This window comes from Pseudonaja textilis, chromosome 3 (genome assembly GCF_049901715.1).
Source record: "Pseudonaja textilis isolate UNSWEBS1 chromosome 3, rPseTex1.2, whole genome shotgun sequence".
In the NCBI taxonomy this organism is placed as follows: domain Eukaryota; kingdom Metazoa; phylum Chordata; class Lepidosauria; order Squamata; family Elapidae; genus Pseudonaja; species Pseudonaja textilis.
In genome coordinates, this window is record NC_141992.1 from 50,842,267 (window position 1) to 50,963,683 (window position 121,417).

The window sequence follows — 121,417 nt, forward strand, 5'->3', positions numbered from 1 at the left end:
AAATGCAATGAAACTATGGAAAAATAGGTTTATTGTAACAACATGACAAGAAGGTTCTGCACACTTCTCCCAGACTCTTTCTGTATCTACCCAAGGCAGGTATGTCCCACAGTTTGGAAAACCTTGTGTCATTCCTTCTCTTGCTGCTATTTCCATTTTTGTGGCCCCTCTTCTCACTCATTGTGAGTCTAGCAGCTACTATCAGGTTAAAACAACAATTAAAAAATGTCTCCAGAAAACCCAGAAATAAAATCATAGCATATCCCAAACCAACGCCACTCCAAGCAATATCCTTAAAAAAGAATCATCAAGTACCCTGGCTCAATGCGTAGCATTTATTTAATTGTATTATTTCTTTATTTAACTGACCATATGTCTAACTATGCGATTTCTTAGTCATTTACAATAAAAAATAAAACCACATTTTAAACCAGACATACCCAAAGCAATTAGAAGAGCACTTAGACACAGAAAACCAACCATTAAACTCAATACTGAAAGACATGGTTTAGAAAACATGTCTTTTTAGTAGTGTGCACAAAATAAAAAATATATTTTATTTTGAGTGTGGAATGAAACAGACAAATCAGAAGCATTGTGTTTAACTGAGCCCTATTGGAACAGTTCTCAGAATGTTTCCAATATTCTGGTTTTATGTAACTATGGAACTTGAAAAAGTTTAGCAGTAGATGAAGTGGAAATCTCTGCTGTCAGCCACTAATTGGCCAATTTTAAAAAATATCAAGAAAATTCCCTAAAGAAAAAATAAGAATATACTATAGCTCTGGTCTCATCAATGATAAGTCAGTGAGTTTTAATTAGCTCTTCTTTCCTGGTTCTTATTTCAGTAGAGAAGTATTTTCTTTTCCTTTTTAAGCTGGAAGATATACAAACCAGATAGTTATATAAAAAGGTACTCTTCATTTCTATAGTATTTTGTTTTAACAAATTCCCCGACTTCCAGTTTGAGTTTCTTCGGCAACAGACTGAAACCTCATCTCTCCGAGGCTTTGATCTGTGCTCGCTGCTGGAGCACCCCAAGCTGGCTGGTTTTGGTGCTAAGCCACCCCGTAGAGGTGGTGAAGAGGGGGGAGACTGCCAGCAGGGTTGGGAAGAGCCGCATCTCTCCTTCCCAGCTGGCCATTACTCCCTTTCCTGAAGGCGGTTGTAGCGGTGGTCAGAAATGGCCACCACAAAGACGAACTCGACCGGCAAAGAATGTGCAGGAAGAAGATAAGAAGAGAAAATGTTGGTTGACCGGGTCAAACAGCAAAAGCAACAAATAAGGTACCCTGGAATTTAAACTTAACAACATTGTTCCCAAAGAAGATTTTGAAGCTGCGAAGGAGAGAGAGAAGGGAAAGGATTAGGTTTTTTTTTTCTTCCCTTCCTTATACTGATTGCTAAGAGACTTAAGCAAGAAATTGAAAAAAAATCCACTTTGACATTAATAGGCATCTAAGCTGAAAATAAAAGTCAAAGGGATAATAAAGATTTCTGGACATTTAAAAGTTTTTAAAAGCAGGAAAGGAGAAAAAAAAGAATAAAAGGGCAGGATCTGGAAAAATGGAGGAGACTGCCTGGAATTAAGGAATGGAACTGTAATTAAAAGCAACTTACAGTGAAATTTTAACAAAATTCCTCAAAGATACATTTTAATTGAAACTTGGTAACAAAATAATAGAACTCCAGGAAGAGAAAGTGGAAAAAAGAAGCAAGTAGAAACAGCCTTGGATTATTTGGATTATTTGGTGATTTTTGGTTTTTGCATCTAGATGACTAAAATTAACCGGGTGGTTGTTTAAAAGTTTTTAAAATGGTATAACTCTTAGAAGAACTGAAAAAGGAACTTAAAAAATGGAAAGAAGATGCACAAGAAGGGAGAAGTTCTTTTGGCTTCATGTTTCAATTCTTAGAAATGGAGATCTGGAACTATGAGAAGCAACAAGAAATGCTTGCGGAACAAGAAGATTGGAACAAAGAAGAAGCCATCTTTAATGATCAAATAATTTTAAGTGGGGAAAAAAAAGAAAAGAGGGGAAAGAGAGAGTGTAAGGTTTAAGACTAGAAAAAACAACCAAAAAGAAGAACAATGTGAAAGATAAGTATAATATTAGAAAGCAACAGAAGAGGGGATTACAGATGAGAGAGTTAGAAATAGAGAGACGAAGGGGTAAAAAGGGGAGGGAGAAGACGAGGGGGAAGAAGGTAAGGAAAAGAAGTTGTAAAAAACAGAAACAAGAAATGGAGAAACAGAGAAAAGATATAAGGATTGTAACCATAAGCTTGTTTAGAGATAATGGGTAAAAATTTAATTGCAAAAGGGATTCTGCAAAGGTACATAAGATAGCATTGTTATATTACAAATAGAAATAATTTTAGAAAATATGATGATGGATAAAATATTTACTGTAATGAAGTGGGATGTTTGTTAATAAATAAATGAATTAAAATGATTGAGAGAATTAAAAGGGAACATTTTTAATTATTAGTAATGATTTATAAAAATATAAGTGAGAAATATGGGAAAAAAAGAATTAACTATGGAAAGTTTATAATGTGTTCCCAAGGAAGTATGACATTTAATTGAAAAGAAATGTTAAAGATGTTAAGGTTTTAATGCATGGAATGTGTTTAAATGCATTCCATTTAAAGGAATGGAATGTGTGTTTTATTTACATATATATATAATTTTTTCTTTTTAAGAATATAATCTCTATTTTAAGAATGTACCAAGCAGAACTCAATCTGAAGTTATATATTATATTGAATGCTATAATCTTAAAGGTATACATTGAAGCTTAAATAAGAGTTTGAATGGATAAAATTAAAGGATATAAAGGTGTCATACTCTAATTGGTAACTACAGGGAAAAATTTGCTTAATAAGAAAAGATAATGTGAAATTGAAACAGGACAGACAAAAGTATAAATATAATGATTTGAATTGAGATGAGATAATTAAAACAAAGTTGAGAAAATAAAAAGAGGGGAAAAACTATGTAGAAAATATAAAATGGTAATAAGATATGAAATAGAATATAAAAATGAGCATGAAATTGAGTTTTGAGTCTGTATGAAGAAGTGATAACCTGGGACCATGCCATTTTCAAAAAAGATGTTTTATTTGTATTTTGTTTTTGTGAAAACCCAAATAAAATTATAAAAAAAATTCCCTAAAGAAAATAATAAGAATATACTATAGCTCTGGTCTCATCAATGATAAGTCAGTGAGTTTTAATTAGCTCTTCTTTCCTGGTTCTTATTTCAGTAGAGAAGTATTTTCTTCTTTTTTTTAAGCCTGAAGATATACAAACCAGATAGTTATATTAAAAAGTACTCTTCATTTCTATAGTATTTTGTTTTAACAATTTTTAATTGTAGTACAGTGCTGTTCTTAAAAAGAACAGTATAGCACTATTGCAAAAAGAAGCAGATTTTAGCCCTAAATTTTGACTTTCCAGAGACTCAGAGATGTATTTACAGCAAATGCTCAGAGGGATGGATGGATGGACACAGCTATAAAAGATCATGCAATCTGCCTCTTGCGAAATCCCAAAATCAAGCTCTATCTACCTACCTACCTACCTACCTACTGTTTCTTCTCCAGAGTATAAAGTCTAATCAGTTTGACTAAATAGACATTTGCTCCTATTGCCACATTCTTCATCTAATGAATAAATTTAAATATCTCTAAAGGTCACGAGGATAAAATAATAAGAAACCCCAGCTGTTAAGTTTGAGCAATGAGAGGCTGAACCAGAGCATGAGTGCAACAATACTTTATTTTACAATAAAGGGCTGACCGTGCTTGCCACGCCTGGAACTGGCTCGCAGCAATCAGCAACTGGTTGGACCCGCAGCCTGCTTTTATAGCTGGCTGCTGGAAGAACCAACCAATGGGAATGGGGAATAACGCCCACACAAAGTGAGTGGACCTGAGTGAGAACTCCTAGAGTTCTCAGGACATAACACCCCTTCCCCCAGATGCGAACATGCATAGTCCTTGAGGTAGACGGGAGGTTTGTGTTGGCGCCCGGGCAGCGCAGCTCGGGAACATTGTCTGTCTGTTCGGTATCAGTCTGTGACGGTTGAGCCGGCATAGTGTGCCAACGCTCCCTCCGGACTGGGCATCCTCGGAAACCACCGGGTTGGTTACTGGGGTCGAGCTCTCGTGGGTTGGATCAGGCTGGTCAACTCTCTGGGCGCTGTTGTCGAGTTTGGGTTGACCGGGGCGACCGCTGGTGCAGACTGGTCGTTGGGTGCGATGTGGCTGGGCGAAGCACGGATGTGGTGGTTCCTCTTCGACTGGAGACTCTGGATTCTTGTTGGCAAGGGTGCTGGGGCGCCTTCTAAGCTGGTCTATGTGTCTCCTCCAGGCGCGACCATCCTCCAGCCTGACCCTATACGATCTCGGCCCGGTGACGGCGATGACCTCGCCTGGAATCCAAAGTGGGTCCCCAGCGAAATTCCTTGCGAATACTGGCTCCTGTAACATAAAATGTCTAACCCCCGAAGTAGAAGCGAGGGGAGAGTCAGAGCAGTATTGAGGGTGCAGTCTGTCCAATACAGTCCTCAGGCGCCGGCCCATCAGAAGTTCCGCTGGGGACTTATTGGTGACTGTACAGGGGGTTGAGTGCTGGCTCATCAGGAACCGTGCGAGTTTGTGGTGCCAGTCATCCTTGCCAAACCTAGCGAGGGCCTCTTTGGTGGTCCTGGCGGCCCTTTCAGCCAACCCATTACTGGCAGGGTGAAATGGGGCTGTGAAAATGTGGCGAATGCCCAGGTTGGCAACAAAACGGCTGAATTCTACTGATGCGAACTGTGGGCCATTATCGGAGACAATGGAGTCGGGTAGTCCATGTGTACGAACAGGCGCGTTAACACGTTGGTGATTGCTAGTGTGGTGGTCGTGGATAGCTGTGCCACGTCTATCCATTTGGAATAAGCGTCCACGACCACTAGGAACATCTTTCCATGCACGGGCCGGCCAGATCGATATGGATTCTAGACCAGGGCGCTGGCGCTCTCCCATCTGGTAGGGGTGGCGATGGGGTGCAGGAACTTACCCAATTGACAATGTCCTCGTCTGACCCGGCCACCACACGTAGCTGCGTGCTAATGACTTCATTCTCACGATGCGGGTGTCCCTCGTGCAACGCCTCCAGGACTCGGGTACGTGCATGGCAGGTCGGAATGACCACTGAGTGCCCCACAGTAGACAACCCTGCAAACTGGACAGCTCCTGCATGCGAGTCTTAAAGGGTGCGAATTTGTTATCAACGTTGCCTCCCGGCCACCCCTCCTCACCCAGTCGAGCACCTGGGCGGCGCTTGGTCTGCCTTGGTTTTAGAGGCGATGTCAAGGGCGGTGATGGGCAGGTCCAACTGGGTGATTTCGAAAATGGCGTTGACAGGAGCTGGGTCTTCAGCCGGAGTGGGTAAGGGGCAGCGACTGAGAGCGTCGGCGTGGGATAGAGTTTTGCCGGGCGGTGAATAAGTTTGTATGAGTAGCCGCTAGGAAAAGTGTCCACCTTGTCATCCTAGGGGAAAGGACTTGAGGTGTCTGTTTGTCGCCGGCCAGTAGGCCCAGGAGGGGCTTATGGTCGGTGACCAGTTCGAAGAAGTGGCCAAAAGGAATTCGTGAAACTTTTTCACGGCCGCAACAGCTGCTAGGGCTTCCTTGTCTATTTGGCTGTAGTTTCGCTCCGTGGCCGAGGCGTCCTGGAGAAAAAAGCGATGGGGGCCTCGGCGCCATTAGGGAGTCTGTGACTAAGGACCGCCCCAATTCCAAAGGGGATCGTCTGCTGCCAGTACTAAAGGAAGGTTGGGGTCGAATTGGATGAGCACTGCCTCTGGCGTAAGTAGTGATTTGACGGCGTTAAACGCCTGGTCTTCTTTGTGCCCCCAGTGCCACGGTGACTTTTTGTCTAGTAATCTGTGTAGGGGTTCGGCTACTGAGGCTTTATGGGGCAAGAAGGATGCATAAAAGTTCAGCAGCCCCAAGAAAGCTTGTAGCTCCGTTTTGGAGGTTGGTGTGGGAGCTTGTGGATTGCCTAACCTTGGACTCCAGGGGTGAATGCCAGAGGCGTCAATTTTATAGCCCAGAAAGTCCACCTGTCTAGTGGCAATGGCGCATTTTTCTTTTTTTAACTTGAGGCCATGCTGTCTGAACCTCTCTAACACTGCTCGCACTCTCTGGAAGAGTTGGGGTCTGTCCCTGGCGAGACCAAGATGTCGTCAGAGTGGGTACTACACCAGGGAGGCCCTGTAAAATCCGCTCCATGAGGATTGAAAAATACCGGGGCAACACTTACGCCAAATTGGAGGCGCTTGCATCGGAAGGCACCCCTGTGAGTGGCGATGGTCTGAAGTTCCGCTGTTTGGTTATCAACAGGGAACTGCTGATATGCTTGAGACATGTCAATTTAGCAAAAATACTGCCCGGCTCGAATGTGTGTAATAAGTGCTGAATGACGGGCACAGGGTAGGCGCTAACTTGTAAATATTTATTGATTGTTGTCTTGTAGTCGAGCAAATTCTCAGGCTACCATCTTTTTTAAGGGTGTGACAATGGCGTCTCCCACTTGGCGAAATCTGTTGGCTCAATGACCCCTTGTTTTAGTAGTTTATCCAATTCAGCGTCTAGTTTTGGTCGAATAGCAAATGGAACTCTACGTGGTTTTAATCTGATTGGGACTGCCTGGGGGTCAACGGTGAAGCGAGATGGGGGTTCCATTATAACACCCCAGCTCCTCGCTGAACACATCTGCGTAGTCAGCGAATAAGAGTCAGTGTCTGAGGTTGAGACAGCATGGACTCCTGTTAGCCCTAGGCCGAGGTGGGGAAACCAATCGAGCCCCAATAAGGTGGGTAGATTGCCGTTAACTACCACTAGAGGTAGGTGGCCTTTAAAAGCTCTAAAACTGACAAAGAACTTGCCTCTGCCGATCACGGGAATGGCCTTCCCCTGGTAGTCCTTCAGACCGAACTGGCATCTCTGAAGCCGGGTAGTAGATAGGCTGGGATGGAGTCTCTTGAGGGTGCTCCACAAGATTATTGAGCGCTGACCCTGTGTCAGCCTCCATGTGGCACGGTTTACCTTCTAGGGAAACGGAGAGAGAAATTTTACTAACAGTGTGGCAATGCGCCTGGCAAGGCGGTGCGTGCGACAGTTTAATACTTGCCTCTGTGGTCCCGAGTGCGAGGACGGGGGTCTGTGTGCAGCGCTTTGAGGGCTTGGCAGACTCTCGCGATGTGCCCCTCTTATGGCAGTTGTTGCAAGTGGCTCCTTTAAACTTGCAGGTGGCCCTTTGATGCGATCCCCACAGGCTAGGCAAAGTGTGATGTGCTTGGGTGGACGGTGTATTCTTGTTTGGCCCCTACCTGCGACCGTCTGTCGTTGGCGAGGCGGTGGACGTCGTTTTCATCGTTGTGGGTTTCCTCCGCTTCCACCTCTTCGGAATGGACTGGGAGCGATGCCAACTTGGCACTTGGGCCCTGAATTTGGTGGCTGAGTTCGTTGCTAGCTCGGCTGCTAGGGCCTCCTCGACCGCTTGTGCGAGGTTGAGGTCTTTTTTGCTAGCAGGCGCCTCTGAAGGTTGAGATCCTTGACCCCACAAACTAATTGATCGAGGAGCATGTCCTCCAGGTATGTTCCAAACCCGCAGTGCAGGGCTGCTGTTCTGAGGCGGCCATATATTGATTGATGGTCTCCTTACTTGATTGCTTCCTCATACGGAACGTGAACCTTCTGGCGATTTGTGAAGGCCTGGGGCGTAGTGGTTAGTGAGGATCTCAAGCAACTCGGACCACGGGACGTTTTCAATTCTCTCGGCGCCACGAGTGCTGCGGCGGTATCGTAAATGGTGGCTCCGCAGATAGATTAGGAAATAGGATTTTTCCGATGCTCTCCCGCATCCGCCAGGCCGACCGCATCGATGTAATGATTGAAGCGGTTCTTATCGATTCCCACTTCTCTTCGTCTGGTTTAAACACCGGGAATACTGGGTTGGAACTCATGGTGCTGGGCGGCTGGGCTACCTGCGGAAAAATCTCTCTGGGACAACGGGCGCTCGTGAGTTACTAGTGATATCAGCTCTGGAGAGGTTTTTTGCTACCCTCTCTTTCTCTCTCTGGGTTACCACGTTGGCTGCTAGCCGTTGGAGGTGTCTTGATTCGCGCCAAAAGTGGGCGTTAGTGACTTCCTACAGCGCTGTGCTGTGTCTCCTACTGGCTCGAAATTCAAATGACACCCGTTTGAATTTCGCGCCATCTCTAAGCGGCTGCGGCTCGCAGCACTTCACTTTCCCTGTAGCGGGGCTAACAAGCGGCTACAGGCGCTTCTAACTTTTGAACCAGACCGCTTTCTCTGGCTGCGGATCAGCGTTTGCTCTTTTTGATCGCTCGTTTTGTTGGCTGACCGCTCTCTCTGGCTGCGGATCAGCGTTTCCTTATCGCCAGCCGATCGCTCTCTCTGGGCTGCGGATCGGTGGCTAGTGACTCAGCGGTTGCATGGTGCTTCTGGTAGCCATCCCATCCTCGTCGCCAGTGTTAAGTTTGAGCAATGAGAGGCTGAACCAGAGCATGAGTGCAACAATACTTTATTTTACAATAAAGGGCTGACCGTGCTTGCCACGCCTGGAACTGGCTCGCAGCAATCAGCAACTGGTTGGACCCCGCAGCCTGCTTTTATAGCTGGCTGCTGGAGAGAACCAACCAATGGGAATGGGGGAATAACGCCCACACAAAGTGAGTGGACCTGAGTGAGAACTCCTAGAGTTCTCAGGACATAACACCAGCAACAATATGTTCAACTCAAATAGAATCTTTACATTTATAAACTCACTTAGAACTCAATAAGGCACAAGCAACATGCATAGCATACTTTGCCCAAAGCTCAACAAAGAATCCCAAAACAATGTAGGAAGCTTTGTATTTTTAAATGCACGTTGAAACTCAAGACAAGAGACCAACAGAGCATACATGTAGTGCACCTGAACACAAAAAGCTCAACAAATCAACACTGCATTTAAATAATTATTGCATTTTCACATGTTTTTCATTGTGAACAAAACTTGTCCACAATGCAAAGTACTATAGCTATACAGACAAATCTTTGGATCATTTTTAGTTATGAAACAAAACAAAAAATAAGATACATACCACCCATCCACTTAAACTCTGATTTCCCAGTATCCCAACTTCTTTTTCAATAGCCAGAACTTATCAGGAAGGCAGTTAGTTATGCAACTGCAAATAACCTTCTTTACCTTTCTTGAATCCTATATTACTTCATCCAGTCTAAACCTATACAATAGCAGCAGAAATAGAGCAGATTTTGTTGCTATATTGGTGAGGCTGGTGAAAAAATCAGAAGAAGGTAGCCAGTCACAAGTCATGAGCTCATGGTGTGTAGAAGAGATGGAACAAATGAAATAAACATAGCTCAAAACAACCGGGTTTGGTTCTTGGTTGAAATACAACAGATGTTTCATTCTGACCTTGAATTTTTTTTAAAAACCCTCTCAGGACAGGGATGTTGTCACAGTGAAACATTTTGCATACCACTTTGTTTTTTTGTTTTTTTTAAAAAAAGCAAATCAAGAGGCTAAACTCTCAAAAAAAAAGTTCTCTTAGGAGTTTGAATGGAAATGCCTTCTTCAAACATTCTCCAGTATTCACAAATATAGGTGCTTAGATCTGGCCCACGGGGAAACAGTGAGGGACAGGCTCCCGGGCTCCATTTCTGGCTGCAACTGCCTCCTGCAACCCCCTGCCAGCAAAAACAGAGCTCAGGAGGGCTGCCAAGCTCCATTTTCACTGGCAGAGGGTTGCAGGAGGGCATCACAGCTGGAAACGGAGCTTGGGAGCCCGTTTTTCGCTCGCAGAGGCACCATAGGCCGCCACAGGCACTCCCAACATGAGTGACATTGAGCAAGCCATGTCTACTCTGGCCACACCCATCCCGCCCCCTGAGGTCAAACACAACCCTGATGCAGCCTTCAATGATATCAAGTTTGACACCCCTGTGCTGGAGAATCAGATGAGGCAGCTTTTCTGTCTTTTGTAAGTGACAAATGTAGGAGACATGGGGAGCCTTGGCAGATTCAGTAGTGCAAAGCTTTGTGCAGGCTTCTGATCACTCCACAGTAGCTAGACAAGCAACCAAACTGAAACCTGGGATATCACTATCTGTCTCCTGTTGCTAATCCATGGCAACATCCCCTTTTCAATAGAGTTGGTCTTTGGTTGTTCAGTTTGTAATTCCCAGTAAGTCTCTCCCTCCATGGATTTATGGGTCTATCTTTTCATGTATTTTTCTGATTATTTGCCGTGACAGTTGCTGTTCCAAATGCAGTCTTGAGGTCTTTGGAAATATCCTACAAACATCTGACAGTCGACTCCTTGGTCTCTTGAATAGTTTGTAAATGTTATTTATTTCTATGGATCATATGCCTGAATGCCAAGCTTCCAGAAAATTCCTACTGTTTTGGAATTAGTTTGGTCTAAGGATGCTCAGTTTCCCAGCTAAAACTATGGTTAGGGTTAGGGTTAAGTCTGTAGATGTGTTCCACAGTTTTTGTGGAGTTTTTATTTTGTTTTCTGATTGCTAGTTGGTATTCATGGATGTGTTATGCTACTTTTCTGCCTATCTGTCCAACATACTGACTATCACAGTGTCTGCATGTTACAGGTGACTTTTCTTCTTGAGCTACCGGATCATTTGGTTTAAGATGTTTTGGAGGGCTTTAGTTGATTTGTGTGCTATAATGATGCCATGTGGTTGTAATAACCTGTTGAGATGTTTATGCATCACACATTTACACACTATTCAAATAAGAAAATAAAATCCTGAGGAAACAAAAAGACCAGAACACATCTCCTCCAGCATTTAACGTTCAAATAAGCAGGTTACCACCAGACAAACAATCAAACAGAAAACAATATAAAACAATACCCTGGAGAAAACCACGCCATCAATACTAACAGGGCAAGTTTCCATACATAAACAGGGAGCAAACGCCACACTTGCTAGCACTGATAACATCTTATCTAGTTGGTTCATGAAATGTCTGCAAGGAAACAGCTCAGAGAACAGCAAAGACTCCACAATTCAACCCTGGGTTACGTTTCTGTTGAAATATTTGCTAGCCTTTCAAAAGTTGACTGCTATTTAAATGAGCATTTGTTTGCCTTTTTTGAAGCTGTTCTTTCTCTTAGTCTACAAAACAGAGTTAAACTACCTTCAGTTTAAAAAAAAATCCTTAAGTAATCAACAGTGAATTAAGCTGTACAAAGCAAGGCAATAAAAACAGCAAAGCAATGATCATTTTAAATATTTGAAAATGTTCTTTGGATAATGTGGAAAGAAGAGCACTTTCTCATTAACACCATTCCTCCACTGAACCTTATGAAATTATGAAAGAAGTAACTCTTCTTTTTAAGAGCTTGTGCTATGACCTATGTTGGATATTTAGAAGAACTTAAGAAAAAACCGACTAAATCCATCAGCAATATCTGATTTCGTATTCCATGCCTACATCATTTATCCACATGGGATTATTCTGACTTCACTCTGTAATTAATGCATGCAGAGGTATGCGAGCCATGCCAGCTTCCAATCCTATTCCCATCCATCGTCATCCCTGGTGCATTCCCGCCAAACTGCCCACATTTCCATCCCATCTGCCCCAAGCCAATTGCACTGGCTCTGGAGTGGAATGACCCCCCCAGCGCCTGGCAGGGATCCTGCAAATTAATTGTGCAACCTTAATTAAAATTAAGTAATTTTTCATTTGTGGCTGAGCCGGTGCTTTCCTGATGATTTATTAAAGCAAGCCACGGGTAAATTAGTCACACTCTGACTGTCGTTTCTGTGTGATGGATGGGGCAGAACTAAGTGAGCACAGCAAAGGAGGGATGCAGGCCACCAGGACCCAGCACGGCTGACCTTTCCCCTTCAAACAGGCATCTCTGTCTCTCCTGCCTCATGCATATAATTGGATGGGTCCTGCTTCTAAAGTTGTCTCCCGCTACTCCGTGGCTCTATTTCAACACGTTTGTAACTTGTATTCACAGTAAAATCAACCAGAATCTGAGTACGTGAGCTAAAATTTCTTGAAGGGTTGCTACTCTGCTACTATGGTTGTTGCATCCACTTTAGATGCTACTAAGGAAAAGATTATTTCAGCTGTGAAGGAAAAAACAGTTGTAGGCTGCTCTTCCTGTAGGATAAAAATTCCTACGTCTCAGCAAAGGTGACTTTTTAACATAATTTGTAGATAGTTAGATACTTTTAAAATGCTCTTTGAATACAATATATTTCAAATGCTGGATTATTTTTCCCTTGCATTCATTATACTTCATCAGTATACATTATACTTCAACAGACATGTATCATTATACTTCAACAGATATGATAGCAGTGTTCTGATATCTGAGGGGCTGCCACAAAGAAGAGGGAGTCAACCTATTCTCCAAAGCACCAGAAGGAAGGACAAGAAGCAATGGATGGAAACTAATCAAGGAGAGAAGCAACCTAGAACTGAAGAGAAATTTCCTAACAGTGAGAACAATTAATCAGTGGAACAATTTGCCTCCAGAAGTTGTGAATTCTCCAACGCTGGAAGTTTTGAAGAAGAAATTGGATAACCATTTGTCTGAAATGGTATAGGGTTTCCTGCCTGGGCAGGCGATTGGAGTAGAAGACTTCCAAGGTCCCTTCCAACTCTGTTATTCTAATATATTCTAATCTGGATGACAATTCAGGAAATGCATGCTTTTAATAAATAATAAATTACATGACATCAGACAGACTTGTAATAGTAGCATTCATGACTTGATAACATAGTTGACCTGGACAATAGATCTAAAAGAATTCACATAAATACCTTCTATAACAGTATACATCTCATCTTTATTGGTTTCAGGATTACTTAAGACACAACTAGATTGATCAGTCATGTGCTATCACATCAGTGTTAATTCTTAGCAACCAAATAAATATACCTTCTCTAGCACCATCTATACTCAACCTGTCCCTTTAGGTCTTTCAGTGATGTACTCATTATCACTCTGACTGGATCTATCTGCCTTGCTGTTAATCAGCCTCCTTTTCTCTTTCCCTCCATCTTTCTCAGTATTATAGACATTTCCAGACAGCTAGGTCTGTTTATAATGTGTCCAAAATACATCTGAGCCTGGTCTTTTGTGCTGCAAGTGAAAATCCTGGATTGATTTGTTCTGTAATCTGTTTTGTTTGTTTATTTAGCCATCCATGGCATTTTCAAGAGTTGTCTCCAATACCAAAGTTCAAAATTGTCAGTATGCTTTTTATCCTGCTTCTTCAAAGTCCAGCTTTCATTTCCATAGAATGTCACAGATTCTGATCTTTGAAGATATAGACATGTCACAGTAGATGAATTTCACTGCTACTAGATCAGAGTGCTAGTCTGCTGTGTTATTTCTTGACTGCTGGTTGTTTGACTATTCGTAGTTGAATTTAAAAGACAGAAACTTCAGTATGTTCATTGCCAGTTCTGTATTATTTGCTATACTTGTGATTAGTTCTGCTTCTTGATATTTACACTTGTAGTCATCGAGACCTTGCAGATCATTTACATTTTTAACAATGACTGTACTGTCATTGGCACCAGTGTTTCTTTCTCCAGTTTTAAAGTGATGCTAATCCAGCCCATGAATAAGGAGAGAGAATGCTTCATTTACTCCTTTGCAACTGGAGTGAATCTGTTTCGCCATGTGCCATCCAACCCTGTGTCTAGCAGTGGTTCCCAACCTTTTGAGCACAAGGGACCGGTTCTGTGGAGAATAGTTTTTTCATGGACTGGACGGGGGAGTGCTTTTGTGTGCTCCCTGAATCCTGCAAATTTGCTTGTTTGTGCAGCCCAGTTGCTGGCCTGTCGCAGAGTGGTGCCGATCCCTGGACCAAGGCCTAGGAAGCCCTGGTATATAGCATCACAGCAAGACAACCAGCACTTCTGCAACTCCTATTTCCCTAGGAGTATTTACCTCTTGATATGGTGAATTCAATCAAAGCCTTTCTATAACCAATAAAGAACATATTAACATTTGGGGGAGTGTGTTTTGGCTTTCTCAATTATGCAGTTGCTATCAGCAATAATGTTTCTTATCGTTTGCCTTTTCTAAAACTAGCATTTTCCTTTCCAGCATCCCCCTTTCAACATGGGGCTCTCATCTGCATTGAATGATTCTAAACATTATCTTGGCTATCATTCAGTTAAGAATATTATATAATTGTATGTTCACTTTGTTAAGTTTTATTTCTATTGCATTGGTGCCTGGACTGATTCCTTCCAGTCTGTCAGCCGCTGTGCCATTCTCTAGATTTGCTGGGATACATTAGTTGGAACCTTTGACAATTCTTCTGTTGCATGCCATATTTCTGTAGATAATCCACCAACCCTTCCAACCTTTAGTGAGTAGAATGCTGATCTAACGTCATCTTCTAGTACTTGAGGTTTTTTATAAATACAGTTTTTCTCCTAAGGCTTCTGGAATGTTAACATCTCTATTGTACAGAATTTTAATGTATTCCTTCCAAGTATTTGTTTGATACTTGGATCAGTTACTATTAGTCCATTGGCATCTTTTAGCATATCAATTAAAGGTTGCAACCTCCAAGTTTAGAGATCCTTTGAAAGACTTTCTTTGTTTTTTTTTTGTATCTGTTTCCATCTTCAGTGTCCTTACAGAAGTTGAAATGCTGACTCCTTATCTCTTAAATCTTTTGTTAAGTTCCTTCCTGATACTTTTTTTTTCCTTTCTGGTTTTTGGCTTTTCTCCACCTCTTGGCAATTTTTACACTTTGTTCTAACATCCAGCAATTTTCTTTTGTTTCTTGATCTGTGGCAGTCCTTTTTCAAATTCATCCTAATAAATCCTTCTTTGATTTCATTCCACAGTTCCTCTGGCTCCCTATCCGTGTGATTCAGAATTTTAATATGCTTTCTGATTCTCTCTTTGCAAATAGTAAATATATGCTAAATATCATGTTTCGGAAACTAGCTAGCTTCATTCTTTCACTGTAGCTTGACTTGAAGTTGCACATGAGCAGTTTGTGAACTATTCCATAGTCAGCCTTTGGCCACTGTTGTAATTGAGCTCTTCCATCTTCTTATGCCAACAATATAGTCAATTTTTTAAAAATTCCATCTACTCCATCTGGTCATGTCCATATATATATATATAGACATTGTTTTGGTTGTTTGAAGAGCATTAACAATGAAGAAATAATTGCACTGGCAGAAATTGATAAATTATTCTCTCATTTCATTTCTGTTTTCTAAACCACACAGCTATCTTTCCTGTTTACTATTTCCAACTTAAGAAAATTCAGCCTCTATTCAGGCACACAGCATGTCTTCAGAATATGTTCTATCACTTTCAGATTGAACTTGACCTACCAATTTCTTCTTCTTTTGTATCAATAAATGGAACATTAATTTAGATAGTTGTCATATTAAAGGATTTTCTAACTGATATGATATGGTCACTGAATGCATTTGTACCCAAGTGCTGTCTTTGATATTTCCTTTCTGACTATAAATGCAATCCTATTCCTTGTTTGGCTTTGTTTTGTTTGGGTCCTGGCTAGTAAACAGTATGATCTTCTGACTGAAAGGGTTAAATTCCAATCCATTTTAATTCATGGATACTAAGATGTTAATGTGTGGTTGATTCATGCAATCTTTCATTCTGTTGAACTTCCCTGTGTTTCTACTGTTTCCATCCCATTTTCCTGTAAAATTTTGCCTTTGTAGCTTTGGATCATCTTTTCCTACATCTCAATAACAGGAACAAGATATCCTAAAGACTTTAATCCCAGTCACCCCATAAACACCATGATTTTAATTATTTGTTTGCATTTAATGTGTAAGGCCTTTTTTTAAAAAAAAAAAGAATATAAAACAATGACCTTATGAGCAAAAAAACTATTGGAATTGCCATGCATGGAAGAACTATTTAACCCTCTTCTGCCATAAATAAGGGCTGCCTTAAGGCAAATTCCTGCTCTTCTGCAATTTAGGGTGATATTTTAGTTAAAGTCATTTCTTGATGGGGAGATTTAGCTACAACAGTTTATGCACTGGTAATCTTACAGCTTAAATATGTAATGCATACTGGGTAAGGCTGATTTTATACATGGTACAGGTGCAGTAGCTATTGCAAGGTGTATCTGTTAGGTTGCTGTGTTCAGTCTAACCTCAACTTTGTTACAGTTCTATACTAGCTGCTGATCAATTGTATAAGATTTTGTATTAACTAATTATACCATAAAGCAGACAATGTCTTACCCAAAGAGTAGCTATCAACCTAACTAACAACTCTGACTCCTACCAAGTGTGAAAAACAACCTCTTGTTTGTGCTTGCACCTTTTCTGGATATTCACTGGGCTTCATTATTGGGAAATCCAGAGTGCAGAATACCCCTCTCAAATGGAGAAAGCAAATAGCCACCTTATTTCTATTTAGGTGCATGTTTTTATTTACCTAGAGATGGATGACATTTCCTTATAGTCCTGTCTTACCCATGGCCAATTTATTTCTTTTGTATCAATATAATATATAGTAAGATTTAAATGAGTTTTATTTTAACTTGTGTAATAGTTACTTTAATATCGTCCATTGTCTAGTGCTGCAGTGTTTGAAAAACAGTGTAGAAAGATTTCAGATAATTAGGTTGTAGGGAACTACGTCATAGATATGAATGGAGATCTTTTTAAAAGTATATCACTCTGGAGAATGAAATTTTCTTAGCTGCACATCAGTGGATGAAAATGGTGTATTTTCATTCTGTAGTTGCTATGAGCCTTAGCCCACCACAAGTGCAACTGCCATTAAAAGACTATTTAGCAACAAGCATGGTTAGGTCTTCACTTCTCCCAGGCTTTGAGGCCCCAGTAGGAGTGATAGCAATCTCACTGCTGGCAGAATGGTCTACTCTACATATAGCGCAGAGTTTTGCATCTTAGCAGTGAGATTCTTTCTCTACATCCCACACTTCTGCCTTTGTGTTCATGCAATGAATATTTAGTGTGGGAAGAATCTGAACAGATGCATTGTCAGGGCACTTTAATTTTTTAAATGCAAAAAATATATAATCAGTCTGCAGAATAAATGTAAAAACTGATCTGGGCTAGAAGTAAGCTCTACAACACTAACAGAGACAGACAACATAAACCATGCAAAGGAGAAATGGACTTTTACTCCCCAAACCAGAAAGGTCCTGGAGGAGGGTCCCTGGGATAAGCTGCACCAACTTAAAATAGCCCTTAGGACAGAGGTCCTTAAACTTGGCGATTTTCAGATTTGTGGACTTCAACTCCCAGAATTCTGGGAGTTGAAGTCTACAAGTCTTAAAGTTGCCCAGTTTGGAGACCTCTACCATAGGATCTTGGCCAATTCTTATTATAGGAGTAAACCACCTGTATCAACATCAGAATGGTTTCTAAAATATGCCAGATTTTATTGGGTAAGAAAGACAATACTACTTTAAGACTGAAGCAGCTAAGCATGACTTACAAGGTTGCCTCTGGTATGGATGAGGACATAATGAGGGTAACCCCAAGAGGTCCATAGCATCAAAAAAAGAGATTTCTGGGAAATGCCCATGTTGTCAGGGCTCCAACAAATCCCCCTCATTCAAAGCAAAAGTCTCTGGCCGCATCTCAGAAAAAGTAAATTGGTTTATTAGAAATTGCCATGTTGTTCCCCCTTGACCCTGGTCTTTCCCCCACCCCCTGAATGTGACTTCTCCAATAGGATGCATCAGTCTCCAAGAATCATCCATCATGCTCTCCAATAACCTTCTTATGCTCCAACAACTTTGGGCTGCTGAGTTGATATCTAGGCATTTCAAGAATGCCTTGTTTTCTCCCACTCCCTTTTTCTGGCAGCTAAAAAGACCAAAGAAGTATTTTTGTAGTTGACACACATGTTATGTTTAGGTATGTTAAGAAAAACTCCCAGTTTCCCGCACCAACAGCAAAAAGCATCGGATTTCTACCAAAATCATAGCCTTTATTTCAAAATGTTTACCTATAAATGTAAATTGTTGGCTCATTTTCTCCTCCTTGGCTTGAATATTCTTGGCATTTGCAATTGGTATTGTTTGCTGGTCCTAGTCCTTGCTTAACGATCATTCCCTTAATCACAACATTTAAAATCACAACAGCCTCAGAAAAAGTGTTTTACGACCTGTAAAGCACTTCTGATAATTGCAAAATATCACACCATACTTCCACAGTCACGTATCCCATCTGGATGCTTGGAACTGATTCGCCTTTACGACCAGCTGGCAAGCACCCTGTGTTCAACTGATCACCATTTGCAATTTTCTCTGTCAGCTTTTCCAGAAAGTCAACAGGGAAGTTGGCAGGGAAGGTTGCAAGCTGCTACTGCCTGCCAAAAGACTTTCCTCTCATGATTGGGGGCTGGCTAAAAGAACTCCATCAAACAATTACAAATCCATGCAAGCAGATACCCATCCGAAATTATTTTCTTTCGTGCCCTTGGAGATGTAGGGAGAGAAGGATTTTGTGTCTGCTTGGATTTCAGCTACCAGAGAAGGTATGTGAGTCACTTTGTGCTTGCTCTGGGGGATGGAGTAGGGAACTGAGCAGGGAGGCTGAAGCCTCCTGGGCCTAGTAAGGTGAGGAACAGGCCAGAGCCTCTCTGTGATGACCCAGGGTGGGATACAAAATAAACACAGTCACAAAAACAGGTGAAGCCCCTTTTATTCTTTCACTTTGCTTCAAAGCTCCAAATATCCTTGACTGGAGATTTTAAAAAAAAACACTCCCCCACAAGCAGTTATGAAAATGAGGAAATGCCGTTTAAACTAAAAATGCCTATAAATTATAAAGAGTAAAAACAACACAAACCACACTGAAGCAATTAAAGGACCCAGGCAAGATAAGGGCTTGAAGATGTTCACAGATATTGGAACACACACTGGGAAGGATGCCAAACTCAGAGAGGAACGACAGACTAGAGATATTTCCACGCTTTGTTTCCAGCACTGGCTCATGTGCATGTCTATCCTTTTAACCAGTTCTCACAGCTGCAGCCTATGAAGAGGATCAAGGGCCTTTCCTCCCCCATAGACCATGCCATTCATGTCTCTCCCTTATCCTCTCCTCCCTGCCTGCCCTAGGATGGAGAGGGGATGGGCCTGGGTCTTCCTCTGACTGCCAGACGGCCTCTGCCCTTCCCCAGCCTCCTCCCCAGCCTCCGGAACCACACTTCCACTCCCTGTCGGTTGTTCCTCCTCCCTGGAGTCAATCTCCAACAGGGGCATGACACTCTCAGGCTTGGCGGGGTAGGAACAGGCTGAAGTTTTCTGAGCTTGGCTGGAGCAGTGGGGGAAAGCTGGTGGTGTGGAGAGCAGGTTGAAGAATCCTAGGCTGCAGCAGCATCTCCCCAACTCATATGTGGTCTGCACCAGGCCTTCCTGAGCTCTTCCCCTCCCCTCATACCATTGAGCTTCACTTAACCACACAATCATTTAATTGACCACTAGTAGAAGAGCCAATATTGCAGTTGTTGAGCAAAGCTCTCACATGATATTGTGCATAATGACTGCTTCACTCAGCAACCAAGATTATGGTTCCAGTTGTGATCATTAAAGGAGGACAACCTGCAGTGGAAGGCAGCCTTTTTCATTTAAGATAGGTTGGAGAAGATATGCTAAATTTGCAGATTTTAGGTGACGTAAAAAACTCCTGCCCTGGTAAGCAGTTCAAAAGCATGCAAGTGCAAGTAGATTTATAGGTACCGTTACGGTTGGAAGGTAATAACAAGCCATGAATCTTGGCGTATAATCATGCTGGCCACATGCTCATGGAAATTATCTTCAGACAATACTGGCTCCATGGGCCAAGAAACAGAGATGAGCACCTTGCCCTAGAGCTGGACACGACTGACAGGGAAATCTTTATCTCTTTTAAAAAAGAAAGATTATACAGTATATAAAGACATCCTAAACTCAGTGAATAATGAGTTTCATTCATGGTGGGAAGCCTCACAGAATTTCATTTGTTGTTTCAGAAGGTTGCAAGATCATGGTGTTTGAGAACCTGAATAAGAAATTATTCCTAAAAGTCATCACAACTGTTGTCAAAGGCGGCTCTTTAAGAAGAAAGCTGTGTGAACGTTCATACATGGAGACAGAATATTTGCCTTTGGATGTTGGGAGACCGAAGCGGCTGAGCACAGCTTGCTTCCCCAAAACCTGTTGCCTCCTCTGCACATTGTGCTGCCTAGAACCTTCCCCCCTCCCCACCTGTTTTGATTACCATTCTGCCACTGTAAGCAATGCTGATGAGAGCACAGCACTGTCAGTTGTGAAATATGGCATTAGACAGCTTAATGGCACAGAACTCCTGCAGCAACTACTGTTTGAGAAACCCCATTAGCTGACTGATAGAAACGTAAGATTATAAAATAACTATTTATTTTAAGCCCAGTGACACGATTGCACAGGCAGAGATAGCAGAAGGAAAGGTTGCCCCTTTGAGGAACAGCACTGGGCAGGCAAACAGATGGACCAGAGTGAAACTTTCCTGTTGGAAGACATCACTGCGCCTCATAATGCTGCCTCTAAAATCCACTAGATTTCAAAACAGGTGTTGCCATTGTGTGCAGGCATTGTCTAGTTCAACACATATCTTCAGTAAAATTACTACTTTCTGAACCACAGGTTTCTGGACTAAAATCAGGGCTGAGCAACATTTAGGTGACTGAAAATTTGAACAGATTTAGATAGAACAAGAGCCATGGATAGCAAACGGGGTGACCTTACATGTATACATTTTCCCTTTTTTCTATCTTACATACACTGAAGGCTTTCCTTTTTTTCTTAGTTCTATTTATCCCACTCTAGATCTTACTGTAACCATTTTATTATTATTCCCAGCTACAAACATTGGGAAATCATTTGTTTTTAGCAAACATAGCACCAAAATCTGTCCCTGAGACCGAAGTAAGCCATGTGTATACTTCCATAAGTATGAGGAATTAATACCGTACTTAGTCCAAAAATAACAACACTGTTATTGCAGTGAGCTCACTTCATAAACACATCTCTTGTTTTATCATTGGCAGATTGTGGAATTCCCTTTGATTGATGTTCAACGGAGACCTTAGGGTAAAAAAAGAGACAGAAGAATCTATGGCTAGTAAATCAATGTTGTATGACAAAGGAGTGGAAGCAGCCTGCTCAGACAGGTGCTACAAGAATAGTAATGAGTGAAGTGCAGTCACTAGAGAATTAGAGTAATTATCTGTCTTTTACTGTTCACACATTGCTACTAGGTTAAAGCCACAGTATGGCTGGCTGTCTTCCGTGAAGTTAATCAGCTGCATGTGGCCTTATTTCTCTGACTTACTGAAACTAACACACACGCGCGCGCACACCACACACACAGCTCAATCTTCACCTTCTCTTGTTGTTTTGAGTGATGGAAATTGTATTCCAAATATAAGTAATATATTCCAAATATAATCTAAATGGGCAAAAAGCTACAATAGCTGAGTATAATCCTATGAAAATAAATGTGTTTTTTATTTTCTGAATGTTTGCAAATCTTTGTTAGCTAATATTTGGGCACTTCAAATGTGTGCATCAGTGTAGGTATCTCCATATGTCCTTTGATTATCAGAAGTTCATAGAAAAGAATGGAGTCAGGTTTAGGGAAGGGGAGTCCAGTTTGAATAGAGCAGTCAAGTCTAAATAGAAATGAAGTAGAGCCAACTCAAGGGCATCAGACATAACACACTAAAGTGGAAACCCAATAAAGGACAATCAGGAACAAGGATACCTCCAATACCATCCCCTGCATGGTAAAAGAAATCATAGAGTGGCTGAAACTCTACAGCGAAAGCTACCATTTGAATGAAGTGAGCTTCCCTGGGGAGAAGTCAGTTGGATTGCTAAAGGGCCCTCACCTAATTTCCAATTTCCATGAGACTGGAAAGATATGATATCTACCATAATTTCATTCTAAAAATCAAAAGATAATGGCAAGTCTGCATCATCTAAGCCAGAGGGACTGTCCATTTCCCCAAGGAAGCAATCTCAGCAATATTGTTGTCAGAGTCTTCTGCTACTGGATGAAATGTCCAAAAGCCTTGAATCATGGCAGTGCATACGTGAAAGATAGATGTGAGTCATTTGAACAGACATAGCTTCTCTTTGAAACTCAAAGTAGCACTCAAATAGGCATCACAGATCATGTCGCTGAATGTGTAATTGTGAACCTCAGAATGATAAGATACAGGAAAAAGAGAAACTTGCTTGCATTATATGTTAGAATGTTCTGATTTCTTGCTATATTAATGGCATCAGAAGAAAAAAATATATATTGTGAGGGACAAAATATTAGTTAGATTGGCAGTTGGATCTTTCTTGAATATGGATATTAGAACAAACATTTGTACCACTAAGTCTGAGGATAGCAAGCTAGCTAGTGGGTAAGTGATAGTTTGACTCTCATTACAACTGCAACTCCAGAAACTTCCAACTCCCAAAATCAACTATCTAGGGCAATGTGCTGGCTGGGGAATTCTGGCAGTTGAAGTCTACACATCTTAAAGTGTCAAAGTTGAGAAACATTGATCTAAAGTAACTACTTCTTTAAAGTGAGATGAATACTGTACTTCTGTGCATTACTGGAATGACCCTTTGCATGCATTACTATTGGTTTGTGGATCACAGTTGATTCGCTTCTGCTTTGCATCATATAACATAGACCATGCTCATTAAAGGTTCATGTGATTTAACAAATACTAGCCAGAGGGATCTGCAAGTATTGTGGGTTCCTTGTGGAAGGTTGTAGGCAGGAATTCTACACAAACTGATTGCAGTGATAGTTTTTTTTTATCCAGTAGTTCGATTCAGCCAGTTCACACCAGTTTGGGAGAACCGGTTGTTAACTTTCTGAGCAGTTTGGTGAACTGGCAGTTGGAAAAAATCATTTAGGGCAGAGAACCAGTTGTTAAATTATTTGAATCCCACCACTGCTTTTATCATGTCTATACCAGAAGTGAGTATAAAAAAAATAAATGAGAGGATGATAACAAGGAAAATTATGAAGAGAGGAGACTTTTTCACATATAACTGTGATATAAATATTAATAGGGGCACGATCTGGGTAAAATACTGCTTCATATCCTTTAGTGTCATCTGGACTTTTACACACCATAAATGGCACCATAATTGGAAGGATGGTTTAGTTCCATTTTCAAGTCATACTGCAAATTCCTCCAGTGCTAGAAAAGCCAGCTGTCCCAGTGAAATCCTGTCATACTAGCTAGTTCAATTTGCCTGCTCTCAGAGCTATATCAAATAAATCATTTTTTTAATATTGGGTAGTATAATTATTCTCTTATGATGTAAAAATATGCATGTCTTGAGTGGACCCAGTAATGTATCATGAATACACCCCCTTCTATAAGTTTGAGGCACTTTCCATAAAGAAATAGATTCACTAATTACTTGTCATAAATCAAAGTGCAATGAAACCCATGTTGTACGAAGTAGATCTTAATTCTGTCTGAATCAAACAGAACGAGAAAGAAGGAAGGAAGGTGTTGCAGGAAAAACAAATCAGAGGAGGTCAAGACATCTTTGCTTCCCTAAACTGATTTCCACCATCATCTGGCGGGTTGGTCTATAGCCATTTGTGGTGCACCTTTTCCATGACAGAAAGCCTGGGGAAGGTGATGAGCGTATCTGAAACATTTGACAGCGGAGGGCAAGTTGCAACAAGTAATTAAAGGGAAATTAATGTTTTACTTAGGATTTTTTCAAACTAATTATTGCCTTTCTCCAAAGGTATTGTACCTCCAGTGACAGACACATTAGAGAATATTCTGTTAGCTCTATGGGCAGGGACTTGAGCTGGCTGCTACAAAGATGGTTGACCCAGTCAGGCAAATGCTTCACTTCAGCAGCATGTGCAACAGAAGTACAACCCACTATGCTGTTCTCTCTGCTACTTAATCAAAGCCACACATCTTAGAGCAGTGGCCCCCAACCTTTTTTGTGCCACGGCCCAGTACCGGCATCACAAAATGATCTGCGGCCCGGTACCAGCATCAGCACACATGACAAGGCAAGGCGAGGTGAGCGACCGGCCAGCCAGCCATCCACCACTTCTCCCCGCCACCTTCAACTCCTCCTTTGTACCTTTTTTGTGCTTTTTTGTGCTTTCTTAATCTCCTCCGCCATCAGGACGGCTCTTCATTCAAAGCCGCCCCCCCCCTTCAATGAAACTAAGGTGTGAGGATTCCTTCAGGACCCAAACGCCGCTTTCCAACCGGAAAAGCTCACCCGGAAGCACTTTCTCGTCGAAACAAGATGGCGGCGCCAAGCAAACCGGTGGCCTGGTAGAAAATGATCCATGGACCGGTACCGGTCCGGGGCCCAGTGGTTGGGGACCCCTGTCTTAGAGAATATCAGTGATGGTGTCATAAATAGATACAGCTGCCCAAATGATGAGAGCTGGTAGAAAAAAATACACTTGTAATGGTGGGTTAAAACACTTTGGAGTTAATATACAACAGGCTTATAAGAAAAATCAATGGGGGAGAGGGTTAGTAAAGGGGTGATAGAGCTTTTTGAAATGTTCAGTGCTTGTAACTATCCTGTAGGACAAGTCTTCCCAACTCCCAGTATACGAACCAGTACCAGTTCACAGCCTGTTGGGAACCGGCCTGCACAAGTGGCCGGCAAGAGTACGAAACTCCTTTTGCACATGCACAGGATTACATTGCATGCATGATGAAACCATCCCCTCCCTCCCCTGCTACCGCCAGTGGTTCTCAGGCCCAGAAAGGTTGGGAACTACTGCTGTAAGCTAAACTATATCTTACCTTCTAGTTGGCTCAGCTGGTGGAAGTTCAAACATTGCACTTAGGCGCATTTCTGAGCTACAATTTCACCCTGTACGGTTTTTCCATTCACCCTGTACAGTTTTTCCATATAATGCAAATTTTTCAAATGCTTGTATAGTCTGCAGAGAGAGAAATTTGCCTGCAATTTTTTTTTCAGTTTCTTCCGCCTTTATTTTACAATTTCTCATGAAATATATTTACATCACATGGATGTTTGCCTCCATGCAGGACATTGGCATGTTGCATAAGTAGAAACGTTTATGAAAATAAAAACAAGAAAGCACTTAACTGAGATTTCAGCTAAGAATCGAAAACAAAATCTCTAACAGCCAGAGTGAGAAATGTTAAGAGCAAAACTTCTTGAATGGAAACCATTCACCAGCAGGCTCCACCTAATTAACCCTGTATAATCCAACACCATTTCACACAACACAACCCTGGGAAACTATACACCATATTGAAGTTCATTCACTAAGAATCTTCTGGTACGACTGGTACTGGCATCCTTTTGAGGCACATCCTCCTGATTCTTCTCTGCCCTAGCCAGAGAACGATCATGTCACTTGGGACCCATCCAGACCCAAAAAGCACTGAACCCAGGGACAGAATTATTCCTTAATAAAAGTATGGAATTACCTTGATAGCTTTGGTGAACAAAAGTACCTCAAGATATTAAAGAATCGGTAACAGATGTGACCAGACATCTTGAGAACTTGCTCTCTTCCTCACAGTGATAAGTATGAAAGACTGGGAAAGAAAGGTCAGCATAAAACATTTCTGCTTTTTAAAAGTTTGTATGCAAAAATCATTTCTTTAAATCAGCAACTATAAAATTACAAACACTTTCTTGAAGTAACTGCACCTATAGATGGTAGAAAAAGGATTTCAAAAGGAAGACTTTGCATAAAATGGGAAGGAAATAAGGCCAAGTGTCCAAAGTGATGCAGGAGAAATGGGTCTGCAGTAACATGAGGTTGCATGGGCTTTAGGACAGTTAAACAGGAAGTCACCATGAGGAAATGGCTGTCATGAGACAAAATCAGTTCATAATTTTGCTCTTTGCTGCAGTTTTGGCACTTCATTGGAACAGTTCCATTTTTTTCCTCAAGAATCTGAACATGTAGAAAAGATGAACAGCTTTTGGACGTACCTTGCGAATACAGGAATTTATGTTCTGGCAAACCCAGAAACAGAGTCAAACATTCCCACAGACTTGCACACACATGCATGAGTCAGACATCGAAAAGACAGATCAAGGTTCTTGGGGCTGGAAGTTTGCATTTCCTTGCCGGAATTTCAGGCTGTTTCTTCCGTGGACTGTGTTTCTAACTTGAGACGGACAAACTCCTTGGCAACTTTGTCGCTGGTCCTCTGAGAAAGGATCTCCAGGATTGTCAGCCCAGCCTCATCCACAGAGATGCTTCTTAGCAGGGGGTGCAATGCAGGGCTGCAGCCACCGCCCACCAGGAGGGTCTGCAGCTGGACCACGACCACCCCAATGAGCCAGTCTTCCCTCGCAAAGCAGTAATCCTTCATGGAGACGTGCAGCTCATAAGCACAGGGCCGCTCTTCACTGCTTAGGAGAAATCGGAATTCCTCGTTATATTTCGGGGACCAGGTGTTGCTCTTGCCTGCAATTTTTGAGTTTGATAATCTCTTCTGGAGAATGAGACTTGCCAAAGGTCCAATTGTTGTAAAAGCAGTGCAGGTTAATGCATCTTTTCAGGTTGTTTTATTTTAGGTATTTTTAAAAAGAAAATAAATACATGCTTTTGGGGATGCTTTGGAATATGAGGCAAGACAAAATTCACCTTCAGAATTGAAAAATATTTTAATCTCAATCTGAGCAAAATCATCCCACTGCTTGCACCACCAGTAAAGCTTCAAAATAATTAATGAAAGACCGAGCAATGCATTTGAATATCTACTACTGGATTCTCATCACGTTCACTTTATAACTATTCTTTTTCCCATTTGCCTGACAACATGTGAATAAAATGTGCCTCATCAGTGAAACAGAAGCAAGTACTTCTGTTTCGATCTGCCTGTTGAATTTTTCATACCCACCTCTTGTAGCAGGTCAGACAACATCTTTATAGCTGGCCTAGAACAATGCTTTCTCAACTCTTATGCCCAAAGTTCTCTCTTGCACAGTACTTGAGATTCATTGATGACATTTTCATCTGGACCCAAAGGAATAAAGCTCTCATCAAACTACATCATGATTTTAACAAATTTCATCCTACAATCAACCTCAGACCTTTAGAACAAGTCTACTTTCTTGAACTACGCAAAAAATTGACACAAACATCATGTTATAGAGAGAACCTATAGATTGCCAGGCATCCCCATATGTTTCAGCTTCTACCCAAAACATACCACTAAATCTGTCATTTATAGTCAGGCTCTGTGCTACAACCACATTTATTCTGACCCATATGATGGAGATGCTAAACTGAATGAATAAAACCAGACATTTAGGATCCTCTCACCCAATAAGATCAATAGAAAATTAACAGAGCCAGACTGATTATCAGGGGGGAACCTATTAAAAGAGGACCACTAAAGCAACACAACAGAACACCGCTAGTTGTCACTTATAACTCAAGTCAGTCATATTATTAATAAACTACAGCCCATATTGGACAGCCCTTGTTCTTTCTTAGGCATTGGGTAGCAGGCTTTTACTTGTATGCAGACAATCACTCAGCCTGAAGCAAATGCTCACAAGCAGCAAAAAAGGACAAGACAAGCCTTTCAACATACCAAGATAGCCTTTTGCATATATGTTTGAAAAAAGAAGACTTTAAGAGCATCACTAAGTAAGGGATTGCTGAACATCTAAAAACAGAAGTTTTGATGCTGATACAGCAAAAGGTTTCAGGCTGTCTCAAAAGTCTCAACAAAATGGGATTCTAGTATGTTACCATTGTTAATCGAGAAGGTACTTATAATTGAGAAGGTACTTATAAGCTATAGTAACCTGCATTTGCACAACCCTTCTCCCATCTCCCATCTATAAATCCTACATCCTTCGAATCACTCTGTACATCTAATGAACTGAGCTGCAATTGATGAAAGTTGTGTTTTTTAATAAAATGTGTTAGTTGGGAAAAGCACCATTTGACTCTTCCTGGCATTCCATGCCCACCTAGGCCAATATCTCTTCTAAAGCCTTCTCATGCAACCCCTGAGATTTGTCCAGGACTTCACAAGCAATGAATCATGGATGAAGGCAGTCTTAAGCAGGGGTGAGATTCTACAGGTTCACACCCATTCGCTAGAACCGGTTGTTAACATTCTAAGCAGTTCGGAGAACTGGTGGTTAGAGGAAATTACTGGCCTAATCCTGTAAGGCAGGAAGGAAACATTCTGGTGTTGCTTACAGAAACTGCCTCTCCATTAACCCTTTTTACATTCTTGGTAGGACTAGACTTCCTGTCTCTGGAACTTTTTTCCCCCTCCTTTGCTGGTACTTTGCTTGTGTAGAGTGACCATTCAAAGTTACAACAGCACTGAAAAAAAGTGACTTATAACCATTTTTCACACTTATGACTATTGCAGCATCCCCACAGTCATGAGAGACCAGGCGAGGAGATGCGTGCCTCGATGTGAGTGATGTTGAGTTGGCCATGCCCAGCCAGTCACATTACCACCAAGCCACAGCCACCAACTAAGCCATGCCCACAGAACTGGTTGTTTAAAAAATTGAATCCCACCCCTGGTTTTAAGTTGTGGCAAGGCTGAACTAATCCATAGGAATTCATACTCACTGTAAAGTCTCTCATTTTGATCCTTTAAAATAGGAGTTTCGAACTCATGTCATCATGGTGGTGCCACATGACATATCGTGACATTTTTTTTCCCCTTTGCTAAACCAGGTGTAGGTGTGGCCAGCACATGATGCAATCCAGCCCGTGGGCTGTGAGTTTGACAGCCCTGCTTTAAAACAAAATAAGTATCACGTTCTCAAAATGAGTTTAAATGTATTAAGCAATTCTGAATAAAACCCCACCAGCCTAAGAGAGTTATAAATATATTTCCTTTGAAAGGCATTTCAAAGGAAGCATTTCCTGGATGGTGTTATATCATCATCATTAGCTACAGAAAAACTTTTTTTTTCAAAATAATATATGCAAAGTGATCTTCTGGGTGATGAATATGAAACATGCTGATATCAGGTTTTGATGCTGCAAGTGGTAAAGGCAAAGTGATTGTTCTGAGTCTTCGAAACGAGCACACTGAAAACCTTCAGCACTATCGTGTCTGTCTAGGAAAATAAATGTCATTTTCCCTTCATGTAAAATAAAACAGTTGCCCTGGAGGAGAATTTTTAACTTGTGCAATGATATGCAAAAGGGCAGCTTGAAAATAGTCTAGTCATCCATTTCATGCCACCTGGACTGTGATAGCTGATCACTTCGTGTGCCATCCTGGCATTCTGGCTTTAGCTCTGCTCTATCCATATCCACGATTATTATTCCATCAATAAGAACGGAGGAACGATGCTTACAGAGATGATTGGCTGGGCTGGAAGACAGAGAAAGCAATTTAACCCTGAAATTAATCAAACTCCACACAGGAGATAGTCTTTTAAGGCCGAGCCTTGCTTCCTTCTCTCCCAAAAGGCAAAATGAAAAAGCAGTAGATCTTTCCCACTCCCAAGTTCTTTCATCAGTGAAAGCAGATCGATCCTTTCAAGAGGAAGCCCGCATCCACCCCACCCCCACTTAAATCTATTAGGAGGAACAAGGATTTAATTACAGAGCACTTTATCAGGAGTTTGAGTTGTGGCATATGAAACACAACAGAAGAGCCATTGAGTAAGAGGGATTTCTCGACATTTTTTGGTTTCTTTCTCTAAAAAGAGAATCTGTGAAGACACCAAAAGAACAGGATGAAGAGAGGAAAATGGCTTTTTCAGGTTTGGGAGTAAAAGTTGCCCACCGTATGCCAGAGCTACTTAGAATAACATGAAGAGCACAGCAACTCAGTACTGTACCACAAATATTAAAGTCTCAAATATACGCATGAAGTCTTCATCATGTACAGGCAAGGCAGATTTTTGCTGAGGATGCTTCAGCCTACAGTTCCTATAATGAGGGGAGAAATTTCTAGGTAGTCCAGGCAATCGGCACACCCAAATGAACTAATCCTACTTTATTGTAAGATTACAGTAACATAATTTTACAAATCTTTCCTTCTTTATTTTTTCCCCCAGAAAACTAGCAAGAGTCTTTTCTGAAATACTTCCCACACCCCTTTTCCTTCTGTGACCTTTGGCATGATGGCTGTCTAACTGCTACTCTTTCTCTGTCTCCCAGGGTCATTCCTGCAAATGATTACAGGAATTTCAGCTCTGTATTTCAGTGGTTAGCTTTCTTTTTATGGTGCTCTTGGACCAGGAGGTTTTTCAGGTGATTTGAACTAAGAAGTAATCTGTAAAGGGCGAAAACCTGCACTGGATTAAATAGCATGTTGCCAGTTGGTCTGGCATGCAAATTATTGCCTCTTTATCTTCCATTCATTTTCATACAATTTATTTTCCATATCACTTCTAAGGTGAACCTTCCCTACATTCTAAGTCTTGCTAGAGAGCAACTGAGTTGACAAGTGCTTTGTTTTATTTTTTAAAATCTCTTTTTCAACTGTTTAGTGCAAAAAATGTGCAGGTGACCACATGAGTTTCTGTAACTGGGTTCCTTCACTCCATTTGGTCAATGATGATGATGGTGATTAATTAATTATTAGGGCAATGTGCTGGCTGGGGAATTCTGGCAGTTGAAGTCCACACATCTTAAAGTGTCAAAGTTGAGAAACATTGATCTAAAGTAACTACTTCTTTAAAGTGAGATGAATACTGTACTTCTGTGCATTACTGGAATGACCCTTTGCATGCATTACTATTGGTTTGTGGATCACAGTTGATTCGCTTCCGCTTCTGCTTTGCACAACAGACCAGACAGAATGAAGTGAGGGGTTTCACTCTCCCCTGCCAAAGACATGGGTGAAGATGCCAGAGGCACTGCTCCAGGAAACTCCACTTCAGGGATCCTAATAAATGGCATTGTTTAATCAAAGAACCCAACATGTACCAATACTGGAGAATCAAATTGGCTGGGGAAATGCTATGGGAGACAAGCAGTTGTTCAAGTAACCAGGTTCTGTGCCATGTATATGCTGGTCAATAGAAAGCCTGAGCTACCATTGTGCAAGATTTAACATATATCAAAATGGACTTAAACCTCCCTTGTGATATAGATGTCACTTGAGATGAAAAAAAGTTCCTAAAAAGAAAAGTAAAATAGACCACACAGATGATGTTGCAACTTTACAATTTAGGCAAGATAATCTTTCACACTTGCATTAGAGAAAAGAGAAACAGTTTTAGGCTCAAAGCCTAAAGCTTGGAGGATGGAGTTCATGTATATATTACAACTGTCTTGTTCTACAAATATAAACATATGGAGCTCTCCTCCCCAAAAGGCATCTGGAAATATTTGGCAGCATTTTCCACAACCAGGTCTACATATCTTCTAGCCCTGGTGCCAGCAAGCCAGATGGTCTGAACAGAGCAAGCTAGAGGCACCTGTTTACATTAATGTTGCGGTGTTTGCATTATTTTTCATATTCCTTCAGTAACGGTTTGAGGTACCTCTTGATTGATAGAGCCCACAGCAACCAAACCTATCTAGCAGCCGCCTCTATAAGACTACTCTCATTTCTAACTCTGAACAAGTGCACCCTCTTGAGGTTAAATGTATGACATCAAGAGATCATCCTTAACAAGTAAGGCAATGTTTCTGGTAGCTAAATGAGTAGACAACCATGGGGTTTGGGGCTCTCTTTTCTAATTAGGCTTTGTTCATCTGTAGTTGTGTTAGCAGTTAGTCAGATATTTTCTCTCTGTATTGCGGAAAGCCTCCCATTTGGGATTCTATGAGGTTATTCAACGGACTGAAAAAAAAGGATTGTTACGAAGAACTAACCATCATTATGAAGAGCTCCTGTTCCACGTGTACTGCTCAGCATTTCCAGGTTGGCATTATGTGAACATACTGTATCGGATTATAACTTCTCAGTCTGCAATCTAACATATTTGGAGGATTCAATCTCAAGAAAGCAGCTGCTGTTTTTGAAAATTCACACATTTTCCTTCTTTCTTTGACCACTTGTTCAGGAAAACAGGCTACATCTAAGTTGACTTTGCACAGAGTTGCCAAAGTTCTGTGCACTTAGTCCCAGAGAGAGCACAAAATACTTTGTAAGACTATTGTATGATTTTAAAACTAACATCAAGTAGAGAGATGCAGTATATCTGAATAAAAATGGTATGATGGCGTGAAGATGATGAATCAATGCATGGAACTGAAGGTGTAGGTTTATGAAAGGACTAAAATGGAAGTCAGAAAGTATGGGCCAGTGTCTTCCAAATTGTAGGTATGCGCCTATAACTTAAACTCCACATATATTATTATGGAAGTGATTTTTTTTCAATGGATTGCATGAGGAGCTGCACAAGTGCAGTGAGATTTAAGGGATTTGTAGTAAACCAATTAATTTGCCCAAAGTTTGCGCTGGCTAGATGTTCTAATGTTGACAGACTTACACTGGAGTTGCAATACATATTTTTATCACACTGATTGCCGTATGAAGGTTCTTAAAAGTCATACCATTAATTCAAAAGTTAACATTTCATGTCCAAAGCAAATCAAATGGAATATACAGTATATTATTAATTTCTAACCAGTACAATTCTAAGTTTAGCATGGAAACCAGATGATAGATAATCCGCATACTTATTATTAGCGGTTCTTCACAGTCTTATCCAATATCTCTTCCTTAAAAGGAAGAGTATAGACAACATTTAAAAAGAAAAATATTCTTGTTCCTTTTTCATTACTTTCATGATGTATTGTAGATGTCATGATGGAACCTGGTGATGTCATAAACCATGCATGATCCATCTAACCTTTCCTATTTAAGGATCTGTGGAAGGTCAGGGCCTAGGCTGAATCTGGATCCCTGGGAATTCAAGAAGAGGAAATGAAGTATTTAGAGTTGGTAACAACAAGAAACATGGTGTCTGCTGCTACAGGAGCTGGGGCTATTTTCCTGGTGGCCAAGACCATCATCGAAGGGATCAAGAGTCCACCTCATAATCCAGAGCCTCTTCCCTTAGCCAGTGAGTAATATGGATTCAGGGAGATATCAATGTATTTTGCTTTCCATTTCAGAAGTGGTTGTGATAAGAGTTATTTATTTACATGGGAGTTTCTCTGAAACCTTGGTTTAACTGTCAGCTACCAATCACTAGAACCTATGATTGTGCTTCAAATAGTATCAAACTTTGCCAAGCCACTTGAGGTGTGATACCATGTGGTATGAATCAGACGTAAAATTGATTTTTTGGATGATCTGCCAAAAATTCACTCAATGTAGGCCTTTCCCTTTCCCTATACAGGTAGTCCTCAACTTATGACAATTGAGCTGAAAATTTGTGTTGTGAGACATTTGTTAAGTGAGTTTTGCCCCCTTTTAAGAGCCATCTTGCCTCAGTTGTTAAGTGAATCACTGCAGTTGATAAGTTAGTACCCATTTATTAAGTGATTCTGGTTTTTCCACTGACTTTGCTTGTCAGAAGATTCCAAGGGTGATCTACATGACCTCAGGACATAGCAACGGTCATAAATAGGAACCAGTTGCCAAGAATCTGAATTTTGATCATGTGATCATGGGGATGCTGCAAAGGTCGTAACTATGAAAAATGGTCACAAGTTGCTTTTTTCAGTGCTATTGTAACTTTGAACAGTTACTAAATGAACTGTTGTAAGTTGAGGACTACCTGTACAACACCCAATTACAATTTTAGCATTCCCTTAAAGAGACAGTATTAAAATGTCTATCCTGGTTTATATATTTTCCAACCCAACTGTTAGGTGACTTACATTCCTAACAGGTATATAGGGAGAAGTGGAGAAAGCAGACAGCCTTGGAGGGGGGGGCTGTGCTAATTGTACAGGTATCAGATATGATTCTGCCTAGCTTTACCTGCTGCTTCCTGTTTGTTAGGAAGCTTATGATCCACTTACAAGTGCATAGCTATTTGGAGATTCAAGGTGTTGTAGGATGTAGTGCAGAGCCATATTAATAGCATCATCTGTCGATCTATTTGCTCGGTATGCAAACTGCATGGGATCTAACAGCGGATCCATGGTGGTTTTCAGGTGGGACAAGCACTAGCCTTTCAAAGATTGTTATAACTATAGATGTTAGAACAACTGAATCACATCTATATCAGTCTTTCTCAATCAAATTGACCCCAGATGTATATATAACCATCTCCAGATAGCCCATGATCAATGTCCATGTGCCAGGCACAAGGAATCAGGGACCAGGGTTTTTCAAATGAGTACAAATTTGTTCCATGCTACCTCTAAACAAGAATCTGAACTATTAAAAGTCAGGCAAATTGGTGGTAGATAAGAGTCAACAGAAGGGCAAGAATTAAGATCCCTTGTGGTCATGAAGGGACTCCAAACTAATGATGTGTTTGACCCTTCCTCAAGCTCAGGCTGGTCATCTACCTACACTGTTCTCTGAAGGTGCAGTCTAATCCATTTGAATACTACCAGATTGGACAGAGAACGTTAATATATTTGACCTTTAAAAGACAGCAACATGGTTTCTTTTATAACAATGATCCTCTCAGAGGTTACATATTGTTAGGAATGTAAGTCATCTAACAGTTGGGTTGGAAAATATATAAACCAGGATAGACATTTTAATACTGCCTCTTTAAGGGAATGCTAAAATTGTAATTGAGTGTGATTCCTCAAATGGCCATAAAATGGAGCCAGAAACCTGGGTTGTTCTGTTGTTGCTGAGTGTTGCCATTCCTGCATTTCCTATTGACTGTTGCTGATCATCATTATTCTTGATTTGATGTGTCTTTTACTGAACTGTTTTTGATACTGGACTTTGTTATTGGATTATCCCTGGACTGAAAACTGACTGCTTTAACTGTGAATGACTTGGACTGTTTTGTTGAACTTTGCTTAACGGTTTTATTGGAAGTAAAAACCTACATTTTACTATACAGTGTATCTGTGTGCTGGTTGTGTGTTATTCTTCACCACTCTCACTACGTCTCCCTGTGTGCGCTCATTCTCCTAATGGGGAATTACCTCAACACATATTACATTAGGCCATGGTCTAGTTCTTCATATTTTGTTATCTAAACAACATTAGTTCATGACATACATAATGTTAGAATCATGGGTTAGAAACTATTCTTCATGACATGTAAACATAACTTATTGTTGTTTATTTAATAAACTATGTTCAAGATGCTTCAGCATGTTGTGTGAAGTGTTGATTTTATCTTAATTCTGCCCATTACTCTGAAGGAATCTGCTTCATTCTGCTGCTTAGAAATTATGTAACCCAACATATTGGGAGGACACCACGTTGGAGAAAGCTGGTCAAAATATATCACCAGTTTTACTGAGTCTCATCTATACTTCATTCAGTTCCATTCACTTAAGTTCCCTGATCACTTCTCATTTTTGTCTTCCTTCTACTCTACTCTCCTTTTCACTCTTAGAACTTGCTTTAGCTCACCAGAGTAAACCTGTGGTGGACTCTGGAGAACTCAGAAGACTTTTGCTCTCTCTCAACCCAAAGCTAGATGCTTACTCCAAGAATATGATGCTCCATGGAATCACCCGTTGTGTTTATCTACTGGAATCAGAGGTGAGAGTCCAGAATAATAAGATGTACAGTACAAGGATGGAAGAATGAGCCAGTTGGTAGTGTGTTTTTTAAACTGACACAGTTAAGCATAATTAAACCAAACAGCAATATGAAGGCACATTATTGTTTGCTGCATGTGCTCCCCACTTCTTGAACTCCCTACTTCAAGAAATTTATTTCACAGCTATCATACTAACATAATAAAATAAATAAATTTAGTTGGCAAGCTTCAGACATATGTTCCTTAATTTGTTTGACTCCTTCTCTTACAAGTTTTGGATTCTTTATAAGTCTGTCTTATATTGTACTGTTCCTTGGGATCTTTTTTTTTAATCTCATGATAGCTGCTCTGATGTGTTTGACTTTGGAAATCAGAATAGCCAGGAATAAATAGGAAATAAGAAATAAATAACTGGTTACTTCACATCTTTTAAAATAAAAAAGTTTGAGTCATTATTTGAATGTGAAAAGTTACAAAGTATTGCATGGAATTGAAGATACTTTCTTATGCTTTGTTTTAACTTAGCCATACATGCATCTACACACATTAATTCTGATTTGTTTCCCCAGGCATCTGCATGTACTTATGAGGATATTAAACTTGTGGCCTCATTCCTGGATGATTCAGACATGGGTGTCAAGATTCAGACAATGCATGCTCTCAAGGCTTTTGCTGGCATCTGGAAATTTAGAATCAGAATTCAGGTGATAATTTGTATAGTACTGTATTTTTGTATTAGACGCCTACATATATCAGTATCAAATCACACATGAATGATTGTCATTTGATATTATGATCATTGTCATCTATAAGCTTGAAGCTACACCTGTGAATTTTCTTCAAAGATAAAGCATATACTAAGCAAAATAGAGAAGAGCTGTAAACGTGCTGGCCACAAAATTTGATCTATGACTGTACTTTCAATAAAAACAACCAAAATAATAACTTTAGCTACTATCAGATCATCTGTAAGAACTGCAGGAAGCAGCACTATTTGAAAGTTGTTAGTTGAGAATACCTGTAAGAACCACTCCAGAAAGAAAAAGAACCTCTTTCTCACTTCAATGGTATCAAAATCATTTGTAATGAGCATTTCAGCAAAAGCATCAAATTAGGAGAACAAAGTAGTTGTGAAAGAAACCATGGACATATTTGAAAATATTGTTTATACACCCCACCCACATGTCTCTTCCCTACCTGTAATGTAATTGCTAGCCATAATGAATCAGACTTTCCTTATGATAGAAGATCTCCACTTGCTGCTCAGCTCCTGGTTAGATGTGTTCTTTTATACTATATAATAGTAGGATGTACAGTTTGCAGTGGATTTACTTTAAATGCATTAAAAATCAAAACTAAGCATTTAGCATACAAGTGAGTTATGTACTTTTTTTTTTGCTAAATATATCTAATACAAGAAACATTTAGAAAGAGACATTTCCAACTGTAATTAATCTGGTAACAAATAGGTTATGTATGGGAGGTTTGGTTCTTTTTTCAGATACTAAATTATGTTTTGAACTCTCAAAAAAATACAGGGTTTTTTTCCCCCACAGAAAAAGCAGGACACACAGGATATCCTTAGGAAATTGAAAATTGATCAATGTTCATAATATATTTGGAATACAAATAAAATGTTCATGGACCAATGACTTAACAACAAATAAATTGTTGTGGGGGTGGAGGGAGGGAGGGATGTTTATCTTCCAGAAAAAACTGCCCAAATTTTCCAAGGGAATATGTTAATTGCTGCATGAAGAATAAATTATAGAAAGCTGCATGATTTTAATCTGCATAATCAGTAGTTAGGCATAACATAAAGTACTGTATCACCAGAAATGAGTCCCAACAACAAATGTTAATCTGATTTTGATTTCAACCTTACAATTTGCAATTAATGAACCCAACCCTTTATTAATTGAGCTCACAACTAGAAAAATATTACATCAATAAACCATACACAAATTGGTTCTCTAAATCTCCTTGGAATCGCTTCCTCTTTCAACTGGGACTGTTAGATTCATCATCTGGTCTGCTTAAGATTTATTCATGATAAATTCAACTATGATCCTTGGTCACAACAGCAATGGTGCTGAGAGAAGAGATCTATCGTAGCTTTCTTGGGGCAAGTTATAAGATGCTTTGTGTATGAATGTGCCAAAGTAAATACACTGTCTTAACCACTGGTTGATATTGGAATGAGAGCCTCACTTTTGTTGATCATCTGGTTTATAGGTGGCAAATAATTTTGTTTGCCAAAACTTTAGTGTACTTTTGTGTTCCACAAATATCAAAATTGGAGGCAGCTAGAAAGTGACAGCTGTAGGTGCACTGTGGTTTACCCTAAGCAGCTATTATCTTTGCAGCTTCTCTCAAGAACAGGAAGTCCTGTAACTTCCTAATACTCTGCATATCTTCAGAGCCTGCAAGAGTTTGTAGTTGTTTGCTAATGGCTTTATTTTACATGGTCTTGGCACTTGTGTTTCCTATCTGGCTTAATGGAGACACTGGTGCTACACTTAAGTGGGAAAACACTGCTATTAGTGTCATTTCAAGGAGCTCTTGAGTTCTCCAAGAAATCTCTCCTTTCCTTTCATCATCAAACTATGATGGAGAACAGATGACTTTGCAAGATGCTACATTCCTCCTGTGGGATTCCATCTCTTCTTCCCTTCTTTTTCTAAACTCAACTTCAGAAGCTGGTGTTAGAAGGATACTACTTCTCTTCTCCAGAAGGTGAAACCAAGAGTGGGTAAAAATGTTTCCTCCCAAAGAACAGGAAATAAATTCCTTTTCTTGGCTTGTTTCCCACCTGAAATTAAAACTATTCCCGTGATACTCTCTAGTGTTCAAGAATTGTTCTATTTATATTTTAATCTAATTCTCATCTGGAATACTAAATAATTATTAATCAATGAAACAATTTAAAGAATAAGATTTATTATAACACTGCTACTAGAGCCCTCAAAATGAACCACCCAGTGTGTTTATGTTTTTTCTGTTTTTGGAAAAGAAAATCCTTTTTAAAAAATCATTATTTATGGTAAAATATTAGTGTTTTAATGATTAACAAAAAATGAAAAAAATGAAAGCATCAGTTCTTATACAAATGATGTTTGCAATGATACCTAGTAAGAAATTACCTGAGGCTCACTAACAGTGCATGCAGCATCCCCAGAAAGCTCTAAGTGTTATCAAATTGTAATTATTAATCTGATTGAAGGGGGAAATTATGAAATGCATGGCTTGAGGGTAATCATATTAACTATATTTAATTAGAATGTAAATGAAATGAATCCAGTTTCATTTTGTGTTCTGACGTCACTCACTACTTTTTGCAATGAAGCCTCTGGCCCAGCACACCTCTGAAACAAAGGATTTCTGCCCAATTATTCCAAATTTTAAAAAATGCTGTTTTGTTCTGTGCAGGAATTCATGCCGAAGATTCTTGAAATTATCACTGAATTATGGGATACCGATATACATGTTGCTGGACTAAGATTACTGAATGGATTGCCGTGGCCAAATGACATGCAACCTCTCCTGAAAAAGCTCTTGCCCATCTTAATGGACATTCTGCAGATGGGGACCAATTTGGCTCAGGTACTATGGTTCATGAACTGTTTAGAGCAGTGGCCCCCAACCTTTTTTGTGCCACGGCCCAGTACCGGCATCACAAAATGATCCACGGCCCGGTACCGGCATCAGCACGCGTGACAAGGCAAGGCGAGCCAAGCGACCGGCCAGCCAGCCGTCCCCCGCTTCTCCCCACCACCTTCAACTCCTCCTTTGTACCTTTGTCGATGGGCTTCGCTTCGGGACGGCTTCAGGACGGTCGCTCGGCTCGCCTTGCCTTGGGTGCTGAAAGAATCCTCGCGCCTTAGTTTCGTTCGAAGCCCCCCCCTTCAATGAAACTAAGGCGCGAGGATTCCTTCAGGACCCAAATGCCGCTTTCCAACCAGAAAAGCTCACCCGGAAGCACTTTCTCATCAAAAAAGATGGCAGCACCCAGCAAACCGGCGGCCCGGTAGGAAATGTTCCATGGACCGGGACCGGTCCGCGGCCCGGTGGTTGGGGACCCCTGGTTTAGAGCATATTGCTCTAAACCAGGGCTGTCAAACTTGCAGCCCGCAGGCCAGATAGGTCACACGCTGGCCATGCCTGGTTTAGCAAAGGGAGGGGAAGGTCCCGATATGTCATGTGATGCTGCCAGGCCATTAGTTTGACACCCCTGCTCTAAACCCAAACTCCTAATGTCAGCTTTTTGGGGGGGGGGTGGGGGGCATAATGAAGCCATGGTATACATAAGCACCCTACCTTTACTGATTATATGGCCTGAAAGTTTTTGTGTGTTTTTTTTAGGTGCAGATTCTAAAATTCCTTAGCACATTAGCCCAGAAGGAAGAACTGTTATTTGATATTATGAATTGCCAGGTAAAGATTTCCTCCCTACTCCCAGAGGGATATTTGGGACAGGAAGTAAATACTTGAGATCAAAAGTAGCTTTTAATGAGTTATTTAATCAAACAAGACATAAACAAATATGTAATTGGAATATAGCATAATGTGTATCTTCCAAACATGCTGACATTGCAATTCCCATTGCTATCTGAACATTCTAGGGATTGCATCCCAGCAAGGAGTATGCCAGATTTCAGAAAACAAAATACATCTTTCCTGTCATGAGATAATTTCTTATAAAAGAATCTGAAGTCTTGTTACCTTCAAAAGATGAAATCCATTAGCCAGTAGGACATGAACAGTCTGTTTTATCTTTTTCTTTAAGGCTTTCATTTCATTTCATTTTTATTTAAGGTGCATCCAGAATTCCTCAGCCTGTTCCAACCTTCCCAGCTTGGAAGCCTGCTCTTTGAGCTGCTAGTGCTCGTGGAACGGCTCTGCGAGGGCCGCCTGACTCCCCACTACCAATCGGGGCACTGGCAATACAATGAGTTGTCACTCCATGAGGTCCTTTTTGGAGACAATTCCCGGCTAGCTGATTGTCTTCTCTCCCTCATCATTCATCCCGAGGAAGAAGTGCAGATCCAAGCCTGCAGAGTTATTCTGAAACTGCAATTAAACGAGGAGGGGGAACTAGCTGGCACCCAGAGCGCCAATTTAAGCAAATTCTTCTGTGAGATCAACGCTGACAGTCCCGATGCTGAACCTATGTATTAGATCCTTACAGAATTAAATTATCTTTAGAAGTATAGAAAGAAAACAATTCTTTTGAAAAGATAAAATCTTTCAAATTGGAAAGTGTATATAGGAGAAAAGCAGGTTGGTATTCAGTCAAGAGGTCAAGCAATCCTAGTGGCCGTGCACCAGTAAAACTCTTCCTCAATAGTAATATCCCAGAACAGAGCAATAGTGACAGCATTGCTTAAGGTGGTCCAACTGGTAGAACCAAGAAAGGCCTTCTCTGTGGTGGCTTCCTCCCTGTGGAACATCATCGTTGCAGAAATAAAATTGGTCCTCACCTTGGCACTCTTTCAAAAGGCCCTGAAGACCTGGTCTTGCCACTGGGCCTGGAGACCCCAGGGTGGTTGGTTTAATTGTTCTTGCCAGGGGGATGAGGGTTTATTGGATTTTGTACTGGGGTTTTTGTAAGACCTGGAGTCCACTATGAGTGAATTGGTTGGTCGCAAAAATTGCCTTAATAAATAAATAAAAATGACATCCAACATAAAAACATAATCAGTGTAAACCAATCACAGGTACGTATTCCTATGCCTGAGAATCAAAGAAAATGTAAAGCTACTCAAGATGCAAACATGGGGTTTCCCTGTCCCACCATTTATATAATGTATAGTATAATCCCCCCCATATAGTATCACTTCACACTTATATTCATCCCAGCCCATGCATATTTCCTTTGGATTGAAAAATGGAAATGGAAGAACAAGCAGTATAATACGAGACCTGAAAACTCCAGTAGTTGGAGGTTTGCATATAGAATACAGTGAAAACATAAACATCCTTCTCAAAGGCCTGTTCTCTCATAATCGCCCGAACTGATATGGACAGAAAGGATAAAGATTAGTCCCAAGGTAAGATTTTTAACAAGATACGTGGCTTTCCTCCCTAATATATTCCATCTTGGAACAGTCCAATGTGGATGGCGAGGCGATCTCGTGTACTAACTTCTGATAAATTAAAATACTCATGGGCAAAGTAAGTTCTTTGAGCTGACCTCTTCAGAAATCAGTATGCATTATGTTTATCAATTTGGCATATAACTGCCCTTTTTGTGCCCCAACTATAAATTATGATCCTATATTTGGCTATTTCACTGGCAAAGTTGCTTTGGCATGCAGCTCTTCTAGTGTGGAAGTACATCAACATATCTATAAAGTTACAACAGCTTTGTTTGTGCTTGGGGATCATTTTTCCACACCCTATGGTTTTCTAGAGAGTATATCTGGAAACAGGAAAGCACTTTGAAATAGCTTATGGTGTTTTCAAGAGCAGCTATTCAGAAATCATCTAAATACACAAATCATTTCATTTCAGAGTCCAACTCAAGTGAGAAATTTCCCCCGCTAAAATAGTCCAATCAGATATTTTACATTAGAACATTTATTTCTCAGAGAGAAAATATAGTTTCAGACAGTCAGATTATAGTAGGTAAAATTAGCATTTTTCTTTACAAGCATAGAATTTAATTACTTCTTATTCCATCTGATATAAACAGTTCTAGAAAGCAAATAAACTCACTTTCTACAATAAATAGAGCCATCTGTGCTTTACAGCAGACTGACAAGTCACGTTTAGGTCCCATTGCAACAGCAGGATATTAGCCAATTCAAATCCTTAAATTGTAATTGAAAAAATTGGAAGAAATTAAAATGCAAGATCTTAAAATAGTTAAACATAAATCACAAGTCCACAGCCAGGCTACAATCTGGGAAAATGTATGTTTCTTTAAATTAATTATGTATGCATACAAAAGACCCAGCAACACAACTGAGGACTTAAAGATTAACAATTGGCCTGAATAATTTAGAACAGTAGTTTACAATTATATACAAAAGTTCCTTCTGGAACCACACTCTTGAGATATTAACTATTTTTTTAAAAAAAGATTCCTATTCATGTTCTGTTTATGTTATAGATATTTCCTATATAGTGTGTTTTTATGTCCCAATGTATAAGATGTGGTTCTTGAAAAAAGACCACTAGAAATGGCAGTGATTTTTGCACAATAACATTTGTCCCATAATCTCTTAATAAGAAAATAACAACAATAATAAAGTTTAAAAGGGGGGCGGGGGAAGAGAATGGTTTTCAAATTACAATCTTGCTCTGTACCTTTGGTTTGAAATTCTTAAAGGAAAAAAAAAACTTCACAAAATCAAATATGAAATGCACTGTCAACTTGCAGGGTTCAGCTCTTCCTCTTTTTGTATGCAAGTTTTTTTAAAAAAAGGGTTTCTCCAAAGGATTGTGCTGTATTTTTAACAGATCCCAATAATGGAAGCTCAGAGAGTATGAAAGCAAACCCTGAAGTGTTTACGGGGTGGTCAAGAGTGACTGTAGGGAATTCCGGTGAATAACATGACAAACACATTCCAATTTAATTCTCATTTCTTCAGGTAAAGAGGAATCATGATTCTACATGATTGCCCTAGTCCAGCGCTGCATACGTCAAAGTACATATGGCACGCTATATAAGCAGATACTTACTACTGAAAGCTGGGGAAAAAAACTCTAAATGTCAATGTGATGCTTAATGGCCCAAACCTAAATAAGGTGATGCATATAAGGAAGAGATTTTTATGCATGCTCCCTTGTAAATAAACAAGGGGCTGCTTCCATGTCTAGAACTCCTACAGAATGGACAGGATGCTGTGATTTTCTGAAGAACAGGCATGACGAGTGAGACAGGGCTTCAGTGCCATTGTTCATGAACGGGGGCAATGGTGGTGGTGGTGGGGAAATGTTTTCGATACCATAAAGATTGCTTTTTCCTCATTTCACAATAAACCTTCATATCTAGCAACAATGTTCTAGCAGCATAAGTATTTGTAAAATAACATTTAAAATATTTACTTTATCAATTTTCAGAAGTATACGAATCTGAAATTGAAATGTAAAAATCACAGAAAATATCTCCCTAGGGGTTTCTTCATATTTAAAGCTCTGTGAATGTGAGCGTGAGGCAAAATCAGGAAAGGGGCATTACCCCAAAATATTCTTTCTTTCTTTAATTGTAATCTCTAACATAAAAACATATACAAATTTAGAGATTTCTACAGGGTTGCAAATATAATTGCACGGGGGAGGGGGGACCAGTGTTTTTCAAAAATAACTTGAAAATATATGGTGAATATTAGGGAACATTTGGCACACAAGAGTCATCAAAAAGACCCTCAATTCATAACAGAAGCAATAAGCTCCACAGCTGCTTCAGGACTAGCTGAAGTTTAAAAACTCAAGAGTCTGGTTGGGCTTCTTGTCCAATCAGCAAATTATCTAAGATTCTGCCAGGGTTTCAATATTATAGTGTAGCTTCTCCTGACATCTTCTTACTAGGTCAAGCTGCTACATCACTTCTTTCCGTCCTGGATCCTTTGAGAAACATGTTCAGAAAGAAACCAGGCAGACTTTTTGGCACATATCAAGTACATAACATAAACTTTTCCTGCTGTTGGAAATACCGTGTATCTACTAAGAATGCAAATGTGGCAATTGCATCGTCTTGTAGGCAGGAAAATCCCATATTCCTCAGGTCATAGTTGATCTACTTTGTCTGTAGATGCAGACATTACTTCCTATAGGATGGGTAGAACAAGTTTCCTACAGATAATTGGGTGTGATGAAAGGATGGTCTCCCCGAACACGGCTCATATGAATCATTGCACGATCGTATGCAACTTGGACAGACTTGCGGATACTGGTTTTCCGTCCTTCCAGCATCTTGAGTTTGTCCACAGTGTCATCTACTCCAAGAGGAAGAACTTTTTCTCGTGGAAGCCACTGCCTACAGAAGGGAGAGAGAGAGAGAGAGAGGGAGAGGGAGGGAGGGGAGAAGATGGAGGGAATGTTATTATGGAGACAATTAAGAAATCGAGAGCATTACAAATTGTACAAATCAACCCTTCTGTGACTTTTACAAGTTGCACTAATGCCTGATAAAGTGTTAGTAAATGTAGCAAAAACAAACTAGAGTATGTAGTGCAGTTACAAACAGAAGACATACTTATGATTCACTAGAAGAAGAATGAATTCTTGGCTTGCTATTCTGTTACATAGACCAAAACTTCCCTCAATCATCAGCAAGTTTGCTTACATTAATGAAAATAAATACTTGATATTCTATTGTCCAAAGAAAAGAAGTTGTTCCCCTTCATTTGCTTATTTTACTCACCATGTCCTCTTGTTGTCAAAGAAAAGGACAAGGAAAAGTTTTTCTCCAGCCTCCGCTTGCTTCTGCTCACCTAATTTTAGCACTTCCAGAGGGGGGACAGGGATCGGGACTCCGTTGTGAAGAAGGCCTTCTTGTGGCATCTCAGGATCAATGATCTAAAGGCAAAGAGCAAAACACAGCAGTGAATTTAGCACAAGTCACAAAAATTTAGCTCAAAGATATAATAGCCCTTTGTTTTAAAATCTGACGATGCTTGAAAGAAGCAGCTTAGTAATGGCATCCAGGTTTTGGTGGTAACGTGGGCAATTTGTTTCGGCGAGCGAATCTTAAATATTTTTGCGCAAATTAGACCATCCTTTACTTACTGCTTAAAGGGGTGAATGTATTTCTCTAAGAACATACTTCAAAATTCTTCACCCCAGCATGAAAAACAGATTAACCCTGATAATCACTCTCTTGTACTAGGAAAGTATTTATTGAAATTGTTGTATAAAATATCATTCGTACACATACATATGAAGCGCTTATGTATATCAAATTTTGTGGTAATAATTTATTTTACATTTTCATATAGAACAAGGAATACTTTTATATACCCTGAATCTAATATTTTAGAATTCAGAGATTAAATCATGGATCTTAACTGGATCTGGGGACACACTCAGAAGTATTAGCACTTATTAAGTATTAGTATTAAAACATGGAATGAAGTTAAAAAAGACATATTAATATGGGAGAAACTACAATTGTTATTGCTAGGGAGAATTTCTGTGATAAAAATGAATGCCTTGTGTGGAATGACATTTTTGTTTTAGACAATACCTGCTTTGACAACTGATGCACCATTTTAAACAATGGCAAAATGATATAGTTAAGTTTGTGTGTTAGGGGCAAAACATCAAAAGTTAAATATATGGAAAAGAGAGTATTGGATTCGTAATTGTATTTTGCAGCATGGCTACAGCTGAGAAATAGAATGCTTTTGGAATTAGAAGGACGTGACCTGAGATTTGTATTATTTGTTATTTGTAAAACAGTAAAATCAAGATTAAGGTGGATTTTAAAAATTGTTATGTTAGATATACCCTATTGAAAATAAGAAATAAAGTCAGACCCACAGGTTCTGCCCAAAACATCTTTGTGAATCTAACACAAGAAGCCTTTATAGATGAGAAATAATAGGCAAATACTCAAAACTCTTGATGCAAAACAAAAACTGTTTTGTGCAAAACAGAAGAAAATGAATTTATGGTTTATGGTTTTGATGATAGGCAGGGCAGATTAGAGAAAGAGAATCCTGATGTAACTTTAGAGAAAGACGTAAATTTATAATTATATTTATAACTGCTATAAAGAAGATCAGAAGCCACTTCTTTGTATTCTTTCTTGAACTTCAGCTTTTTTTATTTCTTTTTCTTTTTTCTTCCTTATTTTATATTAGTTATATTAGTTTTTATCTTTTAAAACTTTTAATAAAATTATTATTATTTAAATAAAAAGTATTAGCACTGTATGTTCTCTACTTCTCAGATGTTGTTGGAATTTATATAAAATTACATCATCATCCACCCTTAAGGCAGATATTATTTCAAATCTATTTTGTGAAAATCAGGGTAAAATATTGTAGAATAAATGAGTTAATCTGGTATTTTGCTGTCATGATAATGTATGTTTTAGAATAATATTTTAAAATTCTAGAGAATTATAGAATGAACTATTTAGTAAACAGAGAGGATCTAACTCTGAAAAGTTAAAAACAGTAATACATCTTATAAATATTAACTCACAATATGCGAAGATAATAAAAACATGTTAATCATTAATAATTTAATCAACTATTTATTATTTAAACTCAATATATTTTGAACAGAACAACATTCGCTATATATATGAAATGGAGTCTTAAGAATATTCAGCTATATGACTTTTAAATTGGAGAAAAATAAACAGGTAATAAACACAAGTAATAATTAAGCTATCAAACTCAAATTCTGAAAATTCATATCTAACCCAGATAATCTTAAAATATTTAGAGGCTGCTTGATGTTTCAAAGTAGGTGCACTATTTTGCCTTTTAGCATGAAGTAAATATAAAACTACTAAGTGAAACTGTTCTTAAGCACAATTTGTCAGGTTTCCAAGTGGTGAAATCCATTTAAAAAGAAAAGAGCAAAGTCCATCTTCCAAAACAATTTCTTTTATTTAGGAAAGCATCAAATTAGCAAAGTCTGTTGTAATTCCAGATCTGACACAACCCGGAATTTTACCACATAATATTGGAAGTTAGAAACAGCCCCCCAAAGTCACATTCTCCAATAGAAGTAAACCAACGTTGCCTGGTGTCATCAATCTCCACCTCAAAGCCTCAGAAGGGTCAGCTCATGTTCCCAAGAAGAACCACCTAGCCTTAGATACATACCAGGGCTGGGTAAGAAGGATAGCCACGACACTTTGCCCACACAAGCTCCAGAGGTTCTAGGTCAGCATGTTCCTCAAATGACATCAGCAAGTTTCTTCCTAAGAAGTCACAGGACAATTTAGAATTATGTTGTGCCATGCCAAATTCATCATTCATAACACTGAAGATTTAGTTTCATTGCTATGGAAGCATAGATTGTACACAGACTAGACTGTGTGCTAGGTCTTCCTTGCTAATTAAAAATAGATATAATAAAACAAAATTGAACAAAAATAAAAATAGCATATTAGGTAAAGAAGGCAGTAACTTATCTAATAATGGATTTGGTACAAAAGGAATACATTGCAAATTAGGTCAATCCTATTATGTTATTAGGGCAAAATTCATGAATGTCCTATTCAAACTATCCTCAGTCTTCTAAAAAGAGAACAACCCAAGATACAAATCTTCAACTAGCACTGGAATGACTAATAAAAGAACTGTCTTGTGTACCTGTATACATAACCAACATTTTCACTTACAGATTTGGAACTACAAGTGGTCACCGACTTACAACTGACCACTTAACAGACTCAAAATAAGTTATTTGCAACTTGTCTTCAAAGTTACAACTGCCATATCATTCCCACAATCACATGATCACAGTTTATATTTATGACCGATAGTCACATGATCATGTTTTGCAACTCTTTTTTCCCATTTTCTGGCAAAAGCACCCTTTGGATAAGCTGGGTTTGGATTTAGGACCAGGTAATTCACTTAGCAATTGACTGTTTCTGCAAAGTCTTGCAAATTTCTAATTGTTTAGTATAGTAAAGCATTTTGTACTGTAAATACATTGTGTAAGATTTTAAATGTCTTTACTCAGCATTCCTATATCCATATTTTATTCCTCAAAGTAGCTGTATTCCATAACATACTCTAATTATATAACATGGAATAGCTAAATGTATCAAGTAAGGGGATTTGGGAGAATGAAAACTACTGGCTGAAACTATGACTCCTGAGATCCTTCCTCATATCATAGGCCCTCTACAACATAGTTTCTCCGCATCCCCTGCTGTCCTTCTGAATTCACTCACATCTTCACCTTAAATAGCAATAGCACTTAGACTTACATACCACTTCACAATGCTTTACAGCTCTCTAAGTGGTTTATAGTAAGGGTCTCCAACCTTGGTCACTTTAAGCCTGGTGGACTTCAACTCCCAGAATTCCCTAGCCAGTAAAGCAAAGCTGGTTGGGGAATTCTGGGAGTTGAAGTCCTCCAGACTTAAAGTGACCAAGGTTGGAGACCCCTGTTTACAGAGTCACAATATTGCCCCCAACAAGCTGGGTCACCAACCTCGGACAGATGGAAGGCTGAGTCAACCTTGAGCTGGTGAGGATCGTACCCCTGGCAGTGAACAGCAAGTTAGCCTGCAATACTGCATTCTAACCACAGTGCCACTACAGCTCATGACAAATAGCTGAGAAGAATAAGGAATTCAGAAATGAATTCTAGTACCTGTTCAGGGAAATATATTATACCACTTGCTTAATTTCAGGGGCTGCAAGTTCTGACATCACCGGTTTAAAGAATAAATTGACAAACGGTTCTTATCAATTTGGTAGTGCTTAACTCCACAGAAATAAGCAGAGAACCTATTATCCTGTGGCACAATCAACATGAAAAATAGCACCTATGTCTTACTCATATGAATTTCATGTGCAAATTTTTATCTCACCTGAGTTGCTATATGCCAAATCTTTATTTACACCATCCAGAAAAGGGACCCGTATAAGAGCAGGCTTTCCTCGGCTACGTTTGTGTGGTGGTGGACTACTGTGAAAAAAAGGAGGCATGACAAGAAAGTGAGATACTAAATACCATGAGGTAGTTAGTTCAGTTCACATAATCTCATGAACTAAAGGAAACCAAGGAGTCAAGTCACAAAGGAGTGTTATTTTCTGGGATGGTCACCATGCTAGTGTGAAAACCATTCCTTGGGGCTTGATGTGCAATTTCTCTAACAAACCACAAGACCTTTACATGATATGGGTATCTTTGGGGCAACTGAAACCACATGAAGGAAAACAAGGGCAAAATAATTGCTGATTGATTGACTAGTATTTCCTATTTGTAAACTGCTCATCTCCCTCAGATAGGGGCTCTGTTATGTCTTTAAAATAATGATTAGCTGCTTTTAAGAATTGCATAGGAGGAATAAGGAAGCAAGCAAATGCCAAGGAGGCTTCCCACTGTTAGGAAAGATAAAGACTATGACAAGGTAAGAGTTAGCAGAACTAATGTGGCTCTAACATTTCTAGGGCCAAAGTCTGGATATAAATCTAAAAGATTTAGATGTTTACTGGATGAGGCAAACCATTCTTTTTGTAGGGAACTTTCCTAACACTTGGATTGGAATTTACTCTTGATCTTACAGTACCCATATATCTTGAAATCATCGAGTAAGTTAATTTTAAAAGACTAGTGGAAAATGAAGAAAGGGTCAGAAAATAAATATGCTACAAGGCAGGGGTTCCTAAACTTTCTGCCAACACACCTGCCATCACATTTCCCTTTAATGCACATACCTATAAAAATCCAAACACCAAAATGGACACAAATGAACAATGAAAATAATATAAAATGAAACTTTGGAAAAGGTGAATTTGTTGCAACCATATATTGTAACTAAAGGACTTTGTCTGCACTTCCCCAAGGGAGATATACCTCAGTCTAGGAAACCCTGCTATAAGGTAAACATATTCTGCACATATGAGATCCAGCACTACTACTACATTATATGTTGCCCAAAATGTAAGGTAGGAACAATCACTATGAAATCTGCAAACCTACTGCATATATAACATTAGTAGAATTGTAATTATTTGAATGCAACCCCCCAAAAGGGGTCTTACCTGCAGATATCAAATGAAAGACCGCTGCCCAGTCCAGAGCTACATTCTGAGTCAGATCCACTTTCTATATGCTTCCTGAAGCCATTGGTCACAGCTGCTGAGAAGACAGGCAAGAATAAGTCTAGTTACAAATAATATGCTTCTTCAAAAGATATTCAGAGATTCATCAAGGAAAACACAGTTATACATTCCAGCTAATGAAGTCAGATGAGCACATTCAGAATGCATTTGGCATGACTTTCCAAACGTTTGTGCAGAGTGGCAGCCCAGGAGCATTTTCCATCTGGATATCTGCAACTATTTTTGATTCTAGAGACCTGATTGTGCAGTAAAACAAACTTAATCTAGCTGTTTTGGCAGCCACAGAAACATTTAGGAACATACACTATCACAACTTCATCATGCTTAAGGAGACTCAGATGTAGGCATAGCAAAGCTTATAATGTTGCCTTAGCTTTCCAAATCTGAGCCAGAATCACCAGCATCCAGTGAGTTCTGAATTTCATTTATGATGGCATTGCATTGGACCCAATAAAGCTTTATGCAGTTAACATATAGATTGTGTTAATCCAGACAGAGTATGGGGCAGAAGAGTGAAATATACATAAGAACCCATTTTTTAAATGATGCACAAGAGACCCTGGGGAAAATGTGAGCAATTTTAACTCCTTGTCCTAATTACAATAGAACATTTGAGTTTGAAGCCCAAAGGAGATATTTATCGAAGTAATTATTCTAGGGACAATTTGATTAATAGAATCCTACATTCCTTTGATCCTTTCAGATGGTATTTTTCCAAATAAAGAGGGTAACACTTTAGTTTTATACGCACATTTTGCTTTTCGTTTTATTTCCAGAAAATAATAAAGAAGCCAATTAGTTCCAAGTTATCCCTTCAAACTAATGGAACACATTCAAAATACATGTTCACTGTATTTTCAATTGCATTTTTCCCCCAGCATAAAAGTTGCTTCAAGGTAATTTTCTCTTTCTTCTTGTGCATTATTACAAAAGGAGAAGTAGTAGAATAAACAAATAATGCAATACAGTAATTTTTTTTTGGGGGGGGGGGTATTATCTTATGAAAGTGCCCCGATCACCAGGGGAATCTTGCATATACTGAACTAAAGTTGGAACATTTGTATGTATATGAATGTTTACTGTATTTCTGAAAAAATTTCCTAGGTCAAAAAGAGTTAAACATTATAGTTAACCATATTTTCTGTGAATTATGAGTTATGTTGGACCCAGATAACTGGAAGAGAATGAAAACACACAGCATGCAAACCTAACGTTATAGGCAATCTCTGACACAAAGTTTTGAGATTACACAGCACTAATTTTCAATATGATTATAAATATAAATAAATATAAATACAGTTCGTATTGAATTGTGTTCTTAATGCTCTACAGATATAAGTTCATTTTTGGTTTTGCCTGTATATGACTATCTCATAAAAATAGTACTGTGTATCAGTAACTCTATCAGTCTCTCATAGAATTAATTTTGGAATGGTCTTCATTCCAGCCATTATCCCATGATTTTTCAACGGCTAAGCCTTTTATCCCTATCCTTTTAAATTGTTGTTCTAAATTTTGATTATTATTATATCCACCCACACAAGAATCCCCTAGGCACTTCATTACTTTTCTTCTGAGAATATGCATTTATTTCTGTCTTTATTTAATCCCAATAGATTATTATGCATTTGTATTATAACGAAGGCTCTATTTTTCTCCCTACTGTCATTTCCTTTATTATATGATTCTAAAGAGAGAGAGAAACTGTTTAGCTATCTTCTATATATTCACTAATATCTGTTATTGTAAGTATAAAGGTATAAAAAGTAGTAATATTCTTGGTTCTAGAGGAAAAAAGGGCATATCGAGGAAGAGAAATTTTAACATGAAAAGGGTATAAACATATCTTCACTTTTGAGCTTCGTTTTTATTCCCGATTTCAGTGTCTTTAGTTGGATAGGAATTATACTATCCTATCCAACTAAAGACACTGAAATCGGGAATAAAATTTACAATGATGCTACAAAAGGAAATTCCTCTGCAAAAGCAGCTGTCTTAGGAATGATCAATAATAGCATCACCACATTCTGTTTAACCACCCTGCCTATGTAAAAGGGGTTTAAATGCCTTTAGAGGTATCAATATTGCCTTATCTGCCCCATCTGTTTGAGGTTTACATATGCTAGAAATGTTCCATTAAAATGACAATCTTTGCCGTTTTGTTTCAGGTTGTGTGTGATCTACTATTTTTTATGAGGATAATGAATTTTATTTAACTGAGGCTGAGCAGTAAAACTGCCAAAAAGTTGCCAACACCAAAATTATTCCTGTGATGTAATGTGCTCCAAAAGGATATCTGCAGATCTGGTGAATTGGCAATTAAATGGCAAACATGGTTCAAACTGCCATAAACTTATTAAACATTAGACTGGACAGGAACGAGAGGGACCTCATGGTCATAGAAAATATATAAATGTGGAATAACAGTCAGAGGAACAACCACAAACTTGGCTCCCAAATAAAATGCATGAAATACATTAGCCACAAGAAGACTCCCTATGGTTATTATTTTTTTAACAAAGGTCCACATCACCCCTTCAAAATACAAGGATGAAATAATTCTATTTTGTGAAGTATTACCACTGAGTGTAATAAACTATTTGATCTTATTTTCTGCCAATTAATCTTCATTCTTTTTCTTAACAAATGTGTCCATATAATTATTCATGAGAGGAAAAGCAGAAAACTCCCTTTCCTTCACTATACAATTTTCTAATCATGAACAAAAAGATAAAAAGAATGGGGTTTAAAGGGGAAAAGTCTGAGTGAAAACAGTTTTCAGTGGAACATTAGAATCTTTTGGTAATCACTGAGCTGTCACACAAATGCCTCAAATGGGAAAAATAACTGCTGCGCTTACTAGTCAAACTAGAATATGAAACTACTCTGATAGTTTATTATTTTTAACAATAGCTGCTATGTAAGCCTAGCACACTAAGCTGGCTGCATCTGAACCCAAATACAAACTGGGTTAAGCTTAATTAATATTTGGACAAGAGACCTGCAAGTGATACATAAGCTTTTGAAATAAGACTACACAAATGTATAAAGCATGGATGCAGACACATAACACACATCATTGATTATGTGACCACTATATCATTGTTGACTCTTCGCAACCACATAGGTATTCTTCAGTTCTTCCAATGGCAACCTCATTGTTACAGCAATTGTAACCTCAACAACCCAAACACGTAAAAATCAAAATACCTCAGGATATACCTAAGTGGGAGATTTCATCTGCTGCTACTTTCACAAAATTGGATGCTCCAGACATATGACAATTCTCACAAAACTCATAATTCCTCGGTACTACATTGAAGAAGACAGATCCATGAATTTAACATTATTTGCTGCTACTTAAGAAAATGCTGCATGCAACAGGTATCAGAGTTATGTACTACTTAATATATTAAAATTACATATTATTTATATGTGTGTGTGTGTGTACATACGTACGTACATACATATACACACACATACACACACACATACATATGCACACATATATGAAAGGGACTCAGTGGCTCAGTGGCTAAGACACTGAGTTGTCGATCAGAAAGGTTGGCAGTTTGGTGGTTCGAATCCCTAGCACCATTAAGGGAGTGAGCTCCCATTATTTCTCCCAGCTTCTGCCAACCTAGCAGTTTGAAAGCATGTAAAAATGCAAGCAGAAAAATAGGGACCACTTTGGTGGGAAGGTAACAGCGTTTGGTGCGCCTTCGGCATTTAGTCATGCTAGCCACATGACCACGGAGATGTCTTCGGACAGCACTGGCTCTTCGGCTTTGTAACAGAGATGAGCACCAACCCCTAGAGCCAGAAACAACTAGCACGTATATGCGAGGGGAACCTTTACTTTTACCTATACCTATACACACACACACACACACAAACACACACATTGTTATTCACAGGATCATTCTGTTCCTTATTATATTATTGTATGCCACCCAGAATCACTTCTTATGATATGGGCAGCCATATAAATTTGATGGACAAATAAAAAAAGTACTCTGTGGAGCATATAGGTAAAAATACTGCTTTTGGAATGGTTAAGGATAATTTGATTCTCTCTTTTTCAAATAGTGAAATAATATAAGGGCTCACAGATCAATGTTCACTATGTAATGACTGCAGCATCAAATGTTAACTGCCATATGTGAATAAACGATTAGAGATCAAGTGTCATTGGCAGAACTTCAAATATGAGTATTTTCAAATAGGTTTTTCAGGGGAGCCTGAACCCACACTCACTTGTGAGTCATCACGTGAGCCCTGAAGTCAGAGACACATTAAGAGAAATGTTATAACCTGCTGTTTAATATTTCAGATCTTATAAATAAGTGACGTTTTAATACTGTTGCATTCTTCCAGGCACCATCAAACCTGTTTTTGGCACGTTGTTTTGTTCTATTCTAAAAGCAGTGGGGAAGATTCTGGTGTTAACTGTTTATATCAAATGTTCACTGGAAAAAAATCTCAAAAGTGTCGGGATTCATTCCAATGGAAGAGTTATAAAAAGTAATATACATAGTGACTCACCCCCAAAATAAAAATATGAAAAGAGGTCTAGGCAAGGGAAACATTTTTGGGGTGAAAATAAAGAAACTTATACCCCTTTCTACTCTTATATTTCAAACTATCTAACGTTCCAAATCCTCCTAAAAACAGTCCTAGCAACAGAATAAATAATAATAAAAATAATCCAATCAATTACAAATCAAAAGGTCAGCATATCTTCCACAACTCAGGCTAATCTTCTGTTTGAAGCCCACAGCTTTCTCTCCTCCTTAATATCACTGGAGCCTGGTGTAAAGATCCCTATGACAGAAACTACACAGAAGCCAATTATCAAAGTGACTCAGGGAAATGCTTGATGCTATAGAGATACGGACATTTCTTGCCAGCCTTACTCTAGAAATCTCTGGCTTTCCAAAACATCAGAGGAATGAAAGCTCAGGGGAGTCACCTGTCACTCCTGCCTGCCTGGGGGATTTCTCGTCATCGCTCTCGCTGTAGCTCCCACTCTGTGGCTGTTTCCGAGATGGCTGCTCACCCTCTATGCTGGAGGGGGAGAGCTGCCCACTTTGGTTGTGGTCCTCTCCATTCTCAGGGGGACAATCCAGATCTCTTTGCAGTTTCACCCCGTTCTTGGCTTTTTTAAAAAGGACAGAAGTCCGCCTGCCCACTCCACTAAACGGGGGGCTGGCAGAAGTGCCCGTAGCCTGAAGGGCCAATCCGTTCAGGCCGTTGTCGCTGAGCAAGCGGTGGAAGGCGTGGTGGCTCTCCCTCTGCAGCAGCGTCTTCTTATCAAAGAGCTCACCCTCGGACTTCAGCCGTTTATGCAGTCTGTTCAAGGACTTGCTTTCGCTAATGGGTTTGAGAGTTGGAGGGTCCTGCAGAGAGTCCAGCTCCGATAGGGAGGGTGCAGGTCCTGTGGGCTCCAGGGTAGGGGGAAGTGGGGGCTTGGTGTCATCTGCTAAAGAGAAAAAGAATCTGCTTGAACATTTGACAAAGTATTCCCCAAAGTAGGATCACAGCTTTCTGTTTCCTCCTATGATTGTAAGTCAATGGTACACCAGTTAAATAACTACTTTTTGTATTGTGTATTTAAGGGAGTCGTTCCAAGTATGGGAGAACAAGGCAGAGAGAATCTTATTTAAGTCTTCAAGAAGGAACTATTCTGACTCTCACAAGAGCCAGGAAATATAACCTCATGGCATTATTTAGGATGGAATAAATATGCAAAATTTCTTAATCCCCCACACCAGAGGTGGTATTCAGCAGGTTCTGAACAGTTCTGGAGAACCGGTAGGGGAAATTTTGAGTAGTTCAGAGAACCGGTAGGGGAAATTTTGAGTAGTTTGGAATACCACTTCTGATTGGCCCTGTCCACATCTATTCTCTGCCTCCCAAGTCCCAGCTGATTGGCTGGGTCTTCTTTTGTTGCCCTGCTCAGGAGAATGGAGCTGGAAAGCAGGTTAGTGGGGTGGGGAAGAAATGGGGATTTTGCAGTATCCTTCCCCTGTCATGCCCACCAAGCCACACCCACAGAACCGGTAGTAAAAATGTTTGAATCCCACCGCTGCCCCACACATTAAATTTAGAAAGTTTTACTTCTGAGTAAATATGCTGAAAACACTGAGCTACATGAAATTCATTTTCCTATCTTTCTTTACTCATTTTTTTTTCCAGATTCTAATACTTTTCAAGTAATCTGACCTCTACATGATTTCCTACATAAGAGGAACCGGACATATGAAAGGTCTAGAGATTAAAGAAGAATTTCAAATGCAGTTCAAGTCTGTTTAAAGGAATGGAATCCAGTTTCGTGCATACTAAAAGCAAGTCACTAATGTATTTTTTTTATTTCAAACAAAACAAAACAAAACTGTTACTGTTCCTTGCACAGTCACAAAAACATTCAGAACAGTCCAAATCTCAGGCATATTTCTTGTTCTCTGACACGACTATGGTTTGATTGAAACCCATAACAGAATGAAATCACACTTGCATTCTTCTCCCATTTAAATTCTGTTTCCATCCAGGCATTCAGTCTAAGCTAAAATATTCACTCCATGTCCTAAACCATATATCTTTCAACATGGATGACCAGGGCAGAAAGCCATTACAACTGATGATGAAACATGCATGATGATGTCATCACACAAAAACAACATACATACTTGTGTCAGAGACTAGGACACAAGGGCAACATTTGTTTGATGAAATTGTTGGATTTATGCTGTCATTTTATCATGTTCCCCATGCTATTCACTCACCATACTCATGGAAGAAGGAATGACTCAATAATTTCCTAACAAAATTAGAGTGCTGACTGAAAAAAAACCATATCAAGTATTTTATTTCTCCATGAATGAGAATGAGAATAACACTTTTAAATCTTATTATAATAAAACACTGCTAGAAAATAGCAACATTTTGTGGTTGCTTCACTAACAGTTAAACATAATTTAACTCTGACTGTAAGGGTGCAATTACTGGGGGAAAGTGTGTGGAGAAGACAACTTCAAAGTATGCCTGCAGTAGAAATTAGAACTGTGAAAGTCATTTCCAAGGTTTTTATATGCTGCCCTATCTTTCTGCTGGTCTGCAGAACAGCTGTTTCACATCTTCTGTTTTTATAATTGGAGTGCTATTTGAATAACCATAACTCTCTCTACAGCTATTGTTCCCTTGCAGAGAACTACAGGAGCCTAAACATCTGATGTGTAACAAAATACTAAAAATCTTAGTCTACATTTAGAAGAGTACACATATTACAGGAAAAAAAAATACATTTAGCAATTTATGAACCAAAAACTAGAAACAAAGACACATGGAATGAACTAATTTCTTTAATTAAATACCCTTCTCACTTTTAGACTAATTTTTAGAAAGAGCAAGGAAAGAGGAGGTTTCTCTGTCATTTTCACTTCCACCATGTAGTAATACTTACAAATCAATTATAAACCTTGGAAAACACATTATGCTACTAGTCATGGAAAAAATGGAAGTGGAAATGGCAAATGGACATAACATTCTGAGTAGATATGAATAGGACTGCAAAATCTCCATATCCTAATCAGTGGTGTTATTTTTTTTTAATTCTATTTCTATAAAGCAAGTATGCATTTGTCTCTCCTTTCATGACAATCATGAAAAGGGTAGGAAAAAAGATAGAAACTGATTGTGTAAATTTGGGACTGTCTACACTTCCAAACTGTCAAAATGCTGCATGGGCACACAAATGTCACAATGTAGAAAGAAAATAAACTACAGACCAGCAGTATAAGCAGCTCTCATCTCTGACATACAAGTTAGGAAAATACTGAAAATGCTATATAAGTAGTCCTTGACTTACGGCTGTAATTGAGCCAGGAATTATGATTGTAAATCACGTCAGTTGTTAAGCAAGTTATTCTGTGACCATGTCTGATTTGATGACTTTTGTGGTAGTCATTAAAGGAACATGATAGTCATAAAGTGAATATTGCAGTCATTATGTCATGAATCACAATCATCTGACTGTGTGACTGTAAACACCTATAAATGTGGGCCATCGTTAAGTGCCCAAAATGCAATTATGCGACTGTGGAGGAGAGAAACAGCCCGAGAAATTTTGAATCTGGGTCATAAGTACTTTTTGGGGATCCGTTTGGAATAACTTTGAATGGTCGCTAAGTGACCAGTCATAAATCAAGGATTACTTGTAATTGCTCCAGAATGCACATCAACTTATCCTGTTGCAAGCTGACAAAAAAGAGATGGGCAAAAATTTGTCATGCTGGGGCTGGATAGCTGAGGAATTCTGTTCTGAAACCCTGGATGTGAAAATAATTAACTTTGATAAATGGAACTTTATTCTGAGGAATACCAGAATGAACAGAGAGACAGGATACGGCAATATCAGCGGTAGACAGCTACAAGGCGACTTCTGTGAATTAACAAGGGCTTGAATATTTTTGTTGCCGAAAGAGGACATAGAAAATACAGGTAATCCTCGACTTATGACAATTTAGCCGAAAATTTGTTGCTAAGTGAGATATTTGTTAAGTGAGTTTTGCTCCATTTTACGACCTTTCTTGCCACAGATGTTAAGTAAATCCCTGTAAGTAAAGCAATAACATTCTATGCAAATCCTTGAATAGCCCAGCTCAGAATCAGCTCCCTGCCTGCTTTTCTATATACAGCATTTTCCATTTTCACTGTCTGAAAATGTAAGAATTATGACTTCACATCTTTCTTTGGGAGAGAACAATCAAGTTAGTTACACACTGTCAACTAATGTCACTTGAAAAAAGAAAAAGAATAACCCCTTGCTCAAAAGCAGTTTAAGACTCTTGCTAGCCGAAATAACTTATGGTTTTAAGTCATGATTCATTTTAGGTTTATTGAACAAGTCACGGTATTCTGACTCATTCAAAAATCCTTAACTGTTGTGTACATAAATCACAGTGTATTACACCTAGCCAAAATAGAATCTATTTTGATCCCCACTGTCCTTGAATTCACTTATTTACTATTAATTGGAGAATGTGTGTATGGTTTCCTTAGAAATCTCATGGTATAATATTCAAGGCAGGTTTTTACAGGGAAGAACACAGTTGCAAAAGATTTCTTGGTCACAGAATAATACACAGCCAAGGAACATTTAGGCACCATGCATAACATCCTGCTCAGCACAAATTAAAGCATCCTCAACAAATATCTGTTTAACCTAGTTTGCTTATATACTCAGTGAAGGAGACCTACTACTTTCTCTTGTTATTTGGTTCTGTTGTCAAATGCTTTTAACTTTGTAAATTTATTCCTAATATTCCATTGGAATTGTCTTCCTATAACTTAAATCTGTTCTTGTGTGTCATGTCCAACATTTTGGAACAATAGAAAATTGACCTTTTTGGATCAGTGGTGATTTCTGAGCTTGCTTTTCTTCTTGTAGACATTTAATCCCTAGGCTAGGTAACATCATTAATGCATGAGGGAGTGAAGTCTTCTTGCTGTTTAAATATGGTGGTTTGTGGTACCAGCCTCCATTGGGGTATTGTTTCTTTCTCAACTGCTGTTTGAATTGAGTGTAGTTTCTTTCCTTGATTGTTCCTATTCAGATTCTAGTTCTTGCATTTCCAAGTGTTGGTTAATGTTTTGTGTGATTGATTGTAACACAATGTACATAACCTATGAAAAGGATAGCACTATCACAGGTATCCCCAACCCCCAGTACCAGTCCGCAGTATGCCAGAAACCATGCCACACAAACAAACAAAACCCCATGCCTGGGATGCAGGCAGCACGTGAAACCATGTCCCCTCAGGTCCATGGAAAAAAATTCCTCCACGGCACTGGTCCCTGGTGCCAAAAAGTTGGAGTTCGCTGCCTACCACAACATGAAAAGCTTCTTAGAAATTACTCCCAGGTTAGTATAATTTGTTGGCATTACAGCAATAAGTCAATGGTATCTATCCAAAGCATCCAAAGCAAACAAAAAGACTCAACAGCCAAAGAAGACAAAACATGTCAAGTTACAACATACGATGCACACACGTAGGTCACCATATAGGACAAATTGGCAGTATGTAACCATGAAAATCAACGGGCAGTCAGAAGACATGAGGAAAATTCTTTAATTTCACTACACACTGACAAGTACAGGTAGTCCTCGACTTAAAACAGTTCATTTAGTGACATTTCAAAGTTAGAAAAACATTGAAAAAAGTGACTTATGACCATTTCTCACACGTACAACATTACACCATCCCCATGATCATGTGATCAAAATTCAGATACTTGGTAACTGACTCATATTTGCGACGGTTGCAGAGTCCCAGGGTCATGTGATTCCCCCTTTGCGACCTTTTGACAAGCAAAGTCAAAGGGGAAACCAGATTGATTTACAATAATGTAACAACTGCAGTGCTGTGGCAAGAAAGATCGTAAATTGGGGGCAAAACTCACTTAACAACAGTCTCAGCAACAGAAATTTGGTGTCGTACATCAAAGACTACCTGTACAAACACAATTTCAATTGGGAAATAATAAATGTTTTAAGCCAGGCCAGATCAATCTATCACATATAAACAGATAACAAACTTCAGTGCCCCATGTACTAATGATTTCACCCAGCCTGCAAGAAGCAAATGGAAGCTCAGAGAACACCAAGAGCCCAAAAATTCAACTCTCAGCTACATATATTCTCTACCACAAAACAGGTCTGAACCTGCTTTTCTGTAAAGTCCTTTTAGAGGGGCTGCCACAGGGAGGAAGGGGTCAAGCTATTTTCTAAAGCGCCTGTAGGCCAGACAAGGAATAATGGATGGAAACTGAACGAGGAGAGATTTAACCTGGAAACAAGGAGAAACTTTTTGACAGTGAGAACAATCAACCAATAGAACAGCTTGCCTTCAGAAGTTGTGGGAGTGCCATCACTTGAGACTTTCAAGAAGAGATTGGACTGCCATTTGTCAGAAATGGTGTAGGGTCTCCCGCTTGGGCGGGGGGTTGGACTAGATGACCTACAAGGTCCCTTCCAACTCTGATTATCTGTTAGATACTTGAGGAGTGCTATTAAATCCTCCATTAATCTTCTTTTTTCAAGGCTAAACATATCCAGTTAACTCAATGCCTCCTCATAGGTTCCTCTTTATGCCATTTTAGGTTTTCTAAATTTGTTTTGAATTATAATACTCAGAAGTAGACACAACCGTGAGATGGAATCTGAATAAGGCATAATAAGCAAAAGCCAACTATTGCTTCCCTTGAACTGAATTTCTACTAATTAAGGCTAAAACTGCTTTTATCTCTTTTGCAGCCACCTACTCTAGTGACTCATATCCTTCCTTCCTTCCTTCCTTCCTTCCTTCCTTCCTTCCTTCCTTCCTTCCTTCCCTTCCCTTCCCTTCCCTTCCCTTCCCTTCCCTTCCTTCCTTCCTTCCTTCCTTCCTCTTTTCCTTTTCCTTTGTCCATATCAGGATATGTGATAGCACACAGAACGTTCCAACTTAGTATTAGATGCTACAGAGATATCAGTATAAGGACATATTTTGGGCTGCAGCCAAGTAGATTCAAGTCTGGCAAATCTGATTAGCCTCGGCTGTTTTCTTCCAAACTCACTAATTTATCATGAGGTACAATTTGTACTGTGCAATATGATAAATACCACAAATCCTGAAGATGTCTTACTCAATGTTTAAATAATTTTGGTATGCATTATTAAAAGCAATAATTATAACAAGGATTCTTCTAACAGTCTTGTGTAAGATTAATGTGAACAGATTCCCAGCCCAGCCTAGCCTAAACTAAATCTATTTCCTCACTAACTTATTGAAATCTAGTGAAGTCTCTCACCTTTTTCCCTATCTTCATCACTTTGCAACATTTTTTCCAGACCTTCTTCCCATGGAGCTGATTCTCCATTTGGCATGGCTTTATTCTGCTGCTGAGCCAGCTTTTGCCTGATGGAGTTGATTTCCCGTCTCAAGAGTCGAACGCGACGAGTTCGGGCACCACTTGACCTCATGGTGCTCACTATGTCCAGCTTTTCCAGTAGTTCCTTCAGTTGTACTTCCAAGGAAAGATGAGCTCGGTTCTCAGCGACAAGAATATTGTCAACTGCAATTAGAAATATTGGATGTGTGATATCGATGGAGAAACTTCTCTGCATCTCAAGGCAGACCTACTCACCATTCTTACCTAGCTGAACGTTACACTACACTATGAACTTTATACCACATGCAGGGAATTCATCACTTAAATATGGAATCAGTGAAATATTTTTATATAAGACACTTTTCAAGGTGACTTCTTGAGTTGCTTTACATGTTTATACATCTTTATTACATCAGAAATAGCTCAGAAACTTACCATCCTCCCAAGAAAAACGATAAAAATCTTCTGTCTTTGGAGATTCAGGCAAATGAATCCCCGCTTGTGGGTCAAAGCCAATATTCTCAGCTTGCCGTCGTGCATGGCGTAATATTGCACCTCCAAGGTCTCTGAGTCGGACAGCTGCTCGATGGAAAATGGTGTCTTTAGAATTATACCTCATGCAATTGGCAAGGATAAGGTTAAAATCTTCTTCAAATTCATCCAGTGTTTGGTACTGGTGGGACTCCAGCTTCTTCCTCATGGTAGAAAAATCCATTGGCTTGGAAATGAATTCCAGGTAATCTGGAACCTAAACATATAAAACCTGTACAATTACAAAAATCATTTACTAGCCAACCAGGGTATACCCATCATAAGTATTCTGCATGTCCTCTTATTGGCACTGGGTTTGAACATAAACTTACAAGAATGCCACTTACTTATTGAATTACATTCCCTTCAGCTCTCGTAAATAGAACTATCTTGCTAAGGGATAAGAGTCCATTTCCATATAGGCAGTGCTCAGGTTGGGACAGTTTGGTAGCTCTTTGTGTAAGCAGTTTATTCTTCCAAAATGTTTTATTTTATGAAACAGTAACATGAAAAAATCAAGTAACAAGACTTTATTGTTGCCAGTTGTATTTTTATATTGTCCAAGAGCTGGCAGGGTTATTATTTCAGATGATGGGCACTATAAATGCTTTTATTTGATGATAAAAGAACAAGAATATTGCATTGTTTATCACTGTAAAAATGAGAGAAACTTTGCAAGAGCGACAGATTTTGTGAAATTTCAGCATTTGCACCCATCAAACGCTTTGTAATATTGCATGGTTATCTTTAATTTGTGGAAGGTTTGGAGAAGGGTGGGGTTTTTTTTGGGGGGGGGGGGTTGTCCAGATGACTCAATGCTCCCAAGTTGCCAATCCCTGATACAGCCATTCCTCTGAATAGAATCTTCAGATCATCTTAACCATGTATCTAGGTACTTGCCTCACTAAGGTTTACGGGATCTGCAAAGATCTGGGCTGGATCCTTTTCCTGCAATAAATCCAGCGTTGTGCGCAGAAGCACATTGAATGGTGTGAGCTGTAATTCCATAGCAGCTTGCTGAACCTTTACCTGAAATCAGAATAATGATACTATTTAGAGAGAGAGAGAGAAATTAATACTATTCAAAGAGAGAGAGAAATTGAGTATTTCCTTTTTTACATATTATATATATCTACAAAGCTCACTCATTCATCATACAACACTATAAAAATGGAGTGTAAACTAATCCCAGGGAGTTATTCAATGTATGAAATTGCTTGATAGTACATAGGAACATAAATTTCAAGACAACAAAATTGACTCTGCTCAACTTATATTACTTTGTCAGAACAAGACGGTGATTATTTAAAGCAGAAAACTGCAAACTAAGGCAGATACTTAGCTATAAAATGGCATTTTACATGACTGTGAAATTTAGAAATATAGCTTTGTTGAAACCCTTAACTTAAACTAACTGGATACCATAGTTACGCCTTTCCATCATTATGCAGGTACGTAACGGTCCATAATTAGATAAGTGATAACTGGAGAAAGGACCATGTCATATCCCCTCCAGGGAAACTCACCTGGGCAGCCTGCTGTTCTTGTAACACAAACATCCACATTTCCCCAAACAGTTCAGTAATAAAACTGATTTTATATTACTGGTGTAGTTCTATGGATGTGCTTGTTTTCCTAGATTTAGTTTCTGGGTTTTATCTTTGCTTTTACAATTTTTATTATTATTTGACTAGGCACTACCCAGAGAATAATCTGGAGTTTTTGAACAAATCAAGTGTTCTCTGAAGCATTTTTTAAATCACACAATTTCCAATCTATTTCCAGATTTATCTTTGGCTGCAATTATATGGCAACTTAACTGAGTGTAAGTCACACCAAAAAGTGATGTTTGATTCTGAATAAACATGCTTAGAACTGGAAATCAGCATAGAAAAATTAATATATTCCCCTTTCTTGGTCTGATCAACAACATGAAATGTTATTCCTATTTATATGCCATCTGGAATTGTTTCAATATGAGATGAGTGGCAAATAAATTTAATAAATAAATCCATCCTCTAGTAGCTCTAAAAATCTGTAATATATATGCAACTTCAGTAACAATCAATATACAGAAACGATGCTAAAGCACCATCAAGTCCTGCTTCTGTTTACCTGTTCACGTTTGAGTTTCTCACGTTTACGAATTAATTCAATGAGCAGCCGCGCTCTTTCTAGGTCATGTCGAAGTTTCTGCCAGTATTTAAGCTCTTCTTTTACTGCACTAGTCTTTTCATCCTGCTCCTTCTGTGGAGATAACGTTTTATTGCTTCAGTCACTTCACATCTCAGTTTTCTTTTTCTCACCACAACAATTCACAATTAGGGTCTACCTAAAACACAGTATCTAATGCTTAATCATAAAGATTTAACACAAGTGAACCTTCAGTCTCGGTGCCAGGTGTTAGGAATGTAAGTCACCTAACAGCTATTTGGGTTGGAAATATATATATTGAACTTTGCTTAAAAGTTTCTGGAAGTAAAACCCTACATTTACTGTACAGTGTATCTGTATGCTGTGTGTGTATTACTCAAACACTACTCTCAGTACGTCTCCCTGTACGCGCTCATTCTCCTAACGGGGAATTACCTCAACACTAGGTTGCTTATGTGATTGTCTTCCCCAGGTTGTTTTTGACCCATCCATTCAGTCCAGTAGGAGGGTAATGCTTTGGGTCCTGTCTGTTTTAGAGTGTCAGCCAGTGGGGCCCAAGAGAAGAGCCTTTTCTGTCTTGGCACCTGCCCTCTGGAATATCATCCCTCTGGAGATTAGGTCAGCCCTCCCCTTGTTGGTCTTTTGTTAAGCCTAGAAGGCATACTCTTTGCTCGAGCCTGACGCTCCAGATGTGGATCTAATCCCATTTCTCAATTGTGCTGCTTATTGTTTTATCATTTTTGTGGCAGGTATGTGTTTTATGATGTTTGTGTGTGTATATATATATAAAATTATATATAATTTTTTAAAATATCATTAGCCACCCAGAGTTATATATCTGAGATGGGTGCCCATATACATTTAGTAAATAAACATAAATGGATAGAACAAAAAGATAAATTATAAAAAGATAAATTACACTCAGAGCACTGTGATAAGAAACCACACTTAAAAAGTTAGAATTGGGAAAAATACTCCTCTATAGGAGAAAGAAAATCTTCATAATTAATAGCTACAATCCAAGTGTTAATATACACCATGAATAAAAACTTTGCTCTATAGAATGAGTTAACCCTGTTTCCAGGCTTAAGGAATAGTTTCATGACTATATCTAATCTCAGCTTGGTTTTGCCTCTTTTCTATATTATGCAATATAAAATATTGGTGTAATGCACACACAACTGATAGCAAAGGAACTATGCAATGGAAGTATCCATTAAGAGAAGATGTAATAATTCCATTACTATTATTCATTCAAACTTTCAAAGTTAACTAACATTCTAAATAACAATAGCTATTCCAGAAAGGATCATTTTCATCCAATTCTTTCCTAAACCTTCCCATTCAGTTTACCAAACATTTCTCTTTTGTATTACTGTAGCAGCACTATCATAATGAAAAATTCTTATACCAGTTCTGCATTTCTTTGGGTCTGTAAGTGAGAGTGTAGCCTCCGTATTAGTGGTACACCATTTCTTGACTGACGTTTCAATAGCCAATAATTGTGCAGCCTCTGCATGAACTGATTCTTTCTCTGGAAGTTGAGTCCACTGCAGATTTTATTCAGCCTGGGGAAAATAATAGCATAAAAAGAGCTTATCCCTTATTAAATCCAATTTTAGATTTCTGCAAATCCATATGAAGCAGGTAACTCCTCTACTTCAGGCAATATGGACCACTATCTAATACTCCAGTCACATGAGCTTTAAATACAAACTATGCAGTATCTCAGATTAGAGGATTTTCAACTGGAAAATGAATGCCACTAGAAACAGTTGTACAGATCCAGCTCAGCAGCAGTAATATAGTAAAATGAGCTATGCCCATCCACCACATGAGCTCAGATGAACAAAATTTACTTCACAGTTTTAATTAACCAAAGCAATTTAGCATTTCAAAAACATTTTTGTACAATATGAACTTCAAGAAACAAGCTTAGCTGTGGGCTATAATCAAGCACATAGTTAGGCTGCCTCATTCATCCCTAAATCAATGTCTCTCTTTAGGGATCATTCCTACAGGGTGGTTGGCGGTAGTGGCCCTGTGCTCTAACTCCCCTCCCACAGGGGTCCACCAACCACCAACCACCCTGCAGGAATGATCCCTAAAGAGAGACATTAAAAGAGGGGAAGGCTAGACTTCACTCCGCCTCTTCTGGCTATTCAGAAAGCACCCTAAAAGTTTATTCATTTAATCGTTTCAAATAATATTTATTTTTTATCTGCCTCTTTAAACATCTTATAAGCCAATTGGATGGATTGTTTATTCTATAAGGAAGGATGTAAACAATTGGAAGCTCTACAAAGACTAAGTCCTGTTGAGATGAAAGCAGAACCAGGGCAGATAGACTACTAGGCCATGGATCTATACCAAAACAAGGGCTGGAACAGCTGCGCCACTCACCGGTAAGAAGGGATCTGTGTGACCATTAGCAGAGGTGCAGAAGCACTGCTTTCCTTTTTCACCTTCTGCTTCCAATTTACTTTGTTTTTATTTTTGGGACTGACCCTCTCCATTGTCTCATTCTTTACCATGTCCTCATCTCCTTCCTGAGCAGTAGTTGCACGTCCTTTTTTCACAGTGCCAGGAGGGGAATGTGCCTCACAGTAAGCAGTTTTGCGCACCGTAAATGTAGTGCCATTGAGACTGGTCTCCCTCATGGGCTCAATCTTCATGAAGAGACCAGCTCTCTGGGCACAGGTAACGTGGAAAGCAGTGTAGCAGTTCATTTTGTGGCACTGGATAGCTGCTCCCATGCCCTTCTGCTTGCAGATGTAGCAAGTGAGTTTCCAGCGGGCAGGTGGGATGTTTTCTATTCCCTCAATGGGTTCCAGAAACACAGTGTTTGCAAAACTGATTTCTGGGATCCAGATGGCACAAACAACGTGAGCCCAGTGACCATCACTGGTTTGTTTGAATGCTCCACCTTTGTTTGGACACAAGACACAATCGACAGGGTGGGAAGGGGATTGTAAACAGCAGCGACAAAGCCATTGTCCCTCAGGGATGTAGGGAACTCCATAACACTCCTGGTGCACAGCCAGGTTGCAAATGTCACAAAATAAAATGACATTGCTGTTATGACATTCATCATCCATGCAAACACAACAAACAGCATCCTCATCTATCATAGTTTGCTGGGCTCCATTATTACGACTCTCCAAATAGGATTCTTTCTCCAGACGATCCAGTAGTAATTCAAAAGTCTCTGCAGAAATTGACCCATACCCATCACTCTTCCTTTTGTCGTTGATCATGTCCAGCCAGGCCAAATCCTCCTCATCCAAATCATACTCCACTTCAGCATCAACATCCTCAAGTCGTTTCTCAATATACTGATAGTAAGCTGAAGGCAAGGGTGGAGCATCCAGCTGGCTGAAAGAGTCAATCATGCGAAAGCTGGGCTGTGGTAGATGAAAAGATGCTCCCGAAGCATGTTTGGTGCACGTTTCCTTTTTTTTACCTTTGCACTGGTTTTTCTTGGATTTTGAAGGAAAAAGGGGTTGTTCGCTGTTTTCTTTGTTACTGTTGCATTCTGTGATGTCCTGGGCGGTTAGCTCATCCTCAGTGATGATCTTTAGAGGATCATAAATGCTGATGCGATGGAGACGGCCATCAATATCAACTTCCACTATTCGCTGAGCCTGAGCATATGTCAGGGTCTCTCGGGTGGGTGAGCATTTCAAACTGTATGGTGAAGGAGAGCGCTTTCCCTCTAAAGTCTGCCGGGACCTCCGCCGAGGTTTCCTCATAGCAGCAAGTTAGAAAATCTATAGGATAGTACAACAGAAAATAGTTTGAACACCACTATATTCAAGCAAAGGAGTCTAACTCATTAGCTGATGAATTGCTTAGAGTGATTTCTACTTGATGATACTTAGAAATTAAGCACACCAGTGGTGGGATTCAAATATTTTTACTACCGGTTCTGTGGGCGTGGTTTGGTGGGCGTGGCAGGGGAAGGATACTGTAAAATCTCCAGTCAAAGGTAATATTTGCTGGTTCTTCAAACTACTCAAAATTTCCGCTACCGGTTCTCCAGAACTGGTCAGAACCTGCTAAATACCACCACTGAAGCACACCCAACAGCAGTTTATTAACCATAGTTTATTGAATAAAGCACAACGGGCCAAATTTTGACAATATATAATCTATAAACCAGGGGACTCTATAGACGCCAATTTGTTTGTTTAGAAAACCTACATGGTGGCTTATCTTCACAGATCATCCAAAGTGGTTCACAAATGACATCTAACAAAAACAGAATAAATATGATCAACTAAATCTAGAACAACACCTTATATTTCAATGTCAGTGCCACAACATCCAATCAAGTCTCCAGTTACCCTTCTATTTGCTAGTCTCACTTCTATCCTAGTCCATTGCTGGAGTGAAAAGCTGGATCTTCACAGCCCTGCAGGATTTTCACGAAGTCATGGGAACCAAAATTTATTAATATATATTCACACAAGAAATCTTGCAAGATTATCAATATTATATAGCGATCCTCACAGTGACAAGATTCACATAATAGCCTACATCAAAGCCAAGCAAGCCACATTATGATTTTAACACAAGCTGGGATCCAGGCAATAAACAGGTTTTATTTAATAATATATCCTCACTTCCTTCAAAATCAGTCTCTCCTGACATTTTTGTAATAATCCTGAAGTTTTTGTAATATTATTTGTAATATCACAATATTCTTGGGGTTTAAGGCTGTCACTCCTTCAAAGCAGATGCTTCAAAGCATGCCAATTCTTTTTACAAATAAATGAGAATGACTGAACTATTGGAGCAGCTATAATATTCAAATGGCTATGGCTATCTTTTGGACATTAGAAATTGAGTTTCTTTGCTATACTAAAGAACACAGCTAAATATTTTAACCTAAAAAGTCATTAATACAGACCATGGCTACATTACAACATCTGGTCTTCAAATCATTATTCCTGAGCCTAGCTTGTTTAAGATACCCATAGTTATAATGATGCTACCTATTCTAGGCAACATAGAATGTTCCAGCTAACTTCAACTGGACGGTTTCCAATATCTCCTTTCCTAACCAGACATCAAATCAGACTTGCTGTGGCTTGTATATTTATATTACACTAAACCAGTTTATCTAGGTTCCAATATCACCGCAAGCTACATTTAATCTAAAGCCTAAGCAAATGTTTTCAAACTGCTTCCAAGTGAGAAGCTGAAGAGCTTAAAGCTCACTAAGATGTCTCCTTGTAGCAAAAAGAAAACTTAGTATTAAATGTGAGCAAAACCTTTTAATCAAAACAAATCATGAAAATTAGGAATCATATTTTTGACTAGATTCTAATCTAAGTTTGATTGTCATGTTTGAAGAACAGTAGACAGTATGAAATAAAATAACAGTGCCAAATAGTTATTGTCAAATAAGGTTCCTATTAAACAGAAATTTGCTAATGTGGATTGGCCTACAGTTTGGTTTTGCACAAAAAAGCAAATCCTGGGTCCCAGGCATATTATTTTGAAAGGTGCAATCATTATTCTGGAGCAATTTAATTTAAATAAATGAGCTTTCTAAAGCTGTAAAACCATTAGAAGCAGAAAAACCTTTAGAAATTAATTGCCAAGACAAATATGTGAATACAGACACACAGGATTTTTTTTCTACATCAATAAATATTTATATTGGGTTTTTTAAAAAATAAGTTCATAACAAGCTATTACTAGTAGAAAACAAACATCTGGTCACTAACTTGTAACTTCTGAACTTAATGTAACTATCTTCCAAGGGGGAAAAGGATTACCAGAATGTCTATGGAATCCAAGCTTTTCATTTTTGTAACCACATATAATCACAAGATAGTTTAGCTAAACATAAAATGTTCAGCATACACAGCACCTTGAAAGACAAAGAAAGTATCAACTACCACTTTATTGTATCCAGGTACATACTGTTATAAAAAATGAGTTTTTTGCACATACTGGCAGGTTTCCTTTTTAGGAACTTTTTTATCCTGCTTACAGCAATAGTGACACATACCTTGCTTGTTCAGGCAGAAAATTGCCATGGAACACTATCAGTAATACAGATTTCCCAGAAATTTTTGAACTGCGAAATTTTCTGCTGCTTTAAATCAAGCGAGATCCAATCTCACATTACTGACTTCTATTTAATATTCTCATTTTACTTCCATTTAATAAACATGTAAAAGGTATCCTCCATTGATACTCTATCATATAAGGATCTCTCCTGTAGCTAAAAGTATCAGAATTGATTGGGAAATATTTAAATATGATGTGATTTCCACATTTCACCCCCCTCTATCCACAAAAGGGGAAAGTCCATTTCCAAAAGATTATGTTGGAAATTAATGTTCTACTTTAGGATTCTACTACCTCAGCAGATGGCAGCACTGAGTTGAATTAGTTTACTCTTAGAAGCTAAAGAGTACTGGCCCTGGTCTGTTGTCTGTCTTTCTATCCAACTATCCATCCTATTTACATGACCATCCATACCACAAATCATGACTCTCTGCAGTATACCCCCCCCAAAAAAAAACCATAAAAGGACAATATTAAAAATATTCCACAATTAAAATATTAATATTAAAAGGTTAGAGGAGAATGTTAAATGTAGCCACATCATTAAATCACCAGTTAACATTCTATGAGAACCACAATGGAACTTAAGTTAGCTAAGCTGGAGATTTGAGAAAAGAAAGCACTTTCATTACATAGTCACAAAAACTGCCTGTATGTTGTCATCAAGGGTTAAATTCAATAAGAGAATGTCTTCTTTTAAAGCAGGGATCTCCAACCTTGGTGACTTTAAGCCTGGTGGACTACAATTCCCAGAATTCCCCAGCCAGCTTGCTGGCTGGGGAATTCTGGGAGTTGTAGTCCACCAGGCTTAAAGTCACCAAGGTTGGAGACCCCTGTTTTAAAGCATTCCATCTTCTTTATCTTCTTCCACATGGCAAAAGATATCTAAGGACGTGGAGTGAAATATCAGACTATACCAGTGATGGCCAAACCTTTGGCCTCAGCATGTCAAAAATTCAGAAAATAACAGAATAACAGAATTGGAAGGGACCTTGCAGGCATTCTAGTCCAACTTCTATACCATTCCAAACAAATGACTGTTCAATCTCTTCTTAAAAGCCTCCAGTTGAGGCCCAACACCCCCACTGAACAAAAGACAACAACCCAATTCTTTGCATACAGATAGCCCTCGTCTTAAGACCACAATTAAACCCCAAAATGGCTATTGCTAAGCGAGACAGTTAAATATATTTGCCCCATTTTATTATCTTTCTTGCCACAGTTGTTAAGTGAATCACTGCAAAATCACCCAAGTTGTTAAGTTAGTAACAGCTAAGTGAATCTGGCTTCCCCTTTAACTTTGCTTGTCAAAAGATCACAAAAGGTGATCACATGATCCTGGGATATTGCAATTGTCATAAATATGAGTCAGTTTCCAAGCATCTGAATTTTGATCACTTGACCATGAGGAGGCTGCAATAGTTGTAACTGTGAAAAAGGGTCACATTTTTTAGTGCCGTCGTAAACTTTGATCACTAAATGAACAGTTGTAAGTCAAGGACTACCCGTATTCATTTTTTAAAAAACACAGTCTAATCATGTGAGCTCCCGATCTGCGGCACACCACTTACCTTCAAGTAGTGTCCTCTTTCTATTGACAGGCCTACCAAAAAGTATCTCCAGACTGCACAAGGCTTTTGTTCTTGAAGTAGCTTCACACACTCTACATTCTTATGCAACTTCTGCAACCTCCAAAAATCTTGTGAGAATGAAGTGTGCTTTCAAGAACAGTTGTTGGGAGTTGGTGAATGGTGGTGTGTCAGCCAAAATGTCATGGCCTGTCACAGGGATGTTGTAGGTTCGCCATCATTGGACTATACTCCGCTTTCTCAATCTGTCATCAATGCCTGGACATGGCTCCAGTAATCAAATAGATGAGAATAAATAAACAAGGACTATTGGATCTGTGCTGCAAAAATCAGATAATCTGATGGCAAGAAATAGTTTCTCTTTCTTTAGCATTTGCCTTAGATGCTCTAATAATATTCAGATTTTGAAGCCTAAATCTGATAGCCATATAATGGAGCCTTCAACTACTTCAGACAACATAGAATAACTGTTTATATGGTGCACTAAGCACTTATGTAATATGTTTCTGGTGTTACACAAAGTAGTTTAGTTATTATGACTTAGCATTGTGTAAACCAAGCCAGTATCACTTGTTCAACAAATAATGTTTAAAATAAATGCAAATAATGCACTATCCAAGCCATTTAGTTACTCTGTCCGGTTAAATAAATTTTAACCAGGAGATTGGATTCTCCCTAAAAAAATATTTGTCATTTGGGAATGCTCTTGGAGCTGGTAGTGTCATTTAGGTCAACGTAGCCTTAAGCTTATAGGGCATTTTTTATTACTTATATGGATATTCCAATAAAAATCTGACGTGGACAAAGATACTATATTCAAAACAGAATGGGATTGTTAGTAAGGATGGCCATTATATTACCTACCTAACTGCTTTATGCTATTCAACACCTTCCAGCTGTTTGCCCAACCAATTCAAAGACCTGGTGTTAAAACTACCAGAGTTAAGGACAAATTATCAGAAAGACTGTCTGAGATTGTTACATGATCTTAAGTATCTTTCTCAGAATGCTTCAAACAAATGAAAATAGGGCATCCCCAAATTCTTTGGCTGTTAATTTTTAAACACAATGTTAATATTTTTCTAGATCTTTCTGCATCCTTAGTGCTCTGCTGTTGGTCTTATTTTTATTCTGCCACTTCATATATGTTTGTTATATTTTATCTGTACACGAATTAATTTCTGTTAGTTGAACTGTCTAGAAATCTGTTATGGTATTTAATGTAATGCATAAAAGTGATATCCAGCATTTGTCTAATAAATAAAATATAGCAGATTTTTTCCATTTCTTGGCCCAAAAATATCAAAAAGCTATTACGTAATTCCCTAAATTCACTAATCATATAACTCATCTTTCAGTATTTCAGACAACTACAAAGATAACTGCTTCAAGAGCAGAGTGTAAGGCAATCAATAATATGTTACTTAATTGCATGCATACAACTCAAAGCATTTCAATTTCAAAATAATTTTATAAAGTAGATTTGGATTAGCAATAACAACTTATTCCAAGTTACATGGTACCTAATTCTCACATTCAAGCCTCATACATTTGAGCGAATACACAATACTCCCAACAGGAAGAAATAACACTGCAATATCATTTTATAGTGAATGAATTGGTTCAAAAATTTAGAAAAACAAATGAAATTCTCAGTATTCAGTTTCTAATATTCAACTACCTAGTAATGAGTTCTCAGTATTAAACATAGTCTAACAAGGAATATGACTGACTGATCAAGTCTTATCCACACATATGAATTGCATTAGCTTTTCTATGCTATTGCTGTTTTTTGTGGTTTATTTATTTTTATTATCCTACAGGACAGTGAGTTTGTACTAGTGATTAGATATCAGGCTGGAAACTGGGAGATTGTGAATTCTAGCCCCTCTTTAGCCATAAAAGCCAGCTGGATGGCTTTGGGCCAGTCATTCCCTCTCAGCCAATGACATCAAGCTCAGGCAACAAACTAGTCAATCAAATCCCATTGTAACCAATATTCAGTTTTGTTTTTTTTAAAGTTGACCCTACACTTGCGGGGAAAACACTAGGAAGAAAATAGCAATTATAAAGCACTTCATATTACTCTGAATATAATAAAGAATGATCTACAATCTGTTCAATAAATAGTAAGAGAGCAGATACATTCATAAATATCAAATTAAAAGATATTTATAGTACATTTTTTATACTCCAGACTCAGATCTCTGGGGTATAGTCCACCTATATTACTGAACAAAAAATAATTATAAGGAATCAAAGAATAGCGTTTTTGAGAATTCAATGGTTGAATTACTTCATCAAATAAGCAAACATGAAACAGGAGATTAGTAAGAGAGGCCAAAGCACTTTTCTTTCTTTTCCTTCTTCCAATCTAAACTAGTAATTAGGCAACTTCTGGAAAAGGTGGGGTGGGAGGTTTCAAGCAAGATGGAAAGAGTGGGAAGCATAGTTGTGAGGTATGTATAATATTTGTCTTCTGAATTCAACTGTATACAAACTATACTTGGTTTGTGCTAGTTTGCAAATGAAGGAAAACTGGGAATGATAGTTAATACTTTAGTGAAACAAGATCCAAATGATATAGACAGGCTTGAGCCAAAATGAACACTACAGAATGCAAATAGCTTGGGCCAGGATGACCTTATTGATCATACATTAAACATGTACCAGGAGTATGAGGCAGCTGCTAAAAAACAAATATTATCTTGGCATGCATTAACAGGAGTACAAATCCAAATCATTGTCCTTGGATCAAATTGGATCAAGTTCAGAGGAAGGGTATCAAGATGGTGGAGGGTGTAGAAAACAAACCCTATGAGGAACACTTAAAGGATCTGGGTATACTTAGCCTACATAAAAGATTGAGAGGAGATATGATAGCAGTCTGTTTCTTTCATTTGAAGGCTACCCAACTCCAGAATTACTCTGGATGTTTTACCATTTAAAAGCAGAAAAACAAAAGATGAAGACTCTGAAACATCCAGCTAACCACATTTCATGTTAAAAAAGAACCCCAAAGAGACAGGCACCACAACTAACCCAACCCAGAACTTGTGAGAACAACCATTATTTTAAGGACTTCCAGAATATCTTGAGGATTGGATCCCATTCCAGAAGGGTACAATGGAACAAAGAGGGAGTGGAATTACTTTTAAGAGCCATGGTGGCACAGTGGTTAGAATGCAGTACTGCAGGTAACTTCTGCTGACTACCAACTGACTACAGTTCGGCAGTTCAAGTCTCACTGGCTCAAGGTTGCCTCAGTCTTCCATCTTTCTGAGGGCGGTAGAATCAGGATCCAGATTGTTGGGGGCAATATGCTGACTCTGTAAACTGCTTAGAGAGGGCTGTAAAGCACTGTGAAGGGGTATATTGCTATTCTGTTATTGCTCCAGAGGGCAGGAGCAGAAGAGGGGGTTAAAACTACTGGTATAAGGAAAAGCTTTCAGGCTACACCTCAGGATAAATCTCCCAGTAACATAAGCTGACTGCTACTGGAGCAGACTGCTACATGAAGTGGCGAGTTCTTTTTTACTGGAATTCTTCAGAGATTGGATATTAATTTGTCAGAGGTGCTATAGGGGATCCTGAATAGAACAGAGGGTAGAACTACATAACCTCTAACATCCCCTCAAACCTTATAATTCTCTGCACATGCTAAAATATTGGTGGGTGCTTTTGCTAGATGTATTCATGTTATATAGAATTGATTTTAGATTTAAAAGCACAATGATAGTCCTCCAGAAACTACAAAATACACAGTTGGGTAATATTTTTACTAAGAACAACTAACATATCACAAAATAATGCACAAGTTTTCTAATACTTGAACATTCTGAGAGAAAACAGCCAAGGTACATAAATTAGATCACAAGGCCTGAATTTAAACAGTGATGGGTTACACATGCCAATATGGAATTTGTAGCTACTGTGCAAAGCCAAATGAACTATGATTTATTAACCCAAGTATAGATGATAAATCACAGCTAACTACAGCTCATTCCCAAAATGAAGACTACAGTAGTATAAATTTGTGAATGCTAGGAATTGTAAGTATCAGGTTCAATACAAGATTCTGAAAGATGAAGAAATGTGTGGCCCTATTTGTAGGGGGAAAACAAAACTCCCAGCCATTAGTCAAGCAGTTTGGTTATTGAATAGTAAACATAAAATCTCATTACTTAAAAGTAACATTTATAAGATATCAATATTCTGCTTTACTGAAGGACTATAAAGATTCCAAAACAAATTTTACATTTCTCTCTTCATCCCTACCATGACAGCAGAATATTTTATAGACAGGATGTAAGAACTGTCCAAGATTTGATGCCCCAAAGTCCATCAAATAGCTGTATGAATTAAAATGTACCCAATTAGATGCATCAAAGTGATTCCATGATTTAATTAGGTAGTTTGATCAAACTGAAGCTTCATAGAGTTCTAATGTGCTTCTTACACAGCTATTTTCCATGGGTTGATGATATGAGCTCTGATCCATGAAAGCTGATGTGAAAAAAATTGTTACTGTTTATAGTGTCACAAGACACTTGTTTATACGGAAAATACAGCAAAGGAATACAAAGGATACCGTTTCTGTTACAGAAGGAAAAGGAGAAATGAAAGCAAATGAGAGTAAGAAAAGTAAAAGCATGCAAAGAAATGGAGAAGGGGAAAGGCATTAGGTAAGAGCAGCATTACCTATCAGGTGATTTCCAGAAACTCTGAGAATTATAGTACTAGTGGCATCAGATTGTGAATGGCTGACTGGAAGCAATTTTTTGTTCAGGAAACATCTTTATTAATTCAAGTAAAGGTTTACAAAATAATTACTAACCATTTATTTTCTAAGACATCTTCATCAGGAAAAAAAGTTAAAAGTCCCATAAAAAGGAGAACAAAAGAATCATATATATGATCAATCCATGTCTTTATCAATTTTAGAAACCATTCATAATCTAGTCATGCACACGGGCTTCATAATACAGAGAAGTTTTATTAACTTGCACCAAGGAGCTCCCCTTATTTGCTGAGAACAAACAACTAATTGTTTTTTCTCTCTTTTATAATTCTGGAAATATAAAATTAGAAGTTAATGGCAAAACTGCTCAAGGATGATTCAGAAACAAGCAAAGCTATTACTATTTGTTAAAAACAGATCATGCCAGACAAACCTTATTGCAATCTTTGACAAAGTGACTAAATTAATGTACCAGAGAAATGCTGTGAACATAGTATACTTGGACCTCTGTAAGGATTTGACAAAGTAGACCTACTTAGACCTACTTCTCGGTACGTTAGAAAAATGTGGGATAAACAGCATCACCACCAAATGGATTCATATCTGGCACTTAACATGTACTCAGTCCTTAATGGAACTATATCTACATGCAGTGGAGTACCCCAAGTTTCTGTCTTAGGCCCAGTATTCTTCAATTTCTTCATAAATGATTTAGATGAAAGGATAGAAGGGGAACTCATCAAATTTGCAGACAACACCAAGCTGGGAGGAACAGTCAATGCTTTAGAAAATAGGCAGTGCATCATTGCATCAGCACTCAAATACTGGGCCCTATCCAACAAAATGCAATTCAATGGTGAGAAAAGTTAAAGTTTTACACTTAGGCCAGAAAAACTAAATGCACAGCTATAAAATAGGACACATGGTATGGTGGCTCAACAGCAGTAATTGTGAGAGTGATCTAGGAGTCCTAGTAGACAACACTTCAATATGAGTGTACTGCAGCTGCCAAAAAAACAATGTGGTCCTAGGTTTCATCAACAGAAGGATAGTATCAAGATCACATGAAGTGTTAGTACTGCTTTATATACAACTTTGGCAAGACCACACCTGGAATACTGCACCCTGTTTTGGTCACCATGGTAGAAAAAAGATGTTGAGACTCTAGAAAGATGCAGAGAAGAGCAACAAAAATGATTGGGGGCTGGAGAAAGGTTGCAAGAACTGGGTGTTTCTAGTTTAATGAATAAAATGACTAGGGTGACATGATAGCAGTCTTCCAATATTTGAGAGATTGTCATGGAGAACAGAGGATCAACCTATTCTTCAAAGCACCTGAGGACAGGACAAGAAGTAACAAATGGAAACTTAGAACTAAGGAGAAATTCCCTGATAGCAAGAAAAATTAGCCAGTGGAATGGCTTGCCTCCAGAAGTTCTTGGTGCTCCATCACTGGAAGTTTTTAAGAAGAGACTGGGTAGCCATTTGTCTGGAATGATATAGAATCTCCTGCTTGTGCAGGGGATGGATTAGAACAGTAGTTCTTAACCTGGGCAATATTGCCCCCCAGGGGGTGATTTTGTTTTTCAGGGGGTGATGGAACGAAAAGAGGCGATGCGGGGGCAAAGGAATGGAAGGGGGGCGATATGGGGTTGATGGAGCGAGAAGTTTTGAGGACACTTTTGAGCCTTTTTTCGTACAGTGAACGGCTGTATATCTGTCGTACAAAAACATCAGATCACTCACTATTAGTGGATTGAACTGTGCTTTAAAATGTTCCTCCAGCTAGCTTCAGTACAGAACGCTGTACATATGTGAATACGCATCGCTCATCTTTATGCGCATTGCACAGCAGCCTCTATCACTCTACCCATTAAATTTGTCACTCTGATTTTTGTTGCTTTCCTCCTGTAAAAATTTTCTTTGTGTCTTTTTAACCACTTTTACAGTGTGCATGAATGTACATTTTCCTCGAATCTTAATTTAGTTTCAGAGTTTTCGTCTTGAAATTCTTAGTTCCTGCATTGTGGTTTGTTCTTATGCCCTTTTTATATTTCTTTTTGCATCTTAAAATTCACTTGTAATTAAATCATTAAAAAATTTTTTCGGGCATTTCATTTTCTTGTAATTGAATTTTGTTTTCAGTGGTCATTGCATTTAAGTGTCTTGAATAAGTAAGATAATAATGAAATACATGTATCACGAAGTTTGGGAGTAAATTGATGGGTGGCATCGGAATTTTTCACACAGTTGAGATACGGGAAAAAGACTGGAAATAAATTATTTGCATTGATATGTCCTGATGACAATTTTGAAGAAAACAAAAAATGTGTTGCATAAGTTGAAGAATTATTTCCCTGTGTTGTGATTGAGAGGTTATGTTAGGGGAGGGGGGCGATGATAACTGCTTCAATGGCTCAAGGGGGCGATTCTTTCAAAAAGGCTAAGAACCACTGGATTAGAAGATCTCCAAGGTCCCTTGCAACTCTGTGTACCCTTATATACTGCTGATGCACTGCTTTTTACAGTTAGCAGAATAATGTTTTTCCGTTGCTGATGAAAAAAATAATGCCAAGTATTTTATTCTGTGGATCATTTTAATTCAGCACTGTTTTTTCCATCAGCAATGTCCTTCATATATCCAAAATCATCCTCACAAGTAAGCTCCTCTTAGAGTCAAGATTCTGGAATTCAAAACGTATTGCCTGTAAATTCTTCCTGTTTTATTGCTTCCTGTAGACCCTAGCTGAGGAATTCAGGATGAAAACAAAGACAGCTGCCCCGTGAATAGCCTTTTCTGACTGCCTATTTTGGTGAAAGAGGGAGTAGTTTTCCATGGCTCCAAACGCCAGAATTTATTTTTGTGTACTCAGTTGGTCAAACTAAACATGATATTAAATATATACTTTCTTTGATTTCTAGAGCTACAGCTACAGTAGGACCCCAAATACAGCCATGCAAATAGGAGGGAAGAGTGTCCTTTCCAAAGTAACCACTGGCCCTGGGAATAGTTTGCACAGATAACAATTGACATTTATGTGCCAGTATGCATGTGATCTTTAACAATTTCAGAACATGAGGAAGAGTTTTAAACTCCCATTATCTGTGTACCAAACCCATAACAGAAGCGAATATCTGTAGCTCATCAAGGACTCCAAGTGTTCAGGTAGCCTACCATAGCTATTAATTAATTACTTTAATATCTAACATTGAATCTAATCATGCGTTTCAGATCTTAGAAACCTGAATCTTCTAGTTCAGTGATTCTCAATGTTGGCAACTTTAAGCTGTACAGACTTCAACTCTCAGAATTCCCCAGCCAGATGCATAAAATATGGTTAAAACATGGCTTAAAATTATATGTGTGTATGCAAGATTTATCCCTACGGTGAATTCTGAAAACTGGTTTATTTATTTTTTATTCTTCTATACTTTGGATGTGACTACTCATAAATCACATTAAAGATGATTTATATAGAACCTTGCAGTTAAGTAATGGTTCAGAGAAGGTAAGGTGCCAGTAATATTATGTCTATTTGGGGTCCAGTGAGCTTCTATTCTTTCTCATACATGCATATATAACATTTTCTTCTCAAACACTACAGGAGTTAATGGAGTTATAAAGGTTTATAGAGTTATGCTTCTTCTCTGTCATGCCATACAGTATTGTTTCTCTCATTTAAATATTTCCAGATATGGAGAGAAAATGGTTAGGGAAAATTTCATCTATTTAACTGTATAAATATTACAGAATAAGGGCTAGTAAAAGCATGTCCAAGCTTAATAATAATAACATGAAAATGAAAAGTTATGATATACACATTTATCTATTGAATTTATATAGCTGCTTATTTGCCCATGGCCCTATTCACCCATGGCAACTCAAGGCGGCTTACAGGATATACTAAGTACATCAATAAACAGATGCTTTAAGTTGTAATAATATTTGATTTACAGTTAAATATTCTAATATTTTCTACTTAATAAGCAATCTATTAAATTAAAAATTAGCTTTCAAGCAATTTTATCAGCCTCTTAGCTACCTTTCCAGATTTTAATTAAAATGTGATATTTGCTAATGTCACTTTTACCTAGGACTACTGAAAGTTTTCAAAACCTTTCATACTCTGCTTCCTTTATATTGCACAGCTCATTCATCAGTGGGTAAAACTTGACATATTGCAATAACTAAAAAAATTCCTCCCTTTTAAAATTTGTGGAAAGCAGAGTTTGAAACAAATACTTTTCAGTTCTAGGTACTGCAAATCTGATTGGTTTAAATGGCATACTAAATCTCTAAGTTTTATAACTCAGGCCCAAAAGTTAGACATGGGGGTTAAGACAGCAGCACGTACACCCTATGTTAAAGCTGTAGGACTGCAAATGGACTTTACTAGCAGCAAGGAAACAGGCAGCTACCGGAGGAAACAGATGTTTGTTTCTAGACACCATGATACAGAAAATGTGCCATTCCTGGTGTTTATAGTTACTAAAGCATCGGGACATGTTAATATATGGGACCAACAAAGGAAGGGGGGAGAAGTGGAGAATTGTTTTGTACTAATTGGTCAAATATGTACTGATGACAGGATGCATATTTCTAATATATAATGTTTTGTATAATGCACAGTTGATTATAGCCATGCCTACCTTAGCCACTATAATGTTTGTGCAACAGATTAAGTCAAAACTAAAGAAAACATTCTTGGATTTAGAATGAAGTATCAATGCAGCCAATGAATCAGACTTTATGGCAAAAGCAATCAAAGCATTGCATGCATAGACTTACCAAAAGAATTGTGCTTATGTACTGTGTTCCATTTTCTTTTTAAAATGCCCTATACCCCAGAAGAAATCAACTGAGCACTGATAATAAGTATACTTGAGTGGTAGGGTTTTCTCCCCTCAAAATGAATACACTATTTCAAAGAGGGGGCTTATTTTTGTTTTCACGTCTGAGGAACATTATACTGTTGCTGTATGTAATTAACTGGATGGTTATCCATTGGAGATGCTGTAATGGTGCATACTTGCAGAGGGTTGGTCAAGATGATCTCTAAAGTATATCCCCAAACTTTCTTTCTACAATTCACAGCAAGATTGAAAGTAAGCCTAAACTGACGTTTATTTAATTCTATTCTACCAGCCATTTATATTCAAGGTAACGCATGAAAGCTCTCCTCTGTCATCTCGGTATATCTTTTCCAAGACTTGTGAAACTCTACCCTGTACTTTCCAAGGAGAGAAGCAACCTAAAACTAAGGACAAATTTCCTGACAGAACAATTAATCAGTGGAACAACTTGCCTCCAGAAGTTGTAAATGCCCCAACATTTGAAGCTTTGAAGAAGAGATTGTACAACCATTTGTCTGAAACCGTAGGGTTTCATTCCTAAGCAGGGGGGGGTTGGACTAGAAGACCTCCAAGGTCCCTTCCAATTCTATTCTAATTCTTATTCTGTAGCCTGAATAAAGGGAGGCCATGAATTCCGCTAAGGCATTCTAGATTCAACACAGTAGTGACTCTCTAGCTGCTATGGTAGCAACTAACTGATATCAGCAACAAAAACGTGTAACTTTGGACTACAGACATCGCTATATGTGGAAAAAGCTGTCTTGGTAGGAATCCTGCCAATCCTGAATCCTCTGAGCGGAGTTTGGGTTGTACCGCAAAGCCGTTTCCACCGAACGAGGCATTGCACGACATCAAGTATCGGATCCCAACCCAAAAAAATTCCCCCAGGCCCCTCCACGGAAAATACTTTCCCAAGGGAACGGTCTAAATTAACCCTGTTGCAAGTGAGGCTCTTGTCACGTGACCGACAAGGCAACAATTTTGATCTCTCAAACGCCAGCCCGCCTCACTTCCTTCCAGAGATTGGAAAAAAAAATGCAAAGGGACGGGAAGGAGGAGGGGGAAAGGAGGAGAAAAAGTAGGCCTGAAAATGAATTTATCAATGTCTCCAAGGCCTTGGGAGGGGGGAGGGGAGGGGGGAAATCCCTCCACTAATTGCATTAGCAGGTAAAGGAATCATCCGTAGCCGTGTTCGGATTGGAAAGCGGGGCTGTCCGTCATCCCTCAATGGAATCAATCGCATCCTCCCGGTTCCAAACAGGAGCGACGTGTCTCTGCCTCAACCAATGATGAAGGGGAAGGTGGGCGTGGCCAATGATGTCCCGGTTATGAGGGCAAACAAGATGGCGGGGAGCGGTTTCCCTCTTTCCCCGCGATCTCAGTTGCTCTCCCTTTTCCCCTCAAATTCGGTGTAAGGCGTTTGTGGAAGGATCCCTGCCCCGCATCTCGGAGGGCTCCAGGCCTTTCTAGTTCTGTCACCCAGCTCCCGCCCAAGCCGGTCACCTTCATGCGATCCTAGGGGGACCGTGAGGAAGGGAAGGGGAAGGAGGTTGCGACTGCGGCGGCACGGGGTGGGTGTTGGGAGTAGGGGGTGGGGGAGATCTTGACTCTCTACTTGCCTGGGCCGCCGCCTTCTTCTCCTCCGCGGGGGCCCCTGGCTTTCCGCGGGGCGCTCAGGATTGCACCGTCGGCGAAGGGTGGAGGGAAGGGAAGGGGGGACAAGATGTCGGCTCAGCCCGTATCTCCTCAGCGCCGCCCCCTCATGCCCGCGACTCCCAGCCCGCTCGGCCCCGCTGCCTCTTGCCTCAGTGCCTCCGCCGCGGCTCCGGCTCCTGTTGCGGGGTGGGGGTGGTGGGGGGAGGGAGCGAGGGAAGGCAAGATGGAGGTGGCGGCGGCGGCAAAAAAAAAAAAAAAAAAAGAAGGAGCGCAGCCCGGCCAAAAGATGGAGAGGAAAAGGGGAGAAAGAGGGAAGGAGGCGGCGAGGGAGGGGCTGCTGCCGCGCTCGGCTCTCTTTCTCGCCCCCCGACAAGGACCGCCCCCCACCGCTTTTCCTCTCCGGACATAGAATTGGGAAGGCCTGGGGGCAGCGGTGAGGGTGGGTGGGAGGTGACCGAGATAGGCTAATAAACGCTGTGTGGTGGCGGCTGACAGACACTTGGGTGGGGGGTGGGGGGGTAATTCTTGAAACTGGCTGCCTCAGGAGGCCGGTTTGGGGACTAAGTTGAATTCTGGCGACATGCAGGGAGGAAAAGTGCCGGGAATCATTCTGAGGCAGCAACTGAAGAGCTTGTTCATACCTGATCCAATTCCTACAAGGAGAGTCACTTCCGTGTAAGAACGTGTGTATCCCATATGTAGAGTGGGAGCATGTGTGCAATTTGCTGCAGGCTTATGCTTTGGGAGGCCCTGCCCAGCAAAATGACAAGTGTCTGAATATGGCCTGGTGAACTACACGTGATGTTAACAGTATGTGCCACACTGTAATAAGTGAGCCTGTTTCTCATAAATTTAAAGAACCTGGGTCTGAGCCAGCCTCCTCAATCTGCCCCAAAGGTGTTTCCCTCCATCCCATACAAACACTGGCATTTTAATCCAATATATGTTGGAAAGCACCAGGTTGAAGGTGGCAATCCTGGATTATACCATTCAGGTACAGGGAAATAGGAAAGATGTGTACTGCTGTGCTGTTTAAACTTTCATTTGATTTGTGAAGAGGCTGGATTTTGACATTATGTCACATAGGTTGTACAGAACATTTTCCCAGTTGCTAATTGTTATAATTGCAATAAATAAATTGCAGCCACATGCTATTACAAGGATTCCAAATATTGTATGAGTTAGCTGGTGACATAAAGAAGCCAGACAGTATAAGCTGTGTGATTCATATGAAAAAAATACTACATTGCAGTGTGGTGCTCAGTTCATGAATGCTAAGTAGAAGGAAGAGGAAGAACTTTGGGTACTCATTTTCATGCTCTTATTAGCAAACTACTGTATAAAATGACAAATTGAAATTGTTACATAGTTTGCTCACCAACACGCTTATACCTTTATTACAGGCATATACCTTTATTAAAGACATGGTATATGCTCTTATAAGCAAGCTACTGCATAAGAAAAAGATGAATTGAAAAATTGAAATTGTTATATAGTTTGCTCATCAACATGCCTGTACCCTTATTACAGGCATAGTATAATTATTTGATCAAAACTACTCATGCGATTTACTGAATGCAGATTCAAAATGAAAATGCACTGCCTTAAAAGCCAGCCGCTATTATAGGATGGGAAGTATTCTCAGTCGGCTGTAGTAAAGTAAATATGGATACCAGCTATCCAGAACTTGTACTCTGGCAATTTAGAAATTTAACTTGTAAAATAGTTTAGATTTTCTGTACTACTTTAATATATATAATTCTGTTTAAAGTTTGTTTTATCATAACCTCTAAGTTGTTTAAAATGGTCCACTTCTTTTGAGTTCTGCATTTTTATGAAATGCATGCAAGTTAATAAAAGTTACTTTAAAACTAAAAAACAGCCTTGTTATTTGTTGCTATACTCCTCTCACCTGTATTATTTATTTACTACTGGTAAAATGATATTCCACCTTTTGTGCAAGAGTTTATAAAAGGCACACCATATAGGATGTATTTATTCTATCCTTCTATTTCACCCCCCAGCAATCATCCTCTGAGATATGATGTGCTGATAGCAAATGATTTCCTCCAAATCAACCAATGAGCTTCAGTGGTTGAGAGTTAAACTCATTTCCTCAATGCCAGTCCAAAAATTTAAATCTAATAACCGCTTTGGAATGATTTGCTTCCAATGCTCTGAAACATGGAAGTACACATGAAAATCTTCCACTGATGCAATGGCATAATTTAAGTTTCCTTGATAGCAGCTAATAATTGTTAATACTTACATTAATAATAGATTGATAGTGTTTTTCTCATAGATATTTCTCTTGAAGTAAAGTAAAACTAAAATTAGGTATTAAAAAGGGATAATTTTGAGTTCCAGGTACAGAGGAGAACAAAGAGTTCAGAGAAATATTTCCAAATAATTTCTGGAGAGAAAAGTCATTTCCAAAATAAGATTGGTTTGCAAATCAGGTATTTTTACTGCCAAGGTGATAATTGTTTTATGAAGAGTAGAATTAATACGTCAACTTGAGTCCTGCTTCCTCATTGTGTGGTGATAGTATGTGTCCTTGAAAGAGATGAGCAAAAAACACCAGGAGTGTATATTATGAATATAGATTCCTAACAAGTTCTTCAAAAATAAGAAAGCGAACGAGTAGCTTTATCAGGCCACTTGAGGTGGATGATCACTTTAGTGACAATGGCAAAGGCATTTTGTATTGCATAAAAGAAAGCTATGGTAAACTGCTGTAGTTAACCAATAAAGGCACAGCGATAGTGTAATTCTGTGCTAGAATTTGAGCTACTTGGGTCAGTTGGCACTGAATATGACCTAAAGAAGGGCTGAGGCTCTTTTGGAGTATTACTACTACCACCAGTGTTTGTGGCAGGGTTAGACAAAAACCTTAGGAACATCTAGTTGCTGTTTTGGCTTATGGCATGCAGGAAAAAAACCCCCAAAGCTAGAGAGACATTATAGTGGGAACTGAACACAAAGCATAAACATGGGAAAGTTCAACACAGTGAAAGATGAACTGAATTGGCTTCATACGGACATTTTAGGCATTGGGGAGTGTATAATTTAATTTACTACTAGGGGCACAAAGATCAAGTGTTGCTTTAATAGGAAGGATGGAGCAAGAATTATTTGGGTACAAAGCAGTCAGTAGCTGAATAATATCAGACTTCACAGACAACTCTTAACATGATAGAGGATGTTTATGTTCCAATCACTGATGTAGAAGAGGTTCGATGTATTTTATGGTCAAGTTCAATCTGACATCAAGAAAACATGTAAGGTGTGTTTCTACTGGAGACAAATGCCAAAGTTGGAAATTGTAAAGAGGAAAATCTGAAAACATTATTTGCCTAAGAAACAAATGGATCTGAAGAAAAACTTATCAGTTTCTGCCAATTGAATGATTTCATTGTTACAGTTTTCCAACAAGCCTACATATGTGTACATTATCAGATGGAATATCTAAAAAGTGGCTGTGCAGAAGTTTTATTGACTTCTACAGGGAAGTGTAAAAAGACTGATGATATTGGGTATCAGATATTAGGAATGGAAAAACAAAACTTCCAAAATAATCTCTGAACTCAAATGGAGGTTCCATGCTTGAATTGGTATACTAAAAAACACCACTTGACAGATAGGCCTCCTCTCTGGAGGAGTCTAATACTGAGAAAGGTGGAAGAAAAAGGGAAGAGGACAACCCCCAGCAAAGTGGATAGATTCAATTTCAGTGGCAGTGGGTGCAGCTTCAGAAGATCAAATGGGCAAAATGGGAAATGGATCGTGCTGGAGAAGTTCTATGTATGAAGTTGCTAAGAGTCAACACTGACTTGATGGCACATAAACAAAATAATAAAAACTAATACATTAGTTGCATGATGTAAATAATTAGTGCCAACTGTCTGAATATATTTGGAAATCATGTCTAGAGTTTTGTTGTCTTTTATCAGTACACAATATATGACAAATGCAACAAGTTGGATGCTGCTAAATTTTAATGCTTGTTTCCAGGAGCCATTTTCAGACTAAAGCAGCCTCATGTTTACATTGCAACTATTTGTAATTATTGGAACATCTCAATTTAGAATCACTAGTTTTTCTGAAACTATGTTACAAATTAGTAATAAAACAGACACTGGAAGAACAAAAATGGTAAGATTTCAACATTGAAATATATTGCTCACTAATGATAACAGAACAAAGTGTTCATAAAGAGAATAATGTTTAGAAAGTTTTTTAATGGAATCTTCCGCATTTCCAAGTAAAAATGAGCAGTGAGGAGACTTGATTACAAGACATTCTCCAGTTCGATTTTCATTTTTTTTTCTTAGCATTTCAAATTTGCAGAACTGAAAATAAACATGGATTATCATAAAATGCTTCTAAGAATTACATAGTATGAAAGATGGGAATTATCAATGCTTAAACATGTAAATACTTCCCATTTGCAATACTATATGGCTAATGTAAGGGCATTAAGAAGGGAGAGATCTGTTTCAAATGTAAAATATTTAGTCAGAATGAATCACAAGGAACATAATGTAATTGCTCTTTGCAACTGTTCCTTTATTATATAAATATTTTTCTTTTTTGAAACATGCTTTTTTATTTATTTGGAGATATTAGGAGAAAGAAAGAAGATTTTATTGACTTGTAGAAACATTTACTTAAACTTTTTAGACCATGTTTATGGAATCAGTTACAAAAAGTACAAGAAAAGGGAAAAACATAGCCATCACATTTTATCACAAAGAGATTTAATGAGAATCACCTCGACTTGTGCCACTCAAGGTTGTTGTATCACTCTGATGTTCAAAGCAAAGTTAGCCTCTGTTGATTCACTATTATTGTGCTATCTGTATATGGCCTTTTTCATCCTGATTTATATCTACTCCTCTTTAGGATCAAAACGCCGATGGTTGTGTATCCTTGGAAAGGTCGATCAGCACTAGACATACAAGCGTCTATAACGTCATTCCACTTCTCCTCTTGGAATCTTTCCGAGCAATTGGGCTGAATGACAGTATTTCACTGTAAATATGCCCTTTAAAGATAAGCAAAATTTACATACATGTAAGTGCATTTTTGTTCAAACAATAAAGGCACACTGAGAACATTTTAGTAAACTATAACCAATGGAGGACTGAATGCAACTGAAAATACCTGTTGCTTATCCCAATATAATTTTTAAACAGCAACAAAGACAATAGTAGCAGATGGCAACACTTCATCTTACATAGGCCTTCCAAAACTGCTCCGTTTTTTACAAGATGGTAAAAAACCAATTCTTACTAGTAGCCCATTCTATTGATTTTCCTTTCACAAAGAGATGGGTAATTTCTCCTGCTGTACTTAAATGATATTTAAGAACATTATTATAGGTGGCATTTTATGTTACTTTTATTAGCTATGGATTTAGATTGCTAGCTGCTTTTTAAAACCTAACTTAAATGTTATAATTTTATGAACCCACTATATTGAATTGTACATTAGACTTATACTGCTTTGACTGCCATCCTGGAGATAACAGGCAATACATGGCTAAGAAATGCTTCCGATATGTGAATACTTAATAATTAGATGTGGACTTAAAAAAATGGACCTATCATTGTTAAACATCAATTCATTAGATTTATCAGTTTATCTCTTCAGTATAAGTGAGACCTGTTCTAGCTTGTCATTCCATATCATATACCCATGAATATATCCACTGCATGGTGGGCTGTTCCCTGCCTTTATTAAGATTTTATGTGAAAGGATTATAAATAAACATTAGCTTCTTTAAGCTTTCAACTTATTTTTCAAACTAGGCCATTACCCGCTGGCTCTTACTTTTATCTGATAGATTCATTTCTTGCTGCATCTTCCCAGCTTAAGCAGTTAGGGTTATTTAATTTTTAACATTATAAAATGTTATATTATGTGAAGAGTACTCCAAGTGTGGTTTATTCATAAATTCCCAATAATTTTTTCTATCAGTCAGAAAATGGAAGAGTGCCTTGTTTCCTTTTTTACTTGCTAGAAAGATACCACCAACTAGTTCTTAGCTATATTCTTTTTGGGCATGAAATTTAACATGCCCATAGTTGTCAGGCCAATAACCATCATATCCTGTTCTCCACACAATGCCTAAGTCTAATGGGAGGTGGGTTTTTTTAAAGTATTCTGGTGAGATCTGAACTACTTACGGAATATAATTTGGTGGTGCCTTAGGAAAGTATTCCTTTCATTTCTCATTGTTTTTGCTTTTCTTTCCCCCTTTTAATACTCCCTGGTCTTTATTCCTTAGGAGACTCTTTTCCCAAGTGCTTCTGCTTGACACTCAAACTAGGTTTAGTTTTAAACCTAAATTGAGAAATGTGTTGGTGGATTAAGTGTCCCTCAACATGGTGACAACGAAATGCAGTGTGGTGGTGTTTCCATATTAAAGTATGCTGAATTTTTGTGTTTCTTCTTACCCAAAGAATTATGCAGCAACTAACAGTGGTGAAAAAGAGTGGGGGAGTTACCCACTGAATTTTTCTTAGTATTGATTGGTATTAATATTTATGTAGACCAAGTTGCAGTCTATACTCCTAGTTATGAATTTTATCTACTTCAGAGAGAACCTGTACTTCAGAATGTATTCAACATTAATATAGCTAGTTATTAGGTGTGCAGGAATTGGAGGACTTAAGGTTCATTAATTCTGATGAGGATTACACCAGGGATAAGGATATATAAAAACTGTCGAGCTGAACTTACTTCTCCATTCATTTACTGAAAGCTTTGTACTCCCTATGGAATCATCATAGGAATGCTGGGCTTCTGTCTCTTCCTCAACATCTCTGAATGGATCAAAGTAGGGATGAGCCAGAGCTTGGGTTGCTGTGAGTCGTTTTTCTACATCGAGCTGCAACATTTTGTCGAGCAAGTCCACAGCTACAAGGAAAGATTTAAAAGTTGTAAAAATTAAAGAAAGCCATCATTGTTTATTATATGAAGGACAAATCTAAAAGCTGAAGATGGCTGGCACACTAAATTGGCTACATTTGCTTCATCCAGTTTTCACATTTCAGTAAACAAATATAAGTGGCTCACTACTGTAGTTGAAACGTACTGTAGAAGGAACTTGAAGCAATATCCTTGAAAAACCTCAGTACTAAATGAGCCCAAATATAGGTCATGTCATTTGACCTATATATGATAAAGCTTACAACATAGCTAAATTAGGTAGAAGGATTCAGCTTGATGGATTGTAAAGTGGCCTGTAACTTCAACAAAATTTAACTTTTAAAATAACTTTGTTAAAGTTACAGGCCATTTTGTAATACATCAAGCTGAATCCTTCTATCTAATTTAACTATGTTATAAGCTTTATCATTCAGACTTTGAGGCAGGATGAAGCCCAAGTGACTTGACATATATTTGTAAATTTTACCATTACCATTACATTCTCATTATGGAGCCAATGAAAAAAAATTTCTCACTACAAGTAGAAGTTTTGAGGAAGTGCTCTTATCCAGACCATAATGGAGAGGCAAGAGTAAAAATTAGAAATATGTAGAAAATGGAAAATACTTTTTATTTGAAACTCAAAATAAAATTCAAATGTTCTTGAAATGAAACAGTGAAAATGGGACCACCTAATGTTCCCTTCAAAATCACAAAACTCTGCCTCACTTATTTTGGTCATGTCATGAGGGGGAATTCACTGGAGAAAGCAATTATGATTGGAAGAGTTAGCAGTAAAAAAAAAAACTAGGCTGCCAAAGAACATGATGAGTGGACAATATCAAAGAACAATATGAATGGACACCAGTCAGAGTTTAGAACAACTCAAAGAAGTAGTGCAAGATCAGAAGATGCAGAGAGACCTGGCCCATAGAATCGCTAAGAGACAGACATGACTGAATGGATAACATCATCATCATTATCACCATCAATCTTGTTCTCTTGTTTTCTTACCACAAACCCAAGAGGAAAGTGCACTACAGTGCATACTATCTGCTACTATCCAATTGGCAGAAAAAATGATCAAGGTATAGTTTAAAAAAACAAACAAATCTGCTACATGAAACAAGAATACAGCCCTGTCCTTATCCACTGAGAAGAGAGTTACAGTTGTTTACAATATGTTAGCAAAATCTACCTCTTGTTTCAGCAGGGAAGTTTCTTTAAATAAATCTTGAGGCACTGAGGTAATCTCTAGTATTCCTTTCAATTAATATTTTTTCCAATCTGAAAACGTAAGGCCACCAAGTATACAGATTCTATTTCCATAAATTCCTAATCCAGTTTCCTTTCAACGTGTGCCTGCCAAACTTCAACAAGCCACAACAACATTACTTTATTTGTTGTTAAATTTATTCATGATTATATTTACAGTATTTGCTGCCCATCTCACAGTGACTCTTGCATGTTGCAATGTGATAAAATTATGCTTGCACCTTAGTGTTTACGTAATATCAGTACTGTTAACAAAACTTGTGTGAGAAGTACGCAGATACATTTGGCTTGCCTGATTGCAAAATTAAGCACAGTACACATGACCCTTAACTGGGACCCAATCACTTGTAAATGCTAATTTCCCTTAACAGTTTTATTTTAAAGAGAAAAAAAATCAGATTGGGCAATCGTCTGGCTCAGATCAATCTTTTGTGTACTCATGTGCTTGACTACTTCTTGACACTCACTCCCATATCATCAGATCCAGTCTAAGTAAATTGTACCAGGGACATGATTGGCCCCTGGTGTCATACTGGCTCGACCAGAAAACATGTGGGTAAGAAAAGGCTGTCACAAGGCACAGAGCAGCCCAGCTGGAGTACTAGCAGTACTTGGAACACTCCACCAAATGACACTACTTGAAAGGGTAAAATTTTACTCTGGGATCAGATCCAAACTCTTACAACTCATGTTTTGTTTTGAATACCAAAAATGCCACTTGTGACTGCTAAGCTGGAGAAGACTGGCATGTAATATAATATTTACTTTAGAGTATTTCCCATTATACTCAAGGGAATTTATCTTCACAACAACATTCAGAGGGTAATGCTTAATTACATTTTGAAGATTTCTTTGTTATCAAGGCCAAACAGAGTATGCTGGCTCGTCTGGAATCATAAAAGAGATTGTTTTGACATGCTCATCTGTCATCTGAATAAAAGTTAAATAATACATTTCACTTGTATAATCTCTCTGAGGAATATTAGTTTTATCGTAAATTAAAACATATTAAAGAACTTACCCAGAGGACTGGCTTTGGGTAAAAGCAGAGATAAATCCATTTTGGGAATTTTAGGAAGTGTCTGTATGTAGTTTTTAGCCTAAAAGAAACAACATTTTCATGAAGCCATATAAATGTCAGCTTGAAAAGTTACATCACAACTCTTTATAGATTGATTAGAAGCCCACATATTGGCCATATACTTCTTTTATACAAAGTACTCAAAGGACCACATTAGTCTCCTTTGAGCTGTGTTGTACATAAGATAAAGTAATAATTTTACTGTAGTAAGAATAATAATATGACCTTATGGTTTCTAATAGTTGCATTTCTCTTTATATCAAGATGGAAGCTTGTAATCTAATGTATAACATGCAGCCTAATTTCATCTAATGAGACAGTTCAGATAGCAGACAATTGGGAGAGAAACTATTCAGCCCTCTAAAAAGAGTAACCTCTTACCCCTGCTAGTTAACTGGGTAAGGAGGGCAGTGTAGAAAATGGGAGAAAAAAAAGAGCATCTTTTGTCCATATTTGGCTTTGGTGCTGCTCATCTTAACAGCAATGATTGACACTTCAAAAAATATCTTTATGGTTCAGATCACAGTTTCCGCCTGTTTGTCCTGGCTCCTCCAAGTAAAGTGCAACACTAAACAAAAATTAAACCAAAGTAGGATTTACTATCAAATAAAAATGCATAGTACTCCATCTTCAATTTATGGAAGTGAGATATTTCAATTTAGTGATCTTTGAATATCTTTGCATTTTCAAAAGAAGAATTTGTCTATCTACAAAGATACTTTGTCATGCTATGTTTATAGCTAGGGCTCTCCAGGTTATTTTGGCCTTTGTTGAACACTTTTGTCATTAATTTTTTTTTTATAATGCAATATCCTATTCAAGACAGGAAAACCTTCCTATACTGTCAGGGAAGCCGTCTTTCATCAGGCCGTGTACAGAACAGACAATCCAGGGCCATTTTCCCTCCCAATTCTGCTTTAGAGAAGGAAAGTGCATCTGCTGATATCTTTCTCCAGCTGTTACAACCCCAGTATTTCATTTAATTTCAGAGTTGGTGCGCAATGATTTTTGCCAGGAGCTGAATGCACCCAACAATCCTCAACAGCGATGCAGGAATAAACAAGTACTAATGAATATTTAAAATGCATGTTATAAACCTCAAAGGCTATTAAAACAAAATGCTGGTATAATATCACTCCGTTTTCTTATCAGAGAAGCTTACAAGGGTGACAGTTTAAAGTACTAGATTAAAGCTTGGAAGATACCCATCACATCAGTTTTCTCTATTTTATCTGACAGGGTTTGTGGGAAGATTAATGGGGCTATGAGAAAGCACATTACTTTGAGTTAATTGGAGGAGCAGTGGGATACATATGTACAATAACAGTTGACATCATTTATAAAAGTTGAGTAGAAGGTTAAACTTTCTACAACAATAAGAACATATGAGTTTGCCTCTAAAATGCAAAATAGAGCATCTTACCGCTTTATCTTCCAGTTTTTGCACAAACTCCTCTCCGGGGCTTCCTGTCACTTTCAGGATCTGGGTGAGCTGATCAAGATCTGGCAAGTTGAATCAAGTACTACCAACAGAGCCAGATGTTGAATTTGACCCCCCCCCCCCCAAAAAAAACCCTTCATAAATGCTTACATTTACCATACATTTATCCTATTTTTTCTATAAAAGGGCAAGGTACTTCCGTACCGTGTTGTTGGCATCAGTAGGCTGAGAGATACTGAATCTTTCCTGCTAGATCATTGATTGTTAGGGAGAATAAAGCCTGCAACCCACAATCATTTGTGATAAAGTATAGATAGTCCTCAGTTTACAACAGTTCATTTAGTGACCATTCAAAGTTACATCACTGAAAAGCGTGACTTATGACCATTTTTCACAATTATGACCATTGCTGCATCCCCATGGTGATGGGATCAACATTCAGATGCTTGTCAACTATATTTATGATGGCTGCAGTGTCCCGGGATCCCCTTTTGCGACCTTCTGACAAGCAAAGTCAGCGGGGAAACCAGATTCACTTAACAACCGTGTTACTCACTTAACAATTGGAATGATTCACTTAACAACTGTGGCAAGAAAGGTTGTAGAATGAGGCAAAACTCATGTGCAAATGCCTCACTTAGCAACGTAAGTTTTGGGCTCCATTGTGGTCGTAAGTTGAGGACTACCTATAATATGAACAACTTCAGAAGATCAATTTATATCAGAAATGTCTAACAGCATAATCTATGTTCTCCTACCTAAAATTTCAATGCCTTTCCATCAACAGAGATAAGTGTGCAATGTACATGTCAGTTTTCAGACTGCTGAAGCGATCGGCAAAAGATCCAAACTGCCTCACCTGCATAGAAGTAGCAGGCCTCTTCCCACTTCCTAGCCCCCTCCACCGTAAGCACAATGAAGGGTTTATTGACTGTTCATAGATGCCTTATTTGAAAAAACAGCAGTTGTTAGAATTCTTGTGTATACCTGTGTACCTTAGCCTTCCATTTAGTGAATCTTGGAACTCTGCAGAGAAGATAAGAAGAAAGAGGGGGTGCTGGATGTGGTGGCTATACTTATAGAAGCCTTTATAAATGTAAATGTGGTTGAACTGCATCATTTCACAGAAGAAAAGTGTGTTCGGTTTAAGGAGCTGCAAACAGAGCTGTCAAGAAATTGAGATTCGATGGGTAAAATGTGAGGACAATTAGCCAATGGAACAGCTTGCCTTCAGAAATTGTGGGCTACTCCATCACTGGAGGTTTTTAAGAAGAGACTAGACCAGGGGTGGGCAAACTACGGCCCGCGGGCCACATCTGGCCCGTTGGTCATTTTAATACAGCCCGCCTCTGGAAAAAAAAATTCCCCTCTGAAAAAAAAATTGGGGCCGGCCAAAAGAGACCCCGTGCCGCACGTCATAAAATCGCACACACAACACGGAGCTGGGCAGCCGCTTCCCTGGTGGCGGGGCTGAGGTCACCGCCCAGGGAACGCCCACTGCTTTCCCTCCGCCCGGGCTCCACTCAGGTGTCCGGCTGGGGCTGTCAGGAGTTGCTACCGCGGGTGCAGTTCCGTGCGGCTCCAGTCCTGCGTTGCCTTGGGAAGGGAAAGGCAAAACCAGGAGCCGTGGAGCCTGAGCCTCCGGTGCCACTGCTGCCATTGCAAAGCGCCACCGCAGCTCTTCCTTTTTGCCTTTCCCTTCCCGAGGCAACGCGGGACTGGAGCCGGAGCTGCGCCGGCGATAGCAACTCCTGACTCAGGGGGCCTCCGAGGGGAGGGGAAGGAGGAGAAGAAGGGTGTGGGGGGGGGGGGTAATTCCCAAAAAATCTTGTGCTGACCTGGCCTGTCTGTCAAATTTTAAAAGTCAATGTGGCCCCCGAGCCAAAAAATTTGCCCACCCCTGGACTAGACTGTCATTTATCTGAAATAGTATAGGTTCTCCTGCTTGAACGAGGGGTTGGACTAGAAGACCTCCAAGGTTCCTTCCAGCTCTATTCTATTCATTCATTCACCTTCCAAAGCCAAGCATGACTTTTCTCAGGTTCGTGCATCAGCTGCTGAGGGCAACTCCATGAGTCTAGGAATAGAGTCAATAGCTTTAAGGTGTTGCTGACATATATAACATACTTGTTCTTAACTCCATTTTTCCCACCATACCCTGATTTCTGCCCCATCTGAAATAGACAGGAGCTACATTGATACTCAATGTTTCCGGAAGTAATGTTTGCTTTTGAAAGTGAAGCCTTGCCCAATCTATTATATATTGACGTAAACACAGCTAAAGATCCACCCGTGTTGAACATCAAGCCTCAAAGGGAGAGAGAAACATTATATAACTTTGTTTGCCAAAACGTTGCTGCTATTAAAATAAAACCCTGTAATATGTGAAAATAGATTTTTAGATTAAACAGAGCTCACGGTACTTATTTTTGCAAGTATAAGTATTCTGAATTTTCATACTAGATTTCTTCCTACTGGTAACCCTCTATGTGTTCAGATTTTCATTCCAAACTGTGAGAGCCTCAGTTTCAGACAGGGGCACAGAGAAGGATACAGTCTTTACCCTTAAACAGAGTTTTTCCAGTCAACATTTCTGCCATGATACAGCCAACAGACCAGATGTCCACTGTTTGAAAGAGAGAAATATACAAGAAAGGATTTAAGGCTAAGGTTTGAAATAGCACCATTAGAAACTTATACACATTTTATGCATGCTTGTAACAGATCTGCTTCTTTACAAGTTACATTATTATACCTTGAGCTATCAGATTTGGGCTGCAAAAATCCAGACAAGTTGCAAGAGATATAGAAAAGTCTATATCTCTTGCAACTTGCTGCCATCTTGCAGTCATCCACATTTTTTTCAATATAAAGCCAATAGTCCAACTTGTGATATTATCTTTGATTATTCTTATTTAATGGTTTTGAAATCCTCTTTAAGTGCTATGAGGCAATGAGCTATTTTGCACAGAGGAAGATTTTCTCCAACTTGCTGCACACATGTGCGCATGCACACACACATACAATGGGCAGCAGCCTAGCCAGCAATTCTCTGATTGTGCTTGTAGAGGATTAGGACGTTGAAGAGCAATCCAATTTGAGGACACTATAACAGGCAAGTGTGTATTCAGATTTTTCCCATCCTTATTTGGTTACACAAAATATATGGCTGGCACTTATTTTTTTTTTTTCAGATATTTTAGCTTTATTTTATTCAAAGGTGACATGCATTAGACAAACAAAACAACTTTTTCACGGTAGTAATAGTTTTGTCAACAGCTGCATTTGAAGCACAAGTGTCCACTTATCACAATGCAATTGAGTTAGAAATTACTCGTGCTGATCGATTAACCAGGAGACACAGAACAGGATTCTGTTCTATTCTCTGCAAAATAATTGGACTGAATTAATCTGGGTTTTAGGAATTAATAGCAGTGAAAATAAAATTATGTAACACAGTCCATGGTAGCTGTCTGCAGTTTATGGAAGGTGAGAATTCAATTTAGATGAAATATTTCGTGTATCTATCTGGGTATAAGTATCACTGAAAAGAATACAACTTCTCAGTGAGCAAAGTAAGAGAAGCATGGTACTTTAATTAATGTTTGCTTGAAGAAAAGTAGACTACATACATTGGGCATATCATTTGCAAAGCTATATACTATGTTTTACAAAACTGTAATTATTGGGCTCATGCAGTTTGAAAGCCACAGTTTAACATAATCTGAATCAGGTCACACTGTGAGGGTTTGTATTGTACTTACTGAAAAAAGGGGGAAATTAAATACATTTAAAAATCACATAGAAATTCCAGAGTTAGCCAATAATCCACAACTCACCAAGAATTTCCTAACACCCCTAATGAATAAGTAATTTAACCTACCAGTCTGGTTGTAATGCATCCAGTTCAGAATCACTTCAGGTGCTCTGTACCAACGAGTTACAACATAGCCTGTCATCTCTGTGTCTGTATGCCTTGCTAAGCCAAAATCCAAGATCTAAATGCATGAAAAGATGTTTTGTGCAGTGAGAAATTTACAGAACAGTGTTGCCATGTATCCAAAGCAATAGCAAAAAAAAAGTTTTGTTTTTTAGAATGCTCCACAAAGTTTCTTCAGTTCTTCCTAGAAGCAAAAGATTGCTATTACAAAGCTTCTTTTTGACACAGTGGTGACTAAAAGCACCCTTAGTTAGCTTTAATGATGCTAGCTGAGGGCCTTTCCCCATTGTTGAGCCAAAGAGCAACCCACCCAATTTTGAGTCAGCAGGAAGCTACACTGGCTTGAAATGTGCTGCCTAATTACAATGCCCAGCCAGCCTCTGTTGTCATCTGTTCCAAGTCACCATCAACTTGTGTCGTCTTGATGTTGTGGGTATAGCACGTGATAAGCCAACAATTAGCTGATCCCTCTGGCTGTGCTGACCTCCTTCTTCAGCAGGTCACCAGTCACAGCACTATAGCAGGACAATGTCTGTCATCTCTCCTATCTGTGCCCTGTCCTCTGGCATCTCATTTTATCATAATCCATATGGAATAATTTAAAAAAATCAGGCTGGAACCAGGAAGGACTCTGAGGGTTTTTTTTTTAAAGCACTTTTTTTTTAGGGCTGCCCCCTTCTTCCTTCTTTCGATATACCACAAATGCCAGTTTTCAGGGTTTTGTTATGGGAGGCAAAAGAGGGGTTGATCCTACCATTCCATGCTAATTTTGCCTTGGATCACACCAGTAAAAGCATAAAATTAAAGAAGTTTCAATACTGCGCAATGCTATTGTGCAATTCTGATAATACAAAGGCACTACATGAAGGTGTCCAGCGGTTACAGCAGAACTGAAGCGGAAAAGGGTGACGGGAAGGGTGAGGATGTGCCTTCATCAGCTGAAATGGTCAATAATAATTCTCTGAATACATCTTTGAACCTCTGTCATACAATGGTGGAAAAGCAAAACAAATTTTGCCCAACTTAAGACTGTCATTGGTTGCTGTTGGTATAAGGGGAAAACACTGCTTTAGCTGAGGATAATTTAAACCAGCCCCTGTCATGGGCTGGGGACACGACAAAAACAACCTAATGAGAACAGAGAAGCAAGAGAAGTATTGCCAGGGCATGTTTATAGCGTGACTAAGTACAGGTGGGAAAGGCCTGAGGGAAACCAGTTCTCTTTCATTTTTTGAGTGTTATAATCTTATTTAGCTAACACTCAGATATTTTGCCAAAACCCATGTTCTAAAGATTTTCCAATCCTAGCTGTAAATCAAGGGCAGAAATTATAGCAATAGCATTTAGACTTATATACCACTATGCAGTCCTTACGGCAGTCTTTGGTGGTTTACAATATAGGCTTATTGCCCCCAACAATAAGTCTTCATTTTACTGACCTCGGAAGGCTGAGTCAACCTTGAGTGCCATCAGGATTGAACTACAGACTGTGGACAGGGCTAGCCTGCAATCCTGAATTATAACTGCTATACCACCAGGACTCCTTCCTATATACTCCATTCTCACACATTGCATTCTACTGTAGAAAGAGTACTGACAAATCATTCAAGATGCCATTACCGTGCAAGTCTAAAACTGAGAGTAGGATGTAAACTGCATTGATGTTACTGTGCATTTGAATTCTGAGTCTCTACTGTATAGATTTAAAACAGAAAACATCATTAGACTCTAATTATATAAACTGCTATGTAATGGAAGGATTATTCCAGGTGAAGACTCTTTGCAAACATACTTTTTTTTCTATTTAATAGAAAATATTTTCTTTTCAAAGAAATAAAACAGTTGGAAGAAATGATAGGAAAATTTAGATGACGTCATCTAAAATTCCATTTCAAACAAAGCAATTGCTTAATAAAATGCAATAAATGTGTTACCCAGGTACACTTTAAATTGGCTGATTTCAATGAATAGATATCCCATCAAAATAAGTAGGTGATATTTCCAAATAAACACAAATGTGTTGCAGAAGAAGGTACACTGAAGATTCAGAACAACTTAGTCAAACCAACAATGCGGTCTACTTTTTCATTAAACAGAAACAAAAATCCTACCTTTAACTCACAGTCTTCATTCACTGCTAAATTGCCTGGCTTTAGATCCTGCAGTATACAAAATTAGAAAACGCCATTGTCACTATCACAATTTGAGCCTAAAGTAGATAATTACATAATAAGCACATTCTTTCCTCCCATCCCAGAGCCATGCATCGGGTTTGCTCCCTAACAAGCACTTAACATGATCCAGGCTGTCTGATGCCCATTTGGTCCTCAGCACTGGAAAAGCAGTTTCCCTGAATGTGACCAGCCAGGATATTCAAAGGAAAAATCTGCTACTGATTAGTATAGAGAATGTCTACCAGGGCGGGGTTGTAAGGTTTTGTCATTCTGTTCCATCAATCTTTTTTCTTTGATTCAGTTGATTGTTAATCTATTGACTTCATGACTACTGGCTGACACCAAAAAGGTTGTTTTTCTTAATTGCATTTTAATGGTCACCTGGATTTGTACAGCCTTGATGCACCTGCTCCCCACATAAACATTACTGAAGCCGGAGATGTTAGTGTGTATGAGACACATGTTGAATTCTAGTGTCTCTTATATGCATCCACATCACTTCTCTCAAAATGTTTGTGACCCGTTCATCTGTTGACTAGACATCCTTTCAATCCATCTGCCACGTTTGTTTCTTTGCTACCATCTCATTGTTAACTGGATCTGTACAGGCAAACATCATTGTATGTGGAAGCCATGTCTCTCCTAGGTTACATTCTGGGATGCGTTGAATGTCAGCTGCTAAGGTGCAAGAGCCAGGTCTATTCGGTTAACCTTTCAGTTAGGTGCATTAAGCCAAGGATAGGCTAGTCAATTTGAGGTCTTTACACAGTCTAGATTGGCCAAATTTGGCTAAAACAGCACTGAAGAAATATAGGCAACCCACATGAACCAGATCCCACAGCAGAACTGCCAGCCCAAAGGTACTGGAGCAGGGAAGGAAGGTAATACATGACTTCTGCCTGCAAAGCAATGGGCTGACTATGAGATGGAGGCTGTGTTGTGAGGAAATATCCTTGGGGAAACAGTAATGGAATATGCTTGTGCTACAGTTAAGGAACTGTGTGGGTGAGTTTTTAAACTATAATCCTCTCCACACTAAGTTAATTATTTTCTTTTAAGATCAAGAATTGGGTACAATTTAGATTGCACTCTTCTTGCTGGTCGGCAGCAAGTTTTTTAATTCGCTTAACAGCTCTATCAATATTTTGGAGGGAAGGGCACCAAGCAGGAATCTTTCTGCTTTGCCTGTGAATGCTTCACTGCCACAGATGTTCTACTAATAGTGCTGCAGGTGTCACAAAACAGCAGTGGATTTGCCAGATCCAAATTTCCCTATTCTTCTTAACAATTTTCTCTCAAACACCCGATGCCACGTTGGCAAATTGCCTTCCATTTCATTCAACAGGAGGGGGGAAAACCTGTTTTTCTATCTCTCCCTGTTGTTGTGCTGCTGCAGCAGAATGACAGGACAGAGGGGAATAGTAGTCGGCCTATAAAGGCCTTTCATTCCCCAAATCCTCTGTTGTAATTATTAAGAGCTAAATTCCTCTCCTTCACCACAATGAATGAGAATATAAATATTCTCTGTGGCTCTGAATACTGTGCATCTGACTCTCTCTGCAAGTGTGTGGTATGTACTAATAGGACAGGGTGAAACATTTCTGCTCCATGTGTTCAACCAGGAAAATATTCTTCCTCTTTGAAAAGCACCTAATAGTTTCTCTCTCTCTCTAAACAAGCGTTTTCTCTCAGTTCTGTAATGTTTTCGTTGGATTATTTCCATGTTTAAAAACTGGCCTCAGGGCATGCAGGAGGTCTGTCTAAGGATGTCTTCTGTTTGGATGACATGTATATGTTTTCCTCAAGCAGTTTTCAGCTGCCATAGAAAAAGGTAAGCCAACAAGTTGGATTATAGGGTTTGATGCTGAAATGTATGAGGGAATTGTCAAATGAAGTATATCTCGGTGGGGGTAGAATGTATTTCCTAAGGTGAGATGTGCCATGTAGCTACTAATTTCCACCAGTAGCAGGAGACTGGAGAGACTGCAGACATTCTTATGTGAACATTGCATGGAAACTTGTGTTTATTAAAACATTGATGCCTGAGCATCGTGTGGGGTATGGTCTGGGCCCTGCTCCTGACCACAAAAAGTTTTGGATCTACATATCTGGGGACAGATATGTACAATTGGCCAGGTTCCCATATTAATATGGTTTGCTAGTCTTTGACTTAGCTTATAAAGTGGGAAGCGTTGCTAAACAAATCCCAATTTAGTTAATTAATTCTATCTTTGTAAATATATGGAAGGAGAACATCTTAACTCTTCTGTTGCTTTCCAATGACTGGGGATGGATTGTTTTACAAGGAAGAATCACTGGGCTAGGAAAGAATTTAGCAATTTCACACATCCCCTCTCTATATATATTCTTGCATAACTGTGTTTCTCCACACTAATGTTACAAAGGAAACAAGGAATTTCCAAATTTGGGGATAGGATGATATCTGCTGAATAAGATAAGAGTGGCTGTAGTAGTTGTTTGTAACATGCTAGTGGGCCAGAATTAGGACATTGCCACCAACTGCCAAGAGGCTTCTAGAGAGATGTGCAGGTTCTCTTCTGGGGGGAACAGAAAAACAAAGGTCATTTGGTTTCAGCACAATAGAGATTAGGCCATCTTTTTACATACTAAAGAGGTTTGAAAAGATTGACAACAAAAGAAGTTTAGCAATATGCCCTAGTGCAGTCTCCATAGCTTGGGGCCAGTGGTGTTTGAGGCTGGGAGATTAGAGGAGCCACAACTGGAAGGCACCAGGTTGTAGAAGGCTGCATTGGTAAGCTGTACACTCTAGAACAGGAATAACTTTAAAAAGAACATACCCTGTGAATGATTCCAGCAGAGTGAATATACTGCAAAGAAAAGAAAAAAGTCCACATGAAGATTACATACTGCCTCCTCCATAATTGATATTAATCAGGATTCCCTGTGATAAGAGTATGTTCTGTGTATTATTTTAGGTTAAACAAAGTATCTTTCCTTTTGGATTAATTATCTCAAAACAACACTTAGAAAGTGGAAACAGCATTTCTAGCGAAAAGAAAAATAATCCAATAGAAATATTGTAGAATTTCTCAGAGCTTCTTATCAACAAGCAAAGGCAACCCTGATGAGGCCTTTTATTTTTGTGAGAGGGACTCTGGTGAAATAAACTCTTTTCCTACTGTTTTCTCCTGCCTTATTTTTGCTAAGTCATGAGCTCTGGCAATCTTCCATTACTGATGACTTTCTCATAAGCTGAACGACTAGCCCAGAATCCCCAGGAGGTGTCATCACCACTGGATGGGTATGATAGGAGGTGTGAACCAAGGTGAGGACGCTGATAATGAACAATTCAGTACAGAGATAATAGCCATCTTGCTTACAACCAAGCCATCTTGGCTACAAGCCAGATGCTGTGGATGGGAATGAGGCAGAAATGGGAGAAGCTTCTGAGTTGAGAAACTCCAGGTACTGTAAATGATAAGGTCCACCTCATGTGGACGTAAGTATGCAAAGCAATAGGCAAAGCAAATTAAGGATTTAAGGGCCTTTATATCAAAATTCCAGGCAGTTTAACAATCAGCTCTTGCAAGCACATCCCTGGATATAATCATGCAGGAGGTAGGTGGAAGTCCAAAAGGCTAAAGTACAAAAGAATTTTAAAGTCACAAGGGAAGTAAAAGCAACAAGAAGGGTTCCCCCCCGCCCCCACCATTACAATAGTAAATGAAGAAAAAGGAAAGAGCTTGAGACCACTTGTTAGAGAAATGGTAATGTAGTAGCAGAAGCAGATGACAAATGGAAAAAAGGACCCTTTCAACCTCTTTTTTTTTTTTTTTGCCCTTTCATCTTCCTTGTGATATATTTATTCCTTGTTCCCTAGTTCCCTCTAGGGAGGAGTGGCAATCCATTAGGGAACATGTGACTTCTGTGAACATGTGTAAATCTCTGGGTGAGACCAGCTGCATCTGAAAATCGTGAAAGAGTTTGCAGATGTTACCTCCAAGCCCTTTTCTGTGATCTTAGAGAAATTATGGAAAATGGAGAAGGGCAAACGTTGTTCTGATCTTCACAAAGGAAGGGGGGAGGGGGAGGGGGGGAGGGGGAGGGAAGGACCAGAATAATTACCAAACAGTAAGCCTGTAATTGACACATGACAAAACTCTGCAATAGATGATTAAAAAGCTGTTTAAGGAGAATTAAAAATCAATAAATTACTTGGCAGAAGCCAGCAAGTGTTCATCAAAAAAGAATAATGTCAAATGAAGTAGATGTTTTTGGACAAAGCGGTTAATTTATTTATTGTAGGAATGTAGCTTGACTTCAGCAAACCATTAGGCAAGGCTTTTGTCATAAGACCTTAATAGAGAAAATGACACAAAGTTGACGGGCTTATGCTATTTTTAGACGGAAACAGAGCTTGTACAATCACACCCCATGAGTGCCATCATGTCAGTGACTCACTATCAGGCTGGAAGGAATTGTTGCAGAGGTGCATTATTCTTTTGCTACATCGGCTTTCATTTTAATAAAGCTTTCTAAAAAGAACTTGGAAAGATTCATGTTTAGGGAAAAATATCACTTTCAGGTAAAGATCTGACAGATACAAAGGGTGACTGTGTATTGTGTTGAGGGAAAGTGTCAAGTGGGTTAGACCCTGTGTTGTTCAACAACTATCTAGAATGAGAGATTAGAAAAAAGTAATTATCACATTTTTAGATAACAAATATATGGGAAGATAGCAAATGCCTAAGAGAGCATCTTGAAAAGTTGAGGAGATGGGCAGAAACCAGCACAATTAATTTCAACTGGGACAGAAGTAAAATCTTTCATTCACGTAGGAAAAACCAAATGCTTGGTTATAGCAAATAGCAGAGCATACTTCACACCAGGACAAATAATCTGAATGTCTTGGTGGATTTATTATAAAATTATTATGAGCCAAAAGGCATTTGCCAAAAAGAAAGGGCATCTGATCTGCCACATCAACAGACTGCATATCATATCAAGAAAATCATTCCCTTCTATTCTGCATTGGTTAAGACTTCACCTTGAATAGTTTTCAGTGCCATAATTTTAAGAGGTTATTCACAAAACAGCAACCAAGACAATAAGATGGCTTGGATAGAAAAATATAGGAGAAACAGCTGGTGCTGGATATTATTTTTCACTTGAGAAGAAAAGTTTGCAGAGAGATACTGTGGCTGTCTCCATATCTGAAGAGCTATTATATGGAAGACAGGGCAGAAATATTTAGAGTCATTTCAGAAGACAGGATAAGAAAAAATGGTGTACGTTACCAGGGGTCCCCAAACTTAGCAACTTTAAGACTTGTGGACTTCAACTGGAAGTCCTCAAGTTTTAAAGTTGCCCAGTTTGGAGACCTCTAGACTACAGTAAGAGTCTTTCAGCAAGGCATGTATTCTTTGATTGGAAGTCTTTAAAGGAAGCTGGATGACTCTTGGTCAGGGATGCTAAAGTACAGCCATGTACTAGGCGGGGAACTAGACTGTATGATCTCTAAGATTCCTTTTGCTCCTTTCAATCCTACAGTTAATCAGGTGTTCAAAATCTAATAAAAGATGTTGCCACTACAAAGATGCTAAAGACATGAAGTGGCCTGGCAGAAATTTCTGTTCTGAATGTTTATGAAGTTACTTACCTTCAAGCCCTTCAAAACCTGGTAGATCAGATACTGAATCTTTTCCTCACTGAATTGGTGTCCCATTATCTTTTGTAAATCTGTCTGCATGTATGGCATCACCAGGTAACTAAAAAAAATTTAAAAGGTAAGTATCAGATAAAGATGTAAGGTATAATGTAGTTATATAGTTCACCAGAAACAGTAGTTAATTTATATTAAGACTCTTACTGATTTTATAAAATTCCATTTCCGAAAATAAGAGTGCAGGGGTGTATTTTAGAACCAGCAATGAAAACAATAACTTTATCTCATTAAATCAAATACTGTAGCAAGCAATGTTATTGCAACTTAATCTTTTTTACTGCAGCCCATAACAAAATCCTCTGAATTTCTCTGAAACCACTACATCTATGTCTAAAATAAGTCTATTGTCTAATAGTTTAGTTGATGTGAGACTCATACTGCTGGCTTTTGAGATCCATTTAATCTATGCTTTTCAATTCCTGGCTCTGTATTTATCCATACAACACAAGGGACTACCAGATAGAATAGCTATTGACTGGCAGCTAAGGCCCAGTTGATTTGCACTGACTTCTTCTGTAGTTACTAATTATATAGAGGTAAGAGTCAACCTTGAAATCCTTAACTATGGTACAAACCATAGCACAAACATTTCCTTATGATATTGCTTTTATATCCCCAACCCACACCTATGGCAGCTTAAAGTAATCTTAAAATGAAATGTTTCAACTTAAAGTAACGTTCTCCATCTTCTACCAATGCAATTCTTGCTCTGGATACATTCTAGCATGCTTCATTGATGATATTGGTGATGGTCAGGATTTTGAACCTGTCTATTTTCTAGTGGCCATCTATAGGTTAGGTTAGCCTCTCACCCTGAAACCACAGGGACTGCCCTCCACGGTCATTTCAATCTGGACTGTAGTAATCACCAGGGACATAGCTTCCACAAAGGTACTTGCCTACAGAATGTCAGATTGGTTCTTCCTGAAGTGTTTGTCAGATGTTATGCAGGCTTCTTATAAAGACAAGGCTTAGTGCCGTTTTGAAAGAACACTAGACTTATTTTTCAAAAACAAGATTGCTGCTCAGTGCTGCAGAGATGGTTGACTTAACCTGGGGAAGAGAGTTGGATTTTGCTAGTTCTGTCAACATTGGGTGCATTATGGGTCTTCTATCAAAAAGTATCTTGTATGGTTCTGTACGTTTTTGTTCCCATCACTGGGACAAGGGGAATGAGTTCTATTTTGACTGCTTCTTCATTATTTTGTCTACTTCTGAAAGCCCTGTTGACAGCAGTTTCATTACTAATGAAAACCAGTTATTCTCCCCTCCTATTTCACCCTGTGCCCTACTTCCATCCAATTTCAGAATAGTAGAACTAGCAAGAATATCAGAAAACAACAGCATTTTTTTAAAAAATATACTCACAAGTTGTATTCTGCACAATGTGCATTAAACAAATACCATAACTATATGTTATTTTGTTTAAAGACTTTGAAAAAAATGACTAGCCCATGACACCCCATATTTGAATATTATATCTTCATATTTTGCTTTAGTGCTGCTGATACATTGTTTTTCTTTTAAATTTATGTGATTAGTTTAGATTTGTGCATGTTGTTTAGTACTCATTGTTCCCTCAAAGAATATAAAAATGACAGATGCATAACATTACAGGAAAGCACATCCTAAGCTAAATGTTAAATGTAACTGTACCAATTTTAATGGAAAAAAATCAACTGCCTTGAAATGTGAAAAAAAGGCATCAGTGTAGATTTTACTAATCGTTTAGATTCTACTAGTCGTTGCCCTAAAATGTAGCAGTCTTTATTAAAGGCATTTATATAGAAGCTTGATTGTGTCAACACAATGTAACATGTTTTGCATTTTAAATCATGCATCAAGCAAGTTTTATGAGAGACCTCTACGGTCTCCTCCAATTATGATTTATGATTAATTAATTAATGTATTATAAATATCTCACCAATCAATCATCTCAGATTTTATTAAATATTGCCAATCCCATAATACAGATTATATTCAAAGTCCTGATTGGCTTTTGTATGACACAAATTGCTCTCAGCAGGTATTTTTTTGTATAAATATTAAATATTAAAATATTACAAGGATAAAAGGTTGTTATGGGATGCCAGTTCTGGTAGAAAACATATTCTCCTCCCATGTCATCTATTTTCAAATGTAAATCTCTGTCATCAAAGCTCCATTTGAAAAAATGCATGGCAGGGTGAAAATACCATTTCTTCATTTGGGAAATTGGGATCCAATAGGAGCAGTTTAAAAAAAAAAAAGAGGCAGAACATCTGATACGGTTAACAATTGTTTCACTAGATTGGCCCCAGAAAATTTGTAATTTAAAAGCAACAGTTAAAGACAAAATTTCCTGGATGCTAAATTGTATGTAAAAACTAATGTGTACTTTGCAACAACAACAACAATAAACTAGGTATTGACAAAATATTCATCTGTCAAGTGCAAAAGCCCACACTGCTTGTATCCAGGATATACTATGCTGTTACACTACAACAAAAGTTCTTGGGAAGAACTCGGTGTGTATGAAGGCCAATACCAACTAAAGTTGTGATTTCATGTTTGTTTGTGTATATATGATAATAATGAACACTTTGTCTGTGCTGTGGTCCCACCAGTTCTTGCTTATATATTATTATATATATAATTGCAGATATTCCAATGCACCATTATTGCCACTTCATCATGTTTGTTGTTAGAAAATGAAGAAACTGGAGTACTCTGGGACTTCAGACAAGCATATGCCATGTAACACTATAGATCTAGCAATTGTTGATTTAAATTGTTGATTTTAAAAAGACAAAAAAGTCTGGATAATGTAGATGGCACTATCTGAAGATAGCAGACGAGAAGAGAAAGAACTGGAGAAAATTACAAAATACAAAGATTTGTGATTAGATGACTGTTGCAAAAGTTCTGTAGTAGTACCAATTGTACCAATAGTGGTAGCCACCCTGGGTGCAATACCAAAACAATTGAAACACCAATCAGCATTGTCAAGTTTGCTATCAGTCAATTGCAAAAGGCAGCTTTACTTGGAACAGCTTACATCCTGTGACAATATCATTAACACCATCAAACAATGATATCTGACTATTCCAGGCAAGGATTTACTAAATGTGTAAAAATCAGGGGTGGGCTTCAAACATTTCACCAACTGGTTTTCTGCCTGGTTGCTGGGTGGATGTGGCCATGGTGGGCGTGGCCTAGTCGGCCTACTGCACCACAGCGGTGGGGTTGGGTTTCTCCTCCCTGGGCTCTGAAACCTTTCCTCGACCCTCTGGGAGGGTGAAAACATGGGCCCTTTACTTACCTGACATCCAAAATGGGCTGCGTGGGGCCAGCCAGGAGTGCAATTTACTGGTTCGCTGAACTGCGCAGAATCTTAGCTAGAGGATCACCAAAACCCATGCGAACCCATAGCAGCTCACCCCTCATAAAAATATCCAATCCAGTATAAACATCTGGCTGACTGTGCAACTAACCTCAATACCCTCAAGCAACATCTGCCTATCCAAGGTCCTTGGAAAGGACTCATTAGGAAGATTAAAAAATGCCAAATCCAACCTAAATGTCTGGCTGACTATGCAGCCTACCACAATAATAATAAAGCTGAAGAAATAGTGAAACAGCTAATTAGCTGCTGCAAGAATATCACACTGTCTGACTAAAAAGAATGGCATGACAAAGAAGTAACAATGGTGCACTGGAATATCTGCAAGACATACCATCTGCTTGCAAGCAAAAACTGGTGACATCACAAAACCAACCAAATAATAGAAACTGAATAAATTGAAGTGCTCTGGAACTTTAGAATTCAACTAGACCAACACCTGTCATACAAAACCTTAGACTGAACAATTGTTAATAAGAAAGACAAGTCTAGATAGTGGATGTAGTACTGTGGTACCCGGAGACAGCAGAACAGAAAAGTAGAGGAAAAAACAGGAGAAAATAACAAAATACAAACATCTGCAAATAGAAGTAGAACAACTGCGACAAAAGTCGCACCTTGAGTACAACCCCAAAACATCTGGAGCACCATTTGAAGACAATCAGCACTGACAAAATCATCATCACTCAATTGCAAAAGGCAATTTTAGTTGGAACAGCTTGTGAGGACACCTTTAATATCATCAAATAACAACAACTACCTATTCCAAGTCCTTGGGAAGGACTCAATAAGTGATTAAAAATGCCAAATCCAACTTCTGGCTGACTATATGACCAACCATAATTTATTAAACCTGTATAGCACCTGACTGTCAACTATTCACAATAATAAGATATTACAATAAGATCACTAAAACATAAATGACAAAGATAAAAATGACAAACACAGTGAAGTCAGAGGTATTATTCTTCCTAACCAAAGGCCTGGAAAAAGAGCCAGTTTTTCACAACTCTTTTAAACAATACTAGGGTAGGAGCCATCTGGATCTTGGAAGGAACTTCATTCAGAGGGCAGGAACTGCTACAGAGAAAACATGCTCCCAGGGTCCCAATCAGAGGTGGTATTCAGCAGATTCTGACCGGTTCTGGAGAACTGGTAGTGGAAATTTTGAGTAGTTCGGAGAACCAGCAAATCCCACCTCTGACTGGCCCCACCTGCATCTATTCTCTGCCTCCCGAATCCCAGCTGATCGGCTGGGGCTTCTTTTGTTGCCCTCCACAGGAGAACTGAGCTGGAAAGCAGGTTAGTGGGTTGGCCCACCAAGCCACGCCCACAGAACTGGTAGTAAAAAAAATTGAATCCCACCACTGGTTCCAATAAATGATATTGCTTAATTAAGGAATCTGGAGCACATCAAGACTGTGGGACTGAATCAGCTAGAGAAATGTTACGGGAAACATGTGGTCCCTGAAGTATCCAGGCCCTATGCCTTATATATCATATATGGATATTTATTTATTTGTTGCTAAACTCAGTGACAGAACCTATATAGTCCCATGTTTGAAAATAATAGATTTTGAGAGAAAATGATTAAGGGACCAAGCTGTTGTGCTCTCTTTAAAAGCAATTCTTTCAGAGAGGATCAACCTATTCCTCAAACCACCTGAAAGCAGAACAAGAACCAGGGGATGGAAGCAAATCAAGGAGGGAACCAACTTAGAACTAAAGAGAAATTTCCTGACAGTTAGAACAATTAATCAGCGGAACGACTTGCCTCTAGAAGTTGTGGATGCTCCAACACTAGAGATGTTTAAGAGAAGATGGAACAACCATTTATCTAAAATGCAGCAGCAGAGTCTCCTGCCTTTCCACTCCCTTGTTCTGTTATAATTCTGCACTAGAATTATAGAACATCATATAGTAGAAAATGCAAACTTACAAGTCCTGGAATCCATCGAATGAAGTAGCTGAAGTGAAGACATCAAGTAATCCAATAACCTGCAGCAGAGGTAGACTCAGAATGTTAGCTTACGCAGAGTACAAGAACATATCTATCTAACGTGATAAAAACATTCTGCTTTCCCAACCAGAAATACAAGCCATGTTCATTGGCAACTTGAGGCCTTTCTAAGCAATGGGCTGGGAGCTGGGGGACATCTTATACAGTATTTTATGATGTTCTCATAAAAGCTCCAAGACTAGGGAATAAATCCAGGGATAGTTGTACAGAATGTGTTTCAAGTTCTGGATGCACCAATATTTATAAATTAATTAGAGTCTGCTGCACCACAGCTGACACTTTACTGTAGCTGAGAAAATAGGAATTATAGAAAACTGCCAGAATTTCTGTTTGCACAGGTTTCATTCTTATTAGAACTCAGCCTGGATTCCCATTCCCAAAAGACCACTGAATTTAGAAAAGAAAGACATTTCCATTAACAGAGTGTCATGCAAAATGATGCTGCAGTATTCCCATCTGGTTCATGTAGAGAATAGGAGGTTTCAATTCACTAGACTGATGTCAAGAAGATGCCATGTAATAGGGATGCGTCATGCCTCTCCTTGCCATATAGTGCATAGGACTTGCTTACATAAAATAAAGCAGAGTGTCAGACACAGGAAAGAAGATGTCAGGAGTGGAATTTCTTAGATGTAATTTACAACCAGTTCTTATACTTGCCCTACAGTAAAGTTAGCAATTGATAAAACTTTTGCTGTGCTAGCTGGCACAGAGCTTATTAATTTTTTTAAAAAACCTGTAGCTTAATGAATGCATGGTATGAAAGGATCAGATTTCTACCCAAACCACAAATCAGGCAGTAGCATTAAACCTGAAGTACAGAAATTTAGTACCTGTATCAGGCAGTAACTGCAATGCCTAGCTTATATACAGTACTGTAAGTCCACTATTGCTTGAAAATTGGGGTGGAGGGATGAAAGAAAATGGGTTAAGAAATAATTATCACTATTAGGAACTCATCAGCAGAGTATGAAGTAGGTTTGTTTTTACACTCTGGAGCTGCTTGGGAGTATTTGATTTATCCATAGCATATTGTAGATAATTACATTTTGCCAAGTATAATTTATCCAACCAATTATGTGGCTCTTAAATCTTTCAGCAAAAACTGAAATATGATTATCAGTAGGCAGACCAGGGCATTCAGCTACGTTAAAGTCATAACAAGTTATCCTTGTTATTGAAAACGAGTATTATAAACATATCCCTCTTTTCATCTGCTGGACAGAATGTTTATTGCATCTAATTTTAGCTTCAGACATACTGGGGCTACAATTTACAGAACTCCAAATCATCCAACATATCTAAAACTCAATCAGGTTGAAAAAGGAAATATTAGAACTTGTCTGGCTCGTTGTCATACATCTTGGCAAATATGGTTAACTCATGGTCCAAACTTAGTATGGCACCACTTTATAACTTTTGAGTCAATATAGGAACTTGAATGAATGAGATCTATCAGAGGCGGCAGAGGTGGTATTCAGCAGGTTCTGACCAATTCTGGAGAGCCGGTAGTGGAAATTTTGAGTAATTCAGAGAACCGGCAAATACCACCTCTGACTGGAGACTTTACAGTATCCTTCCCCAGCCATGCCCACCAAGCCATGCCCACAGAACCAGTAGTAAAAAAATTTAAATCCCACCACTGAGAGGTGGGGATAAATGAGTCATTTCATAGAAGCTGTTACTGCACGCTGTTTACTCTTCTGGGCATGCATATTTTGCTATTTATTTGAATTTTTGTCTCAGGGGAAGATAGAAATTATGCCTTTTCTTTCTTTCCAATTCAGTTGTTATTTGTGCAAAACACAGAGAACTCTTTTGGGTTTAAGCGAACATACACAGAGATGTAGCTACTCACATTTTCATGCTGCATGTGCTTTAGCAGTGTGAGTTCCCGATAGGCTCTTTTGGCAAAAATCTCAGACTGGAACGGGCGACAGAGCTTCTTGATAGCTACTTTGTCTCCTGTTTTCTTATCAATTGCAGAACTATGGCAAATTGGAGAAAAATATTCAGAAAGAAATTACATGGAAGAATTATGCTGATCTGTAAAATCCTAACCATATTTAACTTCATTTATTCAATGAAGTTTATGGTCTAGGAAGAATAACTGTACTGCTGCAGTATTTGGATGAAAATTCACCAAATTTCTGCATATATCAATATGTATAAGGACACTGCCATGTAAACTTAAGGCTTCGTTCATAACACATAGTGGTAAATGTGTTTGCCACTGCATTTTTACATGTTGAAGAACCAAAGACTGCAGATTCTTCCTGATTTATTTAACTACTCTGTTCTGGAAAACTGCATAATCTAGGCTTTTTTTGTAGATCTGGAATTCATCTACAAGCTCTACTAATTTGCACTACACATGAAAAATGCACTTTTATGCATTTTAGATCTGGCTTATAGAAACATTTGTATAAAGTTGAGTCTACATAAACTGGATCTTGTGTTACCTGGCAAATTTTGTAACATTACCAATCAAAAAGTTCAAGGGGAGGTTTTAAACTGTTAAACTATAATTTCTTAGCACCTAGTATTAATATTCACTTAAAACTTAATAAATAATTGTCTCCTCTCTGTATAACTGAGAAGAAGAAGAACAGGAAGAGGAGGATAAAAGTGGGATATGGACATTGGTATTGGAAGTTAGTTTCTAGATTAGAGATCCTGGCTTGCATAGACTAGTGTGAGAATTCTTGAGGTAAAACTAAGTTTTGACTGTGCTTGTGCCATTCTGGCCAAAATGTGCCTCAGTTGACTACCAATATCCTTACCATTAGAAAGGAATGTCAATGAAGGCAAATGAGGGAGAGAGAGATGAGAATCTTAAGAGAACAACAGACAATGTATGGACTTATGTATGATGTGGTGGGAAAAAAATTTAAAGACAGTGTTCAAAGACAGAAAGATGTGAAAAGCTTTAGTGTATTATGATGACCTCAAGTACATTTAGATTTCCTTCTGTTTTAATTTCTTGCCTTTATTTTTTTAACTCACTGGTTCTCACTCTTTGACTGAATTTTCTTACCTTTAATGTTATAACATTTCTTACCTAAAAGAGGAATAGCGGGTTGGATAGTTAGTTATGTATCTTCTGAATATAGCACTTGGGTTGGTTTTAATAGTTAAATAATAATGTTTACTATTTATTATTAAATTATTAATTTAATCATTTGATCATTTGATTTAAACATGACCTGCAATCTGGATTTATTTCTGTTTTAATTAATATTCTTTATCTTCATTGCTATTATTGTTGATACCATTCACTGGAATGGGGATGCAAATACATGCCATAAACTTTTTTTTTACTGCAGTGAGTGAAGCACCTATTTCATTTTTCAGAAGAAGTAGGGAAAAATCAACCCACCAGTTTTTTATTTGCTGTAATTCAGTATTTTCTGGCTAATACTAAAGAAGGTAGCCACTCAATGAACCTGTCATGTTTCATTCATTGCTCTTCATGCACGACTGGATCTATGTGGGACGGACAGACAACTTTCTTAGTCATGAGAAAAAGCAATAGAGTCTTATCCAGAAGGAATTCCCTCCAACTTTATTATATTTGAATTTAATGTTTGGCATTTGTTCATTTGATTCTGAGGAAGAGATATATATTCAGGAATTTGAACTCAGTTAAAGATCCAAAATAAATGTTCTTTTTATTCCCTTGATCGTAAATACAAAGGAATGGCTATAAACAAACTATTTAAATGCCTTAAATCTCTCTAATATCTGCCTGCATCTACAAAATATTACATCTGACATTAGTCAGAATACGTCAATACACAATTAACATTTCAAATTAGGCAGTCATGTGGAAATTTCTGCAAAAATCATGGATGTAAATTTTAACTTGAGATACATCTTGCTCAGAAGCCAGGATAATATAAAGAAACAAAATCACTCCACCCCACAAATATATTCTATATGACAAAAGCATTGACTCACTGGCTCTGGCTGTTACAGCATCTGCTCCAGGCATTTCTGCCCAAGAACCTGTGCACTGTAAAAGTCCCTGTACTTTAACCAAAGCACAGAGGGTAGTTCAGACAGAATAGTTTAATGGAAACAAGACTTGTCTGATAACAGTAGCAACTGGGACTGTTGGACTCAGTGTTGGGAAGTACAAAAAGAAAAAGGCCCTTCTTTCCTCCATATCATCTTCTTATTTCATCTCAGCACTTGTCCCAGGTCCTATAACACTTTGACCAGCCTGGAAAATTGTGGGAGTTATCCCAACATATTCCCATCTGAAAAAGTGTTCTGCATACAACAGTGTAGCATAATCATACTGCAAATCTTTGGCAGATTAATATCATTTTTCTCTGGCTATAAATGTTTTGCAAAAACAAGACATCATTCCATGTATTGCTATAGCCACTTTCCATACGTCAAATATATAATCCAAGTCCAATTAACTTGAAAAACTGTAGTGTGGAAACTGGAAAGTTTAAGCAGATCTCTATTACTTAGAAAAATTGAAACTGTGTATTTGATCATAATGAACTGTTAGTGTTCCTATAGCATTTTCAAAATAGAGTATTGGAAGTAATTAAGCTGTGTGGTCTCTAAGGAATCAAAAATGACTTGATGGCACGTAACCAATAGCTGAAAATAAAATGGTGCTAGAAGATGCGCCTTATTAATTTGTCATGCCAGCAATATCTGAATTATTTTCCTTCCAACTGCAAACAAACAACACAGCATGGTATTTGTCCTTCACCCTGTTTAAAGATCAAGATACCAAATAATTGTAAAATAAGGGACCTTGCAGAAAAAGGACATTTGGAAACTGTCAAGGTTTCCATACACAGATAACTTTCAATATCTGATCAACTGACACTTAAAATGACGTTGAAAACCGTGGCCGGAAGGAAACCAAATCTCTTTTCCAGAATGCAAATGTATATTCACCAGAGTTAAATAAAGTGATTCCCTGCGATTCCTCCTCAAAATCTAGGATCCCAGGATCCTGTATATCATCCCCACTTCCCACTTTGCCAAAGCCCTGAGATCCAGAGAGCCACTCACCAGACAGAGCCATAAGCCCCAGATCCTACAGGGATGATAGCAGTATATCGTCTAGGAAGTTCCCAAATTGTCTTGTTTACTTCTTGCCTGAAGAAGCCTTTTCGCCTGGTACAGCTCATCTCCTCTGTGCCTGGAGTAGGACTCTCCAGTACACCAAGCTCCAAAGAAACTCAGGGCCAATCCAAATTTTACCACACTCAGCCAGACAGAAAAACAACTTCTCTTAGGAAAGTCAACTGTAGATTTCCTTCTCAACTGTGTTGTGAACAATGAGTGTATACAATGAGACAAGGAGACTTATAGCCCGCCTCCTTCTACCCACACATCAGCTCAGGAGGAAGGAATCAGGTTTCAAATTAGACACTCCCCTGGCAGGTACTTTCAAAGGACTCACCTTTTCTGTGTGAAAGGTAGTAGCTTTTATAGTAATAGAAGTAGCAGCCATGCCTGCCTAATATAGATTTGCTGCTACTACCAATACTTGTATGAAGTCTTAATAAACTTGCAGCATAAATGAGTTAAAAGACTTACTGTAGCTTACTTTTATTCCTTGTATGTATATATATATATATATATATATATATATATATATATATATATATATATATATATTATATATATATATATATATATATATATATAAAAACTTTAATAACTTTACTAAACTTATCAAAGTATAAAATACAAACAATGGAACTTAATCAATCTTCATTTATCTGATTAACATTTCATGTGTTGATCTCACTTCCTCCTTCGGTAAGAAAGAACATCAAATAAACACTTGGAGCAGTTTTACTGTATTGCAGTGACAGATAATACACGTTGATGAGAGAATATTGGAAGTTTAAAGGCAAAAAATAGTTTTCTGCAGCAAAAATTCTGATACATTAAATTTATAAGTTTATTTGGGATACAGTTGATTGAATACGCAATGGACAATACTTCTAGTTTAAGAGAAACGTGTTATCTTGTAAGAGGTGTACAGTCATGATCTAAAGGGGAAGAGTTAATCAGCTGACTGGGTATTACTTTCCTGCCTGTCATCCATTGCTGGTAGTTGTTTTGAGTTGCCAGTCATGTACGTTTCCTTGATCACATAATCACATGCCGGTTGCGAGAGCTTGCAATTAGGTGGATAAATTAATTCAGCCTGTCATTATGAGAGGTTTGGTCATACTGAAAAATGTGTGTCTGCAGTTAATAGGTTCCTGCAGAGAATGACAATCACAGACAATTTTGTCATGCTCTTGGACCGTTCCATCCTTGTTCTTAAACAAAGGACATATAGTGCTTTATAAAAGGCACACCTTATACTAACATCAGCATGTGTGTAGGCCAGGTTTTTTAGAAGACTGTCATGAGTGAAAAGTTTTTTTTATAGTCATATAATAGCTAAATATTTAAGTTGTATCCCAAATAAACTAAATTTATTATTTATTCTTGGGCTGCAATTTGGAGAATTTCTGCTTTGCAATTGAGTGAAAAGGTCTTTAAAAAAAATAAGTCCACTTTATAGGCAACAAGTTTAATTTAAATATGTTTAAATATGTTTTTAAATATATTTTATATCAGCAGGTGGCAGCACCTGTAAAATGTTCAAGTGGAGGCTCTTCAGGCTGGAGACACAGAGGCCGTCCCATCTGCTGGTATGTCAGCTACGAGAAACGTGTATCAACAATGACTTATTTCTGGCCAACGACAAAGAAAGTGGCTTCATTCTGGCAATTTCAAATTTGATCTAGACAGGGAAGAAGCAGCACCTGATTGCCCTTGCTTGAATTCCAAAGCTAATATCACACCTAGTTAATTCTTGGAGGAACACAGCCAGGAAATTCCAGAGTTGTAAACTTAACAGGGAAGTCAGGGGTAAAAACACCTAATGGAAAACAAAAGAGTATACCTTTTCCACAGGGTTGTCAGCAAAACTGCGATGAAATCTCCAAATATCACAGGTGGCAGTGCTACTTTTGAGTTTTGTGATGAAAAACTGGTTACAAGCACTACTTACCTTCATTGTGGTTTTTTTTTTTAAAGCTTCATAAAATATTCTGAAATTTGTTATAATGGCATGTTACTTTATTAAATAGTGATTTTACTGATTAAAAAAGTCTTAAGTCAGCCATTTTCTGAGATTCAGAAGCTTTAATCAGATATAGGAGAGATCTTGAACACGCAGGGTAGAACTGGTGCCAGAACTTATTTCCAAAATGTCTGGGTTGAGTGCAACTGTGATCCTTCAGGACTTGGATATGGTGTTCCAGAGATCTAACCTTGGGTGCCTGGGGTATGAGCACTTCAGCTTGGGTCGTTGCTGGGCATGGTGGGCCAAAGGATTGGAGCAGGCTTATAATGCAGGGGTGAGGTGAGAGAGGCTGCCTCTGAGGGGCCTGGAGGAGCTATAGGAATGGCGGCAAATGGGCTCATCTCTCCCATTAAGTACAATTTTGAGTTTTGTTGTTCCCAATAAAAATATTTTGTTTTGTGAGATTTAAGTTTTCAATCATTTTGTTTGGTTTATAGATTGGAATTTGATCAGTGAGCATGATATGTTATTTTTTTATTTGGCCAAGTATAAATAGTGTGTTTCTCCAACAATATGGCCTCCCCCAATAGGAAGTCCCAGCATGTTTTATAGGCATAAAATGAAGACCCCCCCCCCAATTAAAGCCTATTTTAAAACATGCAAAATGGGGGGGAAGGGCAGGGGGCTTGCCGTTAGGAGCGCCCTGCGGGCAGCCATGCCTTACCACCAATCTCCCTACTGTCACCAAGTACTTTTGCTGCACACCCGGGTATGGTGCTGCCTGCATTGACCTCGGCGTTGGTGGGGCACTTCATATCGGGAGACCTTCCACCACCGTTGCTTTCCCTTTTCTCCGTGCCACCGTGGCGTTTGGAGCATCGCCGCGGCGTTTGGCACCACGCGGGGGCGGCCAGAGCTCCACCCTGCAACCAGAGCCCAGCGGAGACACTCAGCTTCAGGCGCTCCTGTCGCCGCCTTCCTGGGCATTGTTCTAAGGCAAAGCCTATTCTTTTAAAAATGCCCTACTACAACACAGCCTCCCCTGCCCGAGAGGGCAGCCCAACCCCACGTGGGGAGGCAAATCTCCCAGGGCTGCAGCACAGGATCGGCCCACCCCGGGAGAAGCACCCAGCTGCCATCCCTGCCTGGCAACGGGCAGAGTGCAAAGAGCTTCACCTGGGGTGCCCAGCACATCTGACAGGCAGGCCCTCCTGCCCAGGGGCGGAGCTCTGGCAAAAGCAGCAAGCGCCTCCCCGCTGGGCCTTCTGCTCATCCCGCCAGGGCCACGCCGAAGCCAGGCGGGCTGGGCAGAGCCGGGAAAGCATGCCGTGGGTGCATGCCCGCCTGCCAAGCTAAAGAGCCGGGCCGACCCGAGATTGGCTTCCCAAGTCCCTCCAGCCCGACACCGAAGGAGCCACCGGGAGAGGCCACCCGAGGCAGTGATAGCACCCACCCATCTGCGGACAGTGAGGCGAGGCGATGGCCTGCGCCGTGTCCTCCTCTGAGCTGAGCTGAGTGAGCGCCGCTGTCTGTGCCGCTGCAGTGTTTGGAGCATTGCCGCCACGTTTGGAGATGTGTGGGGATGGGGACGGGCTGGGTGAGAAGTGGAAAGGTGGGTGGCTTCAGGCTCTCTCCGCCCGACCCACCAGCCAGGGAAGCAGCGCTGCCGTCGCCTCACCTCCCTGTCTGTGGACAAGTGGATGCTATCACTGCGCCAAACGCTGCAGCAGCACGGGGAGAAGGGAAAGCAATGGTGGTGGAAGGTCTCCCAATACGAAGTGCCCCACCAACGACAAGGTCAACATCCAAGCTGTCACCACCCGTCCGCCCGAGGATGCAAGCAGGGTGGAATTAAGTCACCCCCAAAAAGACAACCTAGGCGTTTTTTCGGGGCTCCAAAAAAAATAAGACCTGGCCTTATTATATGACAAACTCATATGAACTCTGGCGTTTTGGAGTGGAGTTAGGGAGTCATCACACAGCTCTATTTATCATTTTGTAGGGTTGCATCATTCATCCTAAAAAATTATAATCCTTTGTATGGTTATAGTTTGAATAATATGGATGCAGCAGATGAAATATAAGTATTTTGCTTCTAATGATTAGATTTGCATTTATGTTTAAACATTCATCAATAAATACCATGTTATTTTTGATAAATTTATGTATAATATCAAGGATTAGAAATAGGAATGCAATCATTTTCTTAAACTAAGTGGGTCATGGTGCAAATGTTAATTTCTTAAAGATGTGTATAAAAAAACCCACTGTATGCAGAAATCTTTTTATCTTTTAATATTTTAAAATCATTTATATTTTGCGCTTACAAGGGTGACCACCACTATTTATTTACAGTACCTTTATCACCATGCACCACAAGACCCATGG

At 38.9% G+C, this 121,417-nt stretch overlaps 3 protein-coding genes across 9 annotated transcripts; 1 reads left to right on the top strand and 2 right to left on the bottom strand.

The window, feature by feature from the left end:
* The first annotated feature begins 32,953 nt into the window (after window positions 1–32,953).
* LOC113447775 (armadillo repeat-containing protein 12-like) lies at window positions 32,954–40,882 on the top strand. Its single transcript, XM_026718152.2, has 6 exons — window positions 32,954–33,122; window positions 35,544–35,692; window positions 36,263–36,397; window positions 39,123–39,296; window positions 40,056–40,127; window positions 40,509–40,882. The coding sequence occupies exons 1-6, from the start codon at window positions 32,984–32,986 to the stop codon at window positions 40,869–40,871; spliced, it is 1,032 nt and encodes a 343-aa protein (XP_026573937.1). The 5' UTR covers window positions 32,954–32,983; the 3' UTR covers window positions 40,872–40,882.
* Window positions 40,883–42,254: 1,372 nt separating this feature from the next.
* Window positions 42,255–84,473, bottom strand: BRPF3 (bromodomain and PHD finger containing 3). 7 transcript variants are annotated; one of them, XM_087929653.1, is made up of 13 exons: window positions 83,971–84,370; window positions 67,487–68,853; window positions 66,495–66,651; window positions 65,045–65,176; window positions 63,830–63,958; window positions 62,834–63,146; window positions 62,318–62,581; window positions 55,527–55,946; window positions 50,387–50,480; window positions 49,210–49,307; window positions 47,483–47,580; window positions 45,064–45,218; window positions 42,255–44,676 (listed from the first exon to the last, which is right to left on the bottom strand). In XM_087929653.1, exons 2-13 carry the CDS (start codon window positions 68,833–68,835, stop codon window positions 44,493–44,495), a joined length of 3,393 nt encoding a protein of 1,130 aa, XP_087785779.1. In that variant the 5' UTR covers window positions 68,836–68,853; window positions 83,971–84,370; the 3' UTR covers window positions 42,255–44,492. The 7 variants fall into 7 exon arrangements, with proteins under 7 accessions (XP_087785779.1, XP_087785778.1, XP_087785777.1 ...); XM_087929652.1 differs by having other exon boundaries at window positions 55,440–55,946; XM_087929651.1 differs by having other exon boundaries at window positions 50,387–50,483; window positions 55,440–55,946.
* Window positions 84,474–87,988: 3,515 nt separating this feature from the next.
* On the bottom strand, window positions 87,989–117,340 carry MAPK13 (mitogen-activated protein kinase 13). The gene is made up of 12 exons (XM_026716876.2): window positions 117,007–117,340; window positions 113,822–113,951; window positions 111,883–111,941; window positions 106,496–106,604; window positions 103,674–103,703; window positions 100,792–100,839; window positions 98,624–98,738; window positions 97,295–97,366; window positions 94,723–94,802; window positions 93,240–93,318; window positions 90,755–90,931; window positions 87,989–89,054 (listed from the first exon to the last, which is right to left on the bottom strand). The coding sequence occupies exons 1-12, from the start codon at window positions 117,123–117,125 to the stop codon at window positions 88,975–88,977; spliced, it is 1,098 nt and encodes a 365-aa protein (XP_026572661.1). The 5' UTR covers window positions 117,126–117,340; the 3' UTR covers window positions 87,989–88,974.
* Window positions 117,341–121,417: the final 4,077 nt, after the last annotated feature.

Bases quoted from the DNA above. Each gene is read 5' to 3' on its own strand.
- LOC113447775 (XM_026718152.2), top strand. From the start codon at position 32,984: ATGAAGTATTTAGAGTTGGTAACAACAAGAAACATGGTGTCTGCTGCT. The intron at 36,398-39,122 runs GTGATAATTTGT...TGTTCTGTGCAG, and splicing joins AATTTAGAATCAGAATTCAG to GAATTCATGCCGAAGATTCT. The intron at 39,297-40,055 runs GTACTATGGTTC...TGTTTTTTTTAG, and splicing joins TGGGGACCAATTTGGCTCAG to GTGCAGATTCTAAAATTCCT.
- BRPF3 (XM_087929650.1), bottom strand. From the start codon at position 68,835: ATGAGGAAACCTCGGCGGAGGTCCCGGCAGACTTTAGAGGGAAAGCGC. The intron at 50,484-55,439 runs GTGACTCCCCTG...CTGTCTTCTCAG, and splicing joins CAGGCAGGCAGGAGTGACAG to CAGCTGTGACCAATGGCTTC. The intron at 49,308-50,386 runs GTAAGACCCCTT...TTTTTTTCACAG, and splicing joins CTTTCATTTGATATCTGCAG to TAGTCCACCACCACACAAAC.
- MAPK13 (XM_026716876.2), bottom strand. From the start codon at position 117,125: ATGAGCTGTACCAGGCGAAAAGGCTTCTTCAGGCAAGAAGTAAACAAG. The intron at 97,367-98,623 runs GTAGGTTAAATT...TCTTTCAAACAG, and splicing joins GATGCATTACAACCAGACTG to TGGACATCTGGTCTGTTGGC. The intron at 89,055-90,754 runs GTAAGTTCAGCT...TTATCTTTAAAG, and splicing joins TTCAGTAAATGAATGGAGAA to GGCATATTTACAGTGAAATA.